This window comes from Lemur catta, chromosome 17 (assembly GCF_020740605.2).
Source record: "Lemur catta isolate mLemCat1 chromosome 17, mLemCat1.pri, whole genome shotgun sequence".
Taxonomy (NCBI): domain Eukaryota; kingdom Metazoa; phylum Chordata; class Mammalia; order Primates; family Lemuridae; genus Lemur; species Lemur catta.
In genome coordinates this window covers 42,823,278-42,967,456 of record NC_059144.1, presented here as the reverse complement: position 1 = coordinate 42,967,456, position 144,179 = coordinate 42,823,278, and the positions used below count along the sequence as shown (strand labels likewise).

At 42.3% G+C, this 144,179-nt stretch overlaps 1 protein-coding gene across 4 annotated transcripts; it reads left to right on the top strand.

Annotated features, from left to right (window-relative positions):
• The first annotated feature begins 57,027 nt into the window (after positions 1-57,027).
• ZFP64 (ZFP64 zinc finger protein) lies at positions 57,028-130,515 on the top strand. Of its 4 annotated transcripts, XM_045528180.1 has the most exons (9): positions 57,028-57,220; positions 60,077-60,316; positions 72,766-72,927; positions 74,025-74,087; positions 76,434-76,685; positions 117,566-117,715; positions 117,972-118,034; positions 125,261-125,512; positions 128,436-130,515. In XM_045528180.1, exons 1-9 carry the CDS (start codon positions 57,175-57,177, stop codon positions 129,143-129,145), a joined length of 1,938 nt encoding a protein of 645 aa, XP_045384136.1. In that variant the 5' UTR covers positions 57,028-57,174; the 3' UTR covers positions 129,146-130,515. The 4 variants fall into 4 exon arrangements, with proteins under 4 accessions (XP_045384136.1, XP_045384134.1, XP_045384135.1 ...); XM_045528178.1 differs by lacking the exons at positions 117,566-117,715; positions 117,972-118,034; positions 125,261-125,512; positions 128,436-130,515 and adding an exon at positions 82,189-84,045; XM_045528179.1 differs by lacking the exons at positions 117,566-117,715; positions 117,972-118,034; positions 125,261-125,512; positions 128,436-130,515 and adding an exon at positions 82,189-84,045 and having other exon boundaries at positions 57,038-57,220; positions 60,083-60,316.
• The last annotated feature ends 13,664 nt before the right edge of the window (positions 130,516-144,179 follow it).

Genomic DNA, 144,179 nt, shown 5'->3' with positions numbered 1-144,179 from the left:
AACTTCATTTCCAATTGCCAAATAAAATCATTAAAGAATTACAGGAAGCAAAACCCAACTGAAAAACAGCTATTTAATTTTTACAGTTGCTGTTAGAAATTAAAATGAAAGAACACCCTGTGGAGTGGATGTTCGACTTTGTCCGCAATCTCGTTACCATTTTTTATTTATTTATCTGTGTATGCATATTCACTTTTGGCAACACCTTCCGGTATCAGCTCGAGACCTACAGCAGTGAAATTTCATCCTTAACCCCACATTTCCTTTATGCCAGCAGCTCTGGTTACAACCTAATGTTATCTTAACAGTTTTTCTTTAATTTAACGATATTTAATTTGCATTCACTCAAGTGACATACAATAGATCATGCTATTACCATGATTTATATCAGATGAACTGGCATAAATTCAACATTATAAATTACGCCTGTAAATGAAACTATTATTTTACAGGAATTACTGTAGCAGAAAGGCTAAGGACCCTCCAGTCAACCTTAGTCAAACCCACTCTTTAGAGTTTTATATTTTATGCCCGCAATAAATGCTTTTGTGAAAGCTCATAACCCACAAAAAAGTCATTCGAAGTACATTAATTACGATAATACTATCCAAAAAGCTGCAAGGGCCTATTTTTGTGACATCATTCTCTGATTTCTTGCTGCCTTAAATTATCCCTTTGATGGCTGTGGAGATTAACAGTCATACTTTTGTCATTAAATATAAGGCATTTTAAAGCCTAATCCACCTAAGTTCTAATTGATATTGCTTTCAGTTGGCAGATAGCGACCTGATTTATAATTTAAATATGCAGCCTTATATGCATCTCTTCAGTATAATGAAAAAGCAAAGTTCCTCTCATCTTTCTCGGCAATGTTAACATCAAGGAAAAGTCGCTTTCTTTTTTTCCTTTTATATCCTAAGCCTAATTGAAAACTGTTCATTGAATTTCAACATGATAGAAAAGTCTTTTTATCTCTCAATTTGTCCATTAGCGATTATAATTGAAGTATCTGCTACACAGCTGAATTGATATTGTTCTTGTTTAAATTCTGAATTTCTCTAAATCTTTCAGAAGACATCAAAAAATATATATGTATATATATGCGCGTGCACACACATATGTGGCTTAGGCGATATCAGCTAACGATATTGCTTAAATGGAGCATTAGACTAATTCTCCACGTGGATAAAGCCACACAAAGAAGCAAGTCGTCTAATTTTGCTGGAGAACGTGTTGCATAATAATCTTACCAGCATGACCATAAGGTTTGCTAATTGCCACATCTGTTTAACAGCTGTCAGATGCTACCCACATGCTGCCATCAATATTACAACAGAGTACATTACCGGGAGTTTTATTGTTTTCAACTGTTATTTATTTGTCATAGACATTACTACAGCTAATGACGTCTATTGATGTGGTACCTCTAATTATTTCTTGATTTTTTTAGAAACCTCTATTCAATCCAGTTTTTCAGTTTGGTTTATACCTTTCTCTCCTGCCCCCATCTCTGACCCTGGCTTCCTGTCTTTCCCTGACACTCCCTCATGTAGACAATACTAATTTTTCTTCATCCACAGTCATAACTCTCCTAATAGGTTTGTAGAATTTGAAAAAAAAAAAAAAAGGAAGTTTTTTAAATGTCTTCATTCCTTAATGGCACTGATGAATTCTTCCACTAAATCTCTAAGATGAGCCCATGTTAGTCATGATAAATGCACAAATATATCACTGTTTAGACTGCCTTTATGTGGGCTGAGTTAGTCTTGCTGATTTTTTATAATTACTTTTATATTTCACCTGGTTCCTCGCTACAGTGCATTTTTTTAAGCATAGCAAACCACGACATCTATTAAGTAGAAAGAAGAGATTGACAAACTGCAGACTGAGCGAAATACACATGGACTGATTTAAAATGAATTGATAGATGTCACTGATCTCTATTATATATAGAATGTGTGAAACCCACATGATGTATTATTTATCCATAGGAGATGCCTTTTTGTTTCATTAATAAACCTGTATATCAGAGATATACAGTACTGATGATTCATTTGAGGCAGTACAAAACGACATGGTATTTGCCTGCCATTGCTCAATTATTTTCCTCATTTTTTCCCTGCATCTTTGCATGAATTATTAAGACCAGGGCTGTTTATTTAAGAATCTAATTTTAGTGCATGTGTCCAGCTGAATTCTGTTTTCTCCTTTAATGAAAGGAAAATAGTGTGAGAATTTCCAATCTTGGTCTCAAATTTTAGATTTGCAATGCACAATGCAAGTTGTAAAGGTCACTCTGCTTTTGAACCACATAGCATAGACATTTGATGAGCCTAAAAATCCATTTTGGTTACGCATCACATCATGGCAACAAATTAAAGTAGAGCTGCTTGGTTAAGTCAAGCACAATTTGCATGTGCTCACAGAGAAACAGATTAAAGGAGGAAGGATCCAATGTGAGTAACCCTACAGGAAATATCTTATCCAAAATGAAGGTAGTTGATTGGCAATAACTTTTGGAAGTAACGGTGAGTGATCATCATTAATATCATGATGTCTGACAGTGTCCATCTTAGTTACCAGACTTGGACATCTCTGGTTTTCATGTCTAGTGATGCACATTCATTTATAATCAAATCATGCTGTCACCTGCATAGAATTCTTTGAAAAGGCTTATTGACATATTGAACAGAGATGACCTTATCTATAAAATTTGCCTTGCTTTTCTAAATATGGACAGAAGAATAACATTTTGTTAAGGATAAAAAGTGATTTAGGATGATATATAGATGTTTAGTTTGGAGATTTTATTAAAAATTTTTTCAATAAATGACTGCCTCAAAGATAGATCTGAAACCAAGATTTTCTGCTTGTTTATTCAAGATCTGGAGGGGGGGAATGGTAAGTTTTTAATGTCTACATTGCTTTGAGAGAGTAGTAAGTACCATAGAGTATGATGAGGAATCTCAGGTGGTATAACTCAGGCAGTGTATGGAAGCATACAGTCTTTCAACAGACAAATTTTAATTAACTAAGGAAATGGTGAGAAATGCAACATGGCAAAATGAAAAAAAAAATCACAGCACATGTCTAAAATGCCTTTTTCAGAACCAGACACACTTCTTCATATCTAGTGGGAATGTAAATGGGTTCACACTTTTTTGAGGGCAATTTGGAAATAGCTTTCAAAATGTATAATGTCCTCCCTTTTGACCCCAATATTCTACTTATAGCAATATATACACTATAGATATTCTTGCATGTGGGTATAAAGCTGAATGCACAAAACCGATTTTGCAAATTTGTTTGTACAATAAAAAAAATAAAAAACTAGAAATACTTCAGGGTCTATCAATAGAGGAATATTTGAACAAATCATGCTTGATTCATTGTTTGTAATAGCAGAATATTGGAAACTATAAATGATCATTATTAGGAGAGTAGATAAATGATGCATTCATATAGTGAAATACTATAACCATTAAAATAAAGGAGATCTGTAGTACTAACATTGAAAGATATACTAGATGGTAAGTGAAAAAAGCATCTTACAGATCGCTGTGTATAATATGACCAGGAACCATGTGTGTGTGTGCAAGTGTATTGTGGGTGTGGGGTGTGCCTGTGTTGAATGTGTAAAGCTTTATACATTCACTAGAATGTGAATCTCCATGAGGGAAGGGATTTGGCCTGTCTTGTTCACCAAGATAATACCAGATCCTACATCGGTGTCTGGCCATTATAGGCACTCTAAAGCCATTTGTTGAATGAATGGATAATCATATGTGAGAATGAGCATAATTAAAAAGATACGAAAAGATACCAAACTCATAAGAGAAGAGGCACAGAATTAAAGGAAAGAGAGACCAGGGAAGTTTATGTTGATCCTCTGCCCTGTTGGAATTTTTAGAATGAGATTTTTCAAAAAGCTTAATAAAAAAAAAAAAAACCTAAAAGCCTTTCAAAATATAATAAGACTGCAAAATTCAAAGCCATGTTGTAGTTTCCATTTGCAATTTTTAACACTGTAGAATCTGTCAAAGGTGTATACAGTCCCTCCTCTCTCACCCCATTTCCCACTTCTCCCACCTCCCGCTAGAAAAGAAAGAGACAGAATAAGGGAATGGCAGGTAGCAGTTAACGGGGAATAAAATGCTCTCTAAAGCCAGTGTTTTTGCATACTTGGGGGGCTGACCTTAGCGCTGGTGAATTCTGACCTTGCGAAATGCTCAACAGGAAAAGACTTGAAGAGTCATCAAGGACAGCTCAATCAAGGTGTCCACGCAGTGTGGCTCAGCAGTGAAGAGAGAGATGGAATGGATGGACACATTAAAAATGAATGGGAAGGTTATTAAAGGACTTCCGGTTAAAAAGGGTGGCTTAAATTCACCCGTTCATCTTTTCTCCTCAAAACCCCACGAAAGTGACAGTAAAGGAATTAAACAGGTGTAAACGCACAGGGACAAAGACAGTGGGAGAACAATGATGGGAGAGAAATGTCAGCCAAATTTTGGAAGATGGAAAGTGGATGAATGGCGGTGAGTGACGCTTTAGTGTTTTCCCATCTGCCGAGGATTGTGTGGTGGGAAGTTAACGTGAAGCCAGTTCAAGCTCGGGGACCCTGGAGAGCTTCAAGACCAGGAGGCCCCGGTTACTTCTGAAGTAAGGATGCAGCCTGGAGTGAAATCAGAGATTCCAAGGAGCTCCTCCCCCATCTTCCTCCTGCAGAAAGGAGACTTTGGACTTGAATTTAAGGCTGGACTGGAGGACACCAGGCACAGGCAGTGAGAATGAGCCCTTTCTGATACCAGCAGGTACAATGAGAGTCTGCACACTGACAAAGACACCTCCAGCCTCCTTTCTCTGCTCAGCTCCCTGTCCTGGCTACGTGGTTTCCGCCCACCTCCCTCCCAAGTGGGAGATCCACTGTTTCCTTTCTGAAAAAAAATGGTCTGCCCCAGAGGAAAAAAAATCTACAGATACTGAAATATTGGGGTTCCTCAAAGAAACAGGCCATTCATCACCCAGGGCTCCCACTCAGAGGGCCACCAGTCAACAAGATCAATCCCAGACATAAAGTGTTGAGCCCGCATTTTAGTGCCTTGCATCAAAATACAAATGGGCCTCCAAGCACCACCATATATTTGATCAAAACCTCTACCATTATGTTCAGAGATGAAAACAAATAGGGAAGAGCAACTCCGAGGAAACAAAGACCCCATGGCAAGGGAAAAAAATATCAAAAATACTGAAATACCTTCAGAGAGATAGAACATTTGTCAATCAAACCCATAAAAAAGAAACATTATGCGAACAATAAGCAGCTTTTGGGAAGTCACTGAAAATTCAAAACAGAGTTTGAAAGGTGATGGTGAGAACTCCTCCAGAAAGTAGAACAAAGGGAAAAGAGGGGAATAATAGACAATAAAATATTAAAAATAAAAATTAAAGACCAACATCCAAATAACAGCTTCAGAAAACAAAAATAAAATATTTAAAAAGGGAAATAACATAGAAGTTATTCCAGAAAATTTGCCAAAACCAAAGAAAACAAGCTTCGAGAACCTATTGACTAACCTACCTCAGTAAGTGAGAAAAGTCTTATGTCAATTCCTATCATCCTTAAATTTTAAATCTTAAAAACTTTCCAGAGAGAGAAATTTTGTAAAAGGTACATAACATCATCACACATCACAACAGCTATGCTGGAAACTGGAAGACAATAAATTCATTTGTTCAGAATATTTAGTACAAGAATATTTCTTTCCAACCAAGAATTCCATGGCTACTTAAATTATTGCTCAATTGTGAAATGCAGAATAAATATACTTTCAAATGTGCAACATATCAAAATTTGAAACTCTTAGATTCTCTTTCTCCAGAAAAAAGGGGATTTTGTTTTTTCTTTTTCTCCAGAGAAACGGGGTCCATGCCCGCCTGAGAGTGAAGCCAACGCAAAGAGAAAGAGAGAAGGTGGGGGGTGGGGGAGATTTGAGCCCTGGACCCAGAAGGCAGAATCTGGGCACATCATCTGCACTGGAGTCTTTGGTTACCTCTGGCAAATGCAACCTTATTAGTTAAAATGTATCTCCCATCCTGCCTCATTCATGAATTTTCTTGAGTTGTGCCAAATATTATTGATGGCCCTCCTTCCTGACCACCAATTGTTTTAGTTTATGACATTAATCTAAGGTCTTGCTCTTTGCAATGTAGCTTTTAAGTTTCTCTCCAATGCATAAGCCTGTCCTTCCCAAAGAGCTCAAGCCACTCTTGGATCAGAACAGCAAGAGCTCTCTTGGATTCCCCTTTCCCTCACACCCAATTGGCCACCACCTTCATTCCTTCCCACCTCCTCCTCCTCCCACCTTCTCTCACCTGGATTCTCTAGAATCAATCGCCCACACAACTGCTCTAGAGATCATTCTAAAATGCCAATGTGATAATCATCCTTTTCCCTGCTTGCAACACTTTACTTGCTCTCTCAATGCAGAAGGATCAAATCCGACACCCTTAACACATCATGCAAGATCCAGCCCCAGACCACCTCCCACTTACAGCCATCTGAAACCACTGAGAGCTATTTCATGCTCCCATGACCTTGCAAATGCCAAGCCTGGCAGGCCCCACCTATTCCAACAGTTCAACAAGTTCCCACTCACCCTTCTAGATCCAGCACAAGTCAGTCCTGCTTTGTGAAACATTCCCTAGCAGTCCTCCCTTTTCCTTTGATGTTGTCTTCTCCCCGCTTTATGCCACCTGTCCTCTATGATGGCACCTACCCTATGTTCTCAAACTCTTAGGACATGTCAGCTTCCTACATTAAAGGATGAGTTCATTCCTGTGTTCCAAAATTGAGATAGGATCTGTCCTTGGTAGATAGTAAATATTTGGTGAAGGAACAATGAATTTTCTTCTAGGACACTCGTCCTAGCACTGTTGTGTGAACAAACACTCAATAGGTATTTAGGGAAATAAGTTGAAGCTTCTTCACGTTCTTCAGGAGGCATTTGTTGGTTTCTCCTGCCCACATCTGTCCCCCATAATTCTGGCACTGGTACTAGGAAGATGATTTCCTTTGAGGAAACCACCTTTCCCTTGGTCTCAGCCTTGAGAGTGCACTGGAGCCAACTTTTACCAATTCATGAGATCCCACTATTAAATTTTCAGGAAAATTCTAAGGCATGTGACATTATGTTGATAGTTTGAAATCAGCCATTGCGGGAGTATTTATGCAAGGAAATTGGCAAATGCTAATAATATATTTCCTACCCCAACTCCCAGAGCCAGTTGTTAAATATTTACTGGCTCATCCACGATCTCAGCTCATGTGGCTTGACAGGGACCCACCCCACCCTCAGTCCTCACAGGTGGGCACTCGGCTCAAGCCTGACCTCTTGATAGGGTCCAAGCCTCCCAAGGCCATGGTGACTGGTCCATAGATGAGCATGTTACTTCTGCCTGACCGATGAGTCCTCCCCCAGGACTGTTGCTGAAACTACTGAAGAGAGATCTCACTCTCAGGTGGACAAAACCCATCTGAGAATGAAACCAGTATAGAGGAGGGAGAGAGGGAAGGACAGAAGTGAGTCTCACATCATCATCTGAGTCCTGGACCCAGCAATGACCCAGGCTGGTTGTCACTCCCAGACGTTCCAACTGTCTGAGTCAATAAAGGACTTTTTTGCTTAAGTCGGTTTTTGCTGGGTTTTTGTCACCAGCAATTGAACATATCCTGCCTGACTTATAGCCCATCCCAGTTTATGAGTATTTTTCTATAATGTGGAGGGCATTCTCATTAGGACACCAGCTCCCACAAGCACCATGGCCACTGCTGCTACTGGACTTCACTGCCATTGGGATCACAATGCTGTCTCCAATGCCTTTGCCACAAGTACTTTCTAAAGGAAGTATCTCTCTGCCCTTCCAGGTGCAAGAGCAGAGCCTGATGGGGGCCAAGACAAGATGCCATGCCTGTGCCACACTGAGTCTCAAACTCACCTGCCCATTGGACCCTGAGGAGCTTTAGAACATATACTACCTGGTCCTACGCCAGAAGCTCAGACCGTATTGGTCTACAGTATATATCCCCTGGCCACTAGGAGCTGTTAAAGCTCCCCAAGGGATTCTATTGTGCAGCCAAGGTTGAGAACCACTGGGCTAGACCCTCTGGCTTCCAGAGTGGACAGTTTCACTCATCAGAGTGAACTTGGCCTTATCTGAACTTTTCTCATGCATCCCACAGTTGATTTCCTTGCTCTCTTCCCTACGTGTCTTGTGCTAATGCTGTTTTCAGCTCTTTCAATTATGCGATTTCCTTATCTTTATACTATTGAGAATAACTTACAAGATTTCTTCAACAGCAACTAAATTTATCTGCCTGTCATTTTGTTTTCATTATCCATGATAGCTATCTCTTGCATAGCTTATGAGAACACATCGAGTGATTGGTTTTAAACAAACAAACAAAAATCCACCAAGTCAACATTTGTCGCAAGGTGTATAAGGTGCTCGTTGCTTTGGTGGCTCGCACACGATCTGCACATGATCTGCATGAAATTCGGGTGTCCCCTCCAGCCCACAAAGACTTTTTTCCCAGGTCTATGCGGGTTTGGTTTTATCTCCTGTTCCTTCCTTGTCACACATAATGGTGCACTCTTTTCTGGAGTGTGACGTTGTGGCCCAAGTTTTGCTTTAATGAAATCAATAATTCTGAAAGCTTGCTGAAGGAATAAAGATGCGTGGTAATTGTCAAAAGTTCTTCATTTGGAACGTGAATAGGCATTGGCTCATCATGGTTGACAGCTGATGGCTTTTAGCTGTAGAATATCTGTAAAAATAACAAGAATTTTAACCACCTATCTTCTGTCTTGCTTTCTGATGAGCTTATCAACAAAGGAGGCCTGGATCCATGGAAGTCATGAGGTTATCAAACACAGGGTCTTTTGTTTTATTATTATTGTGGTAAGGAAGAACACATAATATGAGAACTACCCTCTTGACACATTTTTAAGGGTGCAGTACAGCACTGTTAACTCTAAGTGCAATGTTGTACAGCAGATCTCTTGAACTTTTTCCTCTTTCTCAACTGAAACTTTATACCTGTTGAAAGCAGCTCCTCATTTCCCCCTCCCCACCCCAGCCTCTGGCCCCCAACATTCTACTCTCTGCCTCTATGAGTTTGATCATTTTAGCTACTTCGTATAAGTAGGATGATGCAATATTTGTCATTCTGTGTCTGGCTTGTTTCACTTAGCCATGCCCCCAAGGCTCATCCATGCTGTATATGACAAGATTTCCTTCTTTTCTTAAGGTGGATTAATATTCTGTCGTATGTATATACCACATGTTCTTTGTCCGTTCATCTGTCAATGGACATTTAGGCTGTTTCCACGTCTTGGCTATTGTGAATAATGCTGCGATGAATACGGGAGTACAAATATTTCTTCAAGATCCTGATTTCAATTCTTTTGGATAACTACCCAAACATGGGATTGCTGGATCATATGGTAGTGCTATTTTTAATTTTTTGAGGAACTGCCATACTGTTTTCCACAGAGGCTGTGCCCTTTTCCATTCCCATCTATAGCCAGTGAGGGCTCCAATTTCTCTGCCACCTCGCCAACACTTGTTATTTTTTGGTTTTTTTGTAATGGCCGTCATAACATGTCTGAGGCAGTATCTCACTCCAGTTTGGACTTGCATTTCTCTGGTGATCACCAATGCCATTTTGCACCATAGCTGTGATGCCAAGTGATTAGCCATTTTGCTACCTGGGCTACATCACGTGTTTCTACCTCCAGCCTGCCCCCAGCTGTCCTCAAGTCACACCGTGATAATGCAGCTGGCTGGCCTTCTCTTTGAATCTCCTAACCCAGGGTTCCTCTGTCTCAGAACTACTGACAGTTTGAGAAACTTTTGTTGTGGGGGCTGCCCTCTGCTTTGGGGATATTTAACAGCATGCCCAGCCTCTACCCACCAGATGCCAGTAGCACACATATCAGTTGTACCTACCAAAAATGTCTCCAGACATTGCCAAATGCCCCCTGGGAGTGGCGGATGGGGTGGGGAGGGAGGGAATTGCCCCAGGTTGAAAACCACTCTCCAGGCCTTGCTACATATTAGAATCACCTAGGGAGTTCAAGTGCCTCCCAGGCCAATGGAATCAGAGTATCTGCATAGAAACCCTGACACCAGCATTGGGAAAGCTGCCCAGAGACTCCCAAGTGCAGCCAGGGTTGAGAACCCCCATCTTAAAGCAACTAGCCTAATACTGCCATGAGCTTCTTCAAGTCCTTCTCAAATATTTTATAATTGGGCCCTCCACCTAGCAACATGAGCAACTACTACATAGGAATGATATTAGCGATTATGTCAAGTACTGTCTTGTGGAGTTTGCAATTTAATGAGGTCACAAGAGTGCGAAGGAAATTAAGTATTTTTCATATGTGAGTACATATGGAAAATTACCTAGAAAGAAAACCTAAAAAGAATAAGAGAAAATTAGTGCTGGTCTGCGGAAGTTAATGGATGGATTGGAACCTGGGAAGTACATTGGGATGAATGCGCCCAAGTCCTCTTAGAAGCCAGGAGAGGCCTGGGACACTGGGGTCTTTTTGAAGTTCATGATATATTTTTAAATGTAAGGGGTTATAAAAATTGCAGTGTAATTTTAGCATTTACTTTTTTAAAAAAATCTGTGTTATAATTTGCATACCATAAAATTCACCATTTCAAAGCATATAATCCACTGATTTTTAGTATATTCACAGAGTTGTGCAGCCATCACCATTATCTAATTTCAGAACATTTTTATCACTCCCCAAAGAAACCCCATATCCATTAGCAGTCACTCCCCATTCCCTAAAACCTCCTGACCACTGGCAACCACTAATCTACTTTCTGTCTATAGATTTGCCTATTCTGGACATCCCGTATGAATGAAAACCTGTAATATGTAGCCTTTTGTGTCTAACTACCTAGACAGCATCATTTTAAAAAAGCAAAATAAGAGGGAAAGCAAAGCTTTCCTCCCAAGAACAATGAAACATAGCACCTAAAAGATGGACTTTGGCATCAGACAAAACACAGACCAAATATTAATTCCTCTACCCTCTACCTGTCTGATCTTGGGCAGGCACCATTGATTGAAGACCCAGAAGCATTCCCAACATGCTTCTCCCCTGCCCAACTCTCTCCATAGAGACTTGAAAGGCCAAATGGGCATTGTGCAGCCTTCCAGTTTTTCCAAGGAGAAATACCAGGAAGTCTCAGACGACTCCTAAGAAAGATATTTCTTTCTGTGATTAGAGAGAGATGTACTTGAAGAAAACACTCTGCCATTTGTCCCCAGCCCCTTCCTTCCTTTGAAGAATGCATGAAGGTAGTAACTTGAACACGTGGCTGCCATACTGTGACCCTGGGGGAAGAGCCCAGAGGAGCACAGAAATATTAATACCAGCCCAAATTCTTATATCGTTAAGACACTGAGCCAGTACCAATAACTACTTTCCCACCAACTGATAAGCATAAAAGATAAGCCCGTGTGTGTCTAAGCTACTGTTAGTTGGGTTTTTGTTACTAGAAGCATAAAATATCCCTAACTGAGACAGAAAGGTATTTAATTCCTACGCACTAGTTCAACCATTGGTGGGTATAGCTCCCTCCCCTGTGAACCAAGAATTCCTCACCATCTGTTAAACATAGCACAGTTCCCTTCTGGGGAGTGTTTTTTTCCTTTGGATACAAGCTTGTGGGAGTTGCACTTGTTCTCCTTTAGCCAAGATATGGGCCTGTTGGTTACCCCATGTCAATCAGAAACCCCTCCCTGAAATTTGAAAATTGAAATGAAAAGTTATTGCAGTTAATTCATCCCGGTGGGCTATTCCCATATACAACCATGCATTCATTCATTCAAAAAGTATATTTATTGAGCATCTAATATATGCCAGTGTGAAGACATGGAATTGAAGAAAACAGAGAAATTCAAGGAACTCATATGCTGAGAGAGGGAGGCAGACAATAAACATCTTTTGTCTTTTGTAATATCAGTTGGTAATGAGTGATATGAAGAAAAGTTAAGTAGGGTACAGGGATTAGATCCGACAGGCATGGGAAAAGGGGACTTCTGTTTTAGAGAATGGTCCGAGAAGCTTTTCTAAGGAAATTATATTTGGGCAAAGAAGCTCTGACACGAGTGTTCCAGGCAGGAGGCAGAGCAAGTGCAAAGGCCCTGAGGCAGTAGCATCCTTAGTGTGTTACAGAAACATCAGGGAGGAAGTCAGTGTGGCTGGAGCCAAAGGCAGAGGGAAGGATAGTTGATGAGAAAGCTGGAGAGGTAGCGGGAGCCAGATCAAGTCTTTTGGGTCTTTTGCTAAGATGAGAAACCCATGCAGGAAGTGATGTCATCTGGCTCAGGTTTGAACACAAAACACAATCCTGCTGGCCAATGGGTAAAGTGTAGACTGACTGGGAGAAGGAGGAGAAAGGAAGATCAGTGAGGAGGTGATGGTGATATTTTAGTTATAAAATGATGCTGCCCAGAACCGGTGTAATAACCGTGGGGGTTATGGAACGTGGTCAGACTCTGGGTATATTTAGAAGGCAGAGGTGACTAAATTTACTGAAGGACTCAATGTGGATTGGGAGGGAAACATAATAGTCAGGAATTATTCCAACATGTCATCCTGAGGGACTGGGTAAATGGAGGTGCCACTCACCAAGGTGGGGACCCACTGGAGGAGCAGGGTGTGGGTAGTCGTGACACCAGAAATCAAGATGGTGACTGTTCCTACGGGTGTTGCTTTGTAACACTCTGGGACTACCTCTTGGAACATTTAGATCCTCAGCCTTCCCAGCAATTCAGAGTTCCCAATATTCTTCCAGCACATTCTCTTTGGCTTAAATTAACCAGGGTTAGTTTCTGTTATTTGCAACCAAAGCCCCTTAATTAGTAAAAATGGGCCAAATTGGCTTTTCTGTGTCAGCACAGGACACTAAATACCATTCTTACCATAGGAAAATGTGTTCTGAGAAACACCAGCCAGTTCACAAATGAACTTTCGGACGCCACCCATCTCCCCGTTGGAGCTGACTGTTCCTCACATGGTGTCTCTCCTCGGAGAGACAGCTTCTGCCAGTACAAGGTGGGGAAGTGTCAAATACTATTAAAACTTGATTGCTAATTCAAATGCTATTGTGCTTGATATGCTTGTCATGTAAAAGTGCACAATGTAGCTTAATAAAATTGATAGAACTCCCTTTGAAGATATTTTTGTCACAGAGGCACTCAATAAAACTGTTTCCATTAGGCTCTTCTGCTTCTTCCATATTTTGTTAGTGACACATTTTCACAAACTAGTCCGGGGCCCAGCAAAGCATGTTTTGCAAAGAATATCTGAGGAGTGGAGGAGTGTTTAGACTTTCCTTTTTATTTCTTATAATTAGTCAGACCTCTACCAACTGCCTAATGATGCGGTTCATGTGGGTCGCCGGGAAACCAAATCAAAGCCGTTTTGCATCCGAGTCATGTGTGATCAAATAAATAACCCACAGAGGTTACTGTAACTAAACTCCAAACTAGCTAATTATAAATACCAAGTCCAAAAATTAATCTATTCAAGGAAATGTTTCTTTTCTTCTTGCCTAAGTCCAACAAGTGTTTCCAGAATGGAACCTTAGAGAATTACAGATTCCCATTCACTAACAAGATGGTGGAGTCTGACTCCCTGTCTTTGGACATGGCCTGCAGGGAACAGAATCGGGAAAGGGATTTCTCAGTAGTAATAATGACCAGCCTTGGGGTGATGCTGGCCTGAGTTCAAAGCTGCGTGGTCTTGGGCAAATCATATACTCCTGGAACTCATGTCTCACATCTGTAAAACAGGGGCAATATTACTACTGCTGCTGCTGCTACTACTACCCCTGCTGCTACTGCTATGTGTGGCAATACTCTTATGATTGTAAGTGATGGAAAATCCAATGCAAACTGACTTTAAAGAAAAAATTAGTTGACTCAAATACTTGAAAATATAGAAGATAGACTGGCTTCTAGCACAGCCAGATTTGGGAGCTCAGGAACCTTGCCAGGACCTGACATCTCTGTTTCCTGGCTCAGCTCTCCCCCATACCAGCTGTGCCCTCAGGCTGACCAGCTCCATACGGTGGCCAGCTGCTGCTGGCTTCCCCATTTTCTAAAGAAAAATAGAACCTCCCTTCCCAGCCATTCAAACTTTGGCCCAAGTTGTGTCATGTGCCCATCCCTAAACCCACCCCTACTTCAGTGATGCTCTGGCTGTCCATATGCTCATGATGGAGCCATGGGTGGAATCAACACTGCATGGACGGACTGTTGGGAAGAGAGAGTTCTGCAGAGGGAAATGATGGCCGTTACCTGCACAAGGGAGAGGGCACACTGAGCAGAAGAATGTCCAGTACTAATACCCACTTTATTAGGACCATTGGGAGGGTTTAATAAGACAATATTGGCTCAACACTTATGTTAGTTAAGAATTCTTTGGTTTGGGGGTTAAAATGTTTTGGAATTAGATAGAGGTGCTGGTCGTACAACATTGTGAACCTACTTAATGTCACTCAATTATTCACTTTAAGATGGTTAATTTTATGTTATATGAATTTCACCTCCATTTTTTAGAAATAATGCTTTTGGCTGCAAATAACAGAAAATTCTAAGTTAGTGGCTTAAAAAGTAGAGATTTTATTTGTCTCATACAACAGGAAGTCTAGAGGTTGACAGGCCAGGGCTGGTCAATGAAGCCACCTAAAACCCAGACTGTCTTCTTTCTGCTCCACCACCCTCAGCGTGAGGCATTGATCCCCATGGTTGCAAAACAGCTGCATCTCCTCCAGGCCTCACATCTATATTCCAGATCTGAAGGATGAGAAAGGCAAAGGAACAGTGGGGAGGGGGGAGTAGGAAGGGACTGCACAGTACTAGGAAAGCAGTTTTCATAGAAAGCCCAGCTTCAGTCTTACTGATTAGAACTGTGCCACATGGTTGCAAGAGAGATGAGGGAAGAGCATGCTTGGTATCTGGATACATTGCATGCTTGAAAAAAGTTGGGGTTCTGCTAGCAAGAAAGAAAAGAGAGTAGATATTGAATGAACAGCTGCCGTTGTCTACCATATGCCTGCGACAAGGTAGGACTTCAATAAAGGGGGGTGGAAGTAGAAGTAGCAGATTTTGATACTGAAAGTCTGAAAACAAAAGATATGGTCCTTCCTTGTCATTACCTCTTAAAGCTCACTGATTTTTCAGGTGTGAGTTTAAACAGTTTATTTTTAGTCCTAAATGCAAGCTGATTGAGCAGGGGAGAATGAAAAGGTAAGTGAAAAAGACCAGTAATCCTCTTATGCCAATCATTTGCCTTTTTCTTTTCTTTCTTTTTTTTTTTTCTTTTTAAATTTTCTTTTGAATGTAGCTGAACTGCATGTGAAACAGTCCCTACCATAGCAAAATCTGGGAGGTAGGTTTGCCAGATTCCAGATTTACTGCCTTCAAATTCCCTCAAAGAATAATTATTTGTAAATGGCTTTATTTTTCAATCCTGATACCTACCTGCTACTTATGTGTTTGCACAGTAAATTAGCATGCCGAGTGTGACTTCTCACTCAAGGTACGATGGAAACATGAGAAATGTGTTTTAATAAAGAGGATTTGTAAACGGATCGGAGGGAAAGCGTAGGAGGGGCTTGGTTTATATCCAAACATTGAAAGGACATCAGAGAATGCGTTAAGAAACCCGGTAATTATTTTCAACAGGGAACCTGTATGCATTGATTTTCAGTATTTAGCTAACTATGAAAGATACTTTCTGCATAACTAAATTCCATTTACATACAGTATGAATTATATACAATATGAACAGAAACAATTTTCTAATGGAAATACATTTGGGTTTTTTCTCACAAGAAGTAATTATTGTTTATTTTTACAAGTCAAATAAAGAGAAATTGAAAGTCTCCTTCACAGTCCTAACTCACAGGAAACTACTTCTCACACATGTATCTCAGGCTTATTTTTATATCTACCTGTAAAAACATACACACATTTTCAACAGAAATGGAATCACGTGATAATGCTAGGGGCAGGAACACTTATTCCCTATTCCTTGTGTTTCCTTACAGAGGGACCACAATTACTGTAACACTATCCCCACCCCCACAAAGGAGTTAATTGATCAATGGCTGATAGCCCTTGGTCCATATTTCTCAATTAGGCTAGCTAACATATTGAAAGGCTGGTTACAGTTTGCTCCCTTTTTCTCTGCCCCTCTTTGAGGCAGCAATTTTTGACACGTATAACTTTCGCCTGGGTGAACCATAGCAAACCTATGTGGACACACCCCTAAGCTACATCCTCCAATAAAACACTCATCAGTAATAAAGCTGATGTTTTTATCCTGTCCGTCTAACTTTTGTAGCTATCTCTCAATTGATTCAGAACTTAGACAAGGCTGGGCGCGGTGGCTCACGCCTGTAATCCTAGCACTCTGGGAGGCCGAGGCGGGTGGATCGCTTGAGGTAAGGAGTTCGAGACCAGCCTGAGTGAGACCCCGTCTCTACTAAAAATAGAAAGAAATTATCTGGCCAACTAAAAATATATATAGCAAAAAAAAAAATTAGCCGGGCATGGTGGCACATGCCTGTAGTCCCAGCTACTCAGGAGGCTGAGGCAGGAGGATCGCTTAAGCCCAGAAGTGTGAGGTTGCTGTGAGCTAGGCTGATGCCACGGCACTCACTCTAGCCTGGGCAACAAAGTGAGACTCTGTCTCAAAAAAAAAAAAAAAAAAAAAAAAAAAACAAAAACAGAACTTAGACAAAAAAGAAGGCTATTATTTTATTAGACCCCTCTCATATGCCAACGGATACACATATTGCTTGACAGACTTTTTCATATAACAATATTTTATGGACACATTTCCACTGTAATAGTTAAAGATTACTTATCCATTTGAATGGATAATACTTACCTACATTGTAAATCATATCATATAATAATTTTTTTGGTCAATCCCGTATTGATGATCCATTGAGTGCTTTCAGATTTTCACTAAAATAAACAACAGTACAATGAACATTCTAGCACATATATCTTAATGTACTTATCCAATTATTTCCCTAGATAAATTACTACAAGTGAAACTGCTGGGCCAAAGCACATGGACATATAAAGTTGTAGTACTTATTGTCAGATTTCCTTCCAGAAAGTTTCTGGAATCTCAAGGGTACTTTCCCACATCTTTACCAGCACTGAACATTTTCTTTTTAATCTTTTCCACCTGGCTGAAGTAAAAATAGGATCTGATATTATTTGCAATTTTGTTATTACTAAGGTTACATAATTTTTCATATGCTGAATATAATCTTCTATGAATTGCCTAAGGATATTAAAGGTTGTTACTATAGCCAATGAATATCCATAGAAAGGTTTTTTTCAGTGTCAAATTACATCACAAATACCTCACCCAGCCTCTTTCCCCACCACTCCTCAAATATACCCATCCTAAAGTCAGGAATCAGGGTTTCAAGCAACAGAAACCATTTCTGGCTACTTTGAGTGGAAAAGGAATTTAATCAAAGATATTTTGTGATCACAGTATCTTCATGAGGGACAGAGAACCAGGTGCGGGGACAGCTCAGCCAGGAAGAACACCCAAAAGCACATGGCAGAACTACTCAGGTAAGACACCTTGCACCCCCTCTAGACTCAGACCCTGCCACTTGTGCCACCTGCATTGCTGTGTGGGCTCTGAACGTTGCCTCAAAAGCCCCAGCAGCTGCCGGCTCAGAACTGGGATGGAGCTCGCACAGCACTCACCAGCAGGGATCCCACGGGCTGCCTGCTTCAGCTCCCCAGCAGGAATCTCAGCATCTGGGTTGGAGTGTGTGAAAGTCGCTGTGCCCTAGCTGCAAGGGAGGCTGGGAAAGTGAGCCTCTGCCCTCTGTGGTAGATGACAAGGACTTATAATGTGGGGCATCTCACAAGAATAGGAAAAAGAGCAAAAAAGGATTTGAACAACCAAAAGAAATAGCAAATGTCCACCACAATTCTTGAGGAGCCACACCTGTGGCACCTTTGGATGTTTAGAGGCTTCTGTCTGTTCCATCCAAGTCAGGCAATCCAGAGTCCCTCCCCATGGATCCACCCAGTACATCTACTATCCCACTTTTATATATGCTGATTCATCTCTCCAAGAGGCTCTCTCTTTTGCCTGTCAAAATGCTAGTCCAAACTACATTCCATTAAAATTAGGTTTAAAATATAATTGCAGAATCTGAAGTTTCAAGCTGTCTCTAATGAGAAAAAATATCAACTTGTCTTCTGTTTCTTACTACACTTAGAAGGAGACATTTGACCTGTTCTTTTGGGGAGGATGACTTTCCCCAGGATGGAAGACAAACATTCTCAAATAGACATGGTCCCTGTCCTCCTGGTACCTACAACAACAAAAAAAATTGCTTGATAGAAGAATAGAAACTTCTCCCTTAATCCAGAATTCTCCCAACCATCCCTTCCCACTATTCCACCAGAATGATGAAGCTCTGTGGAGAAAAATTGCCTAATGGTCTTGATTGATACCTTGACAAGCATAGACAGATATGAACATGTTTTGATACATACATTCAACTTGTTTGACTTTCTCTTTGCAACACTGGACGGGGCCTCCCAGAAATGGTGATCAGCACTGGTGAATCCCAAAGACAGAGCCATCCTGCACTTGAGGAAGGAGAATCTAGTTTTATAGTATTAGCAACCAGAGCTCCTCTTCAACAGGCAATTTGGCCCCTCACAGAGAGCTCTGGAGAAGTGTGGGGAGGGGCTTCTGGACCCATTCGTATCAGCTGGGTGGGGCCTCCCACCCAGGTGGGACTCCCAAAGCTTGGATGCGTGGACCCTGCTATTATAAAATATGCGTTAGGAAAAATATTCCAAAGAAATACACCAAAACTATAGCAGTGATTGTCTTAGGGAGGGTGAATTAATAGGAGTTTTTATCATTTTTACTTCTTAATTTTTCTACAGCAATATACGTGCAATTTTCAAAATAATAGTTTATGCTGTTCCAGCTACGCCACTTCCACCCTCTCCATCATCACTGGTGGGAGGGCCACCCAGCTCTCAAGGCCGATCTGATAGTGTGTGTGCACGCTCTCTCGTTCCATCTTTCATTCTCTTCTCTCTCATTCATTCTCAAATCAATGTCTCTCTCTCTCTCTCTGACACACACATGCCCTCACACATTTACTCTCTCTCCACCTGCCCCCAATCTTCTCATTCCCCCTGCCCTCCTTGGCAACACGGAAGACCTCTGGCCAGCTGCACTGTCTCCGGCTTGACTGGCCGGGGATTAGATTCAGTTGTGTGCTCATCTTAGCCCCGCCCCGTGCTCTTACCCTCTTTGTGGGAATAGACCTCATTTAACTTAGTTTTTTCTATGAAGCCTTGACTGACACAGCAGCTTACATAGGTTAGGTACTCAACAAATGTCTGCAGAATTGAATTCTCATTTTTATCTTTAACATAGAAGATTTACCTTATCAGAACAATGGTCTCTAACGCTACTTCTCTTGAAGAAGTTGAATCAGCTTAGACCTCGCTATATCCTTGAAACTGGAAGCTGAGGTTTCTCATGAAATCCACACAAAGAGGCTCAAAAGCTTTCCCACCCTCTCACAAGCCTCAGGTGGATCCTCGTGGAAGCTTCTGTGACCATCTCCCAGGTCTCAGGTGACTCCCAGTGTCAAGAAATGGGGAAATAAGGCCAGTGCAGTGCCTCACGCCTATAATCCCAGCACTTCGGGAAGCTGAGGTGGGAGGTTCACCTGAGGTCTGGAGTTTGAGACCAGCCTGAGCAACATAGCAAGACCCCGTCTCTATAAAAAATTGAAAAATTAGCCAGGTGAATACGTAGATTATGATTCCCTAGGTAAGAGTTTCTTTTTCAACTACACATATGCATAGGAAATGTCTCGAGTATACACATTTAAATTTGAACAGTGACTAGTTCTGGGGAAGAAAGAAGATTTGCAGGAAAGAATAAAGAGGGACTATCATTTTTGCCTCTGTGTTAAAATTATATTATGAAATGTTAATTATTTAAATTTTATAAAAGCATATGTTCATATATGTATAATTATAAAAATAAAAAAGAATTTAGAATTCTTAGAATTTAGAATTCTTTAGCATTTAGAATACTTTAGCATTTAAAATTCTTTAGAATTTAGAATTCCCAAACATGTTTATATGAAGTCTTTTGTACAACAACCTGAAAATTAATTTGCTAAGCTTTAAACAACTAAATTTTACATGTCTGTGCTATACCAATGTCATATTAAACTACAGCCTTGAACTGGAACAGTTTAGGAAAATCCAATGCAGTAAAATAATTTAAATTGAGAAAAATCATATTGATTGATTTTTTCTCTTAAAATTAGAGGGAAAGTCATGATTTATTTTTAAAGGTAGCACAGCTTGGTGTAGTTTTAAGAACATCAGCATCTCAACATAGTTTGAGAAACCCGACTCAGAAGAGAAAGGTAAGGATTCTAGAAGAATTAGAATCAAAGAAAATAAAAGCAGGCTATGATTACCATAGAGACAATACAAGCCTAAGAGACTGAAATCCTGAAAAACAAATGGAAAGACCATTCTGGATGTTGTTTTAGATAACAAAAGTCACTGAAACACTGACAGACTCACCCACCTAGGCCACACTGCCCCTCTTTGTCTTTTCACAAAAGATCTAAACAGACAGTATTAATATTTACAATAAATTTTCTTTGTGCAGTAACATATATAGAGGAACAATAGTCAAAAGACCTATGGGATTACACTAATTTAAACTTATGTCTTTTGCTTCTATCGTACCGTAACACCACCGGGACTTTATACATACTGAAAGATTCAGGGTCATGTATACTTCTTAAAGTGGAATTTCACACATATATGCTGGAAATAAAACAATGTCTGGGAGGAAATTTCATAACATGCTCAACAAGAATCGTATCAGAATTCATAGCCCTATAGTCATTTTTTTATTATTTTTATGAAAAGGGGAAGACTGTTAAATACACAACTAAACTGCGCCCTCTAGTGGGATATAGTATTTATACAAAACACTCAGAATTTGACCTATTTCCAGAAAATGTAGCATCTCAGATTTGCTATGGGTAAAACAGACCATGCTTAGAATATATTGATTTAAATCACAGCATTCTTTGCTAAAGCCATTATATTTTAAGTGTTTCTTCAGCTATTAAATTAAATGCAATTTTGGTTAGTCTTTAAAATATCTTTTTCTTCTCAAAGCACATCAAAGCTTGAAACCATAATCACTTTTCTTATTTAAATACTCTCCTTTGTTTGGAAATCCTTGAATGCTAGCATGACCTCGAATGACTATTGGGGACACATTTATCCCTCTTAAATATTTCTCTTGTTTGGGCTTCAGCAAAAATCTGCTGATGTTATCTTGTGCCCGGATTCAGACAATGATAATGACCAAATTAAAATCTCTCTTTAGGCAGAATTGAGAGATGCCGAGGAAACCTGCTGCAGCACATTTCAGAAAAGTACCCAGGACTGGCGATCCTTACATAACCATCAATCACAGTTTGTCTCTGTTTGGTACACCAAAGAACACACCACACAAGCGAAGGGGAAAAGATTTTAAAACCTAGCACATTGAGAGGTTTAAGATATGATCAAAAAAAAAAAAAAGTCAGCTACAGGAAGTTTTACCAAAACAACAAAGAAACATAGACAGATTGAACTTTTGAACTAGGAGAGCATTTAGAGTTCATGTTACCCAGTATCTCACCTGCATGATTTTTACTGTATTAGCATCCCTCCCGTCTGTCCCATTATTTACTAAATGTTTGTCTTTAATCAGCTTGACTTTTATGTAGGAAGATGAAGACTAAATACCATAAATAGATGCTGGCCATTAAATAAATAATTTTTTAAAAAACAGTATTATTATATTTAAGATACTGCAATTTGCATTGAGGACACTTCTCTTTCTTGTTAAAAAGGGGAGATTGAAAGAGAAGAGAAGCATTTGAGTTACAGTAGCACGCAATGGAGATTTTCTTATCACTGTATCTGAACAAGATACAAGAATCACTTTCTCACTGTGACTCGGTGTCCACGTGGCACCCAGATCCTTTCCCACACTGGCAGGTCCATGTCTTACATTTTAGGAAACATTCATTGAACTCCCGCTTCCCAAATGATTCATGGAGAAAACAGAACTCAAGAAGGGAAAGTGCTCACCCACGGTTACTGTAGCAGAGGTGGTTGGTGCCTAGCTCACAGCCCCTGGACTAGTCTTGTTTCTTCAAAAAATTAGGTACCAAGCACCTGTGCCAAGCACTCTGCCTGGTCCTTTCTCCAACAGTGAGAAAAACAAACACAACCCCTGCCCTTCAGGAGTTTACAATCAATAAGGCAGTAGACGTTGACTGAATAATTACACAAATACACAATTATTAAAATAGGTAAAAGAATATTTAGTGAGCTATGTTCAGTTGTGCAGGGAAAATGTACTTTGATTTTCTGCCACTGATCTAATCCTATACCTGTGCACTAATTACTAGCTGCGTAGCCTTGGCATACACTTAATCTCTTTCTCTTTGCCTCAGTTTCCACAGCTATGAAATAGTAAGGATTTCATTAAAAATTAGTTCATATTTCCAATAAGGATTAAATGAATCAATTTATGTGAAGTGTACACACAGTTCAAGGCACATAGTAAATACCAGGACCACCTGTAGGTGCTGGAAGTGAGAGTCCTGCTCTAGCCCCAGGCGTAAGTGCTCTCCCCTCCCAGGGAGGTCAGGGCTTGCAGTAGCAACTGGGTGGGATGCCCAATGCCGACCAGGAGCTCATGCAACACCCCTCGGGGTTCTCCCTCCATTCCATGCACCTGTCAACCAGATGCCCTGTGGAGCCCTGAGTTTCATGCATGGGGTCATGTGGGAAGCCCAGTGCCAGGACACCAGCAGATGGCTCCCTGTCAGCTGGCACAGTATGCGATTGACAGGATTAAGATGCAGAATATGACCAACACACCGTTTTTGATGATTCTCAGTCATATTGGACACAGGACAACATCAGGGTACCAGACTATGACCAGCCTTTAGACCGTGGTCCACGCTCTCGCCTGTGTACCCATCACCATGCTGCCTCCGGTCTACAGCCCCTGACGACAGTGGAGGTGGCAGCTGACATCCTTTACACTGCATGTCCCCAGCATGGTCACCCCACGCCCTCTACCAGCTCCATGTCACACAACAGGCCATCCTCTAGGGAGCCCACACCTACCTCCTCCAAGGGCTTTCAAAACCGTTATTCCCCCAGGCCAATGGGCCTTTCCAACTGACGTCCTCCCTACCTCTGATCACCATGGTGATGTGGCATGCTTTCCTCACCGGGTCTGAAGCCTTGCATGAATGACAACCCTCTGCTCACTTGCTGCCCATTCCCCATCGGTGACGGTGTGGAAGGCAGCACTGAGGTCAACAAACTAGGAATGCAGTGTTACCACCTAAAGAGAAGATACACTCAGAAGATTTGCTGTTCTGAAGTTCCAAATGGTAAACTTCACAAGCCAGAAGACGAATCACCATTCACATCTTCCTGCACACACTGCGTAAGACTTGCATTTGTGGTCACCATTGTTAGTCACAACCTTTGAGACAGTCATTGGAAGTCAGGCAGGGTTCAGGGTCAGTCCAACGAATGAGGCAGCATCAAAGGTGACGGTGTACATGGTACTGAGGGCTGCAGAGTCAAGAGGGGCTACATTGTCTCAGTACAAACAGGTTGCAAAGAGCACAGCACTGCAAATAAAAACAGTGTTGCTACCTTGTTCTCCTGGTAGAAGAAATGAAATTAGCCTGAATCAGCACATTAGACAATGAAAAATATGAAGAGATGGCTGCCGGACCTGAGTAGGACACAGTGGTGCCCAGATACTAATGAAGAATTGTTCCAAGCTCTAGTGCACAATAAACAAATGTGTAACTACCTCTTCTCTTCTCCTTTGAGGAATCACCATACCTCATACAGGCCCACGGCTTTTATAATCTCCCCCTTTTCCCCCGAGACAAGGTCTCACTCTGCCACCAGGGCTAGAGTGCAGTGGTGTCATCACAGCTCACAGAATCCTCAAACACCTGGGCTCAGGCAATTCTCCTTCCTCAGCCTTTCAAGTAGCTGGGACTACAGGTGTGCACCACCACGCCCAGTTAAGTTTTCTATTTTTTGTAGAGACAGGGTCTTGCTCTTGATCAGGCTGGTCTCAAACTCCTGACCTCAAAGAATCCTCCCATCTTGGCCTCCCAAAATGTTAGGATTATAGCTGTGAGCCACCATGCCCAGCCCGTAATATATTTTTTAATCATGGTGTTTATACAGACAAGAGCCCTCCAAAAAAATGTTTTCCTGAAACCCACACACCCTAGAGTTGCCCTGATGAACACAATATAAATGTTTGCTACTGTTCCAAGAAGTTAAATATTAAGAAAATGCCCTTGAAAGAGTACTAATTTAATGATATCAAAATTGGCATAGTGATCCACCAATCCCACTATTGAGTTTATATCCAAAGGAAATGAAATCAGTATGTTGAAGAGATATCTGCAATCCCATGTTTATTGTAGCATTTTTCACAATAGCCAAGAAAGATATCAACCTAAGTGTCCATCAGTAGATGAATGGATATGTAGTATACATATACAATGGAATACTACTCAGCCTTTAAAAAGGAAATCCTGTTATTTGCAACAATATGGATGAACCTGGAGGACACTATGTTAACTGAAACAAGCCAGGCACAGAAAGACAATTACCTCATGATCACATTTATATGTGGAATCATAAAAAGTTGAACTGAAAGCAGAAAGGAGAATGCTGGTGACCAGAGGCTGCAGGCTGAGAGGATTGGGCAGGTGTTGGTCAAAGGATACAAAATTTCAGTTAAGACAGGAGGAATAAGCTCCAGAGATCTATTGGACAACATGCTCACTCTAGTTAATAACAATGTAGTATTGAATTCTTGAAAATTACTATGAGGGTAGATTTTAAGTGTTCTTACCACAAAAAAATGAAAAGTATGTGAGGTGATACATAAGTTAATTAGCTCAATTTAGCTATTCCACAATGGATACATATTTCAAAACAACCTGTGGTACATGATAAATATATACAATTTTTATTTGTCAATTTAAAAAAATAAAAACTGCTAAAAAAAATTGGCATAGTGACTTCACAAAAGACACTTCCTCCATTTTCTTGATTTATAATTTTACCCTTCCCTGTCCACATACCCTACTAAACACCAATGATTCCCAAATGTGGCTAATTATCAAAAGCATTTGGAAAGTTTTTTGGGTTTGGTTTGGTTTGGTTTGGTTGAATGAAGTGTACAAACTTGCTGACCCATATTCTCCTGGGGGTATTGGCCCTGGAATCTGCATTATTAAGAGGTCCCTAGGAAGCTCTGGTGACCAGCTGGGCTAGGGCAGTCCTGCTCTACACATTTTGGGGAGGAACAGCATCTGCTTCCCTAAAGGGCTTTTTCATACTCTCTGCGTTTCCAGAATTATAGCAGAAAATTATACTTAATTGCAAACCTAGGCTTTAAGTTTCGATTTATACTAAATCCAAAGTCTTCTCCCCAAAGCATCAGCCATATACAGTCATCCCTCAGGATCTACTAGGGATTATCTCCAGGCCTCACCCACTGGGATGCCAAAATCCAAAGAGGCTCAAATCTCATATATAAAATGGTGTCATATTTGCATATAACCTACCAACATCCTCCCATGTACTTTAATCCATGTCTAGATTACTTACAGTATCTAATATAATGCAAATGCTAAGTAGATAGTTGTTATACTGTATTGTTTTTATCTGTATTATTTTTTTACCATTGAATTGTTATTTTTTCTTTCTCCAACCCCCAAATATTTTTCCATCCATGGTTGGTTGAATCCCTGGATGCAGAACCCCCAGATACAGAGGGCTGACTCTGTAGCAAAATGATAAATAAATAAGTGTATTTGAGTAAATCGTGAGCTTCATGACTCACATTTAAAATTACTGATGACATAAAAACACAATCAAACAAGTATGCCTTTTTAAGGCAAAAATAGTGGACCATGTGGCTAAGATAAATATAAGGCATGACCATTACGTTGAGAAAGAAAATGTTCTTGTTTAGCTTCCAAATAGAATTCATCATGATCTGAAGGTCCAAGAACATAAATTTTATCATCAGTATTTATAAACTGTTACTATTGAAACCTAGGTCATTATCCAAAAAAAAAAAAAAATAGGTAGTTCCTCAAGAAAAATACTTTGAACATTAATGTGAATTATAATGTTTTAAGGTTTAAAAAACATAACCAGGAATGCAGGAGTTACATACATAATACTTGACTTTCTTTAAAGAGGAAAAAATCCATTCCAGGAAAAATGTCTTCTCTCAAGCACAAATATAAAGGTTAAGAAATATTAGAGTATTTATATACACATATACGTATGTATATACACACACACATATATGTTTCACTTTTCTACCATGAGACAAAAAAATATGCAAAATAAATTAAAAATGATCATGTTTCATCTGAATTATATGTTGAAACATGCTTGAAAGAAAAGTTTTTAAAATAAGCAAATAATAAAATTAACACAGAAGGCTTCCTACTTCTATAAATTTGTTGTAGAAGGGGGGCAGGAGAGGAAGAAAAAGAGGAGGAAGAGGAGGAGGAGGAAGCTGCCAAATTTATAATGCTACAAGAACAACTTTACAAGCTCAAAAATTCATATTTGGTTATGTTGTAAACATTAAAACCAAACTGTAGCAAGTCAACTCTGAGAGATTTTTGTCAGCGTTTGACTGACAATCTTTGAATAATCCATTAAACACCAGTTGAATTTCAAAATAATGAAGCATTGCATGAAGCGAACCTGTAAGATAGGCTCCCATTTGAAATTATATGATATGTTGCCATCAATCAAAGTGTATCCAATATATGTATCTAATTTTTGCCTACACTGCCAGAAAATAATAGGTAACAAACGCTTTTAAGAAATACAAATGTGTGTAAGCTCTATTTTCTTTTCTCATTATCTATCGATACTGTATCTACTGCTCTAACACAGTGGTTATTTGATGACAAAAATTACACAGAAACTCACTATTTTCCCTCAGTCTTACCCATCATTCAAATTCTAAAATCAAATGTTCCTCTAAGTGAATTTTAAAGCCTCCTTCCCCCTTCTGTTAATTTTAAAAGAAGCAATAGGCCCCTAACAAGAGGAAAATAGATTCTCTCCATTCTGTCGTTATTTGCAAATACTGTGTTAGTGGAAAAGCCGCGCCGTGCTGCAGTACTGTTTTTTAAGTCTAAATCAATAAACATCACCCAGTGTGAAAACCACAGCACCTTATCTATAATGCTTGGACTTGCGGAGATGGCGTAAGATTTGTAGAGTAAAATCTCCACAAAGGATATTACTCTGGGTAAGATCTGCTGTGTATGAGTTAATAAATTTTTTGTCAGGCTGCCCTTAGGATTACTGTTCTGTCTGAATTTTGGTTTTGTTTTCTCTCCGTCCCTCCCTCATGGGGTCGAACCTGGAAATAGCATCACTCCTGAGCTCGTTAGTTTGATAAACTGGCCTAAGTGTGCAGCGACAATGGGTACCTCTAGCACAGAAGCATTTATGCGTCTCTAGGGAATTCTGAAAAACACCAGGAAGTGTTTAGGTACTGAATCACAGCCAAGTATTCTGAATCTTTAATTTTTTTTTCTATGAGGATGTCAGAATTAAAATATAGAACATGCTTTTCCCACTTGGTTTCCATTACTTGTAAAGCATTCAAGAGCTTCTAGGCTAGAATTACCTCTACCCCGGGCAAGAGAGCAAACAAAAACTCCAAGGAGTCTTAACAGTTCCTCTGCTGGGCTTCTCTTACATTTTCGACCCAACAATATAATAAAAATGACTAAATACTAAAACTGAGTGCTGCGCTTCTAAATCCATCATATTTTTTATCATATTTATCCATGCAGTATTCTCACCTTTGGTGGTTTAGATAATGCATGTTGAAATAAATTTCAAAAGATAACTAGTTTGTTTTCAGATATGACACATCTATCATCCAAATAACCAAGCCATTATGACATAGCAAACCCTAGGAATAAATGATTTGTTTCAAAGGTGGTTTAGGTTACAGTTAAAAATTAAAGTTCACAGCAAAGACAGGGAAAACAAGAAACAATTAATGTTTGTAAATAAGAATTTAAAACTAAAATTTGGGCAGGGGTGTCATTTTTTTTTTTTTTGGTTAATTTTTGTTTTTAATTAAGCACATTTATTATTTATGCTGGAATACCTCAGACAACCACTGGAGGGAACAGAGAGATTGCAACTATATTGTCTCAAATCTTAACTTTACCTATCTTTGTTTACTGACAACATTTTTAAATGAATCAGCCCAGCAATTCCACATTGAGATATTAATCCACATATAAATAAGCAAAAATATAGGTACAAGGATATTGAATGTACCAAATTATATTAACAAACTGAAGACAATGGCCCATCAATAGGAAATGGCTAATAAATTTTGATTAGAGTCACATGATCAGGATATATTATAGAATGCTTCACAGCCATTCTGAAAAATTGGTACATCTGCATATACTGACGTGGAAGTTTACCCATGACATATTGCTGCATGCAAAAGCATTCAGCACTCAGAGAGTAGAGTAAGATGTCCTGTATAAGCAAATATTCATAGATACATTTGAACACTGCATTTTTGTAACAAGAATATTTTCATTTATTCATGAATGGGAAATTCTGACATTTCCATTGATATTTCCTAGCCATTGGTTTGTAATCTGACGTATACTCTGGAGTTTCCCTAAAAGTAATTGGCCACCACGCAACAGACCCTGCCAAAAAGGAAATTCCTGAATAATAAATTTCAGAAGAACAGTAAACTTCATTTCAGAGGTTGAGCCTCAGTTCTGACAATATACTTAATATTTTCTGCACACTTCCCCAAAATTAATAATTATACATATTACAAAGGAAGCAGACAAATTACTATTTTGACATAATTAATTTGGCATTTATTCATTGTTGTAAAATTATTATTGTCACATAGTCATACTTTAATGTGCACATGTCAATAAGGCCGGCCAAGGATGGGGATTTTAAATAGTTTCAAAAAGGAACACAATTAATTTTTATGATTGCTGCATAAACATTGCACTAAGTGTCAAAGTAACACATTGAAGGAATTCAAATGGCTTCATAAAATTGAAGGGAAGGAGAGTCATAATTACATATATCAGAGAATGATTAACTATTCTTTTAACAGAGTTCCTTTGCTGAAGATTAATGAACATTGGTTTTTGCCAGAATGTTCTATAATGCACGCCATTGGTGGGACAGGAGGTACATATCATTCTACTTTAATAGTTATATGTTTATTTTAATGTATCTTAGGAACAAATATTTCTAGCATATCAAGCCTGAGATGCCACCAATATTATTGCTTATGGTGAACTTTCATTTTAAAAGAAAGTTCTTAAAAATATAACTAAATCAGTGTACAAGTATTACATAGATTATAACAGACAATGTCATTGTACCACCATATTGCTTTGGATCCCTTCCCCATTTTGTGGCCCCTGGTCTCCCAGTGTGCTCAGCACCTGTGGTGTACTGTCCATCGTAAGCTGCTGAAGCCAGTTTTGCCCGGGATCAGGGAGAGCTAGAAATGCCTTAACCAATGCCTTTAGCAACTGATGGGTGCCAGGGCATAAACCAGCACTGTCCAATAGCAATATGCCGTCCACCTATGTCATTGTAAATTTTCTAATAGCTTCATTCTTAAAAAATCAAAACTAAACAGAAAAATTTTGAATATATGTTTTATTTAACCCATTATAGCCCAAATATTATCATTGCAACATGGAATCAATATTAAAAATTACTAATGAGATATTTCATTTTTTGTACTAAGTCTTCAAAATCAAGTATGTATTTCATACTTACAGTATACTGATTTGGGACTAGCCACATTCCAAGGGCTCAATGGTCACATGTGGCTAGGGGCTGCTGTCTTGGACAGAACAGTTCTAGACAGCAGCTGTGGACTGAATGTGCCACCACCCCCCACCCCAATTCATACGTTGAAGCCCTCATCCCTAACATGTTGGTATGGCGGGGATCTTTGGGAGGTAATTAGGTCATGAGGATGGAATCTACAAGAATGGGATTAGTGCCATTATAAGAAGAGACATGAGAGAGATGATCTCCCTCTGCCATGTGAGGATACACGAAGAGACCCCTCACCGGGAACCAAGTGGACAAGCACCTTGATCTTGGCTTTTCCAGCCTCCAGAACAGTAACAAATAAATTTCTGTTATGTAAGCCACCCAGTCTATGGTACTTTTTTTTTTACAGCAGCCTGAATGAACTAAGATGACAGTTGAGTATGACCTACACTGCCCACAGAGCTCCCTGGGGGACTCCACTGAAGTTACTCTTGGTGGCACTTGGCTTGATACCACATCCTTGCCTGGCCTCTTTCCCCGTCACAAAGCCCCACTCCCCACTGGCTTTCCCGGGATGGCATCCTGATGAACATCCTCCTCAGGCTCTGCTTCTGATGAGCTCAACCCAAGACATGGGTATAGGAAAACACGAAATAAGCAAGTGACAAAACACTAAGAAACACTAGTTTCTGTAATCATTTATCAATACCTGTGGCTCAAGGATTGCCTTAAAAATTACCTTGGTATTTATTGCTGTCATTGGCATCTGAGCCAAACCTTTCACCCTGTAGATCTTTGAACTTCACTGATGACTGGTATTATTTGTTCAGTCTCTGCCCCTAAACTAGCCACGTAGCCTTGGAGAAGTTACTGTCCTCGGTCCTCGTGTTCCTTTTAAATAAATCTACAGCCTTGCTTCTCTCTGCTCCACGGACCCACAGCATCAGCATCTGCTGGGAGCTTGCTAAAAATGCAGGACCACATGGTTACTGAATCGGGATCTATACATTAATGTGATCTGCAAATGGTTTATACACTCAGTATGGTTTGGAAAGCACTGGTCTCCAGCACTTTCCCAACATCTCTTTTAACTCATGGCCAGACTTTCAGATTGACTAAAAATCTATGGGGAGAGTGTCAAGGAATTTGCAGATATATTTCTCAAATGCTACACAATTTTGGAATCTTTGTACTCTGTTGTTGACTAATTATATAACCTAGGCCAAGTTACTCAACCTTTCTATGCCTCAGTTTTTTGTCTGTGTTATGGGAATCACAACAGTTACTATATCATAGGTTTGAGAATTCAACGAGGGAAATATGGAAAGCCCTTAGGACAGCGTCTTTGAACAGTGTTAAAACAATATTGTTTTGCTGAATAGATGAATCCCAGTGCAGGAAAACTGTTTCAGCAATAAGTCAGAGCTCTTAGACATTATACACACCCAGGTAGGTACACACACACACACAAACACACACACACACTCACACACACATCCCTAAAGTCCCTACTTCAATCATGAATCATCCATTATCTTGGCAGATTCGCCCACCCAAATACCACCCAAGCAGACTGTGTAAGGTAACATCTGCTGTGCTTATTGAATCAGGGCCTGTCTAACAACTATAAATCAAAAGTCTGCTTCTAAATCAGCATTTCAGGAAAGAAGTGGGCAAGGGGCATGTTAATACTCAAATGACAGAATCAGATCTAATTAAGCCACCCTTGGACCTGAGGAAGAATGTCAAGTTTCCAGATCAAAAACATTTGGCTTCCACAAAAATCAGCAAGGTAATTGCACCATGCAGTGTTGTAAGGGCTTTTATAATATATGCACTGACTCATTTAATCTTCACCCCCAAAACAAACAGCCCCACCAAGTGGAGATAGGAAAGACCCTATCTGGCTAAACCCTTGAGCCCCATTCTCCACCAAATCGTCTCCCACACTTCTCCCCAGACTGTTTCACAGCACCTGTCAGCATCGCCGGTGGTGTCTAATTAAAAGGCAGATTTCTGGGTCCCACTCTGACCTTCTACATCAGAATTCAAAAGGGGATGGCCAGGAACCATGATGCAGGTGGTCCGTGGGCAGCTCTGGATAAATTCAAGAGCACACTATGCCTTTCTAGTCCAGATTCCGCAGATAGGTCTTTCCTATCTCCACTGGGTGGGTCACTTTGTTTTCAGTGTGAAGATTAAATGAGTCAATGAGTATAAAGTCCTTACAACAGTGCTCGGTGCAGTTATCCCACTGTTGCGTATCATCATCAGCATCACCATCTCCATATCATCATCAGACATAGATAAGATTTCCATTCTATTCTCATGAAAAGTATGTATGTACATACACTTGTGGCAACTATTAATAGCAGGGTTTCCAATGGGTCCTGGTTTGTCCCCCAGGACTCAGGAGGTTCCCTCCATATGGGACTTCCTATTTTAAAACTGGATCAAGTTAGTCACCCTACCAAGCTAGGTAGACTCAGCTTCTGACATCAGAGCTAAGGATACACTCCTGCCTCAAGTCTGACTTCCCACAAAAGGATGGAGTTGCCATTAAGAAAGGAGGCTCTGGATGCAAACAGCCCCTGGGTTTGAATTCTGCTCCAAGTTATTTAGACTCTCTAAAGTTCATACAGCAACATCTAATACTCAGTATTTCTTCACCTTGAGCCAGGCTCTCAGATAAACACTTTGATTCTATTATCTCTTTTTAATTACCACTTTAAACTTATAAGGGAGGTAGCATCGTTTTCTCCATTTTACAGCAGTTCAGAGAGGTTGAGTAACTTGCCGAAAGTCCCCCAGCAAGTCAGTGACAGGTCATTGAGAAGCAGTATTGTACACACTCTGAACTTTAAAGTCCAACTTTCCAGTTACATATTCAAAGAAACTGAAAACTTAGTAAAACCTCAGTATAAATCTCTAATTATTATCAGCTTCTATTTGTGCAAACATTTACCAGAGCTAGGTGAGACTTCAGTGAGGTGTTTTTTTGGTTTTTTTTTTTGTTAGCATGGTCAACTTTAAAGTATAATTGTGACCCAGAAGTTTCTCATTAATATGCATGAAGAGCAGAAATAACCACATTTAAATTCACAGTCATTTTTTAGTGATATCGGCAAGATGGTAGATCAGGAAGCCCCCGACCTCATTCCCCACAGAGACACTGACTTAACAATATATGGTCAAAAATACCTTCATGAGAAATCCAGAAACCAATTCAGATGTCACAGTACCCCAGACAAGCTCCACACCAAGGTCAGCCACATTGAAACAGGTAAGAAAATCCATTCCATTTCACCTGTGATTGCCTTTCCCCCAAGCTGGCACAGCTCAGTGCAATCAGGAGAAAACAATCTCAGCTGATGGCTTCTCCTTTGAGAGGGAAAGAAAAGACTGGAACATAATTCAACACTCTGGCTTTTGAGTAGGGGGGCCTGCCTGAGGTATTGGTTTCTGTCTCACTTCACTTAGAGTGCTGATGGGGAACCAGTATTCCTGGGTTATCTGGGGGCCACTGAGAATGAAAGAGAGCTCAGTAGTCCGTTGTAGCACAGAACCTGCAATATCACAGACAGACACCAGAGGGAGTAAGACATTACAAGCTCTTGAAACAGAAATCCACAAACCTTTCTAAATTACATGCACATGCCCAGAAAAGACACAGCCCAGAAAAAAATTTGTTTCAGCTGGGCTGATTGGGCTATACACAACCAGTCCATAAAGACTGGGAGAGGTGGCTTTTTTCGAGTGCACAAATCACAGCAAAAAATAACAAGGCACATGAAGAAACAGGGAAATGTGGTCTAATCAAAGGAAAAAAATATTCAGAAACCAACCTTAAAAGAAACATTGATTTGTGAATCACCTGACAATTAATTCAAAACAGCTCTCTTTAAAAAGTTCAATGGACAACAAGAGAACACAGATAACTAAAGAAAATCAAAAAAATGATACATGAACAACAAGGATGTTGTTTTCTACCAACAAGGACAGAAAAACTATTTATAAAGAACCAAGTAATTCTAGAGCTGAAGAATACAATAATTGAATCAAAAAATTCTCTAAAGGTGTCCAACAGCAGATGTGAACAAGCAGAAGAATCAGCGAACTCAAAGAACTCATTTGAAATTATCAAGTCAGAGGAAAAAAACAAAAAAGAATGAAGAAAAGTGAAGAAAACCTAAGTATCTTATAAGACACCATCATGTGGACCAATATAGGGATTACAGGAGTCTCAGAAGGAGAACAGAGCTTAATTTGAAGAAATAGTGGCCAAAAACTTCCAAATCTAAGGTAGAAAATAGATATCTAAAGTCAAGAAGCTCAAAAGACTCCAACTTGGATTACCCCAAAGAGGCCGACTCTGAGACATAATATTATCAAGCTGTCAAAAGTCCAAGACAAAGAGAAAAAACTTGAAAGCAGCAAGAGAAAAGCAACTTGTCACGTACAAGGGAGCTCCCATAAAAGTATCAGTGGATTTCTCAGCAGAAACCTTACAGCCCAGGAGAAAGTGGGCTCATATTTCCAAAGTGCTAAGAGAAAAAAAGCAACTGTCAATCAAGAATACTATATCCAGCTAAAGTGTCCTTCAAAAGTAAGGGAGAAATTAAGACCTTCCCAGATAAAAGCTGAGGGAGTTCATCACCAGTAACCTGCCTTACAAGAATTACTGAAGGGAGTCCTTCAAGTTAAAATGAAAGAATGTTGGACAGCAGCAAAAAGCACATGCAAATATAAAACTGACTGGTAAAGGCAAATATAGAGACAATTACAGAATCATGTAATACTGCAAAATGGTGATACGTAAATCACTTTTCATCGTGGTATATAATTTAAAAGATAAAAAGCCTTTAAAAACTATTTATAAAACTATGTTAATTGATGCAAATTATAAAAAGATGTCATTTGCAACCTTGAACACAAATTTGGGAGAAAGCGTAGCGTTTGTGTATGCAACTGCTGTTACACTGTTATCAGTTTAAAATAGACTGTTACAGCTACAAGTTTTACGTCATTTAGATTTCGCACGAGGCAGCGGCTCGGAACACGGACGTTTTCGGAGCCGGAGCCGCCGCCATTTTGTGTCTGTGGAGACAGAAGCTCGTGCGGCGGCCGGAAGTGGACGGAGATGGCCCGTGAGACGACGGCGGCGTCTCATCCCCGAGGTCCCCCCGTGTCGTCCCCCAAGCCCCCTCCGCGGTCAGCACGCGGTGAAGCCGGACCCGCGAGAGAGCCGGGAGAGGAGGAGCAGGAGGGAGGCGGGTATCGAGAGCGGCTTCCGCTTCCGCCGCGGCGCAACGTCGGGGCGGTCGCCGGCTCGGCCGGTGCTGCGGGCCGCGAGGACGCCCGTCGGGGTTGTCGGTCATCGCGCGAAGACCTGCCCTTCAGCGGCAAACCGCGCGTCAATATGCCGGCCGTCCCAGCCCGGGAGAACCTGCCCCTCGCCACGGAGATCGTCTCTCGCACCCAGGCCCAAACCGCCAAGGTTTTTATTCTTCTGATACTCCCCGATTTTAGTGTCAGCCTCCTCCCAGGTCTCGCTTGCATCCAAAGGGGACATACCCTCCTCTGCGCCCCTCCCCCCAACTCGGGCGCGGTCTTTGGCCCAGGCTTCGAGCGGGGCCTCTCGGCGGGGAGGGCTGGGGAGGACAGCGCGGAGTCCCACTGCCGCTTACCGAGTCCCCATTTAGGCGACCCCTTCGTGTATCCCGGCACACACAGGCTGGACTAGAGCGCCTTGGGGTGGGGGAGACCGAAAGGCAGTTTGTGCTCTGGGGAAGTAAGAGTTAAAACAAGCCATTTTAACCCCCTGGGAAGGTGGGGAGTGGTTTTCCCTGTTTTCCCCCAGTACTTCGGTAACTGTGCTCTCTGGGTCGGAAGGCGGTGAGGGGGGCCCGGGAGCGAGGGGCTGGTGGGTGGCAATGGGACATGGGCCCGCGTGCAGCAGCCGCCTGTCAGGAGCCCAACATGGCGCCGGAAAAGCACGGGCCGCCGAAGGGACGCGGGGAGAGTCCGTTCCCTGCCCGCCGGGCGGCGGCTCACACCCCTCAGCCCATTCTGGGGTGGGGGCGGCTAGATAAAACTCTTATTCTCCTATCGGAGGGTCTAATTGGTCCCAAAATATGGGCAATTGGGGGTGAAGGTGGGGTTTGGGGGAGGACTTCGTATCCAACCTGTAGGTGGAGAACTGGCCCAGGGGGTAACGAGTACTTACTTGTAGTTTCTCTGAGAACTTGAGTTCCTCCTCTTCTTCCTTTTCTCTTTTTTCTCCCTTCCCTGATAGTGAAGGCGTGCTTTTCTTCACCCCTTGACAGAAGTGGTCCTCTGCCACCTTATGTTTGCTTGTAGTCCTCCTCTTCTGTGGATTCATGTGGGAGCGACATGTCATTTAAGTTACTGTTAAACTTAGTTATAATGAATTTTAATAGCTTCCCAGTACTACGTATTAAGTTAATTTTTCAAGCTTGTACTTAACGGTTTAATTTTTTCTAGTTGTTAGTGATTGCAATTATCAGGATGAGCCTCCTTTTAGCAGAGTGAACCCCTTTTAAAAGGCCACTTTAACAACCGCCACCGATATGTTTAGAGATGCTTTCTGTCTAATGTAAAACTGAGTGGTCTTTAATAAATGGTTTTGAAATATGAAAAAAAAAAGTTTTACGTAATTTCCATGGAAACCACAAAGAAAATAACTATAGAAGATATACCAAAGAAAATGAGAATGAAATCAAAGCATGTCACTAGAAAACATTAACAAAACATAAAGGAAGGCAGCAAGAGAGAAAAAGAGGAAGAAAATGACCACAAGACACACAGAAAACAATTTGTAAAATGACGACAGTAAGTTCTTCCCTATCAGTAATTACTTTAAATGTAAATGAATTAAACTCCCCAACAAAGGACATAGAGTTGCTGAATGGATTTAAAAAAAAAAAAAAAGATCCAACTCTGTGCTATCTATTGAGAGATTCACTTTAGATAAAAGGACACACGTAGGCTGAAAGTAAAATGATGGGAAAAGATACTCTGAAGAGAACAGGAGTGGCCATGCTTATGTCAGACTAAATAGACTATAAGTCAAAAACTGTTCTAAGTTTTCCAAAGCACATCTGGGGGGAAAAAACTGTCCTAAGGGACAAAGAAGGACATTATATAATGATAGAAGAGTCAGTTCACCAGGAAGATATAACAATTATAAATATATACGCACCTAACATCAGAACATCTAGATGAAGCAAATATAGAGAGAATTAAAGGAAGAAAATAGTAACACAAGAATAGTATACTTTAGTATTTCACTTTCAATAATGGATAGATGAACCAGACAGGGACCCATGAGGAAGCAGAGGACCTGAACAACGCTATAGACCATTGGATCTAACAGACATATTCTGAGCCCTCCATCTAACAATGGCAGAATACAAATTTTTCTCAAGCACACGGAACATTCTCCAGGCTAGATCACATGTTGGAACACAAAACAAGCCTTAACAAATTTAAGATTAAAATCATACCAAGTATCTTTTCCAACCACGATGAATGAAACTACAAGTCAATAGCAAAAAGAACACTGGAAAATTCACAAATATGTGGAAATTAAACACAGTCTTGAACAACCAGTGAGTCAAAGAAGAAACCACAAGGGAAAATAGAAAATATCTAAAGACAAATGAAAACAAAAACACAACATACCAAAACTTAATGGGATACAGAAAAAGCAGTACTAAGGGGAAAATTTGTAGGAGAAAACACCTATATTTATTTTTTTTCCAATTACAATACATCATAACATTCAAGTAAATACCTACATTTAAAAAAATAAAGATTTCAAATCAGTGACCTAACTTTACACCTCAGGGAATTAGAAAAAGAAGAATAAACTATGGCTGGGTGCAGTGGCTCACACCTGTAATCCTAGCACTCTGGGAGGTTGAGGTGAGAGGAGCGCTTGAGCTCAGGAATTCAAGACCAGCTTGAGCAACGGTAAGACCCATCTCTACTAAAAATACAAAAATTAGCCAAGCATTGTGGTGTGCGCCTGTAGTTCCAGCTACTTGGGAGGCTGAGACAGGAGGATCACTGGAGCCCAGGATTTTGAGGTTGCAGTGAGCTATGATGACGCCACTGCACTCTACCCAGGGTGATAGAGTAAGACTCTGTCTCAAAAAAACTAAAACTAAACCTAAACCTAAAGTTAGTAGAAGGAAAAAGAAATTTTTTTTAAAAAAGAGCCTAAATAAACAAAATAGAGAATAGAAAAACAGTAGGAAAAAAATCAACAAAACTAAGAGGTGGTGTTTTTGACAAGATCAGTGAAATTGACAAATCCTTAGCTAGACTAAGAAAACAAATAACAAATCAGAAATGGAAGAGGAGACTTTATCACTGATGCCACAGATAATAAAAAGGATCATACAACAATACTATGAACAATTATACACCAACAAATTGGATAACCTAGAAGAAATGGAAGCATTTTTTAAAAACATGCAACCTCCCCAGACTGAACCATAAAGAAATTTGTGCTGCTTTCAGTTTTCTAAGTCAGCACATCACAAGCTTAGGATGCACCAGCGTCACTAAGGAAGTCATTGAAAGTGCATCTTCTGGTGTCCCACTCTCACATATTCTGATTCAATATTCTGTGCCCAGAAATCTGCATTTTTACCAACATGTACCACCTGTGACATGAAACCATTGAGAAGCCATCAACGTGTGGCTTTTGTTGTGGGTTGAATTGTGGTCTCCCAAAAGCAAATGTTGAATTCTTTACCCCTGATACCTGTGAATGTGACCTTATTTGGAAATAGTAACTTATTATTATTTTTGTGTCTCCTTAAGCATTCTCAGATCTCGGGCCTGAGACCATTAAGAAAAAAGTAAAGAATACATGTATGGAACTTACGACAGAAACGAACTGTTGTGAAACCTAATACAAATCTTCTGCTAGTTAATTCTGTTTTCTTTTTTGTTTTCTTTCTAGGCAAGGTCAGCCAACTCCACAGACTAAAATCATCTTTTTTTAAAAAAAAAACTTGAGCCAAATATGCTAGGACACTGAACTAAAGAGTAATGACACCTTGAAGTGCTGAATACGTTTTTGGGGGAAAAAAAAATATGTCACATATCTGCCAACAAAAAAAAATGGAGTGAACAGTGAAATATCTGGTAAAAATCAAAAAAGGAGTCAGTTGTGATGTTTCAACCATAAAGTCATCCTTGCAGTGTGGGAAAAGAAACTAAAGTCAGTGAGTATTGCTGCCTAACTTTGTTCTACCTTTGACACCTCCTGGAAATGGCCTCATTAATGCCACCTCATTTCCTGTGACTACAGGAGGTCTCAAGAACCTTTAATGCGCTGTGGTCAGACACACATGCTGACCCAACAAGATCTTTGTTTCTCTCACTTTGGGTTGAATTTCTGTTACATTAACAGGAGTCTGGGGACTTGAATACATTTCAAAAACCAAATAAGTGATCCTGGCTCAATAAAAGCTTACTTTAATTTGGGCTGCAGGCTTCACTCTGAGTTATTTATTAAGTTGGTGAATTTTGCAAGCACTTCTCCACCCCAACGCTTTCATGTCAGACATTGGTACTAAACTTCCCTTTGTGTCCCAAACCAGAGGGAGGTATATTGGTTTCCTCTCACAGCTATAACAAACTACCACAAACTTAGTGGCTTGAAGCAAAACAAGTTTATTATCTTACAGCCTTGGAGGTCAGAGGTCCAGAATCAGTCTCACGGGGCTACGTTCAAGGTGTCAGCAGGGCTGATTCCTTCAGGAAGTGTTAGAAACAGTTCAAAGGAGAATCCAAACAGACACATCCATAGGTCCAGAATGTTAAAATGGATGTGCAAATAGGTATTTTTTTTCTACTATTGCTGTAACAACTTACTACAAATATAATAGCTTAAAACCCTAAGTAGCTCATTATCTTACAGTTCTGGAGCCCAGAAGTCCTAAAACCAAGGTGTCGGCAGGGTTGCATCAATGTGGAAGCTCTAGAAAGAATCTGTTTCTTTGCCTCTTACAGCTTCTAGAGGCCATCTGTGCTCCTTGGCTATGGGCCCTTCCTCCATCGTCCAATTCAGCAATGTAGCATCTTCCAATATCTCTCTCCCCCCTACCCAAACCCCCAGCTTCTGTTCTGACCCTGTCATCGCCTTCCTTCTCTGACTGAGACTCTCCTGCCTCCTGCCTGCCCTTCTAAGGACACTTGTGATTACACTGGGTCCACCTGGGTAATCCAGGTCACTCTCCCCATGTCAAGATCCTTCAGATCCTTCATTTTGTCACGTCTGCAAAGTCCCTTTTGCCGCGTACAGTAACATAGTCACAGGTTCCTGGAATTAGGAGGGGGACATCTAGGGTGTGGGACATTCTTCTGACAGTCATAGGAGGGGAGACGGGAACTATGAAACCAACTTGCCTCTAACAGTGTCAGAGGAGGAGGTGTGTGTGTCCCCATTAACACACCCCCTCCCTCCCTGACCCGTAAATGTCACCTCCACAGAGCCTAGCTCTCCGGGGGGTGGGAGGGGGGCAGTTAGATTATAAAATTTTCCTGGGGTAAATAAAGCTTTTTTAAGTTTTAATTATTTTTAAATTTTTTTAAGTTCATTTTTTAATTTAAAATATGGATAATTTGCCCTTTTCTTCTCTAGTTGTATAGTTCTGTGAATTTTGACACATGTAGAGACTCATGGAACCACCACACAGTCAGGATGCAGAACATTCCCCGAGACTCCCCGGTGCTGCCCCTGTGTAGTCACATGGTCTCCCACCCTTAACCCCTAGCAACCTCTGAGCTGTTCCCCCCTCACTACAGTCCCATCTTTTCGATAATATTCATGTAAAGCCTCTCAAAGTCAGACCTTGAGAGCACGCGTCTTAAGTCGGGCTGCCCAGGAGCAGAGCCGGGAGTGGAGTGATGTAGCGAGGGAGGCCAGCCAGAAAGGGGAGAGAGACCGGCAGGACGGAGTAGGAATACGAAGCCAAGTAACACCACGGCCGCTGCCAGACACTCACTGCAACTGGATGCTACGAGAGGCTACCAAACACCAATTGGCTGGTCACTCCTGCTCCCAGGGAATCGCACACTAGCCTGTCGGGCATTGGCTGATGCCACAGGGTGGGCTGGGCAAGGGGAGTGGGAGGGTCCAGTTCTCCAGAGAAAGATGCAGCTGTGACCTGTTAGCATCCAGGGATGGGTGCCCCAGCCTGGCCAAGGGATGTGGGGGAGACACCACCAGCATCCATACAGCGGTGGATCCCACACTCTAGCAGGCTTCAGAAGCCCCTGGAGAGCTTGTTACAACTCAGGTTGCTGGGCCCACCCCAGAGTTTCTGATTCAGTCAAGCTGAAGCAGGGCCTGAGAACCTGCATTTTTAACCAGGTTCCAGATGCTGCTGCTTTTGCTGGTTCAGGGACAACATGTATGAATGATTTCATAGTAGATGCCTCTCTCCTTCCCCCAGAATCATATAATCAAACAAAACTTAATGTTCGGGGAGTCAAGGCCCCATTGAGAATCTAGGGGAGCTGTGTTTGACAACCTCTGTTCCAGCCTGACCTGCTTCCCTTCACCCTTTCTCTGGTAATAGAGTCATGTCACTCTTTTTTTTTTTTTTAGAGAAAAGGGTCTCACTCTGTTGCCCAGGCTGGAGTGCAGTGGCGCAATCGTAGCTTACTGCAGCCTCAAACTGGGCTCAAGAAATCATCCTGCCTCAGCCTCCCAAGTGGCTGGGACTCCAGGCGTGCCCCACTATGCTGGGCTAATGTCCCTTTTCTTAGAGGGTGTGGCTGTGAATCACCTCCTAAGAGCTTCCCCTACTCAAGATGAGATCACCCTGAATTATCTGGGTGGGTCCACTGTAATCACTCCCTAGAAGAGGGAGGCAGGGGTGTCAGAGTTAGAGAAGGAGATGTGGCCATGGAAGCAGTTGCCAGAGAGAAAGATCTGGCTACATAGATGGCTTTGAGATGGAAGTGGCCATGAGCCAAGGAATGCAGGAGGCCCCTTGATGTTGCAAAAAGGAAAAAAAAAAAAAAACGAATTCTCCCTTAAATCCTCCAGAAGGAATGCAGCCCTGCTGACACCTTGGTTTTAGGACTCTGACCCCCAGAACTTTAAGATCATAAGCCACTTAGTGTTTTAAGCCACTAAGTTTGAAGTGGTTTGTTACAGCAGTAAGAAACTAATAGTCCTCTGTTTGCATATTGATCTTGAAATTCCTGATCTATGAATGTGTCTGTTCTTTGCATTCTCCTTGGAGCTGGTTCTGATACCTCACCAGCTCTCTCATTAATGAATTCAATGAGGTCTTTTATGTGTGTTCATTTTTCTCTCTGATAGTCATGATTTTACTTTTTTTTTTTTTTTTTTTGAAAGTTATCTCTTAACACTGGTAAGCAGATGAACACATGGTAACTGAATTAGCAGACCCAGGAAAACTGAATCCTAAGCTGGCAGTGGGAAAATAAAAATTTTTTTAAAATGTATCCTGCAGAGACCTGGAAATGTTTAGGAATTAGTGGCACCAGATACCTCTGCACGTTGGAGGCATAACTGGGGCAAAAAATAAGAGTGTTGGAAAATCTAAGAGATAGATCCCAGGTTCCCTCCCCCATGCCACGTGCTGGGCATCTGTCTTTGACCTGCTCAGATGACTGCACTGCACTTTACTCTTGTGGGGATAAAAGAGAGGGTCTCTGGACAGGGAGCTTCAGGCACAGGAACTAAACGGGGGATAAGAGAAAGCTTACATACTGATTGCTGAGAATGCCCCAACCTTCCTTCCCTACTGTATTCCAAGAGCACAGGCAGGAAGAATTAGACACTCCTGGCAGGAAGGTGGACAAGTATTCTCTGGGAAATTTTGCCAGCATAGAAAAAGGAAAACTATACTGTTATCTTGGAGGAGGGAGAGGATGCAGTCTCTCCCAGCCAGACCACCCTACACTGATGCCCACATGTGACAAACAACCCACCCCCACTGTAAATCAATCAGTTCTTCAGTGCTTCTTTCTAAAATAAGAATCAACAGCCAAGGAGCACAAGACCTTTGAGGAAACCTGAAAGACAAAGGCCCAAACAACCAAACAGTAAAAATGCAGGCCATGTGGATGAAAGCAAAACTAGGTAGGAGGAAGAAAATCCCTTCCTCAAAAAACATTAACATCCTCAGAGAGATAAGAAGAAAATACTGCACTCACAAAATAAGAATAAGATGCCAATTTGTTTTTAATTGAATAACAGAACAGAGTTCTAGAAAATTAGAAATATGAGAGCAGAAACAAAAATGAAATAGGAAGCTTGAAAGTTACAGTAGAGGAAATGTCCCAGAAACTAGAGCAAAAAGACCAAAACATAGAAATTTGAGAGAAATGATAAATTTAAAAATGAGAGGACCAGTGCAGGAGTTCCTATATCAAATCTCAGGAGTTCCAGAAAAACAAAGAAACCAAACGGGAAGAAAAAGTCAATAAAATGTCCCAGAACCAGAGGACTTGAGTTATTAGATGACAGGGTGAGTATCCCACACAATGAGTGGAAATAGACCCAACCAATAAATATTATCATTAAATTTCAGATTACTAAGGGACAAGGCAAAGTAGCTAAAAGCTGGTGAAAAAAATAAACAGTTTTCATCGAAAGATACAACATTCAGAGTGACATCACTTGTATCACCAGCAACATGAGAAACTCAAGGACGATGGAGTAATACATTCAAATTTCTAAGGGATAATTACAGTCAGTTCTCAGTGTCTGTGAATTGGCCTACTCACTAAAATTTATTTGTAATCCCAAAATCAGTACTCCTCTCTCTTTCATGGATGTGCTCAGAGAAGCAAAAACTTTGACCTGCCCTGTTCCTACATTCTCTGCTGACGATCTGCCTTCTTGTTTCCCCTCCATACTGTAGGCAAGTACACAGCCCAGTTAGTGGCACATTTTTGCATTTTCGTGCTTTTCATGGGTGAGTTCACTGTTTAAAATGACCCCAGCACAGGGCTAAGGTGCCGTCTAGTGTTCCTAAAGCGCAGGAAGGCTGTGGTGTGCCTTGCAGAGAACACTGGTGTGTGAGAGGAGCTTCCTTCAGGCTTGAGTTACAGCGCTGCTGGCCATGAGTCCAGTGTTCATGAATCAACAATAGACATTGAGTAAGGTGTCTTTAAACAGAAATGTACATAAAACAAGGTTAGGTATTGATCAGTTGATGAAAATGTTGCACCAGTGTTCATGACTTTATAGAACATAAGAATCAACCGTACTTTTCTACGTAGAATTTTTGTTTTCTTTTTTAGTTTATAATATACATAATGACTATTTCTTTCAGTGTACAGTCCTATGAATGTTAACACATGTATGGATCTGTGTAACCACCACCAAGATCAGGATATAGAACATTTCCATCCCTCCAAAAAACTCCGTCCTGTTGTCCCTTTTTAGTCAACTCCCCCCCAACCCTTAAACTCTGGCAACCACTGATCTGTTCTCCATTACCATCATTTTGTCTTTTAGAAAATGTCATATAAATGGAATACTTCTTGAAACTGACTCTTTTTATCAACATAATGTCTTTGAGACAATCCAAGTTTTTACATGTATCAATAATTCATTATTCTTTACTACTTAGTAATATTCCATCTAGTCTAAATACAAACTGTCAATAAAATATGAACATATACATGTTAAATCTTAAAATGTACCTCACTTCTCACTTGTACATTGTCACATGAATCTACTACACCAAAAAAAAAGGTAATAAATCCAAAGGTAAAGAGCCAAGATCTATAAAGCCAGGGAATCTCGCATGAGAAAGAAACATTAGAAGTCGCAGGATGATGATGAAGATGATATCCCAAGACGATCACTGCTCAGATGTCAATAGAGATGATAATGTGTTTGAATACACTGAGGAGATTTACACAGCCAGTGGATTCAGTGGTGAATAATTCAAATGAGTTAGCACATAGAAAAGTAAGCAAACAAACAGCAAAGGAAATTTTTTTAACTTTAATGAAAACAAAAAGTTGTGCAGAAAAGGAAAAGTAATCAGAATATACTATGGCTCAGCTGTGACTGGTTATTTACATAATGTAAACATTGAATATTTGTCTACACTTAATTACACTATAATTCCTTTGAGGCTTGAGAAATAGGGATAAGGAGATCTCTCTTTTCTATAACAAGCTTTGTAGATTACCTAACTCTTTAAATTATAATATGTGCCTTTATAATGTAGCTGTAAATTGAAACAACATTTAAAAATTTAACATGATGAAGTAAAGTTTTTTTTTTCTAAAGCAGGGCTAAGAAAGATCCAGTCCTGACGAAGCCATAATTACTGATCTCTGAAGCTAAATCATAAATTCCCTTCTTTGTTTAAAGCCAGTTCAAATTTGGGTTTCTCTCATTAGCAACCAAAAGAATTATGACAAATACAATAACTGTGAACGTTTCATGACAAAAAAGTGGTATCAGTCTTCAAATAGGTCCTCCACTGAACAGCACTGATGGTGCTTAATATGTGGGGTGTGGTCCAAAAGGTATTCTACTAGCTGCACATACACTTTAGCAACCAGTTACAGGTTCTCTGCTGTGTACAGTGGCCAAGCGGCAGTGGAACTGCTGGAAGGATTTGTGTTCCAAATACTCAAGGAGCATGGTGCCCAAGCCAACATGGCACTGGTTGGGTGTCTGGCCAGAACTCCTCATCAGTCCATTTCCAGAGAGTTGTCCTGATTTCTGTCTTTATATATATAACCTGTATTTTCTGATCTATGCCCTTTAGTAGATTCAAGCTAGCTGCAGGGAATTGATCTAACCATGCCTGTGCATTCTGCCAGTGGGAGCTTCATCAGTGTTGTGAAATATATGATAGCTATTCCATCTATAAGTCTGATTGGATCTGCAAGCTATTTGTGTTATCACAAGAAATTCCAAGAGTGGTCAATGGAAGAAAAAGAGACATGTGCTTATAGAGCCTTTCAATAAAAGGTTAGTGTTGGAAATTTCTGAAAGATTGTCTTAAAAATTGGTTTTATATTTTTATGTAGCCTCCTTGTACTAACAAAGGTTTTCATTGGTAGTGTCTATCAAATATGTGGCCAGATCATCGTTAAAAAGTCCTGAATAGAAATTGCATGTAGTTACTTTATACATAAAATCTGACACAGGAAAGTTGTGTCCAGGGAAGCAAGCTCAAGTTTCTCATGTAAAAATCTCACATTTGGTAACTAGAAGTTTTGTAAAAATGCATTATTATTTCTAAAACTTCTACTTTGTTTTTTACATTTTAAGAAAGTAACATGGAAATATGGTCAATTTCTTTGACCAGCCTCTCTATCAAAGCCTCAAAATTCCTGCCACTTACTCCAGTGTGCTGTGCAATTATTATTATTTTAATCGTGTGTGTAATCATGTGAAAAAGGGTGGGGAGAACTGGCTTCCTCATAAAGACGTCGATTATGATGTGTAATGAAAAGTCAGAGGTGGGCAGTCCCAGGGTTGGTGCAAGGGCTCAGCACTGTGATCAAGACCCTGGGTTTTCTTTTCATCCTTGCGCTGCTCCAACCTCAGAACCCCAGCTTCCTCCCAAAGCTTACCACCTGATGTCCCCAGGATGGCTGTCACAGCCCTAGAAACCAAGTCCACCCATGGCCATGGCCAGAAAATAAGGAAAGAGGTGAGGAAGAGGGTAGTAAAGGACTTTCTTCTCACATGCCTCTTTCTTTTCAGGAAGGAAAATCTTTCTCAGAAGGGTCCAGGAGATGTCCTCCATGTCTTATTGAGCAGAACTTGGCCACATGTCCACTGGGAGCCTGATCACTGCAAAAGGAAATGAGATTTTCATGTATAGTTTTAGACTGAGGTTGGGCACATCCCCAGACAAAAGCTACTCCTGATCAATGTAACTAATCTAGAAGCTCCAGTAAACCCCGGCCTGTCTGTCTACTGTAAGGACTGAGGGCATCTGTGTCTTGAGGCACACCTGAGAAAAGCTCTATGTAAGATGCTTGCAGCCAAAGGCATCCTGGCTGAAACAGGTCAACAAATCAACCAACACCATGCACTGGTGGTATGCACTGTAATGCAGCTATACTTAAGGATCCTAAATCAACCTAGGAGAGCCTCAAAGAGGCCCCACATAAGGCAGTTCTTAGCTCAAATGGAAGGAGTAGAAGTGATCCTGGGAGATCAGATGGGAAACAGAATTTCTAATGGGAAACAGAACAAAATGTACCTAACACAGAAGCTGGGAGGAGCTTCAAATAATTCAGTATGTTAGGAGATACTGGCTATGTCTGGGCCACATGACCACTTCTGTGACCACTGGGATAGGGGACTATGATTAATATTATGTGAAATATGGGGGAATCATTCTGAAAAGGAAATCATGGCGAAAAAAATCCTGTTAACAGAAGTAGGAAAGGGATGCCAGGCAGACAAAAATTTAAAAGAAAAAAAAAGGCTACCAGAGTTAGCTAAATAATAACAGCCTGAATTAAAACCAAGGTTCACAAAACTCCTCATGACATATGACCTGAACAAATGTAGAGAACCCTTCCCATGGCAGAGACATCAAAATTTGTCCATCAAAATTTGCCCCATCCCCAGCATAGGGATAGCTGAGAAGCTGCTGCCTGTCCAGGGACTACGCTTCCCTGCCAGCCCCTTGTAGCCACTGTGGACCACGTGACTGCATTCTGCCAATGGCACTTAAACAGGAAGTGGGTGTGTCTCCTATAGACCTGGCCCGCAGGAAATAAGTGACCTCCAGGTTAAGCCCTGGGGGATAACGGAGCCAAAAGATGGAAGGGGTCCAGGCCCTCCTAGGAGAAAGAACCTCATACTGACAAGACACCTAGCTCAGACTGCTGAAAATGAGAAATAAGTTTCTATGACTTTGAGCCTTTGTATTTGGGAGACTAATGATTTTAGTAGCCAGTGTGGCCCTTATTAAAATCTTACCCAGGACATTTTAATGAAAATCTGGATTATCAATACAATTGTGATATGGATATCTTCTGAATTGGCTGTCAGTTTGGATAGATAAAGAACATTTTTATTTTTTTATTTTTTTGAGACAGAGTCTCGCTCTGTTGCCCGGGCTAGAGTGAGTGCCGTGGCATCAGCCTAGCTCACAGCAACCTCAAACTGCTGGGCTTAAGCAGTCCTACTGCCTCAGCCTCCTGAGTAACTGGGACTACAGGCATGAGCCACCATGCCCGGTTAATTTTTTCTATATATATTTTTAGTTGGCCAGATAATTTCTTTCTATTTTTTTTTTTTAGTAGAGATGGTGGTCTCACTCTTGCTCAGGCTGGTCTCAAACTCCTGATCTCGAGCGATCCACCCGCCTCGGCCTCCCGGAGTGCTAGGATTACAGGCGTGAGCCACCGCGCCCGGCCGATAAAGAACATTTAAAAGTAATCAACATTTCAAAATTTCTTTCATCCCAAAAAGAGTATGATGTTTTTATTGGCAGGAGGGGTCTGGGTACAGGGTGCATGAGAACTTGCTACCATTTTTGTAACTTCTTGTGAGTCTTAAAACTATTTCAAAATGAAAAGATATTTTTGAAAAAAGGTTTTACCTTTTTTTAAGTTTTTTTTTTTCAATTTCTATCAGCTTTGGTTTCCCATAAGAAGGAAAGGGCCTCAGTTTCCCCTTTATAGAATGAGATCAGAAGTTTTCAAACTACGGTGTCACTGAGGGTGTTTCAATAGCTCAGAAAATGTCTAATTTCAATTTCATCTTTAACATGTTATTAAAACTGAAAACACACTCAAAAGTATATTACATTCTAACTTTTAACACAGGAGGAAATCCCAACATGTTCACTTACACTTTCAGGTGAGCTCTTCATGCTGTTCAAACTTTGGAACAAAATGTCTCCTTTGCCATCTCTGCATTGGATTTGAGCCTCTTCTAACCGAGTCAATAATTACAAAGGTTGTAACTGCACTGTTGTTTTTTTTTTTTTAATTGAAGGTGGGTGTTAAGAGTTTGATTTTGTTTGCTTAAATTCAGACTTGTATCAGAATTAGGGAAGTGTAAATTACTTGTATGGCAAATCTTTTTTTCCCCACCAGATAAAGATCAGAGGTTTGTTAGCACTCTCTGCTGAGCGGGGCTGTAGGAAACAGGTGCTCAATAAGTTGTTGGTAGGAGTTCTAAGCAGTGCTGGAACATGTCAAAATGTTAAATGCACCTTTGACCTAGCAGTTCTATTTTAGGAAATTAGTGTACAGATAGACTCTTTCATGTACAGATATAGATACAAATATAAATGTAGATATTCATTGCAGTTGTATTTGTAGTAACAAAAAGAACTGGAAACAAAGTGTCCATTAATGAGATTTGCTTAAGTAAATTTTAGTATCTGTGTATATAAACAGTGGAAAACTGAACTCTTCCTAAAGCCATGAGGCACATCTAGATGCACTGATCAGAAATATTTTCCAAGATACATTGTTATGTAAAAAAAAAGCAAGATGTAGAATGCTGTTTGGATTATAGTATATTTTGGTAAAAAAGAAAAGGGGGGGTGCGGGGATGAATATGCATATGCCTTTTTGTATATATGTAGGAAAATTTCTGAAGAACACCCAAGAAACTGGGAATAGTGGTTGCTTTCTGAAAGGGAAACTGGGAGGCTAGAGAAGTTTGAAGGAAAACCCACTTTTCACTGTATACCCTTTTGTGCTATTTGAGTATTTCCATGTTCATGCATTAATTATATAAAAGAAAAAGGAATCAGGCCTCTGCATGCTTGCTTGTATGAAATTATCTGAGCTAGTATACTATTAAAACACAGGTGTGCCACCCTCGCTTAGGTGCCAGGCAAGACTCAAAGTCAGCTCTCATCAAAATGATTGGTTGTGTAACTACCACTTAATGCCCAACAGGTTCAGTCTTGATCATACAGAGGGTTTAGCACTTATTTTAAATTTCAAGTGTTTCTTCATTGACGTTTATGTTTATATAAAGGATTGCAGGCAGTTGCTAAATATTGTTAGTGAATCAATTTAGAATAAAAATTTCTTCTGGTCCCCTTCCAAGACTTTAGATCAGGATTCAATGACAGTGAAGTCAGGAGGAGCTCGCTAGAGTCACCTGAGGTGTGTCTCCACTCTGTGCGTGCCTGGACCACATGCCCCAAGATTCTGTTCCAGGACATCTGGATGGTGCCCAAGCATGTGTGTCCTCAACAAGTTTCCTCGGACAATCTGAGACACTTCCCAGGTGAGAATCACCTGCAGAAAAGCAGGAAGAAAAGTATAAGCCCCACAAACATGAATCCAGCTGAGTCAGTTAAGGTCCAAGCAGAAAAAGAGAAGCAACTCTAAGCATTCCAGTAAATGTAAATACAGGGAATTTGATACCCAAGAGATGAAAGGGTGAAAGGGCCAAGAAGCTACGGGAATGGTTAGGCAACCCAGAGGTTAACAACACCTGGAAGCCACTACCTTCTCTCCCCAGGGAAGAGAGCAGGGAGAGAGACAAAGGGAGGAGGTGGTATATTCAGAGACAGGGTCCAGAGTCACCTGGCAGAAGCTGAGGCCACAGTAGGCCCATTCTATGGGATCTAGTGCCATAAAGGAGACAGAGCTACTGCCATCAAGATAGAGAGGGTGGGAGAGAAATGCTCTGGCTTCTCCCTTCTACTCATTTGCCAAACCCAGCAGGAAGCTAAAAGCCCCAGAAGCCTGGAAAACAGAGACAGGTGTTGGCTGCTCTGACATGCAGAGCTGAGCAAGGGAGGCAAAGAATGGATCACAGGCAACAGGGGCAGGACCACCCCACCAGCCTTGGTTAAATTGGAAGTGGAAACCTTAGGCTATGATTATCTGTAGTACTTTTTGAGTGGAAATGTTGTTGACATAAGTACTTTTGAGAAGGCAAAGCCCTGGTTTAGCCATCGTCGTTAGCCTTTGTCTAGAAAAATAAGAAAGGTTTAAAAATACCAGTTACCATAAAATCTAAATGGAGTCTATAATTTTTCTGTATTCTGTTATATGACAATTTTGTCTGTATGTTTACTATTAATAGTTATTTTCTGAAGCAACCTTGATACTATTCATTCATCCATCCATCCATCCACCCCTTTCCATATACCAGGCATTGTTCTAGGTGCTGGTATACAGGAAGAAAAGAAACAAAATTTCTTACCTTGAGGAGAATTTACATTTCAGTGGACAATGAATGATTACTACAGGAAACTAAATTTGTTAAAATGTTTACTGTGGAAAAAATTTTGATCACTTGAAATTGCAAACTCCAGATGGCCTCTGACTTAATGATACTTCAACTGACAGTTTTTTGACTTTATGATGGCATGAAGGCAATGCCCATTCAGTGGAAACTGCATTTTCAGTTCTCGATTTTGATCTTTTCCCTGGCTAGCCATATTCAGTTCCTTGCTCTCTCAGAGTGCTGGGCAGTGGCAGCAAGCCGTTCTGTTTTTCACTTTCAGTAGAGTATTAGATACATAACATGTTTCATTATAAAATAGGCTTTGTGTTACATGATTTCGCCTGATCATACGCTAATAACGTGTTCTGAGCATGCTTAAGGTAGGCGAGGATAAGCTATGATGTTTGGTGGGTTAGGAGTATGAAATGCATTTCTGACTTACGGTATTTTCAACTTATGAAGAGGTTATGTCCCGATAAACCCATGAGGATGTAACCTATCCAAAGTCCAGAAGCATCTATATTTTGTTAAGAGAAGGATATCTTTGCTCACAAAAAATTTACAGTAATTAGTCATTATGTCTTTATTCTTGTGATCAACATTACTAAAAAAAAACTGTATTCTTTTAATAATTTAAGAAAGTATCTGGAAGTTTCCTGCCAGAAGTTATTTAAGCAAGGAAATAATTCTAATAGATTAATTTTGAAATACTATAAAGATCTCTATTCTTCTACAGTTTCTGTTACTTGCCTTCAAAGATTCTTAGCTGATACAGTCCTTTATTGGCCTTTCACTGCAGGAAGTTTATTTACACTTTGTGAGACTCAGTTTCCACATCTATAAAATAGGGATAAGTGTCTGGCTTCACTGTTGTTCTGAGGTCTAAATGGAATAGTACGGGCAATGCAGGTAATTCTTTAGTAAAAACTTTTAGTTAACAGAAATATTTAAACCATGGGAAGGGAGAAATTCCTTTTTCTGTCAGAAACATATTGGAAATTTCATATAAATTCAAATACGTGCCTCACAAGGGCAGTGAACTATGGGAACTGATACTCAGTCCCAACACCAAAAATGACAGGGAAGATTGGGGATGGGAGTAAATTAGAAAGGTTGGATCTCATCTAACAGAGCAGCTTCTCAGGCCCAGCCAAGTGTCACCATTTGAAAATTTAGGCCCACATTTGCTAAATCTTTCCTTAAAAAAAAAAAAGCTACACATCCCAATTTTAATGAGAAATCCATGAACTTTTAAGTATTGGTAATAGATTCAAATTCTAGATTTAGAACATGGAGTAGGATTACTAGCATGCCTGTAGCCTACAGGTCATTTCTATATTTCCATTTCTATTTTTCATCTATTAAATGAGAAGCAGTCAAAAACATAAGAACAGAAGAAATCATGAGCTTTCTATTCAAACAAAGGCTGTTAGCTTTTCAAGAAGTGTGATTCTTACCAAGAAATAGATCTGGAAAGAATCCATATTGAGAAAATAATCTGAAAAAAACAAAGGAAGAAAAAAATCCTTCCAAATGGTGTTGAAACAAGTTATCCTGCCTGGCAGCTCTGTTCGGGTTGGCTGGCACAGTGAGATGCGTTCACATGGATCAATTAAAACAGCTACTGCAGTATGTTACTTATGATATCTACAAAGTCATTAACAAACACCAAAGAACATATCAAACAAATTATGATGCAACCCTATAATGAAATATTATTTAACCATTAAAACTAATGGTGGGAAGCAGAGGTTTGCACACACTGAGTACATCAGAATGGCCAGGGAGCTTGTCAAATGTACAGATACCCAAGCTTTACCCCAGTCCTTCTGAGGGAGAGTCTCCACAAATGATTTTGGGTCATCTGTAGATTTAACAACTTCCCAGGTGATTCTAATACAACCCACCAAATTGTGAAAACACTTCAAAATCAAAAGCCAATTGTGCAATAGTATGTGTAGCTTTGTGTTAAATTAAGATTTGCTTCAGCTGCATATGAAACTATTTCCCCCAAATAATAGTAGTTGAAATAAGATAAAAGTACATTTCTCATACAAATGAAGTCCAGAAGTAGTCAATCCAGTTGGCAGCTCCACAAAGAAGTTGGGGAACTAGGCTACTTTCAGCTCACCACTCTGCCATACCTAGAGTATAGCCTCATTCTCCCAGTCCAAAATAGAAGCTAGAGCTCCAGCCACCACACCTTCATCCCAAGCAAGGAAAGGAAGAAGAGATAAAGAAGAAGGGGCAATGGCATATGTCAACTGTTATTTTTAAGAGATTTCCCAGAAATTGCACCACAACTGTCATTTACATGGTTAGAAGTTAGTCATATAGCCATGCTAGCTACAAAGGAAGCTGAGAAAAGTCTTTTTTCAGGAGGCTATGTGTTCAGCTATAAATCAGGAATTCTATTACCAGGAAAATTTGAGAGAACAGACATTGGGTATACAAACACCAATCGTTATCAGAAGTATAATATTAATATTGTGTGTGAATACACAGTGATCTGAACCATATGAAATTATTTTTCAGTAAAAAATAGACAAATAGCAATTCATATGGTTCATTCTATTACATTTTTATAGAAAAAAGTCTAGAAAGATAAACAGTATGTAAAGACATAAATATTTTTTATCTCAGTTTGTGGAATCTGAGGTAGCTGTGTATATTTTTGTCTTTAAAAAATAATGATCATAATATATACAAAAATTAAGGTTAAAAACAACATGCAAGTTAGTTATAATATTTTAATAAAATATAGTAATATAATGTGTGTGTCTATGCATACATACTCATACATACACACATACAAAAAGATATTAGATATATTCATCAATCAAAATGTTATTTCTGGGTAGTGGATTATAAGTGGGTTTCATGTTTTTCCTTATATTTTTCTATATTTTTTCCCCAAATTTCTAACCAACAGCTTGTAATACTTTTGCAATAAGAAAAACAAGTATAGAAAAAAAATAAGAAATTAAAAGAGGGTATTATAAGACCAGAAAAAGGCCTTGGCAGTGGTCTAGATGTGCAATAGAGAAGGTCTGGCTGGACATGGTAGCAAAGGGTTAAAATGGGGCTCACAGAAACATGCATGAAATCATGGCACAACAGAAAATGTAGTGAGGGGGCCTGTGTGCCAGCCCCTGTGCCAGGCCCTGGGGGTACCGGGCAGATACAATAGGCCAGGTCCATGTCTTCCTGGAACTTTACACATATTGATGGTTTCTTCTACAAAACAACTTAATGAAGTACGTGTTACTATTACCTCTAATTTACAGAAAATAGGGACACAGAGCAGTTGAATCTCCTACTCCAGGTCACCCAACTGATTCCAATATGGCAACTCTAGGATTTGGATGGTGTGGAATAGCCTAACGCCAGGGCTTACATCCTGATGAGAATTACCTGTGGCACTTGTGAAATCTAAGCAAATTACCAGGTCTTGCACCGGGCAATTCAGCTGCGGTAAGTATGATTTGGGACCCAAGAATTTTTTCTTTAGCAAGCCCTCCCAGGTGCTTCTTCTCTTTAGGCAAATACGGAAAATATTGCTCTCAACAAAAGGAACTTGTGGCAACAGAAGTGAGAATGGTGGTTATGTCTGTGAAATTGGGGAGCAGGAATAGCATTGACTGGGAAGTGGCATGACGGAGCTGGGCAAGGGTTGGAAATGTGTCTTGATCTGGGTAGGAGGTTCTCTTGGTGTACACATATGTAAACATTCATCAAGCATTAAAAAATAAATACACCCTAGGCTGCAGTACCCTGCTGGATCATGTTACCTAGATAGGTATAATGAAGGTGATGTGATAACATCCCAGGGGGAGTAGAGAGATAGGAGAAGGTCTCTCTGGGAAGGTGACATTGTATTTGACCCTGGATGACCTAAAAAGGCCCGTCCTGGAAAGACCAGGGAAAAGCAATCCAGGCAGAGGGAAGAGCAGATGTAGAGCCCCTGCGTCAGGAAGAGCTGGGCTTGTTCGAGCAATTGCAAGGAGGCTGGTGGAGCTGGCCTGAGCAACGTGGGGGAGAGTGGTCAGATGTGCAGTGGGACTGGTGGGCAACACAAGTTTTCATCTCTCGAATTTCTGCCTCAGGGCTCTCGCTCCCTCCAGTTCCTCAGGCTGGAATTGCCCCCACCCCATCCTCATACAGCTGCCTCCTCCCCAGCTCCTTGTTCAAATATTACCTACTCAAAGCGGCTTTCAACCACTCCCGCAGCCACCATCACATCCCTGTTTTATGGTCTTTGGAGACCTTATTGGTATCAAAAAATTGCACTGCTGATTTGATTATTTCATGTGGACTCCTTCCCTGGCCTCTAGCCAACCTCTACTGGAGCAGGCACCCTATCTGTCTCTACCTTCAGAGGGTAGCACAGTGCCTGGAACGCTGCAAACCCCTAGGAATAGCTAGTTGCTGGAGGAATGGACAAACCCTTAAAGGAAGCAGCAGGGGACATTCTGTATGTTGTACAAGCCCTGTTTACTGAGAACCTACTGTGAGTCAGGCATTAGGTCAACTCACTGAAGCAAAGAGATTGTTTTTAAATCCCCCTTTCATGGGTACTTATTAAAAGTCAGGGGGAGGAGGAAACAGCTAATAGACAAGTATCTTTATCCGTAGAAATACTTGAGATCCATCATACGTTGGAAGTAATACGTTTTAAGAAAGACAAAGCAGTCAGGAGGGGACAGGGAACGGTTGGGTGGGGGAAGAGAGAGTTGCAATATTTAGAATGGGCTGGCCAAGGATGGCCTCTCTAAGAATGTGAATTTGAATCGATCTGCAGGGGTTGGGAAGGGTGACAGGCGGATACAGAGAGGACGCAAAGTGCACATGTCTGCAGGCTGAAGAGGGCTGGAGCTTGGGAGACGAGCAGAGAAACAATGGGGCGGAAGCCGGAGGGATGAGGTCAGGCGAGCGGGGACAACCGAGAGGGCAGTGTCGTCAGCGTGTGGACACCGACCAACCTCAGGGACATCACTTGGGAACTTAGAAATGCTCGTTCTCAGGCCTCGCCTCAGACCTACTCCACCAGACGCGCTGGGGTGGGCCCAGCAACGTGTGTTCTAACGAGCCCTCCTGGCGACTGTGACGCGCGATGAAGTTGGAAGCCCCCTGGAGTAGGGGACCCTTCAGCGCCACGATCGCAGTTGTTACTCTTATCGTCCCCATCATCACGCTCCTCTTTATTTCTTCTGCTGGGCAGGGGACCCGCCCAGCGCTCTGCTGATTTGCCCAGCGCTGACGCCCAGCCGGGCTTTCTCCGGAGCCCGCCGCGCCCCGCTCGCCCACCCCCGAACCACGCGGACGCGGGTGTCTCTGCAGAGCGCCCAGTCGTCCCGGGCGCGACGCCGCCGCGCCGGGGCTCTGGGGACCAGGCGCCGGGGCGGCAGGTGCAGAGGCGCCCCGAGCCGGGGAGGCCAATCGCAGCCGCCGAGAACGCAGGGTGCGGGCGGGGCCGCCGGCCACCGCGGCCCGGGGACGCATCACTGGTCGCCCAGCCTGCCGGGACGCGCGTGGCCATCCAGATCCCCGAGCGGGAGGCGGTTCCGCGGGCCCGGGGCCGCGCGGCCCGGGCCTCGGGATTCGCCGGCCGCTTCCCCCGGGAGCCGCCGCTGCAAAGCCGGGTTGGGGCGGCCGAGCCCGGCCAGCGCCCTCTAGGCAGCGGAAGTGGAGCTTGCTTTACATCCGTCCTCCCCGCCTCGCAGAGTTGGGAGAAGGAAGGCTGGGGGGGGTGTGGAAAAATAAAGGAAAAGTCCTTGCACCATGTAGATCTGCGCCCCCCACCCTGGCACTCCGGCCGGCCGGGGACCTCCCAGTCTGCGCCATGAACGCGAGCAGCGAGGGCGAAAGCTTCCCGGGCTCGGTGCAAAGTAAGTGCTTTTCCGGGCTCAGTGCGCGCTCCGGGGCCCTGTGCGCGCTCCGGGGCCCGGGCCCAAGCACGTCTGCGACGCAGCCAGCAGGCCCGGGGCCCCGAAATCGGGGTGACGGCCACGAGCAGCGTCTCGGGGACCGCGGCGGGCGCGCGGTGCGTGGGGCGCTGGAGTGGGCTTGGGTTGGGGGCGCACCCGATCCGACCCGACCGGGTGTCAGGCGCGGGGCACTCTCCAGCCTGGCGAGACCCCTTGGCAGGGAGCGGTGGGGGAGGGCATGCCGTGCAGACAATCGCCACCCCCTAAGGGCATTCCCGCCCAGCCAGGCGGAGTTTGGGGCGGGCGGCGGGGAGGGAGGAATCTGGGGTAACCCGGGCAACGCTGATGGGAAAACTTCTGCCTCAGTGGCTCAAAATTGGAGCCTGGGGGTTGGAGGAGCTCACGAGGTCTCGCCAGCTCATTGCACAGCCTTTTCCACATTAAGGGTGGAGATCTTAATGAGAAACGGGGCCGTGGTCACTTCCTTTGAGTTTGGGGTTCAGTTTTTATTTTGTTGATGAGGACATCAGCCTTCATCAAGTCCTGGTACCGCCCGGTGCATTGTTTCCCAAAGTGTGGTCCAGGGACTAAGCACAAACCAGCCACCTGGGAGCGCGAGCGTGTATTTTTAAAAAGCTTTCTGGGCCCCACCCATCGGATCTCGGGGGTGGGGCTGGGGAATCCGCCGTCCTTACTAGCTGCCTGGGCGATTCTGAAGCACAAAAGTTTGAGAACCCCCGCCTGGCACAGGGGTTTGCAGGTACCTGGCACATAGTAAGTGCTCATCGTGTTAGCTGCTACTGGTAACAATTTTGGAGACACTGGCTCCCAAACTTAGCTGGGCATTCCTCGAATTGTGAAAAGCACAGATTTTCCTAAACCCCAGCCTCCTCACCCTACCCCGTTATGACTCAGTATCTCCTAGATGGGGGCTCAGATATGTCCATGGGTGCCTCCGTAATAACCCCACCTGGTAACATGCTGGGAGATTGGGCTGCGGGCTGGGGGGCGGATGGAGGACCTGTGCTGACCTTTTACAAGCACCATCTCCTTTAACCCTCACATCAACCCCATGAAGTAGAAACCTCTCTTCTCCCCATTGTACAGATGAGAAAACCCAAGCCCAGGGTCACTGTTAGTAAGTGACAGTGTCAAGATTCTAAGGAAGGTCTAGGTCATTGCTTGTGTACTTTCCACATACCAGCGACATTATTTGTTATTAAAACTCTTTCATCCTGGATATCAGTCCTGTTCCATCCTTAAGGAATCCTCAGCAATGCTTTTTTTCATTTCTCAGTTCCTTGTTTCCCTGTTAGTCCCATGGATACCTCAGTAGCTGCAGGAGACAGTGCTCCAAAAAACAAACGGTTTCATTCCTTCCATCCATGGATGTCAAAGTACTTACGTGCATAGGGTGTTCTGCAAGATAGCTTATAAAATATCACAGCACTCAGCCCACAGCCTCTCTCCTTACTAGGTCAACCAAATTGCATTGCCACACAGAGATTTCTTGTCTTAGACCTGGAGAAAATTGGACATAATGTAAATATAAATCTTCAGAAAATTATAATGCATGGGCACCAAACATATATGCACAAAGGTATTATTTAACTTCAGGAAAATTAGAAATAATGTTAATACCTTATTGCTGAGAAGATTGACACATGGATACCAAGAAATGATGTGTTGCCATTAAATAATTATATCTATAAAGATATTTTAATGATAAAGCACAATGCTTATGCAATGTTCTGTAGGGAAAAGATTAGTTTTATAATACATCATGATCTTATACAATTTTTAAGTGTAAAGAAGAATGAAAGAAAATATTTTGTGATGTTCATTGCAGGCATAGGTGAAAAGATTGTGACTTTTCCCCTTATGTTTCTTCCAAATTTTCTGTTATAAACTTGAGTTTTCTTACAAAGCAAAGAACATTTTAAAAATAAAAATTAAGGTAGTCATATTAGAGACTAATTAATTATATATCTTTAATAAATATCTATATAGTACTTTTAATATAATGCCAGGCACTATGCTAAATGCTTTGCAAATACTAACCAATATTAACTGCTGGTATCATTACTATCAAGAAATAGTGGCCCTCTTAGTTCAGAATGAATTTTGGCTACAAGTAAGAGAAACCCAAACTATACTGGCCTAACGAAGTGTGGAATTGCTTGATTCCAGGGTTGAATCAGGGAATCAGTGAAGGGCCAGAATCTGTAGGAATCTTGGCATTTTCCTCATAGTTACAGGATGGCTGCAGAAGTCCCTGACATCACTTCTGCATCTAAAGCCAAAAGAGGGGCACAGTGCCAGCTGCTTCTGCTCTTTTTTTTTTTTTTATCATGAATGCCAAACTTTTCCCAGAAACTCCTCCTGCAGTGTGCTCGAGGGGTTCACAAGTATGGAGGGGACCAAGATTATTTAGACAAGTGGTTCTCATACTGGGGTGGGGGATTGGAAATGTAGGGGGACCGGTTTTCATAATGACTTTTTGGTTGGGGTAGGAGATGACTGCTCGTCCTGCAAAGTGCAGGGCAGCCCTGCACACCAGAGAAGTTTCTTGCAAACAATGCCACTAGTGCCCCATGGGCAACATTGGAGCATAAGCCATCACTTGCATCTGGGTACATTGCTGCTAGCACAGAATTAGGATTCTGTTTGCAAGAAAGAAGAGGGGAGTGGAATGGATAATGGGCCACTACCTAGCCATGTCTGCCACCATGCCTTTCTTCCTACCATGACTCTCGTTTGCATTACAATTTAAAGCTGTTTGGAATTAATCTGTGACTTTTCCTTTGTCCCATGGAGTTCCAGGTGGCACAACGGTGCTGGTCGAGCTGACTCCTGACATCCACATCTGTGGCATCTGCAAGCAGCAGTTTAACAACCTGGATGCCTTTGTAGCTCATAAGCAAAGTGGCTGCCAGCTGACCAGCACGTCTGCAGCGGCCCCCGGCACCGTCCAGTTTGTATCGGAGGAAACAGTGCCTGCCACCCAGACGCAGACCACCACCAGGACCATCACCTCGGAGACCCAGACGATCACAGGTACAGCTCGGGGTAGGAGAGCCAGGCGCGAGTTGGCCCTGCCACGTCTAAAACACCTCAGTGGAACTTGTTAAAAAATATAGATTCCCAGGGCTTACCCCCTGGGGTTGCTCATTCATTATTTTTAACAAGCTCCACGGGGAAGCCAGCTGCCCAGCCTGGTTTGAGAGCTGCTAGGTTAAAACCTTAAGTGTTAACAGTTATAAATGTTGTCACGTGTTAAACAAAACAGACAAAAAACAGGTTTCTAAAACAAAAATCTATGTATGAAGAGAAGGACTCACAGGAAATACATTGCAATAAAAAAAAAGTGGTTGTTTTAGGTGTTGGAATAGGTGTGTGATCCCTGAGTCTGTATTACTTGTGTAAAGGGACAAAAAAATATTTTGTTTTAAATCTACAAATAGGCATTGATGTCTCCCCTGCGTTGCTGACCAGCAAAACAGAAAGCCCATCCCGGTTCTCTGTTTTGTCCACTCACTCCACCAAAAATAAATTACAGATGGATCAAAACTTTAAGTGTGTATAATAAAACCGCAAGTTTCAGAGGAAATGCTGTACTCACACATAGATACATAAATGCCTCCCCCATACCTGTACTTACACCTATATAATCTGTCTTAGGGGCCAGGCAGAGAACTTTAAAAGTATGAAGTAACCCATTTGTGAGATAGTACTAAGACATGTGGGGAAATGGAGAATGTATTCCTTAGCTAAAGGCATTTGATTCTAAAAAATATATTAATATGCCTCCCAAAGAAGGCAGGTTGTAGACCATTCTCACCCCCTCAAAAGGAGAATGGTAAATGTGATTGCAAATAAAGTTACAATTTTTTCAAAGTATAAAAGTATAAACAAAGTCTAAAGACAACTTGGGAAAAAATTTGCAGCATATATGATTAAGGCCTAACATCCCTCATATCCAAAGAATTCTGAAAACCAGTAAAAGTTGAAAGAAAGAACAAAGTAGAAAAGTCATTAAATGATGTACAAGAGACCACTAGATGTAAAATGATGCTCCTTCACCTTAGTAATTAAAGAAATAGAAATCAAAACAAGGCTTGGAGAAAGGACACTGTTTGCATTTTCTGGGGGTGTAAATTCATATAACCTGGGCAATTTTGTGATAACTTTCAAATTTTAAATCTTAAATTTAAAATCTCTCCGTTTTCAAATGTACATAAATACATTTACCCAATAAGTTTACTTCTATATATTTATCCTATGAAACTGTATAAACGAGTACACAAGGGTATCCATTCGCAGAATATACTCTAGAGAAAGTGGAGCCTTTGTAGGTCTGTATCGAGAGGAAGTTAGATAAATTAATATCAGTGATTCCAACATGGAATGTGACTTAGCCTTGGAAAGGGGAGCTGGATCTGTGTACAGACATAGAAATATTCTCAAGGTGAGTGTAAAAAAGGACATAGGCATATATATTATATGATATTATATTCAAGGGAAGCTTCTAGAACAGGGATGAGGCAGATAATGTAAAAGAGTAGTAGGCTGTGTGTGAGTAATAGAGAGTGCTGCAGAGTGTGGCAAAGTGGAGAAATCACACATGACTCATCCAAAAGGGCAGCTGCTCTTTGGATCCAGCCAGTTAGATATTTGGGTTTTTCAGAGAAGTGGAAAAGTGTAAAATTTCCCAAATTTTAAAACTTTGTTGGCCAAACAAAATACATCTATGAGCCTGATTGAGTCCACAAGCTTCTTCTAGCTTATTCTCAGAGAATGTTTACCAAATAGTTAATCTGGAGCTGAGGGGTGGGGGACATCAGAAGTCAGGGAACCAACTATCTCCTTATGAATTGTATATTGGGGTGATGTTTGAATTTTTTGGCATTAAGCAAAGTTTTCTGGACTTTTTTTCTTAATGCATCTAAAATAATGTTTCTACTGAATTCTTTAAACATTGAAATAAACTGATCACCTCTCAAACCTTAATAAAAGTATCTTGAGATCTTCCCACTTTGTCCAGAATTTATCTGAATTCCCATCTTAGAGTAAGTCACTAAGAAAATGTGAAAATTAGAAAACACCCTGTGGCCTCGGGGCCACACGCGGCCTTCTGAATCCTTGAGTGCAGTCCCCTTAATAAAGGGATTTGTTCAGTGAAGTTTGGATTCAGTCAAGGGGCCACACTCAGGGATCTGGAGGGCCACATGTGGCCTTGAGGCCACAGGTTCCCCACCCCTGGCTGGTACAACCTTATTCTATAGCTGCATGTGGGGAAGAGGCACAGCCATGGTCCTACCACAGGGTCTGGACAGTCCTGGGACATAATGTGTTTTGACTCTTACCCTAGTGGTCTTCTCCCTGAGGACTTAGTGTTTGGTGTCCTGTCCTCAGAAACAATGTCCCGGTAACCCACACACTGCGTGTGAAGCATAGAAAACGGATGCCCCGCAGTGTGGGCGGCTTCAGGGCCCGTGCTTTGTTTGTGGCCATTGTATCTTTCCGGGTTCTGGGCCTTTGCTTATGTTGTTCTCTCTGCCTGAAATACCTTTCCCACCTTTGCCTGGCTGACACCAACATGGACTTAAGGTCCATGGCAGTCTACACACAAAGGGGCCAGCTTCTTCTAGGGACACTCCGCTCCCCTCTGTATTTCAGCAGCCATTCTGGTTTTTGTTTGTTTGTTTGAGACAGGGTCTTGCTCTGTGTCACCCAGACTAGAGTACCGTGGTGTCATCATAGTTCTCTGCAACCTCAAACTCCTGAGCTCAAGCAATTCTCCTGCCTCAGCCTCCCAAGTAGCTGGGACCGCAGGCACATGCCACCACACCCAGCTAATTTTTCTATATAGACAGGGTCTCGCTATGTTGCTCAGTCTTGTCTTGAACTCCTGACCTCAAGCAATCCTCCCGTCTCAGCCTCCCAAAGTGCTATTACAGCCGTGAGCCACTGCGTCCGGCTCCATTCTGTGTTTGAATGAGCCACATTTCCTCTGGACTCAGAGCCCTCACATGAGTTGTTCCTTCTGCCCAGAACTTACTTAATTCTTGTACAGATGTCAGGGCTGAGCTTAAAGGCATTTTCTCAAAAAGCCCTTTGACATCACATGTGCACTCTTGTCCTAGACTAGGTCACATCTCTGTAATGAAATGATTACTGCAGGAACAAATTTAAGGTCTGCCCCCATCGCTGCCCCACAGGCACCCCTCCTGTTCACCACTGGATCCCCGGTGCCTAGAATGGCATTGACACAAAAGTACTCATTTGTTGAATGGGAGCAACTGCTCAAATTTCACATCCACCCACGAAACTGATCCCACAACCAAATAACTGTTCCCTCTTTTGTGCTCCTAGCCCTTTGTTCAGAGATGTTCACCCTCCTCTTAGCATTTCCATGGCCCTGCGGTCATTCTGTCTTGCCATGGCTGAGCTTTGCTGACCACCCTGTGCACTCAGGCCAGGCATGGTGTCCTCTTTGTGCCCAGCACACGGAGGCCTCCCGTTCGCAGAAATGAAGGGAGCTCCACACTCAGCGACAGGCTGCTGGCCTTGCCTCCCAGTCTACCACCTAACAGCCCTAGGCCATGGGCAAACCATCTACTCTCCTTCTCACTTAATATTCCTCATCTGTAAAAAGAGGCCATAATACTACCTAGTGATCATTGGGTTATTTTGAGGATTCTGCAATACTCCACATAAAGGGCCTGGAACGGGGTAATCGGGCTCAGTAAGCGATGGCTTTTATTAATGTAGGGACTAATAAACAGGTGGTGAGTGGCTGGTGAGATCCGTAGTGTGCGTGGTCTCTGCCTGACTCAGCTGTTCCTCCGGATCGTTCCTGCTGCTTTGCCAGCTACAAGCAGAACCCTGCTTTCTTTTCTCTTTTACACTTATTAGGCTGCTTTTCTGGGCTCGGCTCTGCGCACTGGGCATCCGTGTTCCATGGGCTGGCAATTCTCACACCTGCCTGTGGGCCAGGATCTCCGGGGAGCTTGTTAAAGATACCGGTGCCCGGGCGCCTCCTTCTGAATCTGAATCTCTGGAGCTGAGGCTCAGGCATCTGTATTTTTAACAAGCTCCTGGGGGATTCTGGGTCTCAGCCGGGTTGGAGAGTCACTCACTTGCCCAACGCTGCAGACCAGCCCCCCACACAGCAGTTTCTACAGATGCCCTCCTGCAGACATTTTCCAGACTTGTTTGTCCCTCTCCAATCCTTGATTAAGGCAAAGCTTCCTCACTCAGCTCATATGTCTCCTCTCTGCCCGATAATAGTTGGGCGTAAAATAAAATTTATTCTCTGCCTGCTACCTTTGAGAGCTGCCCATTGTTTGCCATATGATTTGAGCATTTTCATGTAGGAGCAGTAAAATTGGATGTCGATGTGGGTGAAAAACAAAGTAGCATCTCACATACATTTTCTAAGTTCATGGCTTGAAATCCTGGGGCTTTGGAGTCAGGCCCCTGAGTTTGCATCTTGGCTGCGTAGAGCGTTGGAACCACGTGACTATGGCAAGTTTCAAGAGCCCTTGGTGCCTCGTTTTAAAGTGAGGACCAGAATAAACAGAGAGGCAACAGAGTCTGGGGTCCTCAGACAAACTGTCTGGGTTCAAATCCTGGCTGCACCATTTGCTAACCATTTGACCTTGGGCAAGTGACTTACAGTGTTTGTGTCTCCATTTCCCCAATGGTAAAGTGAGAGTGATGATAATACCCGCACCAGAGGGTTCTAGGCAGGCTTCACTGGGCTTCTACATGGAAGACATTTAAAACTGTCAGTGTTAGCTGTCATTACTTACTGAATCAGGGGGCTGTGAAAATTAAATGAAACAGCACATGAAAAAGTTAGCACAGAACCTGGCTCATGGCATGCCCCCAGCCAATGTTTGTTGAATTGATCACTTGACCAGGAATGATTTTTCCTATCACTTCTGGTTAATTTCTACTCTTCAGGTTCCAGGTTAAAAGTCACCTCTCCCTAGAAGCCGGCCCTGATTGTCCCTTCTCCCCAGTGCTGCAGTTAGGTCCCTCACTGTTTTCTCGCCTAGCATTTATCATAATTGTAATTAGTTGTTTGTTGGCAAGCACTGTATAATTAGCCAGAGAAGTGAATTCCAAGGTGGTCAGGGGGGCCGGCAGTGGCAGCGTAGGTAGCAGCAGAGGCTACAATAGAGAAGTGGGGGGGCCTGTGGCCAACTTGCTGAGAAAGAGAAAAGCAGCCTCTGATGCCGGCAGCCCATCATCAGCTGGGGCTTGGTGTCACTAGGAGCGGAGCTGGCTTCCACAGGTAGGCCATGTGATTCTGTTGAACATACACGGTTTCCCAAAATGCCTCCAGAATCAGACAAGGCCACCCTGTGACCACAGTGGAGCCAGACAAAAGCAAGACCACATCCGCCATCACGTCTGAGCCCAGACAAAATGGGAACACTTTCCAAGCCACAAAATACAAAACATCCTCCTCCCCTGGTTAATCTGAGTGACAGCTACTTCTTGGCCTATTCAAGTTTTAGCCTCGCTCTAGTCTTTTCTCCCTCTCAATAATGTTTATTAAAATACCAAATCATAGAATTATCCCTACTTCCTGATGTTTCCAATGCAGATTTGCTTGAACACTGCTCCAAAAGCCTCTATGAGCCCCAAACCTACAGTAAGTTCTTTCTAGCACCCTCTTACTGAGAAGCTCCATGGTTCTCTGAGGTGAGCTTTCTCTCATTGCAAAGAGTAATAAAGTTGTTCAACTACAGGTGTGTCTCTGGGGGGTTTTGGCCAGAGGAAATTGACAGAGGGGAGACCCAGACCACCTAATTGATTTTGAAAGCCTTAAAAAAAAATCTGAAGGTTCAGTTTGGCCTGTGACCCCTAAATTAGTGGCTTAATTTCTAGTTTACTAGACTGTAAATTTCCCTGCAAGCAGGGACCTAATCAGGCTTATTTTCTTGCCACCCAGCACCAGGTCTGGCACATCATAGCCACTCAATAAAACAGTTATTGAACAGAGAACAGGAAAGGGCAGCTGGAAGGACTGGATTTGTTTGTGTGTGTGAAGCATGTGGTGTGGTGTCTGCCCCATCGTGAGGGCTCAGTGAGGGTAGCTTTGGGATTGTTGTGTGCCAGGTGTTAGAGATGCTTGCCCTTGAAGGATCCCAAGGCCCTCGGGGAGGAGAGGAGGATTTAGTTTTAAGACGTGCAAGCCCAGATGTTTGTGACAAGTGTAGCTTAAAGGTGCATAGAATTACCAGAGTACATCAGTTTCAACTAGGGAAGTCCAGGGAAAAATTGTCAATGAGATCAAGTGTATAATAGGCCTTGAAAGACACATTGGCCTTTGGGAGGAAGGTGGGGTAAGGGGGCGTTTCCTAATGGTGGTTTGGGGACAGGGGGACGCTCAGGGTACGATCTGAAAACAGCGGTTAGAGATGACTGGGGTGGGGTATGTGATGTGGTAGGAGGCATGCGTCAACTCTGGTCTTTATTCTGAAGGAGCTGGGGGCACGTGTGAAAGTTGTTGAGCACGTGAGTGATTTAGTAAGACAGACTATGCAGTGATTGCCAGAAGGATCTGGAAATAATCATAACTAATTCTTACATAGTGCATATTACGTACCGTGCACTTTTCTGAGTACTCTGCATGAAGTAGTTTTTCACAACCAAAAGTTAGTTACTCATAACTATTATCCTCATTTTACCAATAATGAAACTGGGGCACAGAGGGGTTAAGTAACTTGTCCAAGATGATAGAAACAGAAAGTGGCGGAACTGGGGGTCTCGAACCCAGGCTCTCTGCCTGCAGAAACTGCTCTTAACTAGTATACCCACAGCCCCTGAGTGAAGTCCTAGTGCCACATTTCTCAAACTTGCCTGTGCATAAGAACCACCTGAAGCTTTGGAGAACAATGCAGATACCCAGATTCCTCCTCCTGGGGATAATATTTTAGTGGGCCTGAGCGGAGTCTCGGGAATCTGAACCAGCCAATGAGTGGTTGGGTCAGTTCAGAGGATTTCCGTTGCTCTTAACACCCAACCAAAAGTGGACTGAGCAGTTACGACGTTTGTTGTCTCTCACAGCCAGAAGAACAGGCAAGGCAGATAGATCCCAAGTAGCGGTTTCTTTGCCTCATCTTGCTGTCCTCAGTGGTGGGCATTTATCCTTTGTCCTTGCTCCTCATGGCCACAAGATGGCTGCCACTGCTTTAGGCACCAAATCTTTTAGCCACACCCACAGACAGGGAAAGGAGCAACTTTATCAGGAAGGAAATCCTTCCTGATAAAATCCAGAAATCCCAGATCCCGTTGGCCGAAGTTGGGGACACATGCCTATGCCCAGTTGCACTGTAGTGGAGGTGGCTGGGCCAGCAAGGGGCCCAGCAGTGAATCCAGCCCCAAGGGCTCCTCTGCAGGGCCACACTCCTGCACTGCCCCACTCAGTGGACTGCTCAACAGATCTGAGGAATAAGGGAACTGAACACGGGAGTGGGACGGAAGGGTGGGATGTGGAAGGAAGCTCTGCTCCACTCCTGGTTTTTTATTTTTCCTGTTCGGTGACTTCCCTGTATAGTGTAGATTAATTTTCTGTTGCTTCGGACTGTTTGCCTAGAACAAACCCCCACTTCGGCTGTGAGTTAAGCCAGAGGGGAGACTTTATTTAGAAGGATGCAGGAAATAGAGACTTGAGGGCAGGCATGCAGCTGGATCTCAGAAAGGGATTGAACCAGAAAGTAGAAATATTTTAGGGTTTCCTAAACACCCGCACAGCTCAAAGGGTGGTGTGAGGACCATGGCCACGGCCAGGGAGCTTGTCGGGAAGGCGGAGTGTCGGCCACACCCAGAGCTACTGAATTGGAATCCGCATTTTAGTGGGATCCCGAGATGGTCTGTGTGCACATTACAGTCGGAAAAGCACTGCTGCCCGCGCTACTGTGCCCGAGGCTTATGTCTTCTTTGCTCAGAATGAAAGTCCACAGCGAACCGGACTATCCTAGTCCCGGGTCCTTATTCCCGGCAAGAGAGTCTGATTGGCCCAGCTGCTGTCAGGTGTGTCTGCCGTTGGACCAATCAGCGATGGCAGAGACCAACCTGGACCAACCCGGCAGGGGAGGCTCAGCCTTGGGACAGGGGGACAGTTGGGCAGATTGTGACTGGGCAGATGGACACTACAAAGTGTACAAGCCCTTTGGGAACAGCGTAAGAGGAGAAAGAGGTGGAGCTTTTCTCAGTGGATTCTGAGTTTGCCCGCCTGAAGATCAAGAACCCTAAATGTGCATCCTAAGTGTGAACAACGTTGGAAGAAACAACAGAAAAAGATCAAGAGATTTGAATATATGACTGTATCGTTGATCTGTGAAAAAAAAAATACAAATTAATGAGAAAAAAGTGAAAATTCCAATAGAAAAAAAATGAACTAATATCATAAACAGGCTAAAGAAGGTATATCAGTGGAAAACAAATGTTGAAGTGGGGTTTTTATCCTCATTAATTACATATAAAAGAAATGCAATTTAAACTAAAATGGCATCACTTTGTCCTGTGAAGTGGTCTCTGCGATAGTCAAGGTAAGGAGAGAATGCAGGTGATTTCAATTTTCTGAAAGGCTCTTATAATTATGTATCACCAAGCAATAAAACATCCATACCATATTGACCCAGTTCTTCAACTTAAAGGAATGTATTCAGGGAAACTAGGGATAAGTTAAAAATTCTCGATAGATGTTATTCATAAAAGTAAATACCTAGAAGCCTCCTCAGTATCCAAGAAAAGGGAATGGTTAATTAAACTGCGAAACAACCAACATGGTGGAATATCATGTGGCCCTTAGAAGCCATGTTTTGGATGAGTGATAACATGGTGGAATGCTTTAATGTGGCAAAATTGTTTAATTGTTTAATAAACAAAAGGACACTATGAAACAATTTAAGCCATGATCCCAGCTGTATACTTTAAAATCTGTATATAAAAAGTGTTATCCATTTAATCAATCTTTAATTCAATGAATGTTCTTTTAGTCCCAGCCCATCACCAGGGTCTGTGTCAGGTGCTGGGGGACAGAGATGGAGAGAGACCAGGGTCTGTCCTCGTATGGCTCATCCCACCAAATAGAAGACAGGACAGTCATTAACTATCTCCTCAAATAAGTATTTAATTGTAGTGGAGATAGATGCTTTGGAGAAAAAGCGCCATATATGCTAAGCATGTAACATAAGGATGTATGTTACCATGTTATGACAGCATTGGGCAGTTTTGCTTTTCTTCTGTATACTTTTCTACACTTCACAGATTTTCTACAATTCGTGGTTCATTTTATTTTGCAAAATTAATAAAATTATAATTAAAAAGCGAACAGGATTTTTTAATGGAGTTTTTACATTGAAGAAGAAAAGGGGGAAGCAGATTGGACTGGGAGATATGAAAGCTGTCTTTAGAGATTTGAAAGACAGTTTTGTAGAAGAGGAGCTACAGTTGGTTTATGTGAGCCCCGTGGGTACAAAACACCAATGGGGACAAACTTCAGAGAAAACAGTTTTGGTTCTCTATGAAATTTGTCTAACAATGAAACATTTTCTTTCTTTCTTTTTTTTTTTTGGGGGGGGGGGACATTCTCGCTCTGTTGCCTGGGCTAGAGTGCCATGGCATCAGCCTAGCTCACAGCAACCTCAAACTCCTGAGCTCAGGCGATCCTCCTGCCTCAGCCTCCTGGATAGCTGGGACTATAGGGGTGTGCCACTGTGCCTGGCTAATTTTTCCTGTATATTTTTAGTTGTCTGGCTAATTTCTGACTATTGTTAGTAGAGGCAGGGTCTCGCTCTTGCTCAGGCTGGTTTTTTGAACTCCTGAGCTCAAGCAACCCTCCCACCTCGGCCTCCCAGAGTGCTAGGATTACAGGTATGAGCCACCGTGCCCGGCCACAATAAAATATTTTAAGCAACATCATGACTGAATAACTAGCTATGCCCCTACTATTAACACAAAGCAGGACTAAATACAAGAAACAGTCTCTCAGACGCACACAAGCAAGCAAGGGAAATCCCCAAGAGGCAAAAACCGAAACTGAAATGGCAGCAGATGTGGGGCTGTCAGCTGCTGGGGGCACTGGTGGCCGAATCCGATCTCACTAAATAGGGGACTGGATTTCAGTGGCCACGCCAGGGTAGGGATTGAGGTGCTGAGCACTTGCAAAAAGTTAGAAATGAGACCCCCACGTAAAGCAGTGGCCTTTGCCACATCTTCTGTGAAAAGAGAGGCTAGAATATTCTTATGTGGGGGAAAGTCGTGCCTTTGCTAGAAGCACTTCCCCCAAGGCTATGAGTAGTCCCATCTCAGCAGATCTGGGGTGTTTGGGGTTGTCCCTGCTGCCTTCAGTTCCACTTGGGTGCTCAGAGATTCCCCAAGGCCAATGCTACTCTTTATGCCAAAGCTGAACACAGACAAATGAATAATAATCTATTATTGTGTAGAATTACTGTAACTTCAGGTGAAAACTATCAAGCACTTGCAGTATGCCCAGCTCTCAGTTTGAAGATAAAAAGTAACTGTTTACCCATAAATGCCTGGAAACAATAACAGAGAATCATTTTGCTATTAATGAAGCAAGTATTTATCATTGAAGCAATGACTGCAGTTCTATGTTCTTGCAAAGCAACAACCAACAAAGGTGGATTCCCTCGTTTAGACAAAGCGGGGTTAAGTTTTACTGCTGAGATGCGTGGAAAAGGATGGTCTATGCTAGTGGTTCTCAAACCTGAGCGTGTATCAGATGTACCTGGAGGGCTTTTAGAACGCAGATTGCTGGGTGCGCCCCCAGAGTGTCTGATTCAGTAGGTCTAGGTGGAGCCCGAAAATTTGCCCTTGTAACAGGTTCCCAGGCAGCTCTAGTGCTGCCGGCTGGGGACCACACTCGGGAACCAAGCAGGGCAAGCGAAAGCAGGAGCAGTAGCCAAACCCCATGGAGTAGATGAAAATATTTCAACAAGAGGCAGGTGTGGCTGATTCGTGCATCAGAGAGACGTGGCATGAAGGCAGGGAACATTAGTTTGTCAGAATCTTTGGGCTGAACAAAAGTCACTTAACTTCCCTAGACACATTTCCATTGAGAAAGTTGGAAACCATGGGTTTCCGTGCTGATAGAACCCACTGTTGTTTGACAGACATTAGAGTGATACTGTCACTGCCAAAGATGCCAAAGAGATGCAGATCAGAAACCTGGATTTCCTGTCAAATGTCCAGAGAAGCCTAAAAGAGCTCATAGAATAAATATAAACTATCTAAAGAATATGGAAACGTTATATCATAATGTGTTTAATTGGCAACATTTTTTATCATATATAAAATTATGATGCATCTCACAATCTGTAGCATCCTAGATTCAAAGAAATACGATATTTGTTTTAAGAAAACTATAGTACCTCAAACCTGTGGCATGAATATTTTTGCTTTGCACAAAGCTAAAATAAGTAGTGACATTAGACCTATGTTGATTTAAGTAAATACATTCTGTAAATAGATGGCAAAAATGTCAAAGGTGGTGCCTCAGTGACTGAAGTTTGGGAAACAGAACATGACAGCATCTCAGAATCATCATCAAGACCTCTCAGCCCAAGTTCACCCAGTGAACAAACCCCATTAGTTCTATGTACTCCTCATTTGAAGCCAAATCTTCAAGACAAATTACATTTTAAAAAAGAAAGTATTTCCAAGCCCCAAACCATAAGCTCAGTTAACAAAATAGCCACAAAATTTTTCATAATTAAAAAAAAAAAAAAGAAATTCAAGACTGCCTACCTTATCTTTACAATATTTCGTATCTGGTCTCTCTTTTGCTATTTTTTTTTTTTTCTTTTTGCCTCAAAACTTCAGTGACAGTACAAGAATTTACAATAATTTTTTTTTCTTTAGGAATACTTATGCTGAGAAGAATGCTAATTAAACTAGTTTTGCCTACAATTCCTTATATTAGTTCCTTTCTGGTGGTTTATTAGGATTTTATGATATCATTTATGAAAGTGCCTAATTCATTTGGCTGCAGTTAACAGAAAACTTACCTGGCATAAATTATACGGACATTTCTTCTTCACTTAAGAAGTCTAGATTTGGGTGGTTTTAGAGCTATGGCTCAACATCTCATTCTCATGCTTTCCCCTTATGGTTACAGAATGGCTGCCACAGATCTAGGCATCACATCATCACTCCAGCATGTCCAAACACAGGAAGTGGGGCAACAGGGCAGCAAAAATGAGCTTTCCTCAACTGCTTCTCTTTCTGGCCCCTCTTTTTTTTTTTTTATTTTCAAAAAAATTAGGAAAATCTACCAAAGTCCCCCAGCAGATGCTCTCTAGTGTCTCATTGGCTAGAAGTGGGTCCCATGGTCACACTTAAGCAGCAAAGGAGATGTGGAAAACAGTCTGGCATGTTCATTTTCTACAAAGGAAGGTAGGCAAAGTGAATAGCTTTTGGGTATTCCTATCATGAAAATTAATAATTACTATATCTTTTAGTTTCAGCTCCTGAATTCGTTTTTGAACATGGCTATCAAACTTACCTGCCCACGGAAAGTAACGAAAACCAGACAGCCACAGTCATCTCGCTCCCTGCCAAGTCACGTACCAAAAAGCCTGCGACCCCACCTGCTCAGAAGAGGCTTAACTGTTGCTATCCGGGTAAAGGCAGTATTGTGTCCTACTTATGTAGAGGGTGGGACATTTACGCCTGTTCAGGTTCCAGGGCTCTCACTTATGAATTCCTGACAAATGGACACGGATGTGTCCCAAACTGCCTGGCATAAAAATTAGAACCCCACAGCATTTGCACCGGTGCATACAGCTTTTCTCTTGCTGTCCGTGGTCATGGTGCACGTGGGCTCTTAGACTTTTATGGCCATGGAAATGGAACTCATGAAAACTTGAGATTGCTATAAATTTTTCTGCCTGTGCTATAGTTTGGGAAAACATACAGTAAGATTTTTCTTCCCTTACTTTTTTTTTAACTTTTTATTTGGAAATAATTTCAAACTTACAGAGAAGTTACAAAAATTATATAAAAAATTCCTGTATACCTTCATCTAGATTCCCCAAATGTTAGCATTTTACCATATTTGCTTCATCGTTCTTTCTATATATGTATATATATATATATATATATATTTTTTTTTTTTTTCCCCAAACAATTTAAGAGCAAGTTGCAGACATGATGTCTTCTTACCTCCAAATACCTCAGTGTGTATTTCCTGGAAACAAGGACATTCTTTTATATAACTATAGGACGTTCATCAAAATCAAGAAATTAACATGTATACATACTATTACCAAATCTACTCACCTTAGTTTGACTTCACCGATTGTCCACAAATGTCCTCTCTATCAAAAGAAAAACACTTTTCTCCCAGTCCAGGCTTCAACCTGTGCTCACTATTTGCATTTAGATTTTATTTGTCTTTAGTTTCCTTTCATCAGGAACAGTTAAGCTTTTGTCTTCCTTGAGCTTGACATTTTTGAAAAGTATAGGCCAGTTATTTTGCAAAGTGGGCCTCAGTTTGGGTTTGTCTGCTGTTTCCTCAATATTAGATTCAGGTTACGCAGTTTTGCAGGAAACACAAAAATGACGTTGTGCCCTTCTTGATGCATAGTATAAGGGAGGTAGGTGAGATCTATTGGTCCCATGACTGTGGTGTTAACGTTCGTCCCTTGGTTAAGGAAGTTTCTCCACTCTAAAATTACAACATTCCCCTTTGTAATTAATCTTTCCTTGTTTTTTATAGGTTGCCAGTTCAAGACTGCCTATGGCATGAAGGACATGGAACGTCATTTAAAAATTCACACAGGTAAGTAAAATTTCTTTAGCATGTGTGCCCCAAACACCTGCCATGTGCTAGAAGCTGGGGATCCAAATAAGTCTGACATGTAATATGACTCAAAACCTCACTAGTTGTCACAGGAATACAAATCCAAATTAAATAAAAATAAGATGCTGTTTTTCCATATGATTTTGGCAGAAAATGTTTAAAGCAATAAAATACAGTGCTGGAGAGGATGTGAGCAAACTTAGCTAGTGGGAATGTGAACTGCTGCAGCCATTGTGAAAACTAACCTGCCAAAATTCATTAAAATTTGAATGTACATATTCTTCTCATGTTGAGGAGATGATCCTATAAGTGTGTGTGTTTGTGTGTAATGATTAGGAAAGAGAGGAATAAGGGGAAAGAATAAAATCTTTTATGTATTTTCACATTTTATCATTAGATACAGTGAGTGTGTGTCCTTTTTGTAATTTACAAAGGAGGATTTAACAAATACTTTTGTAAAAAAGAGAAAAATCAATGTATGGAAAAAAGTGATTATTTCTGGTGATTTTAATTTTATTTAATATATTATTTTTATCTTTGCCAGATTTTCTGCATGGGAAAGGAGTTGCTTTTAGACTATATTTAACAAAATATTAGATGCCCATATTCAAATGATGCAAATGTATATAAATTCAAAAAGTATAAGTGTATAGCAGCTACAGTGAAATTTGACTTTGACCTCTCTGATTTCCCAAAGTCTGCTATTTCACCTCAGCCTTTGGAAGATGAAATAGGCAACAATTATTTTTTATATTCCTCGGCCTTATTGCATTGAGGTCACCATCATATCTAATCAGCCTCATGGTGTCATGTCATTTGGATTTATTCTAATCATCCAAATTAAGTTTCAAGTATTGGTAAGCATTTTAATGTACCAAGCAGTGCAACTCTGTATATGGGTTTCATATGTTGAGGTTCCATCCATCAAGCGTAGCGTAATTATCATTGAAAGAGTAAAGTACTGTAACTATTAATGATGACTTATACTTATCAAAGTATAAGTCTATTTCTGCAAGTCTTCAGAAAGTATCTTTGACACACAGCCAAGCTTGCATTTATAGGATAGTTTCTGCATAACCAAAGCATCTCCATCAACATCTTCGAGTCCAAGGGTTGACAAGGAGGTGTCATTACCTTAGTTACTTTCAGAGAGGAGGGTGTGCTTAATCACCCCTAGGGTTTGGAGCAGCAACAGCAAAAGGGCTTTTTACAGAAACTATCGGGGTCCCTCACTATTGAGCAGCTGACAATGCTGAGAAATTATTGTTGGAGAAATATACATTGAGAAGTTAGCAGTAGCCAGGCACTGGGGCATGTACCTGTAGTCCCAGCTACTCCGGAAGCCGAGGTGGGAGGATCACTTGAGGCCAGGAGTTTGAGTTCAGCCTGGGTGCTATAGCAAGACCTCTGTCTCTTAAAAAATAATTATTATTTTTAAAAGTTAGCAGTTGTTCACAGGTGGCACACTGACATATGTATTAGTGAAGTTCAGGTTAAGCTGCTGTAACAAGGAAACCCAAACACCAGTTCAAACAAGACAGGGGTTGGTGTCTCTCTCATGCAACTGCACAGAGGTAAGAACATAGTCTAGGGCAAGTGGGCAGCTCTGTGTCAGGAGATCATCCAGGAACTTAAGTTCTTCCTACCTCGTTACATCCAGGAACTTAAGTTCTTCCTACCTCGTTACATCACTTTACCTGACCATCTGCAGGTGTGCTCTTTTCACCTGCTCACTAACCTGCCCTCACCAGCTGACTCATGTCTTGGTTGCAGCTGGGATGAAGAGAGAAAAGAGAAAAAGTAAAAGGCTAGCCATTTCCTCCGATAGAAGGGACACACTTTTACTTTCTCTGCCACTGCATTGATGAAAACTTAGTAACAGAATCACACCTAGCTGCAAGAGAGGCTGAGAAATACAGTCTTTGACTGGTTAGCCATGAATGCTGCTAAAACTTTAAAGTTCTAAATTTTACAGTGTGTCTCTTGTGGAAAGGAAAAAGAAGAGAATGAATATAAGAGACAATTGACAGTTTCTTATTTTACTTAGCTGTACTTTAAATTTTTATTTTAGTTGCCTTTGATTTTTAATTAACAAGGAATTCATATTCATTGTAACAAAAATTAGAAAATACCAATAAGGAAAAAAGAAGAAGAAACTCCCCCTTTCCCAAGATGTTAGCTCTTTGCCAATCACCCACCCAAGTTTTGGGGTTTTCTGAATATTTTTTGATAGTCACATGTTATTTTTTTTCTTAAGGTGGTAGGAAATAAGCCTTTTTCTTTTTGAATCTCATTTCCTGCTGCCATCTGTGTGTGTGTGTGAAGGAGACAAACCCCACAAGTGTGAAGTCTGTGGCAAGTGCTTTAGCCGGAAGGACAAGCTGAAGACCCACATGCGGTGCCACACAGGCGTGAAGCCCTACAAGTGTAAGACATGTGACTACGCCGCGGCAGACAGCAGCAGCCTCAACAAGCACCTGCGGATACACTCTGACGAGCGGCCCTTCAAGTGCCAGATCTGCCCCTACGCCAGCCGCAACTCCAGCCAGCTCACCGTGCACCTGCGCTCCCACACGGGTGAGTCCTGCCTCTTGCTCACCCGCAGTGCTCCTGACGTCCTCTGGCTTAAATCATAAGCACCTTGAAGGATTTAGTCACAATGTAAGAAAATGAGTTGGTTTTCCCATTGTTTGCAGTTTTGCTTTACATCTGCCCAGAAGAGCCTTTCTCAGTAAAACAGGGGAAAAACATCAAGTTTAGAATTTTATATATGCTTTTTATATAATTTTATAGCTATAACATATTCACTAGTAAAGCATATAATTGAGGAGGTACACTAAATGAAATACATAAGCAATGCATCTTTGATAAATTTCTGCATTATGGTTAGGCATTTCAATAATTTTTAACCTATACTCTGATTAGTTCAGCATGTAACAGCTGGACCAAGAAACATAGCAAAATAAACAGAATAGGTAACTGAACAAATTATATATGTTTTCCTTTTGGCCTGTGTTTGAGTTAGCTATTGATACAATGATGCTGCATAACAGTATCCACAAAATCTCAGTGACATATAATAAACATATGTTGCTCACATACTTTGGGTCAGCAGAGAGTTATCTAGACAACGCTGTCGATCTTGGCATGGCTTAATCACGTGTGTTGGGGAGGCTGGATGTCTGCCGACCCAGCCTGGGGATCTGCTGGCTGTGGGCTAGCCGGCTGTCCACTGGCCTTGGCTGGGGCAGCCTGGCTCTGCTCTGTGCATCTCTCATCCTCCTCCTGGGACCATTGACTAACCCCAGCTTGTCCTGCTCATGAAGGTGGCAGAGGTGCAAGCAAGCCAGCTCCAATGCGTCAGTCCATTTCAAGTCTCTGCTTTTTAGGTCTGCAAAGATCACATTGGCTACAGCAAGTCACACGATTGGGCTTGGTGTCAGGAATAGGGGGACTGAGCTCACCCACAGTGAGAGGCCACCACAAGGTCACATGGCAAAGGTCAGGGATATAGAGAGAGGTGAAGAATTGGGACCATTTTTGCAAACAACTGCAGTCCACCTTTATCCCCACCATTGTTCACATGTCTCTGACATGCAAAATGCACTCACACCCTCCCGAGAGCCCCTCAAGTCATCCAATCATAGGATCGGGCTTAAAGACCAGGATCACGTGATCTCCATCAGGACCGGGTATGGCTCTTCTTCATCTAGAGACATGGGAGTAAAAGACAAGTTGTCTGTCACTATACACGCAATCTATAGTAGTAAAACCAAGCCAAGATAATTACAATAATTCTATTAATATTTGAAAGGGCAAGAATGGGAGGCATTTGGCAGTCACTGGCCAATAGCATGTTTGAAACCCTTCTGGGCAAAGGTTCTCAGGTCCCTCTCACTCAGGGGACAGGGACTGTTTCTTGAGTAGGCCTTGGGTCAGCTCTTTGGTTCCTGCCTCTGCCTGCTGGAACATCCTTTCCATCACCTTCCCAAGCCACTTCTGAAAAGGATTGAAAAGGTACCTTTGAAAAACTTTCTTACCCTATTTCCTGCCTATCAAAAGCTGGAGGGAGGTCTTCTTACATTTTGTTTTAGTCCAGGCTGGTGACAGTTTTGGTGGTAGAGCTGTCTTAAAAACATTGTGAGTTTCCTATGTATCCATGTGCCACAGGCCACACCCACAATTCTTTTAGAATCTTGCCTAAACTCAATTATAGGCACTTTCCGCATATAACCTTCTAGGGGTGTTAGGAGTCCTTTTGTCCAGCTTCGAGAACATACTTGGCACCAACTTAGTTCTTTTGGAGATTTTAACAAAGAGCCTTATATTCAGACCCCTTAGTTCTCATTTGATCTTTTCTCTGAGGTCGGTTCCTTGGATACGATCTTCATCCCCAGGCTTTTTTCTGACTTTAAAAATCTAGCTAGAGATGCTGGCTGCAGACAAGAAGCTACATCCAGCAAATCTTTGACTTTACATATTCCCTCTAAATTTTGCTTAGGAAATGACTAGTTCTGTTTTGTTTGTCTCTTTCTTGTAGCACCTTGTCAAATGAAGCTTCTAAAACACTTCCCCTGTTCTGCCTAGAATTTATTTCTTTATTCAAGTCCAAAACTCATTGTGTGTATTTTCTATCTTCTAAGCTACCACAGCTGACAGTTTTACCAAATGTTTGCCGTTCTCTAGTGTGAATTGCCATTTCTCCAGCCTCCACCTGCTACCCAGTCTCAAAACCTGTGCTATATATTTTGGTTCTCTGTTATGGCAGCACCCCACTTGTAGATACCAATATCTGTATCAGTTATCTGTTGTCACAATGATGCAGCGTCATAAAAACCCACCAAACCTCAATAGATAATAATACAACAATATGCCTTTTCTGTTCCCATGTTGGGGATCAGCTGGGTGTCATCTAGGTGACTGTGCTGACCTTGACTGGGCTCACTGCTAAGTCTGAGGATCTGCTGGCTATGGGCTGGCTGTCCACAGGCCTTGCCTGTGGAATCCAGCTCTGCTCCATGTATCTGTCATCCTTCTCCCGGGGCCAGGAGGCTAGGCCAGGATTGACCTTCTCACGGCAATGACCAAGTTGCAGGCAAGCAAGCGCCAGTACACAAGCCCATTTCAAGCCAGTACTCGAGTCAAATTACCTAACATACCATCGGCCATATCCAATGACATGGTTGAGCCATGTGTTGCGGGTCCTAGGAGGTCATCCTGCCCTGCTGGGAGAGCATGAATTATTACATGGCAGAGGGCCACGCTACAGGAGGGCAGGGAGATGGGGAGATTGGGGAACATGTTTGGAATCTACTACAGCAAATTAAGATATTGGCATGATTGATACCCAACTGATTGTCTTCAGAAATCTCCCCTGGCCTAACTTAGAGAAGCTGAAGCATTCACTGATGAAAGTGGTTCATTTTGATTTACAAGGATGAACTTACCATTTATAGTAACATCTTCAAATTGATTTAGAAAAGGCGTGTTTTCTAAAAATTTCAATGTGTGCCATTTATGCACTGTCTCCATGGAATGTTCATTTTCCCTTTTATAAATCTGTGGCATTTGTAAAATTTTAAATTATTAGGATTCCGTTTTTACCCCTGCGTTGATTTGATGGACTACATCGTCAGTTGTTTTAGTAGCAACCTAAACTCAAGAAAGATCTGTCAGCTAAAATATATCAGTCACTTATTCATTCAACATTCTTTAAACCTCATCACATGCCAGACATCGTGGACATCAGATAGTGGGCAAGAATGAACATATTCAGTAGCTTTGAAGAGCTTACAGGCTACTGGGACTGTTGGACAAATATGCCTCATTGAAGAAATAAATGTATGGTTAAGGGGAAAAAAAGACAATTACAAGGAGATTTAAAACCTTTGCTTTCATGTCAAAAAGTGTTGTTAAACTCTGCAACTTAGTTGTGAGATTTGGTTTTCTGGTTTTTCTGGGTTTCAGCTATGCAAATTGCTAAAAAAAAAGAAGAAGAAGAAGAAGACTGTCACTGTAATTTTGGCAAGGATATAACTAGTAAACCTAGTAGGACGTTCTGGAGAAGTGTTTCTTACTCTGGGTCCACAGACATCTTACCCTCAGAAATCCATGAATAAAATTTGGGAGGAAGATCCATGAACTTGGATAGAAAAGAAAATTACATCTTCATTTTCACTAACCTGTACTGAAATTTGGCTTATCCTTCAATTATGAAAATAGGCAACCAATCTGATAACAGCACATGTGAACTTGTTACCAGTAGAAATCACAAATCTTTTCATGACAACTGTTGCCAATAGATCAAAATATCTTTTACACTTTTCTTTATTTAGAAATTACTGTAGTTACTAGACCCGCCGCTAAGTCTTGTTATTTAATGCATTAGTAAAACACACGCATTGGCATATCACAATTTTTTCTTTTAATAACTACTTCAATATAATTGGTTTCTTTTCTATTCTTATCATTTTTATTTTAGCTTATTTTGTACATTTGAAACATTATCTGAGAAGGATTCCATGGACTTCACTAGACTACCAAAAAGGGATGATGGCATAAAAAGGGTTAAGAACAACATTCTGAAGCAGAAAAAAGGAACTTTTTCTGAAAAAGGCCAGATTATAAATATTTTCAGCTTTGTGGGCCATGCATTCTTTGTCACAACTACTCAATTCTGCCATTATAGAGTGAAAGTAACCATATGTGAACAAAAGGGCGTGGCTGTGTTCTAATAAAACTTTATTTACAAAAATAGGCTGTGGGGAAGATTTGGTCCATAGGCTGTAGCTTACTGTTCCTTGTTAGTTTAGTATGCATTATCTTGTGGTATTTAGTCAGGCTAAGCATTGTTTAGTTTTAGGCTTCTCAGTTTTCTAGTAGCTTGTTAAATCTCTCCTTGCCATGTCTGCTTGCATTTATCAAGCAGCTCATGGTGATATTGTAGGCCCTATGCTAACAAACTGGAGGACAATCCCAGTTTTTTGAGTTTATGGCCTACGAAAACAAACATCAGTTATATGTACCTAGCACCTAAGAATACCAGCTTTGGAGTTAGCCTAGGTTGGAATCCAAGCCCTGCCTCGTACTACTAGGGGTGACCTTGAACAAGTTCTGTAGTGTTTGGCCCTCAGCCTTCTCATCTGTACAATTGTGATAAAAATGGTATTAATAATAGTTCCTACCTCAGGGGGATCTTGTCAGCATCAAATGAGACCATTCCTGTGGAGAACTCAGCATAGCACCTGCCATTCTGGAAGCAGTCGAAGACTACTGGCTACTGTTATTTCACTTGCTTAAACGATATTGAAATGGGAAGTGGGGTAAATCCAATTTGCCTGGATTATCATTGCCTTAGAGAATTAGGACTTGGCATACATTGAGGAAAGAAATTGAAATACTGTATCCATTCAGATGTTTGCAATTTCACTCTCCCTGCTCATCTTTCAGCAAATATGAGTTTTTTAAAAAAAAAAATCAAGCAGCTGGATTTTGTAACTTCACAAGTAAAGAGCACAGCTGGCAATGTGGGATAAATAAATTTTGTGCAATAAACACATCTTTATTAATAAAAATCTGCATGAAGTATAAGCCGGGTGTTTCAATCATTGTAAAAAGAATACTCCAACAAGTGCGGCATGGAGCTGCCCCATATGAAAATGTGTTGTTGAATCTGTTGCAACATGTAATGCAATCAAAAATCCACGGATTATGCAAAAGTATGCAACGGTGAACCATTGACTAGCAGCATGGGTGCATTAACGGTACGAACCATAGCTTGAGTGTTTTAAAGACTATAACAAGTATATTTACAAATCTTATTTTATTTGGGACAATTAAATAGCTTTTTTTCAATCTCCCATTTTTCTTCTGGGTTTTATAAAGATGGTGGTGGTTTAGGTCTGGGGAAAGAAGAGAAGCCCTTCCCCTATCTGCCTCCTCCCAGGGGCTGCTAGGAGCTGCAGTTAGAAGGTCTCCACCTGCCCGCCTTGATATAAGAGATTTTCTGGTATGTGCTTCGGGGGGATCCGCTGTGGTTGTTGCCTGCCTGTTCTTATTGAAACTCACCTTGTGTTGACAGGGGACGCCCCCTTCCAGTGCTGGCTCTGTAGCGCCAAGTTCAAAATCAGCTCGGACTTGAAAAGGCACATGCGGGTGCACTCCGGGGAGAAGCCTTTCAAGTGCGAGTTCTGCAATGTCCGCTGCACCATGAAGGGGAACCTCAAGTCGCACATCCGCATCAAGCACAGCGGGAATAACTTCAAGTGTCCGCACTGCGACTTCCTGGGTGACAGCAAAGCCACTCTTCGGAAGCACAGCCGCGTGCACCAGTCCGAGCATCCTGAGAAGTGCTCGGAGTGCAGCTACTCGTGCTCCAGCAAGGCCGCCCTGCGCATCCACGCGCGCATCCACTGCACCGACCGCCCCTTCAAGTGCAACTACTGCAGCTTTGACACCAAGCAGCCCAGCAACCTGAGCAAGCACATGAAGAAGTTCCATGGGGACATGGTCAAGACCGAGGCCCTGGAGAGAAAGGACACGAGCAGGCAGAGCAGCCGGCAGGTAGCTAAACTGGATGCCAAGAAGACTTTTCACTGTGATATATGTGATGCCTCGTTCATGCGGGAGGATTCGCTCCGCAGCCATAAGAGGCAGCACAGTGAGTACAGTGAGAGCAAGAACTCGGACGTGACCGTCCTCCAGTTTCAGATCGACCCCAGCAAGCAGCCCGCTGCGCCGCTCACCGTGGGGCACCTGCAGGTGCCCCTCCAGCCCAGCCAAGTGCCCCCGTTCAGCGAGGGAAGGGTCAAAATCATCGTGGGGCATCAGGTGCCCCAGACAAACACCATTGTCCAGGCTGCCGCGGCCGCGGTGAACATCGTGCCACCTGCTTTGGTGGCCCGGAACCCGGAGGAGCTCCCAGGGAACAGCCGGCTGCAGATCTTGCGCCAGGTCAGTCTGATCGCCCCTGCTCAGTCCTCGGCGTGTCCGAGCGAGGCAGGCGGGATGACGCAGCCGGCCGTGCTGCTGGCCACTCACGACCAGGCAGATGGAGCCCCCCTGCACCAGACTCTGATCCCCACGGCCCCGGGCGGCCCCCAGGAGGGCTCCGGCAACCAGACTTTTATCACCAGTTCGGGTATTACTTGTACTGACTTCGAAGGCCTTAACGCTTTGATTCAGGAGGGGACGGCTGAAGTGACGGTGGTGAGCGATGGAGGTCAGAACATCGCAGTGGCCACCACGGCGCCGCCTATATTCTCCTCTTCCTCCCAGCAAGAGCTACCCAAGCAGACGTTCTCCATCATTCAAGGGGCGGCGCACCCCGCCCTGCTCTGTCCAGCTGACTCCATCCCAGATTAGCACTTAAACAAGGGAAGGGGGGAAAGGAAGGACAAAGAAGAAAGAAAAGAAAAAAAAAAAGGAAATCCTAACTAGAATTCTGCAAGAGGTTTGCTCTTAATGTTTTTAAAGATTGTTGTGAATCTCCCCCCCCATAATAAATTGTAATTTTATACTGCTTACTATAATTTTTTAACACTGTAACAACCTTGAGACCAACTCTGAATCGTGATGTGATAACTGTTGTAGAATAATGTTACCAAGATGAGTCCAGTGAAGGGCTGGAATTAAATGCATTAAGTAGTAAATACATTTGTTTCCAACTTGATTTTCCAACTCTAATAAAGGGTTTTTTCCCCCATCTCATTAAATTTGTGTAGTACATGGTACTTCCCAGCCTCTGTTTTGCCCCATTCTGAAATACCCTCCAAAGGTTGGGGTATTTGTGTTTTAGTACGTAGATACAAATCTATAGGCATGAACGACCATTTTCTACATAATGTTACATGGATACTTGACCAAAAAAAAAAAAGTTTAGTGCTAATGAGCAAAAAAGTAATGGTTCCTTAATAAATTAATACCTGGTTAAAATATACTGAATGTTAATGATTCTTTAGAGTCAAGATATGATTTGGGGGTGAGGGGGTATAAACCATTATATAATTAAAGAGAACTTGAAGCAGCAAAGGTTTTTAGTCCTTTCATAAATATTACACAAATATCTTACCTCCTTCACAGTTAAATTAAATATATGCGGTACCTAAAGTGATCCATCCAACTATTATTTTCATTTTGAAACTTCAGACTGACAATCCTGACATTTCTGTTTAGGTACAAATATGAGGCAAGTTCCTGCTAACAGTTAAGACAGAATTTTCTAGGATACTATTTTTTAGTTGTTGATATCTTTGCAGGGTCCAGGGTTCAGGTGAGTGAATTGGGAAAGCACCCAGGTTTTTCCAAAGCATGAGCTTTTGAGGAGAGGAAAATTCAAATTCAAGTTGTGTTCTGTTTTTAATAAAATGCTGCTTGCTCAGTAGGTGGCACCAGAGAGCAAGCTAGACTCACCCAAGTTTCTACCTAAAGTCATTCTCTAGGATTGTAATATCTCTGATTTCTGGTGTCAGCAAGGATGGGTAAGCAGTGGAGGTTACTACTGTGAGGGAAGCATGTTTAGAATGTTACAAGAATACTTAGATACATTTTTACCTGAGTTGTCACCATGTTTCCTAACACATAAACTTATTTAATCAAAATTATTATGCAGATCATCTTACTTTTATATGAAGATATGCTTTTTTTTTTTGTATTAACAAGCTAGGGAAAGACAAAATAGTGTTGTTAGAAACCTTGATGGTTTCCCTGTTGGGAATGCAAAGTTCACTTCCCTTAGGAAATAGCTACAGAGTTAGAGCTAGGTTTCGTCTCCTTCCTGTCTTTGATCCTTAATGTTTGAACACAATTCTGTTTACTTGCTCTGCTCTATTTGCCAGAATTTCTTCCTTTCTGTATCAGCAATAGTAATAATGAGTTATTAACTTATGGTTTTGTAAGAAACAGAAAAGGCTTACGGTGTACAATGTTATTGATTTTAATAATTTCATCACTTTAGCCCTATTGCTTGCAGCTCTTTAGGAAACTGTTCAGCTATTGAGTTTTACCTGGGAAACTTACTGTCATGAGCCTATTTTCTACATCTTTCTTTTTCTCCAGAGTGCCCCTTTTTTCAACTTTAAAGGATTTTTTTCCTGATTATAAATATAATGTATATTTAAGATAGAAAATATGAGAAGTAGAATATTATTGAGAAAAATGGAAGTTATTAATAATCTTACTATGCAATCATTGTAACCATTTTGATGGACTCCATTTCAATCTTTTTATGCTTATATATATGTGTTTTCTACTCCAGTTATAAAGTTCAGGCTAAATTGATCACACTATTTTCTTTTTACATTCCATATTTCTTTTTATATCCTTATATCTCTACCTACCAGCTGCCCTCCATGTGTGCATGTACATACACACACACATATACATACACACACATGCACATACATATACATATTTGGTTTTTTTTTTTTTACAAACTTCAACAGCAAAACTCGTTCCTTGCAATAAATTATATACAGAATTATACAAAAACTAAGCTAACACCCTCTAGCCCTTACCTGTTCTCTCCCCACCCAAGGTAAATAAAGTTAAGTTCTCTGTGTTCTTACCAACATAGGGTCAAAGGATAACATAGAAAAAGTTTTCCTATTTTTATGGTAATTATATCACACTCTGTACATTTATCTGCAACTTGCTTTTATTATTCCATTTATTGACAGTCTTGTGGATCAGTACAACTATCCTGAGCTTTTTTTCAAGCCAAAGGTATGACTGTGCCATGCTTCAGTCAACCATCTCCCTATTCATGGCTATTGAGGTTGTTGGCAGGGGTTGCAGGGGTATTACAAACTGCTGCAGTAAATATCCTTCATAATTCCTCATATTCAGTTGCTTTCCCCCCCCTCCTATAAGTTAGATTCCCAAAAGTGAGTTTTCCTGAGTTTCCATAGTTTGTACTTGTATAGATTCAGATTAATTTTCACCATGGTAATCTCATCTGTGATGTGGCCCCAACTATCATCAATCCTAGGAATTAATAATCTTTTGAAGTTTTGTCAATTTGATGAGTGAAAATGGTTCTCTGGTCTTTGTGCATTTCCCTAGCTGGTGTTTTGATCTGCATTTTCTGTGACTTCTCGGGCATAGGCTTGTTGGTCATTTGCATTTCTCTCTTCTGTGAACATATGACTCCCCCCTCGTTCTTCTCCTTGGTTAGTTGGGAATATCAACTTCACATCTGATATATATTGCTGAGTTTTATTCTCATCCATCATTTGTCTTCAGACTTTCCTTGTGATGCTTTTACCATATAAAAATGACTTTTTTTTAATATAGTTGGATTCTTCTTTTGCTTCATTTGTGGCTCCTTTATTTTCTAAGAATGTCTTCCTTCCCGTGAGATTAAATTGGGTTTTTCTTTAATATTTTTATCTTGTTTGTTTTTATTTAGCACCTCACTGTAGCCAGATTCATGTTTATATATTTATGATGTACAGGTTTGGCTGCCCGCTTATACCAGGAGCATTTGTTAACCAAAGTATTATTTTTCTCAAAACTGAAATTGTAATTTCAACTTTCATGTAAAGTACACTTGGATCTACTTCTGAATCTCTATTTTGTCTCACTGATTTTTATCTTCTCTTGTTTGTCAACATCTCATATTTGATTATGTTAGCATTAAGGTAAACTTTACTCTTTTAGACTTACAAAGCCTCCCTCTAACTATTCTTTTTCTAAAATCTTCTTAGCAATTCTTAGATATTGATTTTTCCAAATGAACTGTTATTTTATCCAGTATCCATCCCCACCAAAAAGAAAAAATTCTTTTTGGGGACTTTGATTGGAATTACATCAATATTATATAACTTATAAAAAGAATAACTTTTAAAATGTTAAATCTTCCACCCAAAAACCTTTAACTTCTGTTGTAAATACTACTCAATAAAATGATGTACAGACTATTTTTATTATATAGGGCCTATATTTCCTGATTATTCTATAATTTTGTTATAATTGTGCATAGATATTTTTCCATTTGTTGCAAGCATAAAGAAATACTACTTAGGTATATTTTGTCTATATTGAACTCCTTTAGCAAAACTTCTCAGTAATGAATAACATTTATTAGAAACTCTTAGTCTCTGATAGATATGATTTAAGATGATTATATGATGCAGTCATCTCATTTCCCAATTGTTTTATCTCTTCCCTTACAATATTTATACAGCTTATTTTGTTTTCTTGTCCTATTGCTTTAGCCAAAACCTCCAAACAATGGCAGTACAGCTGGCATCCCTGTTGTGTACCTCATTTTAACTTTAATGGCTTTAGAATTTCCTGATCTAATATATACCACTTCTTTGGATAATGGTGTTTCTAGTACTTAGGTCATTTTCTTCTACTCCAGTTTTTCCTTACAGTTTTTATGAGGGTGGGTTGCTGAATTTTATCCAACATCTTTTCAATATCTTTAGCTGTGTTTGGGTTTTGCGCTTAAATCCGTTGATACAATGGATTAGTGTAGGACACAGCCTGGGATTGAATCGCCTTGCACTTTCAGAACAAACACTCTTGGTCATGTTGGATTATTCTTCCAGTACACTGCTGGATTTCATTTCCTAACATTTTATTAGGAATTTTTACAATTACAGTCATGCACTGCATAATAACATTTCGGTCAACAACAGACCACAACGGTGGTCCCATAAGATTGTAACAGAGCTGAAAAATTCCCATCATGTAGTGGCATCTTAGTGATCCCTGTGTGGGCTGAAGCTAATGTGTGTTGTGTCTTAGTTTATAACAAAAAAGTTTAAAAAGTTAAAAAAAATTGTAATGGAAAAAAGCTTATAAAATGATGTAAAGAAAGAAAATGTTTTTGTACATTGTACAATGTTTGTGTTTTAAGCTAAGTGTTATTAGAAAAGAATTAAAAAGGTCAAAAAAATCTAAAAGTTTACAAACTAAAAAAGTTACAGTTAGCTAAGGTTAATTCATTATTGAATAAAGAAATGTTTAAATAAATTAAGTGTAGCCTAAATGTACAGTGTTTATAAAGTCTACAGTAATGTACAGTAGTAACATCCTAGGCCTTCACGTTCACTCACCACTCACTCACAGTCCTGCAGGCTCCATTCATGGTCAGTGCCCTGTATAGGTGTACCATTTGTTATCTTTTATCTTTGTACTTTTACTGCAACTGTATCTTTTCTTTGGTTAGCTGTTTAGAGACATAAATAGTTATGACTGTGTTACAGTTGCCCACAATGCTCAGTACAGTACGTGCTGTGCAGGTTTGTGGCCTAGGAGCAATAGTCTGGCTGTGTATGTGATATATGTAAGCCTAGGTGTGTAGTAGGCTATACCCTCTAGGTTTACAAAGAACAGTCTGTGAGGTTCACGCAACAATGAAATAGCGTCATGAAACATTTCCCAGAGTGGATCTCCATTGATAAGCGACACATGACTATACACATAAGCGCAGTTGATCTCTAGTTTTCTTTTTTGTGATATCTCTGATTTTTGCTTGTTCGTTTTAGATTGTGGTGCTCTAAGAATAAATTGGAGCTCTTTTCTTCTTTTTTAATGACCTGCAATAGTTTGACTATCTCAGAAATTATCTGTAATCTAGGCTAATGCCCTTTTCCATTGTACAGCTTTAAAAAAACCTTCCAATATTTTTCTGTAATTACAGGTTTGTTCAGGTTGTATACCTCATCTGGATCAATTTTAGTAATTTATATTTTGCAAGGGAAAAGATCATTCATTTTGCTCTAAATTTTCATATCTGTAGTCCTATTATTTCATACAACATTTTTATGTTCTGGAGACGACTTCTTTCCCTAAACCTCATGAGCCAGCCTCTGCTGGCTTCAGACTTTCCTCCTTCAATTTCCTCACCTCTCTCAGCCTTTGTAGAATGGAAGAGAGTTAGGACTTTGTTCTGGATTAGGTTTTGTCTTAAGGGAATGTCGTGGCTGGTTTGATCTTCTATGCAGACCACTCAAACTGTCTCTATATCACCAATAACGCTGTTTTGCTTTCCTATCATTCCTGTGCTCGCTGGAGTAGCACTTTTAATTTTCCTCAAGAACTTTTCCTTTACCTTCACCACTTGGCTAACTGTGGTGTAAGAGGTCTAGCTTTCAGCGTGACTTGGCTTTCGACATGCCTTCCTCACTAAGCTTAATCATGTCTAGCTTTCAATTTAAAGTGAGAGACATGCGCCACTTCCTTTCACTTGACTACTTAAAGACCATCGTATGGTTATTATCTGGCTTATTTTCATATCATTGTGTCTTGAGAATAGGGAGAACCAATGAGAGGGAGAGAGATGGGGGATGGGCGGTTGGTGGAGCAGTCAGAACACACATTTATCGACTAAGTTTGTCATATGGGTGCAGTTCATGGTGCCTTGAAACCATTTCAATAGTAACATCAAAGATCACTGATCATAGATCACCATAACTGATACAATAACAATGAAAAAGTTTGAAATGTTGTGAGAATTACCAAAATGTGACACAGAGACACAAGGTGAGCATATGCTCTGGGAAAAGTTGTGCTGATGGACTTTCTGGATGCAGGGTCACCACAAACCTTCAACCTGTAAAAAGCAACATCTGTGAAGCACAGGAAAGTAAAGGGCAATAAGATGAGGTCTGCGTGCAGTTGCGATTTGTGAAGCTGTGTTTTGGTTTTTGGTCTCTGATATTACTGGGTTTTGGTCTGAAAATGTAACCTGTAAAATGTATGCTTTTTGTAATTTAGTAGTTTTCTGTGTGGCCATTTACGTGACCAATTTCTGTAAATGTTCGGTGAGCATCAGAGAAAAGTATATAGTCTCTGTAGAGTTCAAATTTTTATGAATCAAGTTGACTTTGTTACTCAATTCCTCTAGTCCTCTCTTAGTTTTTGTCTGTTTGGTAAAGTTTGAAAGAAGTATTTTAAAACCTCGCACTAGGATTGTGGTTTTTTATCAAGCTTTTCTTGTGTTACCAGGGTGTTTTGCTTCATTATATTTTGCCATATACGTTTGATGCATACACGTTTGTGCCTATTCTATGTTCTTTGTCCATTTTACGTTTTATCCTTATATACTTGTTCCTTCCATTTAATAGCTGATGGCCTTAAATCATGCTTTATCTCATAATAATATTCTAAGTCTCATTTTATGGTTTATTTCTTTTGCCTGGTTTATATTTGCCCGTTCTGTTATTTAATATCTTTATCAGCTTCTCTTTGTCTTTGACAGGAAAATTTAAATACTTTGCATTTATGACAGTAACGTATACTTGCTATTATTCACTCCCATCTATTTAATACTTATTAAACTTTGTGGTTTTCTCCTTTTTTCTTTCTAACTTTCCTCTTTTCTCTGGAACATTCATATTCATCTCCTTTCTGCTCACAGTTACTTTCCAATCTTTAACAATTATTGTTAAATTTATATTTCTCTACTGCTATGCAAAGAATAAATATTAACCGTGCCTCAGTCTTCCATTAAGAAGTCGTCTTCCCAAGGAGAAGAGGTTTTGGGGCCTCATCGTCTTCTGTAGCCCTGTATCCCAAATACTGAGTTTTGCTGAGATTGCTTGCGAATTTATTTCTAGGTTTTCTTTTAAGTTTTGCCTGATGGTATATCTCTTACATTAAAATTCCCAGTCAAATTACCATCTCCATTTATATTTAACAAACCAAAAAGTATGACATTCATTGTTTATTACACTCTTATCTTCCCCTATTTCACATCTTTACTCTGATTTTATTTTTATTCCTTTAGAGCACTTTTCTAGAATATATTCCTCAGAAAGGGCAGATAGGTGGCACTTCTTTTGTCCTGGCAGAAAGATACCTTTAGAAATAGGATTCTTTTCTCTTCAGGAGTCTTTAAACTCTGTTCTGGTGGAGATGTAAAATGTGATCCGATCTGATCCATTTCTCAGATGCCCTAGGTCCTGTGGCATCTCAGCAAAGCTGAGACAAAATGATGGTATTACCAGAAAAAAAAGTGGGGCGATGTCTCGCCTTAGCCAATCAGGTTGAGAACACTAGTCTCTGAAGCTTCTAGAATAGGTAGAGGGACTTGAAGGTAGGAAACATTATTAATCTTGAAAATTTTTTGATATTTTTCTCATCCTACTTCTCAGTAACAAAGTTATGTTTCTATAAATTGAAATTCACAATGTTTATTTCCTAGGATCACAAGGCTCCAAGCTTTAGACATTTCTCCTATATCAAATTATCATTAGAAACATTTGATCAAAACAACATAAATATATTACACATTTTGAAAAATAATTATTAAATATAAGCAAAAATTTACTGATATATTTTAATGGGCTAGATAGGTCTGGTGTTTTTTGTTTGTTTGTTTTGAGACAGAGTCTTGCTCTGTTGCCAAGGCTAGAGTGCCATGGTGTCAGCCTACCTCACAGCAACCTCAAACTCCTAGACTCAAGCGATCCTCCTGCCTCAGCCTCCCATGTAGCTGGGACTACAAGCACGCACCACCACACCCAGCTAATTTTATTCCATTTTTAGTAGAGATGGGGTCTCGCTGTTGCTCAGGCTGGTCTCAAACTCCTGAGCTCAAGTGATCCTCCCAACCTCAGCCTCCCAGAGTGCTAAGATCATAGGCATGGGGCACCACACCCAGCCAGGTCTGGTTTTTAATCAGTTTATATACCCTTGATGAATATTACTTTTTGTAAAACTGTTTTTACCAGTTGCAAGAATGAGACATAGCTCATTTTCAGTTATATTCTAAATTTTCCCTTTTGTTGATGTAAACTCTGAGTTTTATTCACATAAATAAGTATATGAAAATAGAAATGCATTCTTATAGAATTCTTATAATATTCTCAATTATTTTAATTTGTTCTGAATTATATGCCAGAAAATCACATATTCATCAGTCATAATTGATTGGGTCAATTTTCTTAAAAGCAAAGAGTTGAAAGCCGCCTGGGATTTCTTTCCCAATCATGGAGTCAATTGCTTTCTCAACATTAACACCATGATTGCCCAGAGATTTTATAGCTCCATGCATTGGTTCAGTATGGATTATGCATAATGGACCACCTTCTGGGTGAATTCTGAGTTGATCAATTTCAGGAAAATGTACACCTAGAAGTTAAGGATCTGCGAATTGATTTCCTTAATCACACCTGTGTATCTCTTGAAAAACCTTTGTATATTCCCAAAATACAAGAACCCCAAAATTTGAAGATCTTTTGCCCTAGAGCAGGAGTCAGCAAACTTTTTTTGTAAAGGGCCAGATAAGTGAATATTTTCAGCTTCATGGGCTGGCCAGATGTTTCCATAGCAACTATTCAGCTCTGCTGAGGTAGCATGAAAGTAGCCCCAGATGACATGTAGGAGAGTAGGCACAGCTGGGTACCAATAAAACTTCATTTCAAGGCATTGAGATTTGAATTTCATGTAATTTCCACATAAAAAAATATTATTTTTCTTTTGATTTTCTTTCAACCATTAAAAATGTGAAACCAGTCTTAGCTCAGAGACCACACACAAGGAGGTGGTGGGCCAGAGTTTGGCTGCCCCTGCCCTGGACCCTGCCCGGACCCCTGAGATTAGTAGTTAACATGAAAACTTAAATGAATCCTAAGAAAGTGTGGCACTCAAGAGTGGTTAGATTGAATTTATATTTATAGCATCTTTCTGTATTAGAATGGAGAGTTCTGTTTAAAAATTAGACCACCTTTAGGGCTTTTTATTGTTGCTATTATGATGATTATTATTATTGGCATCTGATTAAACAAACATAGGAAACCTCTTCCTACAATGGTCCAAATCACCCTGCACCCTGCTGTGGGAGCGGCCGTTAAACTCCTGAGGCCGCCCTTCCAGAGAGCACCACAAAGTAGCACCTTTAGATTGAAAAGTTGTAAATGCCCAAGTGGCTCTGGCTTAAATCACAATGACAGTTGATTAAATAAAATCACAGAATTTATACCACTAAACTTCAAAATCTTAATAACTCCCTGCATTTATAAATCAATAACTCTGCCATAAAACACATCTGTCAGTTTGAATTCAATTTTTTGGCCACTTGCTATGAAAGGCTTGGCTTCCAGAAACAGAAAAGGCAAGCTTCTCTACTGACTGGATGAGAAATTTAGAGGTGAGGCAGCCTGAACGAAATCTGACTTTAACTCACTAGTGAGCCAGGCACAGTATTTATGCCTGTAATCTCAGCACTTTGGGAGGCCGAGGTGGGAGGATCACTTGAGCCCAGGAGTCTGGAACCAGCATGGGCAACAAAGAGAGACAGAGACTCTGTCTCTACAAAAAATGTTTTAAAAATTAGCTGGGTGTGGTAGCATTGCCTGTGGTCCCAGCTACTCGGAAGACTGAGGCAGGAGGATCGCTGGAGCCAAGGAGTTCGAGGCTGCAGTGAGCTAAGATCACATCACTGCACTCCAGCCTGGGCAACAGAGGGAGTCCCTGTCTCAATCAATCAATTAATCAGGGATGGATCCAGGTTTTATGGAGCCTAAAGTATATACAAATTAGGGAGTCCTTGTAAAAAAAAAGAATGTAAAATTCTGAATACAAGCTTACAACTATAGGGACTTAAAAGGGCCTTGGGGAGGTAAAGAATCTTAAGTTTCAGCATTTTCACAGTAAATGGCCTCAGTGTTTAGCTCTCGGGGGAGAAGATGGGATGTCCTGCAATAGGGAAGAAACCACCACTATCTCCTTTAAAGGATGATTCCGCCTGAGACTCGCTAGGTCACAGGGAACTCCCTGAGCTGGGCACATCAGGCATCCAGGTTGCATGTTCTCTTTAAGATAGGATGCTGTTCTAGAAAGACGTACCACTCCCAAGCTTGGTAGAAAAACAATGAAGTGTTTGTGACAAAGACCAAGCCCTTGTGTTCAACTTTCCAACTTGTCATTGGAAGTTAAAAAAAGAAAATGATTTCGCCCATCCATTCCCTATTATTTTAGGATGTACTTTTTTTAAAACTGCAGTTTTGTCAATAGAGCAAAACATTCTCTGCTCCTAAGTAAGACAAGTCAATTAAATGGTAGATTGCGTGGTGGCTCCCTGTGTATCGTAGCTACTAAATCTTGTGATCTCATTCGTAATGTATGTAATTCTCATTTCGTATTTGCTGTGTTCCTGTTACTGTAGTTTCGTTACAATTCGCCTTTTTCTAGTCATCATTTTTTACAGTAAAGCCCAATTTCATTTCAAACAAGTTGACTATGCCCAGATTAATTCTATAACTGAATTAGCTTTGTAGTTGGGCAGGTATTTTATGACATGAAAATCTGAATGTGAATTTGGAGTGAAGCCAAGATTCCTTAGCGTCTAGTGCTACCTGTTTCATTAACTCATTTCAAGAGTTTTGGTTCTTTACAATTTCTTTGAAACTCAGAATCTTCGTGTAAAATGACATTAGTTTAGAGCAGAGTTTCTCAAACTTGAAACCACAGACTATCGGGGAGAGGATGGGGGAAGAAGTGTTTGGGTATGTTCTTGGGAGGGAGTACAAAAAAACACATTTTCTTTTACTTTTGGGCTTTCATTTTAACAGGCATGCTTTTTTAAAAATTAACTTGAGTAACCTGATTCATCTGAGTGACTCATTTATAACCGAGGACCAACAAAAGATTTCCATTCTCCACTTTGCAGCAATTGCAATGAGAATTGGCTGGAGAATTAAGTGGAAGTATTATTACAAGGAAAGTTTAGACATAGCATGTTGCTAAGCATGGCAAAATAGGCACTCTTGTGTTTGAACTGTGTGTGGCATCTCAGGTACCCTGGAGAGGACATTAAAAAGCACAAAACTTAGATTTGCTCCAATGGTCGGGAGTGCCAGGGTTGAGAAGCCCTGAGTTAGTTCAATGTCTATAGCCTGAAAGAAGAGTGTTAAATATAAGTAACTAAGCCTCCCCTCCAATTCTCTAATGCACTTATAGCTCCTTTGCATGTTCTATTTCATGTAGAAATTTCTTTCCTCCTTCTAACTGCCCCTCTTCTTGCAGATTCCAGAAGTAAAATACCTCCTTCCTCCCAAGCTGCGATTAAGTCAGTGCTTTCGTAAAACGCTGGTTTTATTGGCAGTTTTCACATTGTTATAAAGGCTTATCCGAGTACCTATCTGCCTATTGCCCACACTAGCAGTGAGCAAGCTCCACGTGGTCAGGAACCATATATCTTATCCACCATTAAACCCCAGTATGTAGCACAGTACCTGGAGCATAAGAAATATTTATTAAATAAATGGCAATCATGATTTTTCGATGATAAGAGCTAATATTTATTGACTCTTATGTGCCAGCCCAGTGATCAGTGCTATATTCAATAATCTCATTTAATCCTCCCAACTCCCGTGAGGGAGGTACTATTAGACCCACATTGTGCAGAAAAGGGGGTGCTATGAAACTTGCCTGGCATAAGAATCACCTGGAAAACTTGTTTTAACTGCCCACAGCCACAGCCCAGCTCTGGAAATTCTGATACAGAGGACCTTGGTGGGAGCCTGAGAATCTGTATTTTAAATCTGGCACCGCTGCAGTGTTCTGACCCATGCAATGCATAGAACACAAAGATAAAGAATCCGGGGCTTGGAGACAGTTAGATGACAGCCCGATATCAGGCGGCTATCAGCCCTAAGGTGGTTTAAACCTAGAGCCAATACTCAGTGCATCTGTCTTCATTCTATTAGCATGTTTTCAGTTGTCATGACCTCAGTCCAACTTGCTAACTGAGGGCTTGTTTGCAGGAATTCACTCCCCTCTACTCCCACCCACCCATGGGGCTCTCCACGCTGTCGCAGCAGGGACCAATAAGGACACACCCTGGAAAGAGGGTGGACTCTTGCCTGCACCAGCCCTTCGTTCTACAAAATGCTCTTTCATGGAGCTATTTCTGTCCTGCCAGAGTAATGGAGAAACAAAGGCATAGTGACCGATGTCCTTGACTTGCCCAAGGTCACTCTGCTGGTCACTGGCATCATGCAGTTGAGCCCAGGTGCAGACCCAGCTCAGATACCTCCTTACGTCCTGCGCTCCTCCTTCCCTCAGTGCCAAGCGTCTGCCGGGGGGCACAGGGGCAAGAGTATGTTTTTCATTTTGTTTGGTTTAGTTTTCTAATTTCGCTGGGTGTCTCCGACTTCATCCTGGTATCGTGAAAGCACGAGAGGGCCCCCATAAGTCCCAAACCAGGGAATGTCAGCTCCAAGGAAGGTCACCGTTTAGTACGGACTTAGTGTGAGTTGGCAGAGCCACACTGTCCTGGGCCCAGGTGCTTTTGCTTGCATAGGTCCCTTCCTCCATAGAAACATATGCTGTATATAATATATACACATTTAAAATTATATCTTATAACTGTGTGGGTACAACGATGAATATACTCCAGGCTGCATTGCACTAAAATTTTTTTCTAATTTTAAAAGACATCAAAGCCCTTCATGGGCCCCTATAACCATGAGCCGTGGGTACCATGCCCACTCTGCTGGGCAGAGAAGTTGGCTAACTCCCTATAATCTGGGAGACTCTAACCAAGACATAAAAAATGTAAGAGAAGTTTCATTCTGCAGGAAGAAGAAATAGATGGGACAGAAAGATAATTACTTATCTTTGTTTTGTCAAGTTTTTTTATAACAGCTTTATTGAGATATAATTCACACACCAAATTAAAACTCGCCTTTTAAAGTGTACAATTCAGTGCTTTTTAGTGTATTCAGAGTTAGAGAACCATTATCAGTATCTCATTGCAGGATATTATATCACCCCAAAAAGAAATCCCATCCCCATTAGCAGTCATTCCCCAGCCCCTCTCCCCTCAACCCCTGGCAACCACTAATCTACTTTCTACCTCTGTGGATCTGCCTATGTTGGACATTTCACATAAATGGGATTGTACCATATGCGGTCTTTTGTGCCTGGCTTCTTTCACTTAGTACTGTGTTTTCCGGGTTCACCCATGATATAGTGTGTATCAGTACTTCATTCCTTTTATGGCCAAATAATATTCCATTGTATGGATGGATCACATTTTATCAGCTAATGGAAATTTGGGTTGTTTCCACTGTTTGTACTATTGGTTTAAATGTTAATATATTCAACTTTTTAGATTTGTTTGTGAATTTTTATCATAATACCTGCTTCCTACTGAGCAGGAACTCTGTATCGGTCCCATTAACTCAATGAACACCCCCATTGAACAGCCCTATTCAGGAGGTGTTATTATCATCACCATTTTAGAGAATGCAACAGAATGGCTAAGCATCTGGCCCTGGTTATGCAGCTAGTTAATTTGGGATTTGGGATTTGACTTGACTTGAATCAGCTGGTGATTAACATCTCGTTCTGGAGCTAGAATTCCACGTTGGAAATCTAGTAAAAAGCAGAGTGCATTTGCCAAATTTGCGTAAAACAGAAAGACAGAGCAGTTGATTCTAGCCCAGTGGCCAATGTGAAAATAGCAGGACATGGCAAGGAAATGACATGCTTCTCTCTCAGATGAGCAGAAAAAGTGGCAGTTCCTGTCCAAGGGACTATTCTGATCTCTGAACAAACTAACGTTTATTAAGCACTTACTGTGTGCCAGGGACTTGCTGAGCATTTAACTGCTGCCTTCCACAACCAACTCTCAAAAAACCAAGAGTGGACCAGAGGAGAGCATCTGTCCATACACACGTCGCATTTACCTGCCCTTTTGTTAACCATGCAAAAACATATTTCTTTGTATTTTTAAAACATGGTTTCTTAGGATAGTCAAGATGTTTTGGACACAAAAATTATAAGTAAAATAATACTTTGGAATAGTCTTCTGTAAACCAATCTATTTTTTCCTTTATTTTTTCAGCTACTTTAACTATAAAATCTTTAAAGAATTAATTTACAGAGAGCTAAGTTTTTACTGCTGATTTTGTCATTCTTGAGCAGTAATGATAGTCATTCATCTTGGGCTATATTTTTCCAGTATTATCCCTGAGAGTTATTTCACTAAATTTTGAAGGTGGAATTGGGTGTTAGTTATTAGGAAAAGGAAGACTCGAAATGTTCTGAATATTGTCAGCTAGTACAGTATTGTCAATTCCTTGATGGTTTCATCCTGAGATGCCTGTATGGAATTTTTAGTATGGTTCAAAGTGCTCTGAGGACACCAAGATTGTGTAATTGAGCCACTGCCTTAAAGCAACCTGTTTCCTCGTGTGCCACTGTTTCTGGTCTTGTCATTTTCTCTACCGAAATTGTGGATCTTGGGGGCTGAGATTGATTCTGACTGTTGGACAGAAACCCTGGACAAAAGTGCTCAGTAAACGTTCATTGAACCCCTTTATTCATTCAATAAATGTTTCCTGAGCACCTACTAAGTGCCAGGTGCTGTCCTGGAAACTTGTGAGGTTTCCGTGAGCAAACGGGAAATGATCTTGCCCTGGTGGAGTCTCCCTTCTCCTAAGGGAAAACTGACAAAGGACATGTGGAACACATGGGTATGTTGCACAATGTCCTAGAAGATGGTGGGTGCTATGGGGGGATGGGCTTGGGCAGGGGGCTGCAGGTCCAAGAAAGTCTCCCTAAGAAGTTCAGATTGGAACAAAGACTGGAATGAGGGAGCAAGGAAGCTGTGTGGATCTCAGGGGGAAGAGAGTTCCAGCAGGGGGAACAGCCGGCGCCAAAGCCCTGAAACAGGAAGGTGGCCAGGGAAGAGGAGCAGGTAGAGAGGAGGGCGGAGGGAGCATTATTCCCTGTGGTTTTTGTGTGCCTGACGTATTTTATAACAATAACAATGAAAACAGTAATAACTATTGCATTCATTCAGCAACTTCCAGTCGCCAAAGGGGCGTCTGATGGGGGTGACACGGGGCAGGCAGGACCCCAGCCCTCTGGGAGCTCACAGTCCAGTGAGGCAGACGAGCACGTTGTCACAGCACACGCGCTGCAGCGGGGCCCACAGAGGCGTCTAACCCAGATGCGGGAGGCCCAGGAAGCCGAGGCGGGTGGGGGTGAGTGGAAATAATAAACAGGAGTTACAGAGTTGACATTCGGGGGGTTGGGGGGATGAGCATTCCAAGGTGGGCTGGACCATGTGCAGGTCTGGAGGGAGAGAGGTCATTTGTAATTGGAGCATTTTGCTAAAAGGGAAAAGGCAAGTAGGAAAAAGTCTGTTCTCCTTGTGGAGTGTTAGCTTTGGGGAAGGTTGTTCCTTTCTGGAGAAGACATGCCACGATTAGGGCCTATGCACAAGATGATCGTGTAGCTCATCGTCCAAACTGGCACCCTTGTGGAAGTGAAGCGGCACTGTCGCTGATTGTTCTGGGGGAACAGGTGGAGGTCCGCCCCGCGGCAGGTGGAGGGCCGGCCCGGCGGCTGTAAAATATTAATAGTGGCTGATGCTGCCCCCTCGTGGTGGAGTGCAGCAACACAACACAGCGAGGCAAAGTTTAGAATTTCACCTCCCTGAGGTCAGTTTTCCAAGAAAAGTAACAAGTCACATGCCACAAGGCAGATCAAAGTTTGTATTTTCCTCCCGACACTTCAGGTGGAGATAAATTTATTATTATTATAAATGTGCGTATCAGTCTTTATCAATCTGTTTCTTCTTGGCTTGTGTGATTTTATTCCTGTTTTCAATGTTAGTAGCTGTAGAGATTGGATGTTTGTTGAAAATGTTGTCTGGAACTGTGTACTCGGTCCATGTTCCAGAATATCACCCACCCCATTTTCAGTCCACATGCATCTAATGGGCCTGACATAGCCCCCCCATTGGGGAGGGCGTGTGTCCCATACCTGCCAATCATAGTACCCCCATGACCTTGGTCAAAGTTATTGGTTTAAAGCAAGGATCAGCAAACTTCTGTAAAGCAACAGAAATAGTTGCTAGTCCTGTCTTACATCAAAGTCTATATTTTTAAACATTCTTTAAGCTACATTACTCCTCAGTGAATATCTCTTTGGAGAAGAGATCATGCATTTTACTTCTTTGTAGACGCTTCATTAATCCAGCACCTCAAGTTAAATACATTTACCATCCTTATTGATTGATTGCAATCCCTGAGCGCCTCAGACCTGCAAACAGGTGAACTTTATTAGATCCTGCAACGAACATTTGATCCTTACAACTTTGAGAGGAAGGAAGGGTGTGTGTTTAGTATGCCCACTTCTCAGAGGATAAAATGAAAGCCCAAAACTCAAGAGATTCACCACCAATCCACTTTGCTCATTGCCAGACAGACAATGCCAGGGTTCACCATTGCACTCGACTCCCCTAATTCCATTTGCAACCTTGGACTTGAGCCCCTAACAGAACAGCAAGAGGGAAGATTGAGGGAGACTCGCACCTGTGCAATATGCAAGCGGTTTGGCCACACAGAAATGAGCGCGGAAGGAATGCGGCACTGTGGCAAGGACTGCTCATTACGTTCCAATGCCCAGTGTTTGCTTTTTTTAGGACTAGACCTCTGAGGTTCTTGTGGGGTTGAACAGTAACAATGTTAAAATACCAAAATAATGATAAGATGATATACGTTGAGAAGTCTCATTTCCACCCTGTGTTATCCATATTCCTTATGGGTATCTGCTTTTAGAATTTTTTGTCTTAAGTGCAGTGTCCCCAGTCGCAGAGCCTGAGACAAGGATTAGACAGGAGGTAGTTTACATGGTGATCCCAGGAAAGGCCTCTGAGGTAGTGGGCAAGTGAGAGTGGGAAGAGAGGAGCCCATACAGAGTGAGTCAGTGACATTAACCACCGTGGGCAACGGGAGCTTAATTCAGCTGGGCAACCCTGGGAGCCCCTGAGGACCACACATCTTGGAGTTACTTTTCCTACCTGAGGAGCAAGGTGTGAGGGAGCTGAGGTATTTATCCACTAACTCCCCTGTTGATTGAGGACTGCTCTGGGGAGGGCAAAGGATGAACAGCCCAACCCGGTCAGTGTTTTGCCCCGGGGGGCACCGTGGATGCTGGCAACCAGAGAGGATGTGTAGGCAGAGAAAGCAGGTGCCGGCAGTGGAAGTCAGTCTAGCACGCACTAAGGTAACAGAGGTGAGGGGAGACGGGGGGCACCGACAGTGTTTGCTGCACAGTGTAGCCTCCCCGTGTTTGCTTATGCAATCACTAGCAAATGTGAACATATTCTTTCATTGCCTCCTCCCCTTTTTGCAAAAAAAGAAAAAAATTGCATATTGTATACACCATTCTAGTCCTTGCTTTTTTCATCTAGTATAGTCAGAAGATCTTACCATCTTAGTACGTAAAAACTTCCTAATTTTTTTATATCTATAAAATATTCCCTTGTGTGGCCCTACCATGGTTTATTCAACAAGTAACCTATAGACAAATACTTGGGTTATTTCCAGGCATTTGCAATTTCAAAGAGTGCTACAACGAATAATCTTATAAATTCTTACCTTGTATGTGTGCCAGTGTATCTATAGAATAAATTCCCAAAAGTCCCCCTGAGTTTTAGCTGGGCACAGGGATACTCTGAGAACACACATTCCCAGGCTCCTTTGCAGCTACGTGTGACCATGTGACTAAATTCTGGCCAATTGAACACAACCAGGAAGTGACATACTTTCTTGTCACCTCTATAAAAGGCAACTGTTTGCCCTCCTCTTCCTCCTTCCCATGGGTTGGATGAGGGATGTGGATCTTTGCCTCCAGGAGAATACTTGATGGGGTCATAGAGCCATAAGCTAGAAGGAGATGGGTCCCTAGATGAGCTTGTGGAGCGTCACCCAGAAGAAATAAACCTAATATTTTATTTCAGTCTGTTTTTTTTGGTCTCTGTTAAAGAACCCAAAGCAATAGAACTAAAGATGGGATCATACGAGGACCTTCTAGAATCGCTGAATACTGAGTGTTCCAGTCAAAACCTCTTCTGTCTTCTTCACCAATGTGTCTCCAACATACCTGGCACAATGTAGGTGTTTAATAAAATCAACAAAAGTTACAATAATCATTATCATATTTAAAATTAGTCATAAAAGTCTACTGGGTAGTTGAGACTTTTAAGACTAGTTTTAAATATAGTATTTATGTTATTTATAGTATAAAGATAGTAGGTGGTTGACTGCCAATAACAATAATGATAACTAAGATTTTTTATTATTTACTGCTTGTAAGTCCCTTTCTACTTATTCCCTATTAACACTCAGAAAAACCATTTGATATAAGTAAAATTATCATCCTTATTTTACAGGTGAGGAAACCGAGGCTTAAGGAGGTTAAGAGAATTGTGCAAACACATACGTCTAAAGAGCAGACTCTGGAAATACATGTAAAATGTGTTTCAAAATAAAGGCACACATCAGAGATACTGCAGGTGCAGTGCCAGGCCACCACAGCAAAGTGAATATGGCAATAAAGCAAGTCACAAATTATTTGGTTTCCCAGTGCATATAAAACTTATGGTTAAGGCCAGACGTGGTGACTCACGCCTGTAATCCTAGCACTCTGGGAAGCCGAGGCAGGAGGATCGCTTGAGCTCAGGAGCTGGAGACCAGCCTGAGCAAGAGCAAGACCCCATCTCTATAAAAAATAGAAAAAAATTAGCCAGGTGTGGTGATGCCTGCCTGTAGTCCCAGCTACTCAGGAGGCTGAGGCAGGAGGATTGCTTGAGCCCAGGAGTTTGAGGTTGCAGTGAGCTACGATGACGGCACTGCACTCTAGCCTGGGTGACAGAGTGAGACTCTGTCTCCAAAATAAATAAATAAATAATAAAAATAAAAGTTATGGTTATACTATGCTGTAGTCTATTAAGAGTGGAATAGCATTATATCTAAAAAATACACATGCCTCACTTTTAATATACTTTATTGCTAAAAAATGCTAACAATCATCTGAGCCTTCAGTGAGTCATACTCTTTTTGCTGGCGGAGGGTCTTGCTTCCATGTTGATGTTTGTCGACTGATCAGAGTGGTAGCTGCTGAAGGCTGGGGTGGCTGCAGGAATTTCTTAAGATAGCAGTGAACTTTGCCACGTTGGTTGACTCTTCCTGTCATGAGAGATTTCTCTGCAGTATGCGATGCTGTTTGATAGCATTTTACCCCCAATAGAACTTCTTTTAAAATTGGAGTCAATCCTCTCAAACTCTGCCACTGCTTTGTCAACGAAGCTATGTAATATGCTTTCAACATGCCTTCCTCACTAAGCTTAATCATGTCTAGCTTTTAATTTAAAGTGTGACACTTCCTTTCACTTGACCACTTAGAGGCCATTGTGGGGTTATTATTTGGTCTAATTTCAATATCGTTGTGTCTCCAGGAACAGGGAGGCCCGAGGAGAGGGAGAGAGACGGGGGAGCAGCCTGTCAGTGGAGCATTCAGGACACACACAGCCTTTATTGCATAAGTTTTCCATCTTATAGGGTGCAGTTCGTGGCACCCTCAAAATAGTTACAATAGTGACAACAAAGATCACTGGTCACAGATCACCATAACAGATGTAAAAATAATGAAAAAGTTGGAAATACTACGAGAATTACCCAAATGTGATTCAGAGACACAAAGTGAGCACACGCTGTTGGAAAAATGGCCCCAAAAGACTTGTCTGATCCAAGGTTGCCACAAACCCCCAACATGTAAAACACGCCGTATCTGCGAAGTGCAGTATGACGAGGTGTGCCTGTGGTACTCAGCACGCGGTGAGCCATCCGGGAACGTTAACGTTTCCATCTCATGGTCATTACCTCTGCCTGCATCTTCTTTGTCCACCAGTGCCTCCCAGGCTAGCAGAGGATCAGGAACCTTCCCAAACCAGGCCTGAGATTTGCCGCTGGACGTGTCTGAGATTTAACAGAGGGACAGAGGGTGTCTTAGTCAGTTTGGGCTGCTGTAACAAAGTTCTGTAGACTGGGTGGCTTATGAACAAGAGAAATGTATTTCTCACAGTTTTGTAGGTTGGGAAGTCCAGGATCAAGGCATCAGCAGATTCAGCGTCTGGTGAGGGCCCCACTTTCTCACAGACAGCACCTTCTAGCTCTCTGGGGCCTCTTCTGTGAGGGCACTAATTTCCTTCAGGGGAGCTTCACCCCCATGACCTAAACACCTCCAAAATCCCTACCTCTTAATACCATCATGTGGGGGGCTAGGATTGCAACCTGTGGATTTTGGGGAGACACAAACATTCAGACCATAGCAGAGGGGGAAGAAGGAGTAGCAAATTATTTAATCGTCTCCTGCTTGCCATACAGAAGCCTTCGTATCTACTCCCCTACCCAGCTTCTTCACCTTATTGCTAGCATTCTCCCCACCTTCAGTCAGACTGATGTTTCTCAAAAGTGCCACCTCTTTGCCTCCTGGTCTTGGCACAGGCTGTCCCCTTTACCTAAAATCCTCTTCACCTCACTTCTTTACCTGCCCAAGACCTACTCATCCTACACAGTCAGGGTTACAAATCTGCCTCTTGCGGGATGCTTTACCTGCCCACTCGGTGTGAACCTTTAATCACACTGTATTAAAACTGTTTACTTATTTATCTTCCTGGTTGCTCTGTGACTTTTTTAAAAAACTTGCTGTTGCATTCCTAAGTGTTAGCACAGCCTTGCACCCAGTGGGATCCCAATTAATGTTTGTTAAACAAATGAAGGGCTCCAGGACAGGTCCTAGGAGAAAATGTCAGGGAGACCGTGTGGCATGAGACACAGAGACAGTAACAACCTGAAAACAATTGGTCTGTATGATTTCACTGCTGCCACAAAGGAACTCATTTTTCTCAGGAATAGGCACAACCACTGACCACCCCAGGCCTACCACACCTTGCCCTGGGGTCTGGAAGCTTAGAATTCCTATTCTTGAAAAACATTCTCTGGCAGCTCAGGAAATTCCAAACCTGTAGGAATCAGCTGGAGAATTAGAGGCTGTTTGTATTCTCTGTAAATAAAGACCCCCGTCCACATTGTTGCCCAGCAGAATCCCTCTCCACCAGTATTTCATTTCAGATTCTAACCATGCTGGGGAGGGTGGGGGTGTGGCAGCAAGGAGGACAAGGAGGAAGCAGCTAGGGTTTGTATAGGGGTTACTTCCCTTTTCAACTAAGACTATGCCCTAGTGACTTTTCAACTAGTTTCTCTTCAATTTAAAAAGGAATAGAAGATGTTGGGCATGTAAATTGATACAGCCACTTTGGAAAATAGTTTGGCATTTCCTAAGAAAGGTGAATATGAGCACTTTCTGTGGTCCAGCTATTCCACGTGCCTACAATGTCCTTCTCACACTGTCTGCATAGAAATCACTGGGGGAGCTTGTTAAAATGCAGATTCTGATTCCAGTGAGTCTCAAAATTTAATGTGTGTGCAGATCACCTGGGGACCTTGTTAAAAGCAGATTCTGATTCAGCAGATCATTTTAACGTGCAGAAGAATCACCTGGGGACCTTGTTAAATGCAGATTCTGGCTGCAGAGAAACTTCCACACGTGAATCAGGAAACCTCTGCGAAACTGTTGATGGCTACATTGCTCATAGGCACCAAATTGGAAACCGCCCACTGGCAGTAGCAAGTGTAAAGTGTGGTATATTCACACAAAGGAGGATGCACAAGAGTGAAAATTCTGGAACCATGGCTGCCTGCAGCAATATATTGAACCTCACAAACTAAAGAAGCAAGGGAAGGAAAAAATACCTGTAAAGTTCAAACAAACAGAGGCAAAACTAAGCAACATATTGTTTAGGTGACAAAACCTTTTAAATAATTACAAAAAATTAGAGATAATGGCAGAATACAGCAGAAGGAAGGAGAAGCTAAGGGATACGAGTGTGTATATATGGGAAGGGTTTCTTTTGCCGTAAGAAGGTTTCATATCTGAAGTTGGTGGTGGTTACACAGGGGTTCATTTTATTCCTTAAATTGCACAATTATGTTTTACGCTCTTGCATGCGTGCCAAATTTTATGATTTAAAACTTTAAAATTTAAAAGATTGCAAAAAGGTATATAGCAAGATGTCAGTCACTCAACCTCATTGCAAAAACCCTTGCCTTTATCCCCAGAGACAACTCATGTTACCAGTTCCCTAGTCCCCTGTGCATTCAAAAGCTTATTTGTGTGTGTGTGTGTGCACGTGCATACACACACATGTATATATAAAATTTATATAGAGGGATGCTGTTATATATGTATGTATGTAAATTATGCATAGCAGCGCAATTTGTATACTTTCTGTCCTTTGGATATTTCTCTTAATATATCTTAACTCTTCCATATCAGTGCACACAGAAATGCATTATTCTTTTTTATGGTTGCATAGAATTTATTCCATTGTATGAAAGTACCATGATTTAGTTACTTATTTGTTAATTATTACTCTTTAACTATAGAGTAGTATATGAACACATTCCCTATTTTTTTAAAAAAGAAATATTACTAAGGATACTGTTCTCTTACACAAACACACATACACCCCACACACAGAAAATTAAGGTCTCCAATCTTCTCTCCCCCAAATCACCCTCCCCACCCAGCTGCGTGCTTAAAAGGCAGCCAGTGTGTATTCTTCTAGCACTTTTTTGTCTGGATTTACATAAATGCATATTTCACCACTGAAAACATATGAATTTGAATGTGTGTTTAACTCTATATATCTATGGAACTTGCTTTTTTCTTTTAATACAATATATCTTGGAGCTTTAGCCATGCTAGTATTCATAAATCTGGCCGATTAGTTTTATCTGTTGCCTGTTATTTCATGATATGGCTAAACTTCAGCTTAACCTAGCCATTTCCCTATTGTTAGATTTTTAGGTTGTTTCTCAATTTTTTCCTATGACAATGGTGTTGCAACAAACATGCTTGGACAGTCCCTGCTGCGAGCATGTGCAAATACACGTTTGTCTGGAGGAGAATAGATGGAAAGCAGCATGGATAGATTGGCAGGTACATTTAAAAATGTATTGCCCTCAAAGTGACTATAAACATTCACGCTTCCACTAGCAACGCATTAGAAAACCAATTTCCCTGCACTCCTGCTAATAGTAGATGTTATCAGCATTTTTGATTTTTATTGATCTGATAGGTGAAAAGGGGAAATTCACGGTTTTACTATTCATTCCCTCATAATTAGTGAGATTGAACACCTCTTCAGTGTTTGTTGCCCAGAATCTGCATTTAACAAGATCCCCAGGTGATTCCTCTACACATGAAAGTTTGAGAAGCACTGAAGTCAGGGTCTGCTTTTTAACAAGGTCCCCAGGTGATCTGTACACACGTTAAATTCTGAGACACGTTGGAATCAGAATCTGCATTTTAACAAGATCCCCAGGTGATTTCTGTGCACGGTTTGAGAAGTGCAGAGTAGGCACGGAATAGCCAGTCATACTCAGCATATCTTTGTTTAATCCTTTCTACTCTGACAGGTGAAAAACAGTCTTTTGGTTTATTTGAACTTGCATTTCTTTAATCATCAGTGTGCTTGAACATTAAAAAAATTTTTCCATGACATATTTTTCTCTTCTGGGAGCTGCCTGGTTACTGAATCTCCTTACTTTGCTTCAGACATCCCAAAGTTGTTCTTTTTTAGAGACTTTGCTGCTGCTAGTCCCTTCCCAGAAATGCTTTCTCCCTGGTTCTTCCCATGGCTGGCTGTTAACATTCATGCTTTAGCTCAAAGGTCACTTCTATTAATAGTTAAACTCAGGCACTCCCCTTGACTACCCAGTCACTCCGGATCACAGCACCCCCTGGTATTTTGATCAGAGCACCTATTACTATGTGTAGTGATGACTATCTTGTGCATGCATTCATTGGTTACCTCTCTGACTGCCCTGCTGGACTCTGTCTTGCACATCACTTTACCTCCAGCACCTAGAACAGAGCCAGGCAATAATGTGGGCTCAAAACATTGTTATCAGATGAACAAATGAATTTCTGGCAAAGGTAATGATGAAGAAGTAAGTTTGCTCCTATCTAGGTTTATAGCCCTTTGGGGAATTATTTCTACCTGGATAAACTTTTATTCTTTCATTCCTGTATTCATGTGGAGAGCAGTAGTAGGAACAATGGAAGAATGTTTGGGAAGGAGAACGTGACTCAGTCAGGATGCTTCCACCCTGGGAGGCCCAGGACAGTCAGAGACAACATTCTACTTTACTTTTGTCTCCTTCTCTTAGAGAAAGAAAGTAAGCTTTACTCATTTAATTTAGGGATCACAACTGGTATGAAAGCATGGGAATTCTGCAACTCCGAAGAGTAATGTCACCATGTGCTTGTCTGTTTCAAATCTATTTCCATGTGAAACAGAATACCTGTGCCTAGTTAAGTGGAATGACCAATTATAGATGAGTGTAAGCTATTTTTATAAATAACTAGAACTCTTACCCTATTATTGTAATGATTTTTAATACTTTAGAGAGTACTATGTCTGTGCTAGATGTTGTTCTGTGTCCTTTACATATATAAATTCATTCATGCTTACAACCACGCTACTGTAGTGACATTGCCATTCTATCCATGAGAAAAATAGGGCACAGAGCCACTTTCTCAAGATCGCACAGCCAGGAAGTAACAGAGCCAGGATTCTAACTCAGGCTGGCTCCAGTCTGTGGTCTTAGTTATGATATTATACCACCCTGGAATCTTTATGATGTTTTGTAAAGAGAGGTAGAATGACCAGGGGAATCTTTTGTATAATTCAGAGGTCCACTGTTTATCTCTTGACAAAATGCTGAAGAGTTATGAAAATTGCAGATATTCTCCATTGTTCTTTTACAAAGTGACATGTGTTGAAAATTTATTGAAAATATATTGACTTTCTGTGTGAAGAAAGGGGATTACCTAACAACCATAAAAAAAAAATCAGGACAAAGATGATATATAAAGAATGAGGAAGTAACTAGTTTTCAAGAGAAACCTCCTATGGAGAAAGTATTTTTAAATGCATGTTTGGCCAAGATTCCCTTGTTATGTGACACCATTGCTAAAAACAATGAATGAAAAGCTATCACCTATAAAAACCTCGATCTATGTGTTTAAACTTAGCAACAGAATTTTCTAGTCTGTTTAAAGGTCTTCTAAAAAAAGAGCTTCTGTGGGTTTGAAATCTGTTTGTTAAAGATATAGTATAGTGATGTGTCCTCTTCAGTTTAATTTGCAAACCCCCTGTTTATCAAGGAAGATGAAAAATTGCTAGCTGGATTTCAAAACACAGAATAGCCCATTTGTATAATTGTCAAATGGGATTAATGGAGGGGAATCATGATTTATTAAGCATAGCCAGTGATACTTTGCTTTCATTTAGATCTGCATATCCTGTAAGTTATATTTTTTCAATTTGTCAATTATGACCCTTAAAATCAAGCCATTAAAACCAAAAATGGTAATAAACTTAATTTAGGTCTTGAATTTTGAATGGATGTTCTGCAAAATAGTAAAACAATCCTTTCAAAAATTAATCAGTTGTCCTTATATTTGTGGAAAACATTAATTTTAACTTTTTTGTTGAAATTATACATGCAGGGAAAATGCAAATGAAGACCATAGTGAGAGACCATTTTATGTCAATATGGATGGCAAAAATTAAGACATTTATAATGCCAAGCATGGGAAAGGATGTGACTCCACATCATCTCTTATACATTGCCGGGGGAAGTATGAATTTGCGCAGTCACTCTGGCATTCTCCTATACCACCCCAAGGTATACATTCACTCACGGGAAACTGACATTTTTTAGAAAGATTATAGATCATAGCAACACTGGACACAATAGCGAAGACCTGGCAAAGGCCCAAGTACCCATCAACAGGAGAGTAGATGGATAAACTGTGGTATTTTCACACAATGGAATATTACAAATCAGTCAAAATGGATGAGCGATGACAGCAATTTGGATGATCTTAGCAAATAATATTAAATGGGAAAAAGTCATTTCTGGGAGATTACATACCCTTTTTATGAAGTGCTGTAAAAATTAAAATTGTATATATTTTTAGGAATACATCGAGGTGCAGTAAGACTTATAAAAGCAAAAAGCAAAAGAATAAAATATGTAGGATTCAGGTTGACGGTTATTAAATTGGGGTAGGGGAAGGTGGGAAGGGGACATAGGGAAAGATGCAGGTTGTGGTTAAGGTCCTAGTTTTGAGGGGCTGGGTTCCCTGGTACTTACTGTTTAAACTCAGAAGCAAACAACCCAGCCAATGTAGGCTAACAACAGATCAGTGATAATGCCGTCATGTGCTAAGAATTGATTACTCCAATTGTATACTCCGAAGGGGAAGTGATACACACACAGCAAACGCACATACACACCTCCAGCAGTGTAAAGGGATGTCAGATGTCTCCCATCAACGGCCTCTGGGCACCCTATCTTTCAGCTTTCCCAGAAGCAACCACTGTCCCCAGTTTAAACTGTATCTTTCTCAAATGGAGACGCGATAAACACGAACACGTGTGTGTATTTTCAAATGTCGTTACAAATATGTGTACCTAGACACACTCCCCAAAGGAAACTTTAAAAATTGTTTAAAACAATTTTTTTTAAGTCTCGGAAATTTAACCTCAAGTGACTTCACCCAGTATTACACAAACATCCCTAAGTTGATTTATAACCTGAAAATCAAGGGGACATTTGAGGAAAACGATCAGCTTTTGAGAAATGTAAACAATTCAGTAAAAACGTTCTTCTCGCAGGCCCTGCCCCGGGGTTTGCCAACCAACCGTAATCTCACAGAAGGTGTTATTACAGACGCTGCTAAACCCCACAGGGCCCGCGCCCAAGGGGTCTTTCTCCAACCTGCCACACCATAAGACTGCCCCGCAGCGCTGCTGAAAATACAGATTCTCGGGCCCCGCCCCAGGGATTCAGAGCCGAACCTGGCTGGGTCTTTTTTAACAAGAGCTCCCACGTGATTCTCAGGTTCGGGCAAGCTTGGGGCGCAGCTCCGTCTTAAGTAACTCCCCAATTCGAAGAAAGTAAACACTTGGGGATGTAGGTGGCTTTCTCGCTCCCTGTTGGATGTCGTTCATGTGGTGCAAGGAGGGGTCCCCCTTGGGTCTCATCGAGGTCCCAGCCAGTCTGAGCACGAACGCCAATTAGCTCAGCCCCCCCCCCCCCCCGAGACCTCGGCTCAGTCACCTGCTGGGCAGGCCCAGCGCCCGGGTTGGCCCCGGTGGCCTCTCCGGTGTGGTCCCGGGCCCGGTGCGCGGCCGCCGGGCGGGAGCGGGGCGCGCTGTATAGAAATACACATTCCCGGCCGCGGCGCCTGAATGCACAGCTCTCAGAATCTGCATTTTCAACCGGCTCCTCCAGGAACATCGGTTCACCCTGCATCGAGAAACACTCTGGTCTTATTTAAATTTTAAATTTGAATATGCAGCCAAGGTTGAGAACCACGAGTGGAGGTCGTGCTTTTTCAACACTCATCAGACTAACCCGGGGAGCTTTTTAGAAACATACCAAGGCCCAGGTCCACAGCGCAGCCCAATTAAGCGCGAAGCTAAAAGCGCGGCCGTGTAGCAGCCGCCGCCACGGCCCCACCTGGGAGCTCGTTAGAAATACCGAAGCTCAGGCCCCACCCCAGACCCACTGAGTCAGAATCTGCATTTTAACGAGATCCCCAGTGACTCGTGCTCACATTAAAGTTGGAGGAGAGCTGTGCTTCTGAATTTTTAATGGGCGAACGAATCACCTGGGGATCTCGTTAAAATGCAGACACGGTTTCTCAAACTTTAATGTGCATGCGAATCACCTGGGGGTCTTGTTAAAATGCAGATTCTGATGCGGCGGGTCTGGGGTGGAGCCCGAGAGTCTGCATTCCTAACGAGCTCCCAGGTGGAGCGGGTTGCCCGGGAGCCCGGCCGTCAGTCCACGGGACCCCCGGGGTCCTGGCTCCAGGCCAATCAGCCGTCAGGATTGTTGATAAATCGCCCTGCCCGGCTGATGAGCACAAGTGTCGGGACATGCGCGCTCCGGCCGAAGGGGGGGTAATTTCCGAACTCCGGGAAATCGTCGTGTGAAGTAGGCCACTCTTAGGGACTCGCCTGGCACCCCGTCCCCACGCCATGTCGCGGCGCAAGCAGGCCAAGCCCCAGCACCTGGACTCCGAGGAGCCGCAGCCTGCGCGCGGGGAGTTGGCGGAGGCGGCCCCGCAGGTGGCGGGGGAGCCCTGTGAGTAGCGCTGCGGACGCCCCTCCCGGGGTCTGGGGGCAGCTTCTCGGACGTTCCCCGGACTGGAGCGGGTTACGGGAACAGGGAAGAGGGCGTGGAAGGGTGGCGGAAGCTTCCAACTTGACTCCTGGGAACTGGGACCCGTGTCCTCGCCCCCCAAACCCCCGCGCCTTTGTGAATTACACCCCCTTGTAAATTCCACCCTTCTCGGGTGAGCCGTGCCACTCCCCGCGTGGGTTCCTCCAGCTACTGCCCCAAGCGCTCGTCAACGACGGTTCTGAGGCCCCCTCGGAGACGGTCTTCGGGGTGCGCAGGCACCCGAGTCCCCGGCCTCGGTGGCGCTGGCTTCGGCCGCGCGCCCGCAAGCCTGGCGCCCTGGCCAGGGTGGGGGCGCGTTTCCAGTGTGGTCCAGAGGAGGCCTCCCCGAGAAGCGGACCTCCGAGGAGGGGACCCGGAGGATGCGAGGGGGCGAAGCCCGAGCCGTGGAGGTAGCGGGGGAAGGACGTCCCAGGCGGAGGGAGCGCTGGCCGGGAGGCCCGGGCGTCCTTGCGGCTGGAGCCTGGAGGAAGTCAGGGAGGTTCGAGAGGTGATGGGGGGGGCCGAATGGGGGGGGGGGTCCGGGCAGCCTGAGTAAGGACTCTGCATCTGAGTGAGGTGGGAGCCGATGGGTGGGCGGGGGGTGGCAGTGCCACGATCGGGCTCTAGGTCCCCTCGCCGTCTCGTGGACACAAACATAGGCCGAAGGGGGTCGGGACGCGGCTGGGACGCGGCTACCCTAACCCTCCAGGGCAGCACTTCTCACCCTGTGGTCCCGGCGTCCTCCACCTCCGAAGAGCTTTTCTAATTAGCCGAATTCTTCTGTCACCCGCCGGCACACGTCCCGATGGAGTCTCGGGGGTGGGGCTGGGGAATCAGCATTTCTAAGGCGCTTCCCCTTCTCCTTATCTTGCTGTGATTAAGACAGGGTAGGTTCCTACTTTCTCTTCCTCCTCCCCGCCCCCCGTGGTTAGCTGATACCTTTATCCTTAAGGGGGTGGGAGAGGGGTTTTAACTGGATTTCTGCTTCCCCCGAGTTGTCCTGGTACGGTCAGGGAGAGGGGTAACGTGGGGTAACGTGGGGTCCCCTCTCCGAGGAGGCTCACACCTTGTGTAGTTGGTGGCGGGGGGGTTGTGTCTTTCTTTCGAACCAACTTCCCGGACAGCCCGGTGGACTTTGATCACGCCTTCCTGGGGGGGAGGTGGGAGGGAGTAATTTAATGAAGGCTCTCCAAAACTAATAGTCCATATTTAGAAAGAAAGCCCGTTCGGAAGGAACTACCATGACTGAAGTACTAGACCCCCGCTGTGGCCGCGGCCTAGAATGGGGTGGGCGGGTTGGAGCTCTGCGACCCTCCCGGGGGTGAGGGCGGGGCTTTAGCTGGGCCTCTGCGCAAAGGGGGTGTCGGGTGGGGGAGCGCTAGGGTTGCTGAATCTTTTGGAGAAAGCGTTTATAGAGCAAATGTTGAATAAGCAAGGGCTGGAGTTCAAAGTCGGCACACTAAGCTACTTATTCGCCGCAGACAGCGCTTGGAGACGCCTTCTGGAACTGTGCCCGGTGTCGCGGGGTACAGGGAGGGTGCTGGCCTTCTGGGGTGCGCCTCCCCGTGGGAGCAGAACGTAAACCGTGCCCGCCCAGTACTGTGCCTCAACCCCAGGCGCTGCTTTGGAGGAAAAGCAGTCTTCCAACCGAGGTCTTATCCTAGCATCTTAAGTCTGTGATGCCGAGCGAGGAACCACCTTCAAGGTTGGGCCGCTCTTGATTTGCAAGTGGCTTTCCAACTCGAGCAGTTTCTTGGAGGAAAACATAATGGAAAAGGTCAATCGGTAGAGCTCCCGTCAGCGGTAAAATTACCAGCAGGAAGACAACCTTACCGGGAAACCTCAGCCCTTTCTCAAGGAGTTAAGATGCTCACTGTCCTGAACTGGTTAGTTTCTGACTGTCAGATGTGGCCCACTCCCACTTCTCACTCAAAGGGTCTCTCCCCCAGCTGCGTTTTTCACAGTGTGGGCTTCAGACCTTTCTTGGCTTCCTGGGTGTCTAAAGGTAAGAGAAGGTGAAACCCCTCACACCTCCCCGTCACAGGCTCTACCTGGGCCGTCTTCAGTGTTGGGTACATTAGGATAGCTTTAACTCACCAGTCTCCCTTTTGCCTGCTTGCATCGAAAACATGCATTTCCCTTCCCCTGAGACTCTGGTAGTCTGTGCATGCATGAGTGGATGACACTAATAACACTTATATGGTGCTGACTTATACACAAGGTTCTTTCACATGTACTAAGGAACTTAACCTTCATCTTAACCTATGAGGAAGGGGCCATAATACCCGTTCTTTACAGATGTGGAAACTGAGGAACAGAAGTTGTAACTTACCTGGGACACACAGCTAATGTGTGGTAAAACTGAAATTTGAAACTTAGCACCTGGCTTCGCCTTTGGTTCCTTAAACCACTGTTATTTATACAACCTCATTTAGACTCCAGTCTTGCTTGGCTGCTGTGGAATTAAAAGCCCTGGAGTTTGTTTTCTCTCTTGCTGTGTGAATTGCCAAGTGGTATAAGGCTTTGTTTGTGTCTTGCCCCCAGGGACATGGCAATGGGCTGCAGTTCTGGCAAGTGTGGTTCTAACCAGCTGAAAATTTCCAGCCCTGCAACCTTAGGCAATCCCCTGGGCCAGTTTCCTCCTTTCGCACAGAGCAGCAGCAGCATCAACTGAGAACTCATTAGAAGTGAAGAGTCACTGGCTACCCCAGACCTACTGAATCAGGAACTCGAGAGGGGCGCCTCGGCTGCTTGCCTTTTTAATAAGCCAACTAGCTGATTCTGATGCACACTCCTGTTTGAGAACCACTGGCTGTGGGTTGTGCTTCTCAGATCTTAATGTGCGCAGGAATCGCCTGGGGATCTTGTGAAAGCACAGACTGACTCTGCGGATCTGGGGTGAGGCCTGAGACTCTGCATTTCTAACAAGCTCCCAGGGTGCCCTGGGGACCACCTTTTGAGTAGCAAGGGTCTGGAGTAGTGTGACAGTCACCCAGCAAGTGCTTTAAAAATGCAGGTACCTAGGATCTACCCACCCTGACTCCTAGTCTCCAGTGAGTCTGGGCTAAGGCCTGGGAAACTAACCCCACGACTTGGGTGATTCTAACATAGGTGATGTCAGGATTGCACAGTGGGAAAGAACATTGGGAATAGGACTGGTGCAGGCTTTCTCAATCCTGGCACTGAGACATTTGGGGCCCTATACTTCGTTCTTATGGGGGCTGTCCTGTATGCCATAGCATATTTAGTAGCATCTCTGGCCTCTACACACCAGTTGCCACTATCACACCCGTGAGTGCAAATGGGATCATGACAGTCAAATGTCCCTAGGCATTGCCAAATGTCCTCTGAGGGAAAATGGCTCCCAGTGGAAAGATGTTGGGCTAGATCACATTAAGGGGTTTTTTGTTTTTGTTTTGCTTTGTTTTGTTTTTGAGACAGAGTCTTGCTTTGTTGCCCAGGCTATAATGAGTGCTGTGGCGCATGTTAAGGGGTTTTGATCACCACGACTACTTTGGTGTGACATCTGCAGCCCTGCTCAGGATACCTGAAGCTATGTAGTTACTAGCACTTACTCAACTCAGACTGGCCGCTGTACGGAGAATTGACTTCATCTCCCTTAACCACAACTGAGGCACATAAGTTATCCCCCCTCAATGATGAGTAAATGCTCAGAAAAGTTAAGTAGCTTGCCAGTAGTCACACAGCTAACACATAACTGAGCAAACCCTCTGTCTAGAACTGAAACTCTCACCAATGTGCTTTACAACTCTCATGGTAAAATTTCTTTACCTGGTACAAACATTTCAACAAGGATAGAATCTGCCCCTTATAATCTAGGGCCAGAAAAATCCTAGACTTTGACCTCTGATTCATAAACTGATTCATAAACTGACTATGAAACTCTGATTCATAGTCAATATCTCTAAGACTTCAGACGTTGATAGCACCTTTTTTCTCTTGGATTTAAGTATTTGGGGGTAAGGTACTTTAGAATCTTTTAGGAGTGCTTAGTCTCTACTATAGAAATTTTGAAACCGGCTTAGCATGTTGGCTTATGCCTATAATCCTAGCACTCTGGGAGGCCGAGGCAGGAGGATTGCTGGAGCTCAGGAGTTTCACACCAGTCTGAGCAAGAATGAGATGCTGTGTCTACTAAAAATAGAAAAATTAGCCCGGTGTCATGGCACACACCTGTAGTCCCAGCTATTTGGGAGGCTGAGGCAGAAGGATCACTTGAACCCCAGGAGTTTGAGGCTGCAGTGAGCTACCTTGACACCATTTGCACTCTACCCAGGGCAACAGGGTGAGCCTCTGTCTCAAGCAAAATTTTGAAGCCTGTGTATTAGATTAAAACATGAAGTTGACTATTTTGGCTGACAAAAATAGCAACTTCACGTGGTTCAGCCCTCCTAAAAGGGAATGACGTAGTGAACTCGCCATTGCTCACCTGAAGCTAACTGCGCATGGCCAATCTTGTTTCTCCTTGTACCAACTATTCCCCTGCTCTGGGTTATTTTGAAGAGAAACACATCATACAACTTGTTGCTATTTCAACAACCATCCCTAAGCCATGAGAATACTCTTTTAAAACTCTTATTTTCATACCAAAAAATATGAAATCCTTATATCACACTTTTGGTTCGAGCAAGCATGCTTCTCGCTGTCCCGAATGGTTTTTATGATGTGTTTAAATCGGGAGCTGAGTAAGGTCCCGATATTGCAGATCCGTCTCAAATCTCAGTCTCTGGTTTTCTCCTCCATCTTTCAAGTTATATGTTGAAACAACTGTGTTTTATCCTGGAGATCGGTGATGTGTGGTCTGTGACCTTTTGCCAACCCGAGGCAAAACAAATCAAAAATTGAGAGTAAGCATCAGGGAAAGAAAAAATAGCAATTTGACATTGCCATGGCATCCAGCTTTCTGTTGTATTTAATGTTTGGGCTTTTTTTGTGTTATTTCACTTTTTTCCTAATTGATGTTTATTATATTTTACAAAAGTATTAGCCTGGGATGGATCAGAAGTTGTTTGGAAAAACCTGTCTTCATGTTGTTTGAGAAGAATTCAAATGTTGTGAAATTTTTTAGTCTGGATTTTGCCAATAGTTTCCCTGATGTGTTACTGTGTTTTTCTGTCCCCTATATTTCCTAGAAAGTTGTACCTGGAGGACCAAGATTTGCAAGACTAGAATGTTACGGAGCTTTTTTTTTTTTTTTTTTTAACTTCTTAGAGAAGTGGTGAAAGGTGGTGAAATAAGCCCAAATCTACTATAGTCTAAGACTTACCATGGTGGTTATATTTGAGAAACTAAAACTTCATTCTTCAATTTCAGCATCAGAGCTAGATAACGATGTCCCAAAAGCAACCGGCCTCTCTCCTGAAAGCAGCAACACCCAGAAGGTCCCTGTCATTGCCCTTCCCTCAGAGTCGAGGGAACAGACAGCCACCCTTGGAGAGAGGACATTCAACTGTTGCTACCCAGGTAAAAAATAAAACAACGCACTGAGCCCCTTCTCTGTGCCAAGCACTGTTTTGCAAGCTCTGCGTGAATTCCCTCACCAAATCCTCACGTTGCTCCCGTGTTCACAACACGTGGGCATCTACGTTAGCGCACACACCTTCCCTGAGGGTCCTATAGCATCCAGAGCTCAGCGTGTGACTCACCAGAACATCAAGTTCGTGGTAGCTTCCACCTTGAGGCTATGTTTTAAGAAGAGCTGTATTTTCTTCTCTTCTAGGTTGCCACTTCAAAACCGTTCATGGCATGAAAGATTTGGACCGCCATCTAAGAATCCACACAGGTAGGTATGCATTCACTTGCTCAACGGTTCAGTAAGAAAACAAGGAAACAAGTGTGAATCAAGTGCTAGGTATATAGTAATGAGCAAGACAGTCTCTGCCTCCTCCCCATGAAACCGAGTCTAGTGGAACAGGCTTGGGGGAGAGAGCAAAAGGGGTACGAAATGAAAATTAAGAGGTCAACAGAGGACAAGCTACAGAGAGGCCTGTGTAGCCACAGGAACCTTAGAAAAGAGCAGTAAGGTTTCTTCTTAAAGGTGCCTTTTTTTAGGGCAACCAGCTGCTGGGAAGAGAGAAATAAGATATGTGGAAGCAAGGGAATGTCCTGACCTATGCCCCGATCTATAGTCTGCAAACTATGGCCCGTGGGCCGACCCCAGCCTGCGGTCACGTACTTTGTTTACCTGTTGTTTGGGGCTGACCTGGTGCCCCAGTGGCAGAGCTGAGTAGTTGCAACATGGACTGTGGGGTACACAAAGCCTAAAACACTTACCCAGACCTTTGTAAAACTTTGCCAAGCCTCAGCCTATAGTATAAACTCTACACTTGCCTGCATGAGCAAGGATGTGGGTTGGTTTACACAGAAACCAAACTCAGTGGCTTAAACATAATCAGGTCTATTTCTCCAGTACAACTTCAGAAGCAAGTAGTCTACAGCTGGTCAGATGCTCTGCCAGCGGGGTCCAAGGCAGCTGCTCCAGTTCCCCGAATCTCTTAACCAGTGGGGAACAGAAGTAGGGCCTGGGGAGCTCTCGGCACCCCTCCCTCGGGCTATGACACAGAAGCAGCTTCCCTTGTGACCCGGGAGACATGAGCAGGACTTGGTCCTAGCCACACTAAGCATCGAGGGAGGCTGGGGAATGGGTTCGAGGAGGGTAGCCACGTGCTCAGCTGGGACTCTGGAGCCTCTACTGTTGAGAAGACAGAGCTTTCTGGACAACTAGTTGCCTCTGCCAGAGATGGGCATTGTGCTGTAGAAATAAGGGAAGGGGCAGGTTTTCCTGGGGAGAGTGGGTCATGAAAGGACTGTTAGTAAAGAAACGTTTGACCTTCACCTCGAAAGACAAGGCCACCTGATGACAATGCCAGAGCACGTGGATTGCAGGAGCCAACTGAGGAAAGATGGGGAGGTGCCATCATGCCCCGTTTAGGGAACTTCAAAATGGGTCACTGTCCGAGGGTAACTTCAGCAGTTCTCACTTGGGCTGTGCTACTGCCGTCTAGTAGGTGGAGGCCAGAGGCACTGCCCAAATCCTGCAGTGGTCAAGATAGCCCCTGCAACCAAGAATTAACAGCCTGGAACGTTCACAGTGCCAAGACTGATCTAGAGAGATGGGCAGGGGCTGGATTAATCTTTTTTTTGAAGTATTATAGGGTTGCAGGAAGTACAAGGCAAGACCTTGTCCTTGCACCAGGGAAGATGCAGGGTGGACCGATTGCTCTCCTAATAGATGTAAACTTTGGCTACTTCCAAGTCTAAGGTGACTACTCTATTTCTCCAAATCTCCTAACTGAGGGAAAGTAGGAGAGGGGGCTGGGGAGCTCACAGCATCTCTCCCTCAGGGCATGACCCAGAAGTAGCATCCCTTGTGACTAGTAGAATAGTGGTACCCAAGCAATGGTGTCTTGAAACCGAAGTGTTTCTGTCCTGTGCCAGTGCAGGCTGGTATGGCAGCCCCATAATTTCAGGGACCTGGGCTCTTGTGTTGCTCTGCCGTCCCAAGGGTACAGCACTCATTAGCCTGTCCAAAAATGGCTTCTTGCCACCATAAAGGCACATCCTGGAAGTCACTCATATCACTTGGGCTCATGCCCATTGGGCCAGAACTTAGTCACATGGCCACCCATAGCTGTGGAAGTGAAGGCTGGGAAAACAAAGTCTTGTGTGTGGCCATGTGCCCAACTACAAAGATGGTTCTATTACCAAGGGAAAATGGGAGAACCGATGCATAGGGCTAAGTGGTATCTCTGACCCAGTTACGTGTGGGAGGCAGGGCTGGTGATGTGTGTGCAGGTGATCATTTAAGGCTCGAGCTGGACTACCTTCCCGCATAGGTATAACAGTGGTCCTGAAATGACAATTTTGGGATCTTCTACCCTTAAAAATTGAAGATCTTCCCAAAGAGTTTGTGTTCTATCATAGTTACTGTATTTGGAATTAAAACTTTATTCATCTAAAAATAACAGTAAACTCATGACATAGTTACTTTTCATTAAAATGTTACTATTTCCTAAAGCAAAAAATATAGTGAGAAATGGCATTGTTTATACACTTGCAAATTCTTAGGCCTGGCTTAGTGGGCAGCTGGGCTCTCATACCTGTTGCTGTATACAGTCCATTGTGATGTGTTTTTGGTTAACACATGAAGAGAACCTGGCCCCTCATGTGTGTTTGAAAATGGAGGGGTATTTTGATAGCATTTTCAGGTAATTGTTCTTTACTTAATACTATACCAAAATGCAACAAATGGTAGCTTCAAGGTTAGTTGCTATATGGAATCTGCAACCATATCAATAAATTTTTCATGCTGTTAAATCCATTGGTCTAGTTTGCCCTTTGAATGAATCTTACCCATGCTTAATTTTGTCACATTGTGCATTAGTCACCTGGAAAATACTGGTTTACTGATATAGATTCTTCCAAACATTGACCTATCTCATTATGCCACAAGAAAAGTCACTGTCATTAATATCTATCTCACTAAAAAAAATCTAAGTACTGGGAAGCCCTGAACTGGGTAGCAGACATGTCTTCTGAAATTCCGTCACGAGACCCCAAATGTTGTCATTATGACACTCTTGGTAATTTTCCATGAGATGGCAGGCTCACCTCATTCATTTAAGATTTTCTGCCAAATACTAAATCGGAAAAAGCCATAGTTTATCTTAGTTCAAGTGAAAATGACGTTTTCCAGAGCCTATAGCCCCAGCTACCTGGGAGGCTAAGGTGGGACAGTCACTTGAGCCCAGGAGTTTGAGTCTTATCTGGACAACATAGGGAGACCCCCACGCACTGCCTTTTTTTTTTTTTTAACAGAAGCTTGGGGGAGATCTAGTTCCACTTGCAATACAACCGTCACACAAGTGTCTTTTGGAGACCACCAATGTACTTTGGTTTGCAGCAGAAATACCTTAAGTGTACTTCCTGTTCTATCACAGAACATTAAAAAGGCTTATTCAGGGGGGAGCAATTTAATCAGTTCTAGTTTTATCGCTTCATCCAAGATTTTCCTAAGTGGACCTGGCTGTTTTCTCTGGGAGCACATGGCGGTGGAGAGTGGCCACTGGGAGAGCTGGTGCCCCTGCCTCCATCCGTGGTAAGGCTCCAGCAGTTCTCCCCACCACTGCCGCTACATCAGTGCACATTCAACAATGACAAAGGCAAATCATTTTTTAGTATCATTAGAATGGTTTTGACCCACAGATACAACCAGAAGAGTTTTGGGGACTCCCAGGCATCTACCAGCTGCACTTGGAGAACCGAGTTTGACAAACATGGCAGCAGGGTGTGCAGCACATACACAAGTGGCTAAGAACAAGAGCTGCCGTGTGCCTGGTCTGCAGGCTCACTGAGGGCTTATCTGTGGAGAGAGTAAAGGCATAAAGCTGGATTATGATCACGTCAGAAGTCTTAGAAAACCAGGCTTTGAACTTGGAGTAGTTCTTATTTTTATTACCTTGATCCTGAAGTTGCTGCTTTTTAATGCCTTTTAAATGGCAGTTTGTCCTGGAGGAAGAAAACCTAATTCTCAAACATCTCAGAAATGGAGTGGGTGATAGAATGAGGAAGAGTAGGATAAAAAATGCTTTATTCCTGTTTCCCATGTAAAGTCTTACAGTGGTAACATTAACAGGAGTAACTTCTGGAGAAAGGGTTTAAAAACAATTCAAATTCTTTTCTCAATCTTATGCATTGAGTGTATGTGGTGTTCCAGTTTTTAATCACTTCAGTGAAAGAGGAATAAATTATATTTGAATTTGCAGTGACAGAATGAGTTCCCTTTGCCACCTCTAGTTCCATACTATCCCACTTGCTGTCTGGATGATAAAATTCATCTGGGAGAGAAGGCACAAAAGTAGCTAAAGTCTTAGGCATCAAGACCTTTTGCTTTGTTAGAAACTAAAATACCATAGAACTGTAACTCGGTGTGATGGTGGAACTGGCAGAAATGGAGTGTGGAAATTCACCTCCAGGTGGCATTGCAAGTCAGCATGAGAATGGGTGGAGGATGTGTTGCTGGGACAAATCAGATGTCTCTTTGGCTGTCTATCAGGACTAAGATCAGTCCTTCACCTCGCCCTTCACAATTCCTAATACAGTGAGTTAAACGTTAGTCTATAACTGTCCTGGGAAATGGAGGACAAACACATGGCTGGTATAGGCAGACAGGCAAAAAACCACAACGGGGAGGAATGTCGGTTAAATGTCATTAAATCAAAGTTAAAACTTTGAATAAGGAGACACCATTAAAATTCAACCAAGTGTCCCACAAGAAGAAATTTGCACCATAGCATGGAATTAATATGCAGAATCCATAAAGACTTCTACAAATCAAGGACAACTCACTGCAATGGAAAAGGATATATGGACAGGCAGTCAACTAAGATAATAAATATTAGTCACATGAAAAGTCCATAAGCAATGAAGTGAAAATTAGTCACAAATACTATATTTTCCTCATTTAAAATCATGAATCCCAGAATACCGTGTATTAATATCACTGTTAATTTAACCATCACCCTCCTTCCTCACCTCCCAATGCAGAGAAAGATTTGGTTATTTTGGGGGACAAGACAGGGATGTGGAAGGGGGACATAAACTTGAGCGTGCTGACAGGTTGCAGAACTATCTAAAAACGAGTTTTGTGTGTGATCTCCAGGCCCCTTGCTGTGCTCTCATTTATTCTGATAGTTCAAGTTGGTTCTCGTGGATTGCCCAGGTAAACTAACCTATGGAAATGAGATTTCTTTCTGTCTTTATACTTGATCTCGAGTGACTTAGCTTTGGTGCTTCAGTTCAAACTGAAGAGTTAGCAGTGAAAGCAAACCATCTATTTCTTATTCATTATAATGGAAATGCTTTTTTAAAAAATACTATCATGTAGGATTAGAATCCCCCGGACTCTTGTCAAGATCACTTGCCATGTTGAAGTTTATTCTTATTTCTAACCTTCCGAGGTTTGTTTTTTTTGTGTGGGGGGGGGTGGGGAACGGGGAGGGGAGGAAGGGGTGTTAAGGATGATCATTGAATTTCAAATACTTTGCCATTTTAAGATGGTCCTACAGCATTTATTTAGCCTCATAAAGGAGTTTGACTTAATGCTCATATTTTTAATCTCACTTTGTATTCCTTCACTGGGTGCTGGTATCAGGTATCTATTATACAGTGAGTAGAGGCATTTTCAAATATTTTTCTACGCTGTTAAATGATTGACTGTGGCAACACTTTTCCTTAAAAGCTGATGGGACCAGGCATAGTGGCGTATACCTGGAATGGGAGAAGTTGAGGCCAGGAGTTCAAGACTTTGGTGTGCTGTGCTTGTGCCTGGGTGATATAGTGAGACCTCACCTTTTCTTTTTTTTTAACTTTAAAAACAATTAAAAAAACTTTGATAGAACTTACCTGGGATCTTCTTGTGATTTGTTTTCTTGGGAGCACGCGGAGAGGGTGTAGATTAGCCTGAGTTAGCAACATCAACCTCAGTGACAATTAAAAACAGCTCTGTTTGTACCGGTGTCCCCCAGCAGTTACGCTCGGCTCCTTGTGGCCTTCTCTCTGGGACCCTGCCTGGACCATTTCTGTCTGGAACAGCCACATGAAGGCGTTCTTGACCTGTTAATCTGCCGTGAACTTCTGGCAATTTTGGAAAGTCTATGGACCCCCTACAGAATGTTTTTTAGATGTAACTAGACATACTGTCAAATGTGTGATATTTTCATACACTGATCCCTTGCTGCTCAAAGTGTAGTACAAAGACCAGAAATATCACCTAGAAGCTTGGTAGAAATACAAAATCCCAGGCCTCTGAGTCAGAATCTGCATTGGAGACCCTCCCCACCCCCAGGTGATTAACATGCCGAATAGCACTGAGAAGCATCACGTTTAATGTCAGAATCTGGTAGTTGATTAACTGTCCTAATTGTGAAGTAAGTGACAAACACACTCGACACTTGAACTGCAGCAAGTGTAATGCAGCACGACCATGTCTCGTGTCTATCGAGAGGGTCTCGGGTGCTGTAGGTGTGGTTTGTTGCCTACATTCATAGTTGGAGGCAATGCTAAGTTGCAGTTACAGGTAGTAAAAATAAAAACGCCATTAGTTCCCATATAAGGTCTTAGACTCCTTAAATCTTATCCACAGACCCCGGATTAAAAACTCCTGACTTGGAATGTTGCCGGGCATCTTGGGCAAGAGAAAGAAATGTGACAAACCACACGCTGGCTCTTAGCAACTCTTGTCACTTTCTATCATATTTCATTAGCCGGAGTAAGTCATATGCCCAGGCCATAAACAGTTTACCTCAAGGAGTAGATCTTAACATAATTCATATGTTATCAATCTGTTTTCTATTTCTCAAATCAGACTTTGTAATTCTACATCTTCTTGGACCACCATCCATTTTATTGAGTCTTCTAAATTTATGGGGGTAAAGTTCTACTTAACAGTGAACAATTGACTGGGACGGTGGGGGGGAGGGCAACGGAATGCGCTACCAGGTGGAGGTGTTCAGGCAGGGGCTTCTGTAGTCCGGGTGGTTTCTAGCTATCAGGCCCGTATGCTCTTTCTCTGACCTCAGCACCCTCATTTACTGACAGCTGAGGGGAGATACCACGCTGCTTGCTGTTTAGTAGAAGAGAAGGGGTTAACCAGAACATTCTCTGTGACTCATCAGCCAGTGGCCAGAAAACCTTCTAGGAGCCCGGCGCCTGCCACCCTTTATCTTGAACACTTCTATATCCAATCCTATTTTCCAAAATGGGGTTTAGTCTGTAATTTTCTTCATCTGACTTTAATCTGTCCCTTAGGATTCTTCAATTTCTGAGCCATCAGTGAATGGCACCTGTCCCTGTTTCTCAATGTGCTGATTTAGACTTTAACATCTTTCCACCTCTGTGTCTGGACAGAAGGAGGGAGCAGAATCATGCCTAGGAGGTCACCTTGGTCAAGTTTCTGTAGTAATCTTGATTGAGAAGCCCTTAAAACCCTGAATCCTTATGTGTTTGAAGGAGACAAACCGCACAAGTGTGAGTTCTGTGACAAGTGCTTCAGCCGAAAGGACAACCTGACCATGCACATGCGGTGCCACACCAGTGTGAAGCCACACAAGTGTCACCTGTGTGACTATGCTGCCGTGGACAGCAGCAGCCTCAAGAAGCACCTGCGGATACACTCTGACGAGCGGCCGTACAAATGCCAGCTCTGCCCCTACGCCAGCCGCAACTCCAGCCAGCTCACCGTGCACCTGCGCTCCCACACGGGTGAGTCCCCGACCTGGGAATCTCAGTACTGTATTCTTTCTCCAATTTCTTAACCTTTGTTTACTTCAAACACAAGCAAACTTAAGTGACAGTGTGGTAGAAGTAAAGGAATTTGGAGTTTCCATGATTGTAAGGCTTACTTTTTTTTTGGCCAGGGCAAAAGCTTTGAGTAAAATATAAAACCCATCTGCCTGTCATAACTTGACTACATGGAATACAGCTCAGCATGGGTACCCAACACAGCAACCAAGAAGCAAAGGATGTGTCTCAAATAATTCTGACCTATAAACTAGGTGATCCAGGGATTTAATCCACATTCTGATTGCATGGCTGACTTCAGAAATGTAGCAAAATCAGTTGAATGTAATAGTAAATCAAACTTCTAGTTCTAGAAAGTTCCCTTTGTGGGACTTCACTGAAATGAAGATAGGACCAATTCGTCAAGACACAGAAAAACGGAGATTGGGATATTCATAAAAGGGGCTCATAAGATGAGAATTTTCCATGAATTCATGGAAGATGGCAAGTGGATAGGAATATGCTGACATTTAAAATTGAGTACAGAAAGCTGTGTCCCAGCAGGCAAATCAGAAGCAGCCACGGAGTTGGGAACCAGCCTTCCCAGCCAATGTCTGAGTGCCCTGAGAGCTCTGGACTTGGGACTGGCATGTAGACAGCCAAGGCCACAAAGCCTGGAGAAGCCAAAGCCCCTTGGCAAAACTGCCCAACCACCCCAGTAGCAGGTGAAGCCCATGGCATCTGTCTAATCAAACCAGTCTATTCTTCCTAAATATAGTCAACAAAGGATTATGAATTATTTGCAGAAAAATGGGTGAAATAAAATGAGTCAAATCTAACAAATAACAAATCCTTGAAGCAATAGAGTACTTGGGTAATAGACAAGAATTTTTGTATTCTAATTGGTGTCCACCCACTGGCAGATATGTTACATCTAAGTAGGGCTCTATGAAGGGGCAGAACAAAGATGTAGGGATTAAAACTAGGGTTGCTAGCTATAAAACTTCCCAGAGATTGGGGGGGAAATTGGGTTAGTGAACTGAGAATAAGAAGCAGGAATTCTGTTTTCTGACTGGGTCTAGGAAGGAAAGAAAATAGAAGTAGACAAAGTCAAATAAGGAATTCTGTAATTCTAAGGGGCTGGGAGAATGAAAAGGCTCACAAGATGCCAATTAGGATGAAGGCAGTTGGCAGAGAGGATTGTACCCAGGAAGACAGGATAGTGTTGGCTCCCACAACAGAGGAAGGAACAGTGCCCTCCAAGTTGGGAAGTGACCTTGAGCTGAGAATTCCATACCCAGTGAAACTATCTCAAGTATGAGCACAATAGAAAGATTGAGTAAAGGATTCAAGAATTTATTCCCAACCACCATATTAGTGGAGATTATTTGAAAGTAAACTCTAATGAAGGGGAAAAAAAAACTGGCATGAGATATTTGTGTCACTATCTGAATATAACTAACTGGAATTGCAGCAAAGAGAAATATCAGGATGATACTTGTACAGAAGAGAGAAAATTAAATCAAATTCAGAAAATCCTTTTTAAAAATTCCACATAAAAGGTTACATAATTAAGTGACTGAATGACTTCTGAAACTGAGATTCTTTATTCAAGAAATGTAGTCCAAGAAGCAAGCTATAAAACGTGGCTCAAAGTGAGCATGTAAGAAAAGGGACAAATTAGCTGGGCGTGGTGGCAGGCACCTGTAGTCCCAGCTACTTGGGAGACTGAGGCAGGAGAATCACTCAAGCCCAGGAATTCAAGGCTGCAGTGAGCTACGATGATGCCACTGCACTCCAGCCTGGGCAACAGAACCAAGACCCTGTCTCAAAAAAAAAAAAAAAAAAAAACGCAAAACGTAATAAAAACTTTGGTAGTGACACTATCCACTGGCCCAGATGTGATAGTGGCCCTATAAGGCAGTAATTATAATCGTGGTATAGTATTTGGCTCTGCTGAATGTCACATTCCCATTCACAATTTAAATTATTTGTAGCTTGATTCTGAAGTTGATCCGAAAACAACTGAAGTTGGGAATTCACAGGACAGAATGGAAATGATTTTTTGAACTTAAATGTGAAAATAAGGCTACTCCTAACAAGTGAGGAGTCAAGTGTAAAGAAGAGGGAATCCTCAAAGAACCTCTCAAGCCGATGGACTAAGACGTGAGGCTGTAGCCCAGATTAGATGGCAGCGTTAGAGGAAGAGCAAGACACAGCCATCCCAGCACGGGCTGGGGACGGGGTCTGTGTAGGATAAGATTCCCCACTTTGCTAACTGAAGTTTAAAGTAACAGCCTCCAAGACAACTGAAAGCCCTTAAGCAATGCCCCCAGGGAATGGGACTCTAAATCAGAGAGGAGGCTGTGGCTTTTCATTACCCGTGCCCAGCTCCTGCTGCCGTATTCATGTTTTAATTTTATAAATTGTCTATAGTTATAAAACTAAAACTTTAATTAATACAACCCAATAAACTGACATAATATAGACTAAACGCGATCATCATTGGAACAGTTGTGTGTAACTTAAATCTCCCCTCCTGTATTTTTAATTCTGAGAAGTCAAGTTAAATGAGAATTTAGATTTGAAACTGAAACATCAAGAGTGTGAACGTGGGTGCTATAATGCTGGGTTCAAATCCCTGCTGTTTCACCAAGGTCAATTAACTTGACCTAAGCCTCAGTTGCCCCATCTGTAAAATGGGGGCAATGGTACCCCCTCATAAGATTGTGAGGATTGAGGGAGTTAATACACGCAGTAAGTGTTGTCATTATTGGGAGACTGCAAGTAGTTAGAATTCAAAGGACCCAACCATCTCATTGTGGCCAGGTGTGCTGACATGGGTTGGGGAGGGGGGCTCTGATTTGCCTGACTGCTCTAATGGAAACACACCTTCTGTTGCTAGGGGACACCCCGTTCCAGTGCTGGCTCTGTAGCGCCAAGTTCAAAATCAGCTCGGACTTGAAAAGGCACATGATCGTGCACTCGGGGGAGAAGCCTTTCAAGTGCGAGTTCTGCGACGTCCGCTGCACCATGAAAGCAAACCTCAAATCGCACATCCGCATCAAGCACACCTTCAAGTGTCTGCACTGTGCCTTCCAGGGCCGGGACCGGGCCGACCTCCTGGAGCACAGCCGACTGCATCAGGCCGATCACCCCGAGAAGTGTCCTGAGTGCAGCTACTCCTGCTCTAGCGCGGCTGCCCTGCGCGTGCACAGCAGGGTCCACTGCCAGGACCGTCCCTTCAAGTGCGACTTCTGCAGCTTCGACACAAAGCGGCCCAGCAGCCTGGCCAAGCACATCGACAAGGTGCACAGGGATGAGGCCAAGACGGAGAACCGGGCCCCACAGGGCAAGGAAGGGCCCAGAGAGAGCAGCTCTCAACACATGGCCAAGATAGTGACGCAGAGGGCCTTCCGCTGTGAGACCTGTGGTGCCTCCTTTGTCAGGGATGACTCTCTGAGGTGCCATAAGAAGCAGCACAGCGACCACAGTGAGAACAAGAACTCGGACTTGGTCACCTTCCCACCAGAAAGCAGTGCCTCCGGGCAGCTGGGCACCCTGGTCTCCGTGGGGCAGCTCGAGGCCTCTCTGGAGCCCAGCCAGGACCTCTAGCTCAGCCAAAGGGGACCGTCAGCTCTTGGGGATTCCAGACAAGTGCCGTCACCCAGCCCTCCAAGGCGAGGCCATGGAGCCAGACTTAGGGCTGCTCCAACTTCAAAGCCTCCAGGGGCATGGCTGAGGTGTCAGTGGTGCGAGGACAAAGCTATGCTGTGGAGATGCTTCTCCATGTTGCTGTCTTCCCTCCAAGAATTATCTAAGCAAACTGACCTGGTGGTTCAAAGTTGGGGTCCACTGAGCCTGCTCTATCCCGTGTGCATAGCTGCTTCGTGATGGATTCCAATTGTAAAACTGATCCATCCCCGATGGAATTAAACCAGTTAGATGACACAGAAGACTTAAAACTTCTCTCTACTGGGAAGGGTCAGGTGAGGAAGGGGATACACGGAGGATCTGGGGTGGCTGGAGTTCTATTTCTTAACCTCTGGGTGGTCGTCACAAGTGTTCGCCTTAAACGTTTGTGGTTTCTTATCTGTTGCCTTACAGTAAAGGCAAACTCATGGTATTAATAGAACCATGCAAAAGGAACACTCAAGTGTTTGCACCCCTCCGCAGACAGGTTGGGGGAAGGGGTTCTCCATCCTCCACCCCATCCAGTAACTTCATCGTCAGTGCACGTGGGGTTTCTCAGTGGTTAGTGCTGCAGCTGAGCGAGAGGCAGTGTGGTCTGGAGGTGGCGCCAAAGATCCAGCTAACACCAACCCAGCCTGTCATTGCGAATCGTGGAGTTCAAGATCCTGTATATCTTCATTCACGAAGAAAAACCCAGGGAACCCTGGGCGGCTGGTTCTGGGATATGATGTGTGGGACAGCCTCAGACCAGCCTCTTTTTCATCACAGAAAGCATTTAGTGTTGGAACCAACATACAACTGAAAATCCAGCCTTCTCGCAGATGGACCCTGTACTTGACTGAAGCTTAGGAGGCGATGGAATCTAAGCAGATATATCTTATCCAAGTTGCTTTGTTTGCTCTAGTTTGGCATCTTTTTTAGAAATACTGCCTTTTTTAAATCTTGTGTGCCCTCGAGCTAAAGATCTATGCTTTTAAAACATTATAATAGATCCATTGTTCTTGGTAAACTAGGAAAATACGAAAACAAACTTTTATAGACCATATACAGGAGACTATCTCACTTATGAAATAGAGGTACATAGCTTATTTTGTTAATGACAGTTTGGACAAATATGACTTCATTTAAGTTTTACATCAGGTGGATGGTAGCATATTGTTGAATCTCTACTGTAAGAAGAAAAGATTAAAACGATGGCAGAGACCCATGATAGAATCTATCACTGCTTTGCTTTGAAGCTATTGTTTCTGATCAGAACAGTATGTGGTTACTGAAGGCTGGTGCTATTGTACAGATTCTATTGTTACTTTTCTGCTCTCTGTCATGAGTCTTATCTGTGTTTCTGTTCTAGAAACTGAAGGTTGTTGACCTTTTAAGTGGGAACTCATAGATTGAAATCACGTAAACGTCCCCTGTACGTCTGGTGTTATAGCTCTTCAGATGAACAGGAATGATATTTTTGTTAAAGAAAGCATTTTTGTTAACAGCTGCGTGGACTTCAAGGGTTTTAGATCCAACCTGGTATCTCCTAGCAAACTTGGATTCCCAATAGAGCGGAGGTGAGCAAAAAAACTTTGGGCTGGACATTAAATGTTTTAGGCATTGGCAAGCCCTAAGTCTCTTACGACTACTCAGCTCTGGTTTTGGCACAAAAGCAACCATAGACTGCAAGAAAAAGAAGGCGTCTGTGTTCCAATAAAACTTTACAAAAACAGGTGGCAGGCTGGACTCAGCTCACGGTCTGTAATGTGCCAAACCCTGCTGTGGAGTGTTTTGATCTGAATTAGCAGTTGTGACTATGGGACACATTAAAAGAGACCAAACTTTCTGGCAAAGACGTAAACGGGATTTGCACAAAGCTGAGAATGTAGTTTAAGAGAATAAGGTGGCTGAGTTGAGATTTAAAAAAAAAAAAAATCTTAAATTTAAGAAAGGAATTAAGATTGAGAACTCAACATTCAGAGAAACTTAGGCTAAGAAGGAAATCTAGGATCAGGAAACTTCTAGGAGCAGGGGTTGGTTGGTATTAAACCTATTTTATTGGCAAGGAAATTAGAAGGTGGCAGTGGGTAGGATTAAAATCATTCAGGAAATAGGGGGTGAACTGGCTAAACCTGCCGGAATGAGACCCAAAATATACAAGCAATCACCGAACTGAAGTGAGAAACGGCCTTTACTAGCAAAGGGTTGCTGGCACGGTGCAGACCAGAATGGCAATGTCTACACCGACCTCGATTTGCACAGTCGGTCTGCATCTGGAATGGGAGACTGACTAATGAGTGTGTTTCCAGTTTGACTTCACCTGCACCTGGGCCCAGGGGTCAGCAAACTTTCTCAGTGAGGGGCCAGATAATGAATGTTAGCTCTGCCAGCCCCGCTCCCTGGCAACTCTGTTCCCTTCTGCTGTTAGGTCGAACTTCTCCACTCTGCCATTGCATCTGTGGATTTAGCTGTGTGCCAATAACTTTATTTAAAAAAAAAAAAAAAAGCCATGGTTTAGAAGGCCAGTTTGCTGACCCCTGAGCACAGGCACCAGGGTAAATGGGTCATGAGTAAAGGGCAAGGGAGAAGCATTAAGAACCCGAGCCTTCGCCAGGTGCAGTGGTGCGCACCTCTAGTCCCAGCGACTCGGGAGTCTGAGGTTGCTGTGAGCTCTGATGACTCCACTACACTCCAGCCTGGGTGACAGACCCTGTCTCAAAAAATAAATTTCTAGGATGAATGTATGAGTTACCTTTTTCTTGGTGGTGTTGAAACTGCAAGGGGTTTTCAGCCTCAGTCCAGTGGCATCTAGTTACGGAGACACGAGGATTGCCAGGGAAGAAAGGAATTTAATACAACAGCCCTTGCTGGGAGAATGGCAGAAGCTGCCTCCCTAGTGGAGATCTGGGCTTTATAAGGAGGGGCCTGTGCCTTGGGCAGGTTGAGGGGACGGTGAGTCCTTGGCTTCAGGGAGTCTGCCCCAGGGGCCTTCAGAATCTCGGCTCCTTTGTCTTGCAGAAAATCTATCATTTCTGGGAAATAAAATTTCAAGTAGTCAAGGGGGAGAGGATTATAAAAACCATATTAGGGGGTCACTGAAATTTGTTCATGGAGCCGGTTATACCACAGATGCGTTCCAGGTCAGGTGTTGAGGAAAGAATGGCTCCTTGTGGCCTTCATTCAGATCAGCTATAACACCTCCGGTGGGGAATCCAGATATCTAGGGAGCACGCTTTTGCTTCTCTGCTTAAGGTTTCTTGCTGCCTTCTGGACACTACACAACATAGTTTTTTAATTTATTCCTGTATTAAACTACTAATGTGAAAAAGCATGGGCCCCGATTCCTGATGCCATCACTACTCGGTGACGCACTGCAATGCTCAAGTCCTCACTCTGAGCCAGGCGTGGTGCTAAGAACTTGACCTGTGCACACCGGTGTAGTTCTCCTGGTGCTGCTGCTGTCCTGAGCTGGGACTAGGGTGAGGCGGGTGAGGCATTCGCCTCGGGCACAGGACTTAAGGGAGCATCAAAAACCTCAGTCATCAAAAAATATTTTAATGCAATATCTTAAAATTGGCAAGCTATGGCCCCGTGGGTCTGTGGCTTTAAAGTTTTATCAGAAGTTGGCCTGCGAATGGGGCCAGGCAGGGCCGTGCAAATTTGGAGTCGAAGCTGATATTTTGTTCATTCTGTATTTCTTTTGCATTAGTTTGAGTTTTTTTTTTTAATTGCATTATGGTATTTACCTTGATTTACTGAAATTTGGGAGATCGCCATAAACTTGTGCCTGAGGCCACCGCCTCTCCCACCACACCTAGTCCCTGCCCCTCTTTCAAATGCAGAAACTGAAGCGTGAAGGGGCAGAAACTTCCTAAAAAGAAAACAATATTGCCCAGTAATAAATCTGGGCTGGGCAATGACAGAACAATCCTAAAGAAGCTGCCTTTTTAAAATATTTAACTGGCAAAGACTGTGCTCAATGTGATGACTTGGTATCCACAAGCCTCGTGGAATGACCACCCATGCTGGGCCTTAGATCCCAGAACTTGTTTGTGCCTAGCTGAAAGTGTGTACCCTCTGACTCCCCAGCACCTGGCAACCACCCTCTGCCCTGAGAAGCCCCCTTGTGTTATAAGCTAATGGAGTTAGAGAAGGAGGTGGGAAAACCCTGCCTCATCCAGCTGGAGATGGATGGCATCTGACTCTCAGTTCGCTCATCTATAAAATGGGCCATGTCAGGCTCTTGGCCTAATGTAAAAACTACCTTTACAAAACAGGAGTCGGCTTACCTTTGTGTCACTTCTTTTAGAGGGAGAATAAGCAAGAACTAGCACTTTGATCTTAACGTTTGGCAGGGATCGTGGCCTGCTTCTTTCCACACAACCACCCCAAATCCTCAACCCAGACAGAAAGGAGTGCCCCTGCCCTTAACGCTGCTGGAAACTTGCACACAAACTTCCCACCTGCCCACCCAGTCACGTTCTTTAGCTCTGCAAAGGACTCGGGGAAGCAGACCCCTCTCGAGTGGGCTGTGTGGGTTACAACCTGGAAGGAAATGCTGGACCAATGAGTGTCCTCTGCTCTCTGGGCAGTAACGTGGGCTCGTTAAAGGTTGGAGGTGGCTTTTCTGTGGAACACCTGGCACAGGTACTGGAGCCCCTGATATATTCTTTATGCAGACATCTCTGTCTCATTAGGGCTGTATTGGGACCATCTCTGCCTGCTCCTTGTGTGTGGGGGCCCATCACAGTCTTCCAAGATAGTCTGCACCTCTGGCCCAGTGGTTCTCCACCATGCATGTCTGCTGCAGTCCCCTGGGAGGCTCCTTAGTACTTGAAATCTCTCTGGAGAAAGGGGCCTGGGCATTTGTACTTTCTCAAGTTCCCTGGGTGATTTTTTTTTTTTTTGGAGACAGCGTCTCACTCTGTTGCCTGGACTGGAGTGCCGTGGCCTCAGCCTAGCTCACAGCAACCTCAAACTCCTGGGCTCAAGCGATCCTCCTGCCTCAGCCTTCCGAGTAGCTGAGACTATAGGCATGTGCCACCATGCCTGGCTAACTTTTTCTATATTTGCAGTTGTCCAGCTAGTTTCTATTTTTAGTAGAGACAGAGTCTTGCTTTTGCTCAGGCTGGTCTCAAACTCCTAAGCTCAAAGGATCCACCCGCTTCGGCCTCCCAGAGTGCTAGGATTACAGGCGTGAGCCACTGCGCCCAGCCTTCCCTGGGTGATTCTAACACGTAACCAGGGTGGGAAGAACTGCATTGGCTGAAGAAACTGGGCCACCTCCATGGGCCGGTGCTGTCACAGAGGGCCTTGCATTCAGGGGGCCCTGCGCTTGGTTGCACGCTCTGCTGTAGTGTTGAAATTTTTTTTCCAAAGAGACAGGGGTCTCCCTCTGTCACCTGGGCTAGAGCACAGTGGTGCAATCATAGCTCACTGCAACCTTGAACTCCTGGGCTCACGTATTGAAATTCTTAAATTTTTAAATAAGGAGCCCTGCATTTTTATTTTGCATCAGACTCTGCAAGTTATGTAGCCATTTTTCTGAAGGAAAGAAGGGAACCTACCAAAAAAGGAAGCCTTGTCTGGATCACGGGTAAACTGGAAAGGCCCTTCCCCACCCACCCCCACTCCCCTCACATACACACTCCCCACCTCCCCACCCCCGAGATCAAGACCCCTGCTTGGGGTTGGCCAGCCAAGGCTCTGGGTGGGAGGAACAAGCAATGGGAACCACTAATACTCAACATATCCCCTGCGTGATTCCGTGCAGACCTCACCGGGGAAGGCGTTTGCATTCATTCCTGCAAGGAAAGACTGAGCTTCAGAGACGTTAACTTGCACAGAGTCACAGCTGGGGCAGGAGAGCCCAGGACAAGTGTCCTAGGCCACAGTGCCTGCAGTCTGACTCTCCACCAGCTTCCTCAGTGCAGGGGTGTCCTCTGCTGGCAGAGACAGAGGGATCAGGGACAGAATCATTGAGTTCTAAGTGTTGAGGCAGGAAAAGGTCTTTTTTGGTGAGGTCTATAGTTGGATGGGAAAAAACTTAAAATATGGGTATCGTTAGATGTTTGGAAAAAGAGCCCCTGGGGGCTGTCCACATGCTGTGGCGAGTGTTGCAATAATGACCGACATGTTCCCCCAACATAGGAAACAAAACTGTAAATTTTGCTTTAAATGCTGATCTTTGATAACTGAACTTGAGCTAATGAGAAGCCACTCCCAGGAGACATTCAGAATAGAATCTGTTTACACCCCATGTGCAGCTTGAGATGTTTCTATTTTAACAGAGGTGGAATGAAGGCGTGAGAGAAGCCTGTCGGGATTAGAACCCATGTCTCAGGCCTCTGAGGCAGTGCTCCTTCTAAATGCCCTGTGCCAGGGGTCCCCAACCTGTGGTGAGTTGTATTATTTCATTATATATTACAATGTAATAAGAGAAATAAAGTACACAATAAATATAATATACTTGAATCATCCCGAAACCATCTCCCCCACCCCAGTCCGTAGAAAAATTGTCTTCCATGAGAACAGTCTCTGGTGCCCAAAAGGTTGGGGACCACTGCCCTATACTGCTTGCTTAGGAGACCCGCATTAAGAGGGAATTCTTCATTATGTCTTGAGTCATGGACCTCTTTGGTCATCCAATGAAATCCACGAATCCCCTCTCGGTAATGTTTAAAAGAATGAAACAAAATGCATAGGTTCGCAAAGGAATATAACTATGTTAAAATAGTTACCAAAATATTTTTGAATTGTTACATTGTTATTAACATTACATAACAAGCTCTAGCAGCAGATCTAGTACTTTTATTCTGAAGTAGCAATGAGCACAAGTGGTTTTTGAGGTATCATAGCCATGATATTATATGAAAATGTCTGATTTCTCTTGTTGACTAAAGCACAGATCCAGCTAATTCTACTGTTGTTTGGTGCCTATGTCCAAAATTGACAGAAATGCTAGATTTAAATCGGAGTCTAGTAAAACTAAAGATTCATTTTTTTCCCCTGATCCAAGTCCCTGGACTCTCAAAATTCCATCCATAGTTTCCTTGACCTCATATTAAGATCTCTGATGTTAAAGGACTATCTGGGGTCTGGTTCTGTTGGTAAAATTCAGACTTGCAGTTGCTTCCATTTTAACCAGATCAGGTAGCACCAGTATTTGAATAATTTTTGTCCCCTCAAAAAAAAATTGCACTTGGGAGGGATTCTTTCAGCAGGGCACTTGTAACACCTTTGTACAGTCCTTTTATGATAAGCCGCCCTTAAGATGGCCCGATCCTCACGTGTTTGAGGGACTTTGGCATCTATTAATAGAGAGCAGACAATTCTAAACTTCTGAAGGCATTGCACACACTCATCTGCTTTCTCTCTCACATGCTGTGTGATACATTTCTTGAAAGGTCACAAAAGACTGATTTCAGCCTAATGCTAAGGGCAGGGTTTTTACCCCATAGCTGGGAAGGCAACACATGAATAACAGCAGCTAATTATGGTATCTAGCCCAGTGTCATCGGCACTTGCTAGCTTTAAGCATCATTTCAGTCAATTGTCCCTTTATATATTTAAGAGAAATTGACTAGGTGTAGACAACTCTAGATTTTGAGAAAAAGTAAATACATTTGCCTCTACTTTGTCCATTTTGTCTTCAGTTGCGAGAAGACATTTCTAATATCAATATTTGAGGGAATCGATGATGCACATGTCACTTAGAATTTTTTTGTCTTTGAAGAAAAATCTGTATTCCAATTAACTTGTTTCTTCACTAACCCAAGCCCAATCTGTAGCCCAGGGATGGACATGCTTTTTTGTAAAGGACCAGATAGTGAATGTTTTAGGCTTTGTGGCCATTACAGTCTCTGTTGCACCTGCCCTTATAGTGGGCAGAAAACAGCTGTAGACCATAAGTACAAGAATGGGATGGCTGTGTTCCAGTCAATCTTCATTTGTGAAATTTAAATTTAAATTTATAAAATTTATGAATTTATGAAATTTAAATTTCATATAATTTTCACATCACAAAATGCATTTGAATTTTTCCCACCATTTAAAAATCTAAAAACCATTCTTAGCTCATGGATTGCACAGAAGCAGGTGGTGGGTTACCATTGGGGAAACTGGGTGAAGCATACGAAGGATCTTTCTGTTTCACTTCTTATAACTGCACATGAATCTACAATTATCTTAATAAAAATTCCAATTGTATAATAGGTCATTGGCTGGAATTGGCCCAAGGGCCATAGTTTGCTGACCCCAGCTCTAGCCAGTCAGAGCAGCTAATGAAAATATGGTACTGAATTTTAAACTGCTCTTATTTCTTTTTCTTTAGGGTTTTTATTGCTATATGTTAATATTTATGGGGTACATGTGATATTTTGTTACATACATAGACTATGCAGTGATCAAGTCAGTACCTGGGGTATCCATCATCTTGAGCATTTATCATTTCTGTGGGTAGGGAATATCCTGGTCCTCTCTTCTAGCTATTTTGAAATATGCAATACATTGTTAACTATAATCACCCTACTCTGCTATGGAGCATTTAGAACTGATTCCTCTAACTGTGTGTTTGTAACCATTGACCAACCTCTCTTCATCCCCGAGACCCCACCCACACACCCCTCCCAGCCTCTGGTGACCGTCATTCTACTCTCCACCTCCATGAGATCAACCTTTTTAGCTCCCACATATGAGACAGAACATGCGATATTTGTCTTTCTGTGCCTGGCTTATTTAACTTAACATAATGACCTTCAGTTCCATCCATGTTGCTGCAAATGACATGATTTCATTCTTTTTTATGGCCAAATAATATTCCATTCCATAACACCAGACACACACACACACACACACACACACACACACACACACACACACATTTTCTTTATCCATTCGCCCGCTGGTGAGCACGTAGGTCGAATCCATATTTTGGCTGTTGCAAACAGTTCTGCAACAGACCTGGGAGTTAAACTGCCCTTATTTCTTAGATTGTTTTTGACGTGAGCACAATGTTTGAGTGTGATTTTTTCTGATACCTGTTATTCCCAAATACTGGTTTTATATTACAGCTGAAATACAAAAGCCTTTGCCACTAGCTGTCGGCATATTTAGAGACAGTGTTCCTCAAGCATCTAAGTGATAGGAAATAAATTTACATTTGTCAAACGTTAGCTTAATTAGAAAACACATCATCTAAGAAAGCCATTTGTAAAAACTGCATTCTTCAAATGTTTTATCTTTTAAAGTACTAATACATAGAAAAAGCAGTACCAGAGGATGTGCAGTAAAACACCTCTTGTCACCGATCTTCATTTTCCCTTGCAAGAGGCAGTCAACATGAGTAGTGTCTTGTGTAGCTATAAAAGTTTTGATTTAAAATTTGTCATCATGGCCATTTTGAGGTTGGGTTAGTTGCCAAAAATAGTAATTACGCTACCTACCAGTGCTCTGAGCCACACAAACATCTCAACTCCGTTCAGGAACTTTCCAGTGTGTAGGTGATGCTGGCCCCACGTTACAGATGAGGCTTCTGAAGGGCAGTCATCAGACAACAATAGGTGGCACTTCCAGGGCATTTCCTGTGATGCCTCCCTCTGGCATCAGAGCTCCCTCTCCTCGCCCTGGCTCACTCCTGCACGCCAAGCAGCGATGACCCTTGTCTCCACCTTGTGAATGATGTTCCTCTACTCTCTTTTCCTTCTCTGCTTCTTCCGTCTACACATGTGCCCCATCTGAGATGGCCGTGCAATGCTGGGATCCCCCAGGGGGTCACTGCAGACCCCTCAGATGCATTCCCACCCATCGTAATACGTTACCTGTGACCATCTCATTGGAGATGTACAGGTGACCCTTGAACAATGTAGGTTTGAACTGCGTAGGTCCCCTTGTGTGTGGGCTTTTTTCCACCTCGGCCACCCTTGAGACAGCAAGACCAACCCCTCCTCTTCCTCCTGCTCTTCAGCCTACTCAGTATGAAGATGATGAGGATGAAGAACTTCATGATCCACTTCCACTTAATGAATAGTAAATATATTTTTCTCATGATTTTCTTAATGCTTTATTTTATCTAGCTTACATTATAAAACTATGGTGTGTGTGTGTGTATATATAAGACATAAAAAATATTTGTTCATTGACTATGTCATTGGTAAGGTTCTGGTTGACAGTAGGCTATTAGCAGTTTGTGGGGAGTCAAAAAATTATACACTGATTTTAGACAGGGGGTTGGGCCCCCAACTTCCTCATTGTTCAAGGATCAACTGTACTAAGGATGAACTAACAATCTGCTCTTCTTGTTCCTTAAAATCATTCAGGATTTAAAAATTGTTCTTGGGCAGGCCAAGACTAGTGGGACACACATTTCCCTGACCTTCCTTTTCCTCCTCTAGTAATACAACTTGTATTTTTACATCCAGTGGGCATGGTTGACCATTAAAGAGGACACTACTGTGGAATGAACAGAACATATCCCCTGGCAGGAGCCACCCCAACTGTGAAAAGCAGTGCCCTACTGCTCATTGGTTAGAAGTGTTGGATGGTGTATTAGTCAGCTATTGCTGAGATAATGGTGCATAACAAGCCACATCCCAAAACCCAGGTCCTTACAACAAGTGCTATTTTTCTGGCTTATGGCTGACCAGGGCTGCTCAGTTATGGGCTCTGGTTAACTAGAAGTGGTTTAGGGTTAGGTTGGGTTCAGGTCTATCCCTGGGATCTCCGACCACATTCCTTTTGGATCAACAACAACCATGATTTTCTCATGGCAGATCACAAGTGCAATATGCAAGCCAAACTCACAAAACCGTGTAAAGCCTCTGTTCACATCACATCCACTAATGTTCCATGGCATAAAGCAAGTCCAACGTCAAAGGGGTGGGAGATTTTTGTCTACAGAGGGAGAACTGTGCAAAGTTATGTAGTGAAGAGTATGGGTATATAATCCTATCACAGGGAAGTAAAGAATTGGGACCCATAGTCTAATCCAGAGATCAGCAAACCAGTCCATGGGCTAAGTCTGCCCTGCCACCTGTTTTTGTGAATAGTTTTATCAGAATCCCAGTCTACAGTTGAGATAGTGATAGATTCACATGCAGTTGTGGGAAATATACAGACATCCCTTGTACACTCCGCCCAGGTGTCCCCAGTGGTAACCCATTTTTCTGTACAACCTTTGAGCTAATGGCGTTTAGGTTTTTAAATGGCTAAAAACAAAACATTTTGTGATGTGAAAATTATATTAAATTTGAATTTCAGTGTCCATAAATAACATTTTACTGGAATACAGCCACATACATTCATTTACCTTACCTATGGCTGCTTTTAGGCTGCAAAGCCTAAAATATTTAGTATTGGGCCCTTTACAGAAAGGACTTGCCTACCTTGCTCTAGAATGGCAACCGCTTGCCCTTGTTTTGGGAGCACCATGTGCCAGACATTCTTCTCAGTGCTTTACCTTCCTTAAGTCATGGCGTCATGGCAAGAATTGCATGAAGGAGGCACTCCCATCCCCATTTTACACATGAGTCAGCTGTGGTCATGGAACTTGCCCAAGGTCGTAGAGGTAGTAAGTGGTTGAGCCACTATTCAAACCTGGGCGGCTAGACCTGAGGTCCCGCAGCATTAACCATGGGGCTGTTCCACATCTCTGCTGCACCCCCGTGAAAATGAGACATGTGATTTTAAGTGCTCTGTGTACTGGACTGCAGATGAATTTCAGCATAAAAATTTATCAGGCGAGGAATGTACCAGCAACCCCTGAGCCCCCCTTAACAGGGCCCTTAACTTCTCTGTTGAAATTCTATTCATCCTTTAATGCCTGTTTCAAATGCCACCTCCTAATCCTGCCCTAACCAGAAGTACTTTGTCTTCTTTCCCCCAGCAGGCAGTAGCTCTCCTCCAATCCTGCTTTTGTGTTTGTTTCCTTTGCTTCTTTCTTTCATGGTGTCCTTGTTTTGCTCATCTTCCTCCCCTCCGGGATAAACTCCACTGGGGATACAGACGCTGTGGTGTTCAGGTCTGTGCTAGGTTAGATAGACAGCATCTTCCAGATTTGCATATGAAGTATAAGACACCAACATGGTATATGTTACAACTGGGAATTGCAAAACTTTGCCTCTGGTGTCCACGTGGTTTTGTGGTTTCATGTAAGGAACCCATCCCGGTGCTGAGTGGCTTGTTGGTAGTGGAGGCTGGATGAGACATTTGAAAGGTGAACCACTTTTTGGTATTGAGAATGCTCTGTCCTTAAAAACTATCAATGTTTTAAAGTAACTTTGTTTTCTTGCTACAAAAGCAATATGTGGTCATTAGAGGAAATATGGAAAAGCAAAATAAAATTTAAAATGTATAATGCAGTCATTGCAGCATCTTGGTATCGGGGGCACCTCCAATTCAGAGGCAGGTAAGGACCTTGCAGTTTTTCCCTTGTTGCAAATACTATGATGAAAAGCCTTTTAGAAAACTGTGGAGCTCATCTTTATTTCCTAAAGATAAACTTCGAATGTAACATGGAAATTCAGAGCCCAAAGGCTGCAGTTAAGTTGCCTGGTTTGGTTTCTGACTCTTATTTTATTAGCTGCATGACCTTGGTCGTATTACTTAAGATCTCTGTGCCTCATTTTTTAAGTCTATAAAATGGAGATAATCATAGTGCATATCTCTTAGAGTTGTTGTGAAGATTGAATAAGTTAATATATGTAAAGAGCGAGAACAGTTCCTAGCACATAAGCAGCCCAAATCAAAAGCTAGCTAATTATGATTTATACCTTTAAATGAATAGTTACTAACTACAGGCAATTCTAAATTACCCATGCCTGCTAGGATGTATAGGCGTTTCTTTAATACCCAAATCTTTTATATGTTGCTTTGGAATTATTTATATAACTTTTTATTGGATTTACTTTGCTAATTTTAACTTCTGATGCTCATACTTGGATTAGTGTAGGACAAATCTACACATATCTTGCCCTTTCTCCCCTTGTCTTTGGTCAAATAAAAAATATGTGTACTTTGTAAATAAATGAACATGATATAAATAAGTGGACACAATAGAATAGAAATCGTATTTATTACCAAGAAAATTTAATCCCATAGCCAGAGACTGCTTGGTGAAAGAGAATTCTTATACTCTACCAGGGGGAGATTTATCAGAGAACAATTTATTAATAGCAATAGCTACCAAAATATAAAATGCGAACCTGGGTGTGGTGGCTCACACCTGTAATCCTAGCACTTTGGGAGGCCGAGGTAGGAGGATCACTTGAGCTCAGAAGTTCAAGACCAGCCTGAGCAAGCACGAGACCCTGTCTCTACAAAAAATAGAAAAATTAGCTGGGTGTGGTGGTGCACGCCTGTAGTCCTGGCTTGGGAGGCTGAGAGAGGAGGATCACTTGAGCCCAGGAGTTAGAGGTTGCAGTGAGCTATGATGATGCCACTGCCCTCTAACTGGGGTGACAGAGTGAGACCCTATCTTCAAAAAAATTAAAAAAACTATATTAAATGTGAATACCCTTTGACACAGCAGTTCTACTTATAGGAATTTCCTTCGTGGAATTAATTTGGTTAAATGTGCAAATGAGTATGTACAAAGACGTTCAGAGCAGCACTGTCTAGAAGAGCAATTAGTGGGATACAACCGAAATTTCTGTGAGGACAGAGCTGGTCAAGTTCGGCTGCAGATGCATGGTGGGTGACCACACAAGTCTTAGAAAGGCAGGGTTGACCCCTGTGCATTGACTCGGAGTGTGACTGAAGGTCAATTATTAAGTGAAAAAAAAAAGCAAGTTGCAGAGCAGTCTGGAGTGTACGATAACCATTGTTTTAAAAAGAAGGTCCATGTGCGGGTATTATCTCGAAGGGCATGAAATAACTGTAATGGTGGCTCCCTGTGGTAAGTGGCGCTGACGTGGAGAGAGAGAGAGTGCTTCTACTTCTCTACTGCCCTTCTGTCTGGTAGGCTTTTTACAACAAGCAACTATTGCGTAAATAATAAAAATAGTGTTTATATTTATCTGCCAGGTTCTGATTTATTTACTTTGATGTCCATGTTCTAAAGATATACGTTAATTTAAATGTGTAAAATCCTTTGGAATGTAAAAATTCTACAAACATCTCTTTTCTCAGATTTTACTTGTTCCTTGCAAGAGTTCTACACACACGTGCACGTGCACACTTTCTGCCGCTGCACTGATTTTCCCCCCTCCCACCTTTGGACTTTTTTTTTTTTTTTTTAATTTTTAAGATATGGGCTCTGTCACCCAGACTGGAGTGCAGTGGTGTGATCATAGCTCACTGCAGCCTGGAACTCCTGGGCTCAAGCCATCCTCCTGCCTCAGCCTCCCCAGTAGCTGGAACTATCGGCATGCAACACTGGCATTTTTTGTAATTAAAAATAATGCTGCATTTATCATCTTAATGGTTAAAGCTCTTTCCGTACATAAGATTATTTTCTGCAGATAGATTCCCAGAAATTGAATTACTGGGTCAAAGGTTATGAACATTTTTAAGGCTCTTGCTAAACATTGCCAAAATTGCTTTCCACAAAGGTTGCACCGGTTTACACTCATTACGCTGAAAGGTCCAGTTTACTGTCCCCTTTTCTAAATTAGGTATTATTTTGTTAAGTACTGTGCTAATTTAGATAAACTGATAATCATTATAGCATTACTCTTAATGGCAGTAGTAGAGAAATTTTTAAAACTCCTACGAGATTGTATTTTTGCATCAAGTGAGACATAGTGTATTAAATAAAAGTATAACAAAAAATGTCAACAATCATGAGTGTTCTGATGACCAGGTGTCAATATGCAAATATAAAATCTACCAGCCCCTTAATCAGACAATGTAGTCAGCTCTATAAGCATAAAATAATTTGAAATTTTACTACTTGGTGCATAACTATTATAACCGGCAAAAAGGGAAATTATTAAAAACCTGGACCTTTTTGCCCCCAAAATGTTGGGAATTTCTCCCA

Excerpts from the sequence above, each read along its gene's own strand:
- ZFP64 (XM_045528178.1), top strand. The coding sequence starts at position 57,175 with ATGAACGCGAGCAGCGAGGGCGAAAGCTTCCCGGGCTCGGTGCAAA. Across the intron at positions 60,317-72,765 it reads GGAGACCCAGACGATCACAG|TTTCAGCTCCTGAATTCGTT; the intron begins GTACAGCTCGGG and ends TATATCTTTTAG. Across the intron at positions 74,088-76,433 it reads TCATTTAAAAATTCACACAG|GAGACAAACCCCACAAGTGT; the intron begins GTAAGTAAAATT and ends GTGTGTGTGAAG.